The sequence below is a fragment of the Zalophus californianus genome, chromosome 5 (genome assembly GCF_009762305.2).
Source record: "Zalophus californianus isolate mZalCal1 chromosome 5, mZalCal1.pri.v2, whole genome shotgun sequence".
Classification (NCBI taxonomy): domain Eukaryota; kingdom Metazoa; phylum Chordata; class Mammalia; order Carnivora; family Otariidae; genus Zalophus; species Zalophus californianus.
This window is the reverse complement of record NC_045599.1, coordinates 133,390,848-133,535,026: the sequence shown is the minus strand read 5'-3', so window position 1 is coordinate 133,535,026 and position 144,179 is coordinate 133,390,848. Positions and strand designations below refer to the sequence as shown.

At 35.1% G+C, this 144,179-nt stretch overlaps 1 long non-coding RNA gene and 1 pseudogene across 1 annotated transcript; both read left to right on the top strand.

The window, feature by feature from the left end:
• The first annotated feature begins 2,277 nt into the window (after nucleotides 1–2,277).
• LOC113929975 lies at nucleotides 2,278–2,396 on the top strand (annotated as a pseudogene).
• Nucleotides 2,397–25,286: 22,890 nt separating this feature from the next.
• On the top strand, nucleotides 25,287–141,921 carry LOC113929641. The gene is made up of 5 exons (XR_003522271.2): nucleotides 25,287–25,411; nucleotides 66,700–66,844; nucleotides 90,997–91,252; nucleotides 140,277–140,397; nucleotides 141,749–141,921. It is a non-coding gene; the product is annotated as an uncharacterized LOC113929641 (long non-coding RNA).
• The last annotated feature ends 2,258 nt before the right edge of the window (nucleotides 141,922–144,179 follow it).

The window sequence follows — 144,179 nt, the reverse complement described above, 5'->3', positions numbered from 1 at the left end:
TGTCTGAACCTATATATGTTATTTAATAATATTTCTATAAAGTATATTTTTAAACACATTTTGAGGCTAAATTTTGATTAAGTTTATTCACCTCTATCAAGTTAATTATCCCATTCCAACTTCTCACACCCGCACTCATATACATACACATACATGTGTTATGCAAACACAATTTCAGAGGATAGTTTGATGGATATTAGAGTTTATCAGTTAATGCCCCAAACCATGTCCTATGTGAAATAAGATGTATTTATGTATGTGAATTTGTGTTTATGTATGTCTGAATTTGTTATTGGTGTAGAAAATAAATAAGAATTTGAAAGAAAACAAGGGCAATGCTAATTTGGTTAGCTTTTACAAACTAAAGTAACAATTTTGGATTGTATAAAAACTCTGAGATTGATTGGATCAATCTGTTTATTGTACTATCCACATAAATATTTTTGAATAAACAAAATTGGATACATCCATATTATAATCAATTATATTTTAAACTCTTTGTGCGTTTTATGATATCCAAGTGAATATGCATGTTAAATTAATCCTACAAAAAAGAAAACATTGGCCCTGCTTTTATGAAAATATAATAGAATAAAGTGAACTAGGTAACTGAGATATTGCAAAATGCCCAAGCCTGTTTTATATATTTTGGAACTAAACTTAGGCTAATTACCAGATATAGAAAAAATAGAAGACAAATAGGAAAAGTTGGGTGCCTGGGTGGCTCAGTTGGTTAAGCAACTGCCTTCGGCTCAGGTCATGATCCTGGAGTCCCGGGATCGAGTCCTGCATCGGGCTCCCTGCTCAGCAGGGAGTCTGCTTCTCCCCCTGACCCTCGCCCCTCTCATGCTCTCTCTATCTCATTCTCTCCTCTCGAATAAATAAATAAAATCTTTAAAAAAAAGTCATTAATGGTTTATATTTATATATTTTGCCTTTGACTCTTATTATTGTATTGTTTAAATAATTTCATATGAAATTGACATTATTAATACTGGTTTTTACCAGAAATAAAGCAGTAGATAAAATTTAAAAATGTGTTTCAATATTTTCACACTTGGCCTTTCTTATTCATTTAAATTAACATATGGATATTCTTTAAAATTAAATGAAAATAGTTTTAGCTAATGGCTCAAAATTCCCTGTTGGATGGTATAACCTAGACTTTAAATGACACATAAATATAACCTTAATCAATAATGAATTAACAGATATATTTTATAATATAGCTGAAAACATTTTTCCACAGCTTCATTAATGGTAAAGATAAGACCAGTTGCATCCTTGATTAAGCTAAAATTATGTCAATGCTATCACACTTTATTCATCATTTACTTAGAGCCTATTGATAGTTCACAACTAAAAAATCATGCACAAAGATAGTAACATCATGATTCAGTGCTAATTAACTGCTTTTCCTGGAAGTCTTCCTGTTAATATTATCATGTCATGCTTGAATATTTTGAATTATATTTTGTAAGGTATGTTTTATATAGTTTCAATTAATCCATCATTTTTTACTTATTATTGGTACTAGATGAACAAAGATGAGCCTTTGCATCTTACAATTCAAGTTTGTCTTTAAGTACAGCATAAAATTAATATCAATCGAAACATATATATGAAATTATTTGGATTAATCAATATTACTTAAAATTAACTATATATTTTTATAGAGAGTAAGATTTCCAAATTAGAATCTACCTTGTCTTAGGAACATTATTTCTTTAAAAATGCTTAGTTTATATACCCAGACTTCGAACCGATATAGTAAATACAGTGTTCAAACTCACCTACCTAACCATAATAGTTGATCCGTTTTTCCTTTTTAAATTAAAGGCATTATTTTTTAAAGTTAAGATGTTTTAAACAGTCTGTTTATTGTATTATCCACATAAATATTTTTGAATAAACAAAATTGGATACATCCCTATTATAATCAATTATATTTTAAACTCTTTGTGCGTTTTATGATATCCAAGTGAATATGCATGTTAAACTAATCCTACAAAAAAGAAAACATTGGCCCTGCTTTTATGAAGATATAATAGAATAAAGTGAACTAGGTAACTGAGATATTGCAAAATGTCCAGGACTGTTTTATATATTTTGGAACTAAACTTAGGCTAATTACCAGATATAGAAAAAAAATAGAAGACAAATAGGAAAAGTCATTAATGTCTTATATTTATATATTTTGCTATAAAAAATAGAATACAAATGGGAAAAGTCATTAATGTCTTATATTTATATATTTTGCTTATGACTCTTATTATTGTATTGTTTAATACCACACTGAACGAGCCCAATCTCATCTGATCTTGCAAGCTAAGCAGGGTCGGGCCTGGTTAGTACTTGGATGGGAGACCGCCTGGGAATACCGGGTGTTATAGGCTTTGGGGCACCTGGGTGGCTCAGTTGGGGTTGAGCGTCTGCTTAGGCTGGGGTCATGATCCTGGAGTCCTGGGATCGAGCCCCGTGTGGAGCTCCCTGCTCAGCAGGGAGCCTGCTTCTCCCTCTCCTCCCTGCTCCAGCTCTCTCTCACTATTTCTCTCTCAAATAAATAAATAAAATCTTTAAAAAAATGCTGTAAACAATCTCAAAAATTCTTTGCATAGAATACCAAACAACTGTTACAAATAAGTGTGTTGCCCAGTGTGTCCTCTATGTGTGGTGGATTAGTATTCTGGTATCAACCATTTATACCATCATCCATAGTTCAGTGAAAAGCCCATTGTGTTGAAGAAAAATATGTGTCTTTGCTATTCTTAGCTCATCTCCTATTTTCATTTCGGTGGAGTGTTAATCAGCTTTAGTGTTCTGCTGATAACCTCTTGGTTTCACAGCAGATGCACTGATAACACAATGTTAGAGCTCTCAGTGGCAAATTAGAGTCTTCAGAGTAGAAAACTTCCTCAACTGCGTTAAATGTCATATACTTCTAAGCTACTCATAAACCCTTAAAATTAAGTAAACACAAATCTGTTCCCCCAAATTATTATAGTGTGAAGTATCCCAGCAACCTGAGAAAGCCTTGGAATGTCCTCTGAGTGATAAGAAATATAGAGATTTTTTAAAAAAGATTTTATTTATTTGACAGAGACACAGCGAGAGAGGGAACACAAGCAGGGGGAGTGGAAGAGGGAGAAGAAGGCTCCCCACTGAGCAGGGAGCCGGATGTGGGGCTTGATCCCAGGTCCCTGGGACCATGACCTGAGCCAAAGGCAGACACTTAACGACCGATATACCCAGGCGCCCTATAGCGACAATTTTTGTCATTCCACATTACAAGGAAGACAATCCTTGCTCCACTGTCAGCAATACTTAAGGGCCCCATGCTCTATTATTATTTCCAATATCCCAGAGACACAAAATATTAAGTGGTTAAAATGAGTGAGTTGCTGGGGTGCCTGGGTGGCTCAGTTGATTAAGCAACTGCCTTCGGCTCAGATCATGATCCTCGAGTCCCGGGATCGAGTCTCGCATCAGGCTCCCTGCTCAGCAGGGAGTCTGCTTCTCCCTCTGACCTTCCCCCCTCTCATGTACTCTCTCTCTCTCATTCTCTCTCACAAATAAATAAATAAAATCTTTAAAAAAAATGAGTGAGTTGCTACTTAAACACAGTTTAATTCTGAGCTATTGATGCCAAATTATATTTAGTAAGGGCTATAGCAAAAGACTATAATAAAATCCAGGTCTTTTAAGAATTTAAAAATGCAAAAAAAAAAAAGCATACAAGTAAACATACGCTTACTACATGACCTAGCAATTTAACTCAAACATATTTATCCAAACTAAATGGAAACACATATGCACACAAAGACTCACATCAAAGTTCATAGCAGTATTCTTCACAGTAGCTAAAACTTGGTAATGACTCAAATGCCAATCAATGGGTTAATGGACTAACAAATTATAATAAATCCAATACATTGGAATACTAATCAGCAATAGAAAATAGTGAACTGCCAATAAATTCAAAAGCATTTAAGACCATATTATGTTTGGCAAAACAAGCCAGGCACAAAATGATGTGGTGTTCAAATACATTTATATGACACCGTAGAAGAGGAAATTAATCTACAGCGTCAGAAAGCCTATCCCAGTTTTTACTTGGGACTAGGGAAAAAGAGCATGAGGACACTTCTAGAAGTTATAAAAATGCTTTCTACTATGATTAGGGGGTGAAAACCATGGTATATGCATTTATCAAAACTCATTAAAAAGACACACTTAAAATGGATGTAGGTTTTTTTTACATGTAAATTATACTTCAATAAAATTGACTTAAATTTTCAAAAGTACTAATATTCCTTCATTGCTTACTGTGTAGGTTTCACTATCTCATAACTTTGCATATATTCTTTTACTTTCATTTGGTGATTCAGAACGGTGTTAAAAGTTATTTTAATGTTGTAATTTTTTGGTATCTTATTTTCATCATGAGTTTTAATTATCATAAAATAGGTGACAAAAATCACATAAGTAGGAATAAAAATGTCCAGGTCAATCCCGTATTCCCACTTTTGCAATAATAATAGAGTATTAACTTGAAAACCAGTCTTTTCTTAATAATACAATTGTTGGAGTGAAACCCACTCTTTCTACTGCCACCATGTAGTATAGTCTCTTTGATATGTTTTATAGATTGCTTAATTTGACTGCTATACGTCTTTGATGAAGGTTCCTGCCTATAAAGTGGAATTTCACCAATTCAAAACATTTTTAGAATTATTTCAATTAGAATATTTTTAATATCTGTTTAGCAATTGCATTCTCATGAGAAAGGGTATATTTTATTTTAGTCAGCAAGTCAACAAGTATTTATTGAGCTCTCACAGGATGTCTTATATTGCACTAAGCAAATTTATTACTTCCTTACAAGTACCTAGGAAACATGGAGATGTTTTCCCAGAGTTGCTGTAAAACATATTTCATGGTATTGATTAAATAAGGATGAAAGAAAAGGGAAGAAATTGGCATTTCCATGTAAGATTTTTCCTTTTTATGGCATAGTATATGCTTTCTTAGAAATGTCTCCCATTTGAGCATAGAAGATAAATTGTATTGTGAATATTATCATACATATATCAGAAACTGACACTAATTTTAAATACAAAACTCTTTGAGAAAAGATTTCTGCTGTCTCTGTGTGTATCCCTATGAACAAATAAAGGGGTGGAAAATGAGATATTGAGGCAAATGAAAATCCCTTTGGGTTTATTTATTTCATATAAGCTGCCTAAGTGCAAGTTCCTTTCCAATGCTAAATCCTACATTACAATTTCCAAATTATGAACTGGCAACTTCCCTGAGCCTTGATCCTTTGATTCTTCCCTGTAACAATAGTCAATTCCACATTCATCCATCAATCACCGCCTACATGCCCACGCCAAAATTAATTTCAGACTACCCCAGTGAATATCTTCAGTGTTAGCTACTTTATAATTTAATGTAATGAGACATATAACAAAGTTTTTTGGAAGATCACTTGCTGGTTTGGGAAGCAGAAGTGCAATCATTCAGACATGTGCACACAAAACTCTGAGATTTTACAAGCATTTTTTTCTTAAATCAGAAATCATTGGTTATTTTCTGAAATCCTAAATGCAGTTTTATCCAAATTACAGCTTTTCAGTTTTCTTCCAAGTATCCAGTCAGAAGGTGATATAAATATATACTTGAAAATGCCCCCCAAAAAGTGTGACTAGTATGGTTGTGCTTCTCTAAAGTATTCAATCTTAAACTCTGAAAAATGATATTAGTGAGAAGATACAGTGACTAGCCAGTGGGTATTATTTTAAAACAGACACAAACTTCTCGATTTCTTCTGTGAATGTTGTGGATAAAAAGATTACAAATACCTATTTTGCTGATCCTTATCATACTTAGTCTACCTGTAGTACAAGTACAAAATAACAACAATTAAAATGAAAACAGTATGCCCACTACTTTTTCTTTTACTTTACACTGGTTTAAATGAAATAATATAGCAAAAAAAGAATACTTAAATGAAAACAATACACATGCTATTTATATGCAATGTTCAGCCCCTTTAGCTCAAAAGAAGGAATAGAAGAATGTTATTATTCCTGTTAGAAGGAGGACTCCATTCATTTCTATGAGTGGTTGACTTCAGGGTAAGTTACAATTTAAAATTTCCTACTGGGTTAATAGCAACTACCAAAAGTTCAGAAGAGCATTAGTAATTAGTTCTCCTAAAAGCCAAGATTTACTGGGAATATCATGTAGTTTAGTATTACACATATCCTGTTCTTTTCATTGTGGCTTAAAATACATGCAATTTAATGTTTCTATTCCTAAGACATTCAAAGACTGTGTCATAATCAGAATAACTTGACTATTTCAAGTTATTATATATTTATTTTTTCTTATTATTGTAATTCTTTGTGAAATGCATAAGACAGTTTTAGTATAAAAGATGATGATCAATTCTCAACATCTCTGATCTATGATGTAGCTCATATATGTAACAGATTTCTCTGAATTGAACTAGTCTGGATATAGTAAGGGTAATAGTGTGATTCCAGTACAATCTAGGGCACTAAGATTTTAAGGACCACCAGTAAGTGTTACAAATGTATCTCAACTTCTACTTCTGAATCACTTGTGGATCCAATCCACTGACATGCCAGCAAGTTCTATATTAGCTTTGTTTTTGTTTTTTTTTTTCCTTCTCTGCTCCTCAGAGAATCTACTTGGCTTGCTGCTCAGATCCTTGTCAGTAGCATGGTGGCTTTCTGTTCCACTGTGTCCTTGATGCTTCTCATTGTCCACCACTCTCCTCCTCTAACATCGTCATTCTTCCCCAGTCACTTCACGGAACTAGAACAAACCCTTCTCTTCCTGGCTTTTATTTCACTCTGTTACAGTGACAACAATTCGGAAATTGCTCTAAGCACTCATTATCTCACAGTTATTTTAATGATCTATTTATTTATTTCTTGTTACAGACTTCTCAGGCTTCCTCACAGGACTCGTGGAATGGAGAGTGAAAGAGAAGCCAACACAGAGGATTGCCTGAGCAAATAGCGGCGGTGTCCTAAAAACCAGCCTGTGTTTGACATGAAGCTCGAGGGCCTCTGTTCTCTCTCCCCGAGATGCTAATTCCTCACTTTGAGGTTCCAAGGTTTTCTGTGTGAAGAGAGCTAAGTGCCTTGCTGCTTTTCACACATATTGAGTAAAATGGTCTTAACAGTCCCCTCAGCTTGACTGAATTTTAGACAGATTTCCTCCTGGTTACAGGCCCTTGATCTCCCTTGTCTTAGAGCACTTACTTAAAAATAAAAACCTCTCCATTGTAATTTTTTCCTCTGCCCCTTTGAAATGTAAATCTTCTCCCAGCCTTTTGCCAGTTTTACAACTCAGGATTTTTTTTTTTTTTTTTTTTTACAATTTAGGCACTGTCTCTGTGAAGTGTAATCATCAAGATAGAGGCCTTATCTCCTCCTCCTAGTCTCTGAAAAGGCAGGAGCCTCCTTTAATAAGCACCAGTTAGCAAAAAACAAAGTCAACCAATTCAATAACTGCTGACTACTTTTTTTCAGGGAGGGTTCTTAATTTTGTTTTATACTAGAAATTAAAATTATATTAATTATAATGGTATATATAATTATATATTCTAATAATATATAATGTACTATTATATTAGTATATAATTATTAGTATTATATTAGAATTATATAAGTATAGTATATACTATACTAGATATATATTTTAGGTTTATACTCAAAATTGAGTGTGCTATTCTTTTAACGTGGCAAACCGAGGTGGTATGAGCTAATGGGGAATCCATCTCCACCACTGAAATAATAGATTTGGAAGTTGGACTGGGAAAATAACTTGCTAATATGGACAGTGAGAATTTTGCATAAGAAAATTAAATCCTATATACATATCTGAGCTGCTTCAAGTGTATATCTTCCCCATTTAGAAGACACTTTAAAACATATCTTGGCTCAAAACAACAACAATAACAAAACATGTCTTGGCTCTTAATTCTCTGCAGCATCTTAACTCCCCAACATAAATAACCAAGATGGAGTTTGGACTATATTAATCTGAGTTAAAGTAAGTGGCCACACTAAAAAATCCATTACGTGAGCGGGTTAGTGGCACTATTTATGCATTAATGCACTCTTCCCCAATAAATAGGCATCTGTCTTAAAAGCTTAAAAAATAAAGGTGTTTATTTCAATCAGTTTATGTAAGTTCTTATTTGAGTCTGGGATAAGCCTACATTACAAGACATGAACTCAGAGCAAGTGAGAATATTTTAACTCTTTAGGATTTCAGATGACTTTTGAGAATAATTACTATATTTAGGGAAAAGTTACATTTAGGATGGAGAAGAGAATAAAACTGAGAATTACAGAAACAGTTCTGTTTTTATATTTCCTAAGTGATAAAGATCAAAGAGAAAATGCAATAAAGATAATTTTCGCAGTAAAAGTAGAATGAGACTAAATTATTATTTCCTTTTTGCAGACTACTACTAAGATGAAGGAGGGAAATGGTGACATAGTTAAGAGCAGTATAGGCTAGACCCTGGGTCATACTCTGGTTTTGATTATGGCTTTTCCATGTACTGCCTGTGGGACTTTGATAAGTCACCTTTCTTTCATCTCAATGTAGATATTTGCAAAATGGGATAAAATATTACCTACCTCATCCTATTTGTATAAATTTTAAATCAGTTGAAATTAATAAGGTCCTCAGAAAGAAAACAGCTCTGGCACATAGCAAACATTGTTAAATTGCTTGTTAAAAAACATAAAAATTTTAAAAAATCACAAAACCAGTTCACCATGAATAACAGAAGAAATGGGGCTCATTTCGATGTAATATAATTCAAAGACCGAGAATTAAAAGAAAGAAGATAGCACAAAACAAAACTATGAAACTAAGGATCCTAAAAGTGCCTCATACAGAAGAAGCCATGCCACAAAATCCTAAAAAATAGTCTTGAATGTAGTGAGAAGCATATTGAGTGGTGAAATGTATATTTTTTCTTCCTTTCCTGGAAAGCAAGGAAAAGGTCACTGATGAAACTAAGAGGTGAGCAGGGTGAGTACCTTGGTGGAAACAAGGGTGACCTGGAGAGAGAACATGGAGTGTTAAGGAGCAAAGTGGACAGTCATGGGTTTGAGAGATGGGATCAAATACCCATAAATTCAGATTTCCTCACTCATGCCCTCCCGTGGGGATCCTAAAGAGGGGGAAAAAGTAAAAAGGACCACTTTCCACTTTTGTACACGGGAAAGAGAGTCAGGAGTTTTCTCTCTAAATTTATTGCATCAGTTCTTGATTACAAAATGACCAAAAGCACTCTATCTACTGTAAGTGGAAAAAGAAGTCATTAATGATTATTAGGGAACTTGCAGATTCGTTCGGAGGAACAGAGAAATTGTGATCCTGCTTCCCTTCCAGATGCCTCCTGGGAAGACACAAAAGAACCCCCCTGGGCATAAAATGTCACCTCTGTTTCTAAGGAGCATGAAATAAGTATGTTCATTAGACAGCGGTAGCTACTGTTACCAGACTAATACCATCCTGCAATTTGGTAACCACTAGGAACCTGTACTGCAGCTACATATAAAAGCTAAGACCATCATTGCTCACATCTGCAAAAAATGAAAATCCTGTGCTGAGTTTCTTTATTCATGCTGTTCCCTTCTGGAGAGAAGTCTCACATGGACATAGCTGAGTGACCGAGGACTCTGTTCTAGCTGCAGATGGAATTGGAAATGTAAGTCTTGATTCCTTTGCCAGGATGGTGGGATTCATAACATTTAAAAGATTTTTATTTATTTTTTATTTTTTAAAGATTTTATTTATTTATTCATGAGAGACAGAGAGACAGAGAGAGAGAGAAGCAGAAGGAGAAGCAGGCTCCCCACTGAGCAAGGAGCCCGATGCGGGACTCGATCCCAGGACCCCGGGATCATGACCTGAGCCAAAGGCAGACGCTTAACCATCTGAGCCACCCAGGCGCCCTAAAGATCTCCTTGGGACCCTGCTTCTCCCTCTGCCTCTCTCTCTCTCTCTCTCTCTGTCTCTCATGAATAAATAAATAAAATCTTTAAATAAAAAAAAAGGATATTCAAAAGACATCATTTTCCATCCCTTCTTTTATATTAACCAATAACCCACATAAATCCACAACAAAATGTGTAACAAAACTTCATTCCATACCAAGAAAAAGGCACTTTCATAGCAGGCTGAGTGTCCTGGGCCGGGTTATTTTAATTTTAATTCAGTTTTTGAACTTTCAACTCAAAGATCCTTATTGATAAGGATATATCTACTGGGGAGTTTTGGAGATCAAAAAAAGGATAATATATGTGAAAATACTTCTGGGGATCAGTTGATAAGTACTTTTGTCTTTTAATTCTTTATTTTATCAATCTGCAAGAACAAAATCCTATATTCCTCACCTGTTCTACTTTTTTTATTTTTTCATTCCAATTTTTAAAATAATAAAGATTATTAAAACACACCTGGGTCCACCTGGAACAGATAAATATTGAAAAAAATTTTTAAAAAATTTTAAAAATAAGCACAATTTTTAATTGTGCTTATTTTTTATTGTCAGTTTCCCCTGCTGAAATTTTAGGACTTAAGGAGAAAGATCTTTGTCTATTTTAGTCACATGATGTTTGCCAAGAGCTTATATAAGCATGCAATAAGTGGTAGACCCCTAATAAATATTTATGAATACATTTATTTTCTTTTTCTTTCATTTTCTTTTCTCAATGATTCTATTTTTTTCTTATTCTCATATAAGCATAATAGCAATTTGTAAAGTATCCAGGACACACTGAAAAGTTAATCTAACATATAAATGGGTAAATAAAGAAACAAATTATGCACAGAATTAGTAAATAAAATGACTTTCAGTGTGGCTCTATAAAATAAGCTAAATTTTTTTACTTGAAAACTTTCTTAATTTTGAAATAAAAGATGGAATATAGAAGATATTTGAAACTAGTAACTTCCAGCAGTGGTCTGTAATATTATTTTTATAAATTTGTGGAGATTATATGACTGAATATTTATTCAGAGAGATATGACTCTTAAGTAGAAAATAAATGGGGTGTCCCAAGCACTTTTCAAATATTGTTTTTCACTAATATTATTTGAAGCAGAAAATTGTGTTTCTCTATTGCCAGTTGTACCTGTTCTCAAGGTTTACCCCATTATGAAAAATGGGGTGTAATAGAGCTTAAAACTGAATAAGGCTTTGACAATTTGATAGATCTGATATTTTTCATGTTCCTCATTTCTAGAAAAAAATATACTCCTGGAGTAACATGTATCTTTAGGCGAAGGTAAGATGAACAGTTTACCTTCTCAAATGAAAGATAGAATTCAACTTGAAATATTTGCCATCATTTATGCTCAACTTTCTTAGACTATTTTATTAAATCTCAGCAATTACACACCTTTAAAAGTCAGCCAACCAAGGCTTATTTTTCTTAACTATATATATCATTTTTATTGTGTCTACTCAATATAGTACTAGGCACTGTCTGGTTACAGAAGTAAATGGATCAAACATTTTGGAGTGTGTGTTATATGCCAGACTAATCATTTTATTTTATATTCTCTCTCTCTCTCTCTTTTTAAGATTTATTTGTTTGAGAGAGAGAGAGAGCATGAGTGGGAGGGACAGAGGGAGAGAGAAAGAGAGAGAGTCCAAGCAGACTCCACACTGAGCATGCAACCCAACATGGGGCTTGATCTCATGATCTTGAGATCATGACCTGAACCAAAACCAGGAGTCTGACACTTAACCTATTGCACCACCAGGCACCCCTATTTTATATTATCTCTTTATCTTCACAATTAACTTTGACATTGATGTTACAATTCTTATTTTACAGATGAAAAAGCAGAAACTGATTAAGGGCAGACGCTGATTATTCAAGAGCAAAACATTCCTACTAATTCACCATTCTGAAGAGACCAGCTAGAACTTTTTGACTGAGAATCTAACCTTTCAAGCATACTATTTTTTTAAAAAGTGCTCTGAAATCTATCCATGCCCTTTTCTTTTTATTCAAAAGGACTTAATAAATGTCAGTCCAGGATGTCACTATTACAGGCCCCTTAACCCCCAACAGTAGTTGGCTTGTCAGTTTCCTTCTATCAGAACTTAGAGAACAACAAGCCTTTCTCTCAAAAATCTTTCCTGCATACAGGAAGATGCTTGATTAAATAATATCAATAATGATAAAATAAAATAAACAATATGACAATGCTGTGTAGTTCCTTCTTCTAGCTTCCTAGGTTTTTTCTCCCAAATCTACCTGGACTTCAGTTGAGAAAGTTTCCTCGTAGAATGGTAAGTCGGACTATCATCTTCCATATTGAGAAGTATTCTTTAAGAACACTATATAAATACAAATATATAAATGTGTACTATACAATATCTAGTATGTGTATATAAAACTACAACTATACATGCACAGATACTATGTTCCTATTGCTGCTGTAGCATATTATCAAAACAAAGAAATTTCAAATTATGCAAATATTGTGTCTTATAGTTTGGAGGTCAGAAACAGAAAATGGGTTTTACTGGGCCAAAATCAAGGTGCTGGCAGGGCTATGCTCCCTCTGGAAGCTCTAGGGAGGAATCTGTTTATGCCTGTTCATGTGCACATTCCTTGACTTGTATCTTCCATCTTCAAAGTCAACAACAGTTAGTCCCTTTCTCACATCACATTACTCTGACATTGACTTTTCTTTGGTCTCTCTCTTCCATTTTTAAAAGTTTTGTGATTTCAGACTTCTGGGTGGGTCAATCAGTTAAGTGTCTGCCTTTGGCTCAGGTCATGATCCCAGGGTCCTGGGATAGAGCCCCACAGGAGTGTGGCTCCTGCTCAACTGGGAGTCTGCTTCTCCCTCTACCCCGCTCCCCCCCTGCCCCCGCTCATGAACTCTCTCTCAAATAAATAAATAAAATCTTAAAACAAAACAAACAAACAAGTTTTGTGATTTCATTGAGCCAGCCTGTATAATACAGGATAATGTCCCTACCTCAAAATTCTTACCATAATCACATTTGTAGTGTAAAGTAATATAGTCACAGATTCCAAGTATTAATGATGTGGGAAACAAAGGCAAAATAAAATTTAAATTTCCTTACTACTTGCAACCCATTAACAAGTCCTTAAAACAGGCATAGTGACATTTCTCTAGGGATTGAACTGTCTGATGTTAATACTTTGCTAAAGGTAAAAGGCAATCTTAGCCTGAACCCCCAGGATCCTGTGAGTCTACCTTAACATATAAAAATTCTTTTGAAAACACCCTTTATCTTTACCTCTCCCCCAAGGTATTTGTTAGCAGTCATCCCCTGAGTGTATGACCCACTGATACACATCTGAAGGGTCTCATGACTAAGGTTTTATTGGACAGTAATAAATGACCTTTACCTAACAATAGCTAGCCCCCTCAAGGTCCTGGAAACCTTGTTTTCAAAATTCCTTAGAGACTTACTCTATCCCTAGCTCCCTCCCAACTTGAAGGTATATAATTGCCACCCCTCACAACCCCAACGCAGCTTTTCTTGCCCACAGGTCCCGTCCCTGTGCTTTCATAAAACCACCTCTTTGCACCAAAGATGTCTCAAGAATTCTTTCTTGGCCCTTGGCTTCAAACCCTAACGTCTTTCCTACATCATTAAGATGTGGACATTTTATAAGGGCAGAAGTCTATCTGTGTGCGTTTATCTATAATACATTTTAAAAATACAACTCTGCGAACTGGTGGTATTTAACTGGCTACAGTTGTTGTGTGGAGAATCTAATTCTTGTCTGAAAGTAAAAAAAAAATGGAAGAAATGTGTTTGGTTTTTAAGTCCACAGGGTGCTATTTAATAAATGACTTGCTCCAGTGAACTGGAAGTTCCACCCTTAAATAAGCATTAGTTCTTTCATATTATTAGAATGTTAGAAGAGAAATTATAAGAAAACTGGTGCTCCAGGGTTGGGCATTTGAATAAAATACATGCAAAATATATGGCAGTATAAATACTATACTAACCTTAAAGAAAATGTTATACATAAACAAATATTTCATTCACAAATAAGTATTTCCACTACATTTTAAAATAAGCAGATAATCAGATTATTTTTTCAAATTGTTAAGTAAACAAAGGCATCTCTTGTGTATGTGTGTATATTTCTTTTCTAGGAATATTTCAAAGAGCAGATGTACAGTGTTTGCTTTCTAAAAAATTTTACTTCCATCTGTGTATGGGAACAAATCATACAGTTTTCCCAGTGTCTTTAGTAATTCATAATTTCTTTGACAAAATCATACATGAAAAATCTGTAGTCAAGCCCATTTTCGTTTCATAAAGATTATTAAAACACACCTGGGTCCACCTGGAACAGATAAATATTGAATTAAAAACAGTTTTTAAATCTTTAAGGCAAATATACAGAATTACTTTAGACCATCTTAAGTAGTTAAAAAAAAAAGCAACCTAAAACTCTACAGGCAGAGAAAGTAATTTAGCTAACCTTCGAATTAAACAATAGGAAATTATAGATTGCATGCAAAATTACCCATTTTGCATATGTAATTACATGGTGGGTTTGGGGGGGGTTTGTTTTTGTTTTTTGGGGTTTTTTTTTTTTGCATCATTACACATAACTTTGGAAATTTAACCTTAGGATTTGCCTTTCTTTTGATAAGAAATGTATAAATCTATGGAAGGATTACACTACTACTACCATGCCTCAATTTTCCTTCAAAACATACTGCTTCTGGACTATTATTTCCATTCTAATTAAAAGCAATGGATTCATCTTATTTTCTCTCATTTTTGAAATTTAATTCTGCCTTCTTCCCAAGCAGCCTCTCTTCCTCCATTTGTTAACTATAAAGATCTTTGTGTGTGTTGCTGTTGAAATTGTTACAGGTGGGTAACACTGAATTTGTTATAGTTATAACTGAAGAGGAGCAGCACATACCTCCCCAAAAATGCCTCTTTGGCATATTTTAGGCTGGTTATTTTTAAGAAACAGCAGACAGTGGAGAAGTTCTGAAAACTGAGTAGAAGTTACCCTTTTGTAAAAGACATTTACATTTATAAGGGAAATTTCCATTTGTAAGAGTGTCCCCCTCTAAGTTTCAGGAAGAGGTGGATGACTCTAAATTTCCAGAAACCCAATAGAGAAGACAAATAAATCTGCATAACAACCATACTCTTGTTTACAGCGGTTTCCCTGGTAACCTCCAAAAACTAGCTTCCTCCCATGCCCTGCATCTCCTTTTGTATGTTATCTAAGGTGGTGACTTGGGCCATTTCAGAGAGTTGCTCAGTTTTTCTGGGCATATCCCATGGATATGGGTGGTATATGTGTTATTAAACTTGTATTTGTTTTTCTCCTGTTAATCTTTCTTTTATTAGGTAGGTGTATCAGCCAAGAACCCAGAAAAGTAGAAGGAAAATTATTTTATGTTCCTTTACATAACTAAGAAATGACTAGTGCAATGAAGCAACAATACCAATTTGCTTTGCCTTAAGTCAGTGACTCTCAAATCTGACCACAATTTATAATCATTTGAGAAGTTTTAAATAGATACCAAGGCTTTGGCTCCTCCCACTAGATTCTAATTTGATTAGTCTAGGGAATGGCATGGCTATTTCAACATTTTAAAAGCTCTTCAGGTGCTTCTGGTATGCTGCCCACATATAAAACCACTGAAGGAAGCAGTGACTATCTCAATGCCTAGGAATTTTTTAATTCCTTTCCTTACCAAGTACATTGTCACTTGTTTGAAATAAATTCTCTTCAATTCTCAAAGTGGCTCAATAAGATAGATGTTCCTATCCTCACTTTGCAGATGAAACACAGATATTAAGAAAATTAAAGTAATATGTTTAAAGTCAAACATCTATAATTTTAAAAACCAGGGTAAAAAAAAAAGTTTAAAAAAAACGTGTGTCAGATAACAAAACTCATCCTTTGCAATTTTCTATCCTCTAGAAGCTTGCACAATCTCAGAGATTTAGGAGTCATTAAAATGCAAATTAACTATTTGCCCACTAACCTGTTTGTGCTAGTATTTTTAAGTTTAGGCAATACATACTTATCACTAAAATCTATGCAAAAAGAAAATAGTACTAAAAATTTAGAATAAATTTTAGAGGATATTAGCTGGCTTTCATATATTTAAAGCGTATATATATTTATATTTAAAGAGATTGACAATAAAACATTACTTCAAGAATAAAACCATTATGGAATACATATTTCTACTCTTCAGGTATGCTTTCCTAATGGAAACATAGTCTCCTGGAATCTTTAACACACAATATTCTTTTAAAGAGATATGCCCTCTGCCACTTCTAATTTATTTTATATTTATAATATTCATTATAAAAATCTAACTCCAAAATTGTCTCCAATTTTTATTTGAATACAAAGTTAAATTTTGACTTACTTCACTTAAGAAATATTTGAAATATTATTGAAAAGAAGTATTTTTCTGCAATAATTCCTTGTATTCTCCTCTCTAACTGGTTATGGACTAAAGTCATGGGATGTAAAGCTTGAAAATATTTTTAAGTTAAATTATCATGTTGTATTTATTTCAAGAGAACCTGAGGATTACCTTGCTAAAGAAAAAAAAAAAATTTGCTGTGGTGTATTCCAAAATTAATCACAGCCACTGAGGCACTCTGATGAAGGAGCAAGATTCGTGACCTGCAAACAGCAAATTTTAAAATCTGACACTGACACTGTGTTTATGACATCCATGATGTCTGTTTTCGTCCTTCAAATGTTGCCTTCCTTTTTCTCCAAAGCTTCGGATTCTGCCTTAGTTGTATAGACAGAGATTTCTGTTGTTTTTCTTTGCTAACTAAAATCTTTGGAATCCTTACGGGCAAATTCACTTAAACCTAACTAGAACAAACTTTATTTCAGCGCTGAGTGCTTGTTGCATGTTAGCTCTTTTGTTAAATTTGATACCCCACTGCACATTCTATTTTTTTTCTTGTTTTCAGTCTCCAAACAAGAAGTTGGGTCTGTATTTTAAAGAAGAGTGATTTTTTTTTTCTAATTTGAAAACTAGGAATGGGTATTGATTAAAAAAAGGGGGGCTGAAGTGTTAAAAATAAGTGATTATCAATACTTGTGAGAGGATAACAAAATGAAAAACTTGTCTGATTGTAGGATCAAATTAAAGGTAGTAGCAGTTCAGCTTTTGCTAAGATCTTCTTTTAAAAGAAGACTAAATAGGCATTTTTACTACATGTGGTTTTAATCAGTGTGATACAATTTTCAGTTCCTTTGATTAATGAGTACATTCTCAGCTCTGAGGTGTTACCTATTTGTTCAGAAGCCATAGAAACACTTCAATTTAACTGGCTTAACCACAATTTTTGACTTACTTAATTAGCTTCTCTAGAGTTGCTAATAACCATACAGCCTTGACTGTGAACCATGTAATTATTTTGACATTAATTCTCTCCCTGGGATATCTTATGCTTGATGTCATCATTTCTCCACTTCAATTTCTGGCTAGTAATTTTACAACTGTAATGAAACTACTACTGGAAGATGTACGTGAATATTGTGCCTTAAAATTTTGTGGGATAAATAGGTGTCAATTTTAATCTGACTCTAATAGTAACTATATGCTTTCTTGTACCTCATAACTATATGCTCTATACTACCTGAAAAAACTAGTTATATGCCTTAAAGGAAGCTGAATCAATGTCAATCTTACCAAAACGTTTTTAAAAAGTTCGATTCAATTCTTTATATTAAATTACCAAGAAGTTGACATAGCAAAATTATAGGTTTAGACATTTTATCAACTAAGAAAAGTTCTCTTTTAAGTACATTCTTTGTAAATATATGTGTATGCTTGAGAGAGAGAGAGAGAAGAAAAAAAAGAGCGATGGAGCTGAGAAAAAGAGAGAGAGAGGAGACAGACAGTGGTGAAACAAAAAAATGGTAAAAATTGTTGGGTTAATATGGCAGATTGATCCCGCATCCCAGATTTTGCCTACTCCAAAAATAACGTAATATAGTAATTTTAGATTCAGGAAAAATAAAACTTACTAACACCAACCACACACACAAAGCAATGAAGCTAGCCAAATGCTAATGAATAAAGAAAGACCTAATGGATTCTGAAGTAAAGGGGCTCAGCCGGGGTGGTGCTCACTCTCTCTTGTACCACAATCCTAAGGAACTTTCTCTACCCGTGGAATCTCTAGTTTATTGATAAACCCAACTTTTTCCTCTTCCACAATTCTGTGGGATCATCTTGTCCCTCCTTACCCAGATCAAATTCTTTGGTCAATCATTATAATTATTCTCCCTTGCTTCTTTCATGCCATCCCACTTGCTTGGAAAATCACACCATGTTAAATATCACCTCCACTTTTTCTGAACCTCCATTAGTGCAGCTCTTTGGAATGCTAGAAAATACACTTTAAATTCAAAATCTGGAACCTGAAGTGTGCCTTTATGTTTCTAGGCATCTTGATTATATTTTTTATTCTATTAATTTTCCTATCTTAGACAACTATTCCACTCTTTCTCTCCTCCAATGATCAATACCACCTCCTCTGCCTTTGTCTAAATTGATAAACTTAATTTTATTAAGGAAAGTGAAGCACTTGAAAGAGAATTTCTCCAGATTCCTCTGCATATTAGCATATTTCCCATCTCCCAACTCATGTAATCCATTTTACTGCCTGTTATTATATACGAACCATTCATGATCTTCTTTACAGTTAATGTCCTAACTTGGGTATTAATTTGCTTCTCTTTTTGCCTACTCCAGCCTATAGCTCCAGTAATTTCCTGCATTGCTAATGCAGACTGTTTTTCTTTCTATCAAATCATTTTCACTGCTATAAAATAAAATATTATTCTTCCAAATTAAAAGAGGAGGAGAAGTAGGAGAAAGAAGAGGAAGCGATGAAGGAGGAAGAAAGTGAGGAAGAAGAATTTCCTAACCCCCACCTGTTACATTTTGTTTTCCTCCCTTCAAACAGAACTTCTCAAATCAATGAACTATATACATTGTCTCCAGGTTCTTTTCTATTCTCTCTTTGAACACTTTTTCCTTACCAAGCAATCTAACTTGGTTTTGTCAAGGGTACCAAAATGATATCTATATTGCTATTTCCAAAGACCACTTTTCAATTTTCAGTATGTCTAACCTCACAGCAATAGTTGTCACAGTTAATCACACTCCTTCATAAAATTTAATCATTAGGATAACACATGAGTTTTTGTCCTATTTCACTGGCTGCCTCCTCAAAGTCCGCTTCATTGGTTATCCCTCTTCTTCCAGATACCTTAAGTTTGGAGTTTCCTATGACTTCATGATGTTCTTCTGCTTATTTATCTACACTGAGGCCATATATAAGGTGACTGATGTGCTCTTACACCTGAAACATGTTTTTACGGAACAACTTCCAAATTTATATCTTCAGCACAAATCTCTCTCCCAAGCTCAAAGCGTATACAACTTCTTACCCGAATTCCCCTCTTACGTTATCAAATAATTGCTTTTCTAATTTAACATGTCCAAGACAGGGCACCTGAGTCGTTCAGTTCAGTTGAGCATCCAACTCTTGATTTTGGTCCGGGTCATGATCTTGGGGTCCTAGGATGGAGCTCTGTGTTGGGCTCTGCGCTCAGCGTGGAGCCTGATTGAAATTCTCTCTCTCCCTCTGCCCCTACCCACCCCAACCACTCGCATGTACTCTGTCTCTCAGATACATAAATAAATCTTAAAAAAAAAATAACATGTCCAACAGAGACCTCTGATTTTCTGCTCCAAATCTTTTCCACTCATAGACTTTCCTATTCCATTTGATGGCAACTCTATTTTTCCAGTTAGAATTCTCCTTGAATCCTTTTTTTTTACATATTAAATTCATTTCTTAAAACCCAGAATTTAGCCATTTCCTCCTATGTTCCCTGCTACCTTGCCAGTGTTTGTCACCATAATCTCTCAGATATACAATTACCGTTGTCTTCTACCTGGTCTTTCTGCTTTCATCTTTGCCCAACTCCCAAATTCTATTCTTAACACAGTATTGAGAGTGGTCCTTTTAAAAATCTAAGTCTGATGACATTCACGCCTGTATTTAGAATACTCCTCAAAATCCTCATTTCATTCAGAGTAAAATCACAAATATTTATAGTCACCTAAAAAGGCTTTCATGATCTTAAAACATGATCCTGTTCTAGTCTTATCTACTATCATTTTCCCCGCTTATACTTGTTCCAAACATACTGGCCTGTTGTTCTTCCGCCATGCTTGGTAAACTCCTAGAGTGAGCCTTTACACCACCTGTTCCTTCTGCTTCAGATAATCTTCGCAGAGGCATCTGCACAGATATCTTCCTTGTTTCCTTCATGATTTTTTTTTCAATGTCACTTACTGAAAACAGATTGCCCTAACTTCCACCTTGCCCCTAACCCTTACAATCTTATCTATTTTATCCAGTCCATAGTCCAGGATCAGTTTCCATAGTATAATGTATTTATTATCTCCATAGACTGTACTCTTTCTCCTTCCCCTAGATTAAAAGATTGACAGAGAGCAGCCATCTCTGTTCAGATCATTTATATGTCCCACACATTTAGAATGATGCCTGGCATTGTAAGAGTCAACATTTGCTAGCAACAAACAAAACTGATTCTCATTTATTGTATGTAGTGCACTCTTTCTCTCATAAATCTTAGGGTTTTCTGTTTATCCTTAAGATATTGAAGTTTCATTACAATGCCTAAATGTTAGTTGTTGCTAGAATTTGTTTGCATGGATTCTTGTATTGGTGTTGTAGCTGTTGTTTGAAGTAGTACATAATTCTGAAGATTCATCATATTTATTATGTAAAACTTGAGACCTTTATTTCTTTACGGGTTGCCTCCTTTCCATACTCAGTACTTTTTCTTTTAAAATTCTAATTAAAGGTATTTTGAAGCTTTTGGGTTGACACTATTGCTGTAAACTGTTTTCATATTCTCTATCCTTGTTTCTTTTGGACTATACCAGGATACAGTTTAACAGGATTTTTGTCTACTGTGTCATCTCTGCACTTCCTCTTAATGATTTGTTGCTGCTTTGGTCAGTTTAATATTTAGTATTTAATTTCCCAGATTTCTGACTTTTTCTGTTTTATAACGAACTTTCATTTTACATATCTCATATCCTTTTATATGACTTAGTTCCATTTTGAATTTCTCTAAGAATTTTAAAGATGTATTTATTGATTTGAGAGAAAGGGAAAGAGGGCACATGCTCTCTTCAAGCAGACTCCCTGCCGAGTGTGGACCCCGATGCAGGCTGTATCTCACGACCCATCAGATCACAACCTGAGCCAAAACCAAGAGTCAGTCACTTTACCGAGTGAGCCACCCAGGCACCCCTCTCTAAGAATTTTAAATACATGAATTTTTACAATTTTCTTTGTGAATGTTGTTTATCTCATTTTGCAGGTATTACATTTTCTATTTGTTTATATGTAGAAGTAGAACTTCCTTGGATGAATGTTAATGTTAATTATTCATTGATTTTATATATATATTTTGTGGGTGGGAAGAATTTCTCCTGCATCAGTTCTGGATTGTATGTCCTTCCTTCCAAGGATTCAAATAGACCTAAACCAAATTCTATGATGAACATTTGTTATATTCGGTGTTACGTTAAGGAACAGAGTTTTAGTTTCTTTATCTTTATAACAGAAATATGTACCTATCAACTTGTGAAAATGGATTTAAATGATTTAAATAAGATAACATATGAACTTTCATATATAGTAAGTGTTGATATGTGATTAATAAGTATTATTAGTAGCCTGAAATTCTTGAGAACATATTCTGAATCCTGTTTCTTTTTATTCTCGGTAAGTACTATAGTAACTGTCATGCCATAGGTGGAGTTCCTATTTTGGAGTTAGAATAAATGTTGGAAAGGAGGGAAAGTTTTGTGTTGTTTTGTTTTTTACATTTATTTAGGAGTGTTAGTCTTTTTAACTTCTTTGATTATGACATTCTTTTTTCTGCTGTATTTTAAAGGATACTTAAATATCATAGTTGAGAGTATTGGTAGGTCATTGGTTGTCAACTCCATGTATTAGAATCATGAGAAAAGACAGAAAAACTATGAAATCCCGGTCCTCAACTACAGAGTTTTTGATGTAGTTGTTTTCAGGTATGTCTAGTTCATGACATGTAATTCTAGTGGGCAAAATTTTTTAAGACAACAATAAAAAATAGAATTAAAAATTAAAACAAGAAAAATACAAAAAGTCTACATATGATCTTTAATACACATGACCAATATTTATCTGATTATTTCACAGGTACATTAGCATAATTTGAACAATACTTAATAGGCAAGAGAACTTAAATTAATTAGATTTTATTTACAATAATAGTACAGCAAATATACAGAAAAAAGTTATTAGAGAAGATGATGAAATAAGCAATAGTGCTATGTTAATTATATTGTAGATTTTAGTTGGGAAAAATTGCTCTAAGGATAATGGTTAAACTGGCATACAATTTATTCTGAAAAATTATATATACCTGCATTTAAAACTTTTGATGATCATTTGATTTAATTTATTATTTATAATTATTTGTAATTATTCAATTTTCTTGAAACTTTTTTGTTGTTATTGTTGGACAACTGATGTACTACAGGCACTGTATTATGTACTGGGGGTACATACTTAATTGAGACTGACACTTCTCTCATACACTTACATACTAAAAGTAATGATAAATATTCCACACAATTGTAATCAGTGTTACTAATTTTAGGGTTTATGTTTCAGTAACATTTTATCAGAGGTCAATTCTGATAATTATTTGAAAGATACCATAATAAAAGATATAATTACTTGAAAGAACAGAGAAATGATGACAAGTTAATTTTCGCTTAATAATAGAAACATCTTATTCAGCATATGAAATGAAGAGAATAAAGTGGGTTCATTGTTTATGTCCAACACAGTATAAATTATATATTGTTTTTTATGATAGAATAAATTTTGTACAACTCAGAAAAAGAGAGCTCTGTGAGACTAATCTTACAGTTTCCAATGACATATTTGGATCTCCAAAAACCAACTAATTTGAATATCTTGATAGCATTCTCAAAACATAAGAGAAAGTGATATTTGGAGCCAAGGAAACCTGAGAAATCAGGGGTAATTCTATTTTAATCTAGTTGTATATCCAATTTAATAGATTTTTCTATTATGATTCTTCTGTTATGAATATATATGCCTATGTATTCAAACAGACATTAGGATCACTGTGGATATGGTCCCACATTATTACATAGTATTTAAGAGATGTTCTCTGATAGGGGCTCCTGGGTGGCTCAGTCGGTTAAGCGTCTGCCTTCAGCTCAGGTCATGATCTCGGGGTCCTGGGATGGAGACCTGCATTGGGCTCCCTGCTCAGCAAGGAGCCTGCCTCTCCCTCTGCCACTCCCCTGCTTGTGCTCTCTCTCATGCTCTCTCCCTTAAATAAATAAAATCTTAAAAAAAGAAAAGAAAAGAAAAGAAATGCTCTCTGATATCATAGACTTGGGTGCTGGGATAGGCAGAATTCTAAAAATAACCCCCAATGGCCCTTCCCTTGTAAAATCGCCCCATTACTTGTGGGCAGAATTTACAAATAGGACTAGATATTACTCCATGATTATGTTACATTACATGACAAAAGTGTGCAGCTGTAATAAACATTGTAAGTTAACCTTAAAATAGTGAGATTAGTTGGGTTGGCCTTAATCAAATCACAAAGCCCTTTAAAAACAGAGTTTTCTCTGGCTGGTGGCAGAGTGAAAATTAGAAAGATTATAGGTATGAGAAGAATGGTCCATTGCTGCCTTTGAAGGTGAAAAGGGCCATGTGAGAAGGAATACAGGCAGCCTCTGGGGGTGGAGAATGGCTCTGCTGACAGCTGGCCAAAAAATGGATACGGCAGATTTAAAGCCACAAGCAACTATATTCTGTTCACAATCTAAATAAATGTGGAAGCAGATTCTTCTCCAGAGCTTCTAAGCAAGTGCCTGGCACTGCCAATACATTGATTTTAGCCTGACTGTAAGAGAACTCAGTGCATCTGATTCAATTCTGACCTCACTGTGACACAATAAATGGGTATTGCTTTACTCCTTTAAGTTTGTGATATAGACCAAGAGAAAACTGATAAGGTATGAATCCAGCTTCTGCCCCTTCTTCAATGTACAAATAGGGTAGCTAAAGGAGAACTGATGATGTCTATCTAGCTAATATATTATGGGGGATGCAGAGAGGGGACAATATGGTTGAAATGCATAGCATATCTGGAACCAACAATAAATAAAAGGAGCTAAGAAGGAAAACATGGACCTTTACTTTTGATGAATCATTTATTATACATAAGAAAATCTTTAATGAATCTTCACCCTTTTTTTAATGCTAAACATTTCCTTTTTTAACAGTATTTTTATTATTTATATTTTGATAGCGCGGCAGGGGGCGCACAGAGAGAGCAAGAGGGAAAGAATCTTAAGCAGGCTCTGCTCAGCAGGTAGCCCCACACGGGGCTTCATCTCAGGGTCCTGAGATCAGGAACTGAGCCAAAATCAAGAGCAAGAGGCTTAACCAACTGAGCCACGCAGGCGCCCAACATTTCCTTTTTTTTTTTTTTAATGCTAAACATTTCCTACTCTTTTCCAAACTAAGATAACATTTATCAAATTACTTTTATTTAACCTATAGTTTATAGTGGTAATCCCGACTGCTTCTAAATCCCAGAAGAGCCGCTTATTTGGATAGTGTACACAATAATAATAGAAACAATAATACCAACATAAAGCAACAAAAAGAAACAAAAACAACGCATATGCCAGCGCAAGAGAACTTCCTATGCGTTAATTCATTCAATTCTTGCCGTTCACTCATTTGCGCTTTTTGTATATTAACCCCTCACAGCTTTATGTAGTGTTAAAAGGTAAACTGGGGCACAGTAAACATTTAAAGACTTATGTTGCACCTTCATCCATTTGAATCGCCTAGCCCGACAAACCTCCAGCGGCTGAACTCAACAACCCGCTGGAGCTGGGAGAAGACTATTACAGAGAAAAGGCACAAGCGAAGCAAGGACATCATTGATTGGCTATAGCTGCTTAAAGACTAGATAGTGGTTTGTGATTGGTTGCCTTTAGGTTTCGGGTTCGTAACTCCGAGGCGTTTGTGGTTTAGATTTGGCACGTGTACGTCAGCCGCAGTCTTGGAGTCGCCTCAATTTAATGGTCTTGTTTAATTAGCTTAAAAAAAATGGAGAAACTGAGGAGCAGAGAGATTTAATAAGTGGCACAAGACTGCACGGAGGTGAGTTTTGAACTCATGTCCCTGCTGGTTAACCTTTCTTAGTCTTCATCTCATCTTAAATTGGGTCTTGGAACGTTTTCCCAGGGATAAGAGGTAACAATTGTATTGGAATTGAGTTAAATTGTTATAGGACAACCAGCTGGTGTTGCAGAATTGCTTGGTTTAAGGAAAAATCACACATTTGGTGGCCAGAGCCTGGAAACGTTGAGGGTGGTAGTGGAGGAGAAACCCAGAAAGGTATTTTTCCTCTATGATATGTGTAATATTTACCATTGTGCTTAGCAAAATATTGGTGCATTATAAGTTCCTATATGTCACTGAGTAAATTTTAAGATATGAAGTACATGCTGTAATAATTATTATAAAGCAAATGCTAATACATTGGTGGACACTTGAAAAACATTTCAAATAAATAAATATATATATATATATAAACATACACATTCTGTGTCAAACCTGACATGGCTTATCCATTAAAATTTATATTTAAATACAGGAACACATAAAAACAACAATAATAAAATGGTTACATATTTATCTTAGAGACCCAGTTTGGTTCTATTTTCACAACTCCAGAAGAAAAAAATATTGCGTGAAAGCCACTTTTTCGGTATTAATTTTAAGGTGTAATGCAGGGGGGAATACTAATAAGAAAGACATTTTCAAGGTGAAAATATATTTTTAGCTAACACAGACATTAAAGGTTTGTAACTGCAGTGCCTATTCTAACTTGGGAAAGAACACCCTGAAATGTTCGGGTGACCACGTCATGTATATTTGCAGATTTGGCACTACACAGCAGCTCAACTTGAATGTCTGATCCTACCTACAATCTCAGGTTGTATTATATTATTTGATAGTAATAGATTTTGTAATTAACCTAATTTTTATTACATCTCAAAATAAAACACTTATTTTAGTAGTTTTGCTATATTTTGTCATAAATGCTATTTATTAATACAGAAAAATGTTTTAGAGAAATTTTCTAATAAGCTACTTATTTGATATTTTTTCTCTTATAAAGCATTATGCTTTCCAGATTTGTGATTATGTACTCAGCATGTTTCATAAATGAATTTTGGTGTACCCTTATGCCAAGTACCGAAGTGCTTCCAAAGCACTTTTTTGTCTACATACAGTTTGGAAATCTCTTCATTATTGTTTTCAGTTGCTAAGCAACACCCCCTCTTTGCTCGTTGCCATGGTTCCTCATGAATCAGGGATGACACAAAGCCATCTGTTTAAACCAGCATCCCTCCTTTCTCTAAAGTATGACCTGCTCTATTCATCCAGAGGCAAGATGGAGTAAGTTAAATATGACTTAGGGTCCAGCTAACTGTAGGGGTAAAACTCCTATAACGTAATTTTTTTTTTTTGAAAAGTACTCACTTCTTAATAGAACATAAAATCACTATGCTGCCAAAATGCTATATTCACAATAGATTGAAAGTACACTCTGAAATAATAAAGAAGAAACAAACAGTAAAACAAAACCAAACAAAATAGCTTCAGGTATTTTAAAATATTGGTTTTATTTCCTTTAATTTACTGTGCTGTTTACTGTCTGTAAATGTACTTCCTAAAATAACATTTAAAAGAGTGTTTGAATATATAACTAGGATGGCCAACTTGTTTAATCCCATGGAATCTTTGAAATAGAAATGAACAAATTGTCACTAGGATTATCCTGGATAAAAATTGGAATGTCTTTGTTTTTATTTTCCCAAAGCAAAACTAATATTTCTTGGAATCCTAACAAGGTGGTTTCAGAAGGTGCCTGGGGATATGGCTTCATTGAGTTTGAAAGTTTTACCAAGTACCCTTTATGGATACATAGACATTTATAAAGAGAGTGCTATTCTCAATAATTTGTTGAGTCTGTTAAACTGAATAGTGAATGTAAACTTTCACTTATCTGGGATGTTAATAGTTTTGGAGTTTACCAGAGTATTTTTTAGCACAGTAAATGTGAAGAATGCCCTTCATTCATAATATTCTATTACATATTGCTGTAATTCTAATACCTTTGTTTTTCAGCTTGTCCTGTTGCCTATCATTTTAAAATCATTTCAAAAACTCATTTTTAAAAACCAAACTATTAAATAAGTGAGTTCTGGTGATTAACTTTTGCGTACCTCTCTTCTGACCACTTGGCAAAATGTGTCAGAAACTCTACTGACTTGCTTTTTGGGGCTACACCTGAAAATGCCTTCCTTCCCTCTAAAAATAATGTAATGTTCAGAACTAATACCCAATTTGATTATATGTGCATGTTTAGGTATTTGCAAGAGTAATAACATTTGCTTTTACTTGAGCATCAGGTAGAATATGTGTCAGTTACTATGGTGCCTTATTAATCCTGAAATAAAAAGATAAGGTCGTAGTATTATAATGTTTTAGTTTTATGATGCACAGATATCTTTAACTCAGTATGTTTATCAAGGAAAAAGAAAGGCATATATTTCAAGTGAAATTAGATAACAACTAAATCTGTAGCATTATCCTCTTAACACCTTCTGACTTTCCTCAGATTTTCTGTAATGCTTTTATGTACCAGTTCCCATAATTAAATTTCCTTAAGCACTTGCAACTAAGATAAAATAAAACACAATCTACTGTAAGATCATTTTGATTACACATAATGCTTTAATTAGATCTGTTTTCAATGTTTTAGTGAATATTTTGGATTAATGCACTGGACTTTTGAATTATATATCATATAATTCTTTTTTTTTAAGATTTTATTTATTTATTTGAGAGAGAGAGAATGAGAGAGAGCGCGAGAGGGAAGAGGGTCTGAGGGAGAAGCAGACTCCCTGCTGAGCAGGGAGCCCGATGCGGGACTCGATCCTGAGACTCCAGGATCATGACCTGAGCCGAAGGCAGTCGCTTAACCAACTGAGCCACCCAGGCGCCCCTATCATATAATTCTTTATAGAACACAAAATTCCCAATATCTTAAAAACTAATTTTTCTCTGAACCTGAAAGGTATTCCATTTTTTTTTTTAATTTTTTATTTATAGAGACAGAGAGCTTGTGGGATCATGACCAGGCAGGGGTTGGGGGGGAGGGGCAGTGGCAGAGGGGGAAGCCGACTTACGTCTGAGCAGGAAGCCCAATTTGGGGCTGGATTCCAGAACCTGGAGATCATGACCTGAGCTGAAGGCAGATGCTTAACTGACAGAGCCACCCAGGTACCCCAAAATACTCCATTTTAATGTGGACTCTTCTTTATAAAGGACAATGCACAATATGTACCTTTTCACATTTAGAGATTTTGTTTCGCTTGGTGTTCTGTCACTGTTTTGCAGTGAGTTTATTGTGTGTTTTGTTAACTCTTTACGAATGCTTAAATGTTTAATTTAAGCCTTTGCATCTTCAATATAGATTTTTTTGAAAACTCATGAGTTTTGGTATTTTATATCTAAAAGGAATTTGTAACTAAAGGTCATTACCTTTATCCCTCATATGAAAGTTGTGTCTTATTGAAGAATATAACACATAGTATTTCTTCAAAAATTGATATGAAATGTTTTGACATATGTAACACCTATGAAACCATAACCAAAATCAAAATTATAAACATTCATTAGCTCCCCTAAGTTTCCTCAAACCCCTTTGTACTCCCTTTCTTTCACTTCTCCCTGCCCCAAACTTCTCTCCCTAGCTAGCCACTGTTTTCTGTCATTATACATTAGTTTGCATTTCCTATAATTTTATATCAGTGGAGTTACAGAGAACATCCTCTTTCTGTTTGGCCTCCTTAACTCAGCATAATTATTTTGACATTCCCCCATGTTTCCTTGCACATATTTCATTCATTTATATTACGGAGTAGGATTCTACTATATATATATATATATATACCACAGTTTTATTCATTGGCCTGTGGGGGAACATTTGGGTTATTTCCAGTTGTGTGGTGTTACAAGTAAAATGACCATGAAATTGTTGTAAGTGCTTGGAAAAATGGCTAACCAAAACATATGGGGAAATCATCATATAGAGATTTTAAAAAATTTTATCATTTTTTTTTATTTTTATGTATTTATTTTTTCTATCATGGTAAGTGTACTCTTTAATCCCCATCCCCTATTTCCATCATCTCCCCACCCACCTCGCCTCTGGGAGCTATCAGTTTGTTTTCTATAGTTAAGAGTCTGTTTCTTGGTTTGTCTCTTTTTTTTTCCCCTTGCTTGTTTGTTTTGTTTCTTAAATTCCATATACGAGTGAAATCATACAGTATTTGTCTTTCTCGGACTTCTTTTGCTCAGCATTATACTCTCTAGCTCTTCCATGTCATTGTAAGTGGCAAGATTTCATTCTTTTTTAATGGCTGGTATATATATATATATATGGTGTATATATACATATATATGGTATGTGTATATTTAATGGTATATTTAATGGTATATATATATGTGTGTATATATATATACACATCACATCTTTATTCATTTATTGATGGACACTTGGGCTGCTTCCATAATTTGGCTATTATAAATGATGCTGCTATAAACATAAGTGTATATATGTATCCCTTTGAATTAATGTCTTTCTATTCTTTGGGTAAAAAAATAGTGTGATTCCTAGATCATAGATAGTATGTTTTTAACTTTGTGAGGAATCTCCATACTGTTTTCCACAGTGGTTGCCCCAGTTTGCATTCCTACCACCTGTTATTGATGTTTAATGTAATTCCATTGGGATCAGAAAACATAGTTTATCTGCCTTAAATTATTTTAAATTTATCAGGATCTATTTTATGGGTCACAATATGGTCTGTCTTGGTAAATGCTCCGTGTGAATTTGAAAGGGTATAAATTCTATACTCCTTTGGGGGGGTGTATTTACAAATGTCTATTAGATTAACTTGGCTGATAGATTTGTTTAAATCTTCTATTTCTTTACTGATATCCTGACAATGATTTGAGAATTTTATTTTGAATATAAGTATTTATAAGTATTTAGACAATGATTTTAGAACTTTATTTTGAATATAAGTATTTGAATATAAGACACCGCAAGTGCTGTTTTAATGGCATCCCACACATTTTGGTAGGTTGTGCTTTTATTTTAATTTCAAAAAGCATCCTTCTCTTTTGATTGGTTTTTCACCCATTGATTGGTTAAAAGTGTATATTTACTATCCACATGTTAGGGCATTTTGAGATATGTTTATGTTACTGATTTCTAAGTTAATTCCATTAGTCTCAAGGATCATATCTTATATTACATGAAATCTGTTAAATTCATTGAGACATGCTTTGTAGCTCAGAACATGGTCAGTCTTGATTAATATTCAGTGAGCCCTTTGAAAGAATATGTATTCTGTTGTGGAGTGTTTTATAAATGCCTGTTGGGTTATGTTGGTTGATGGTGCTGTTCACGTCTACTGTAACCTTGCTCATTTAATGCAATATCTGTTGTTCTGTAAAGTACTGAGAAGGATGTTGAAATCCCTGAGTATGATTGTTGATTTGTCTTTTTTTTTTTTTCCAGTTTGTGCAGTTTTTGCTTCTCTGGTTCATTTTGAAATTCTGTCATTAAATACATACATATTTTGGGTATGTTAGATGGGACGTAAGGTTAAGCACTGAGTCAGGCTATTCCTTAATACTGGGGCAAGACCACTATGAATACTCAGTATAATACGAATTTTGAGGTTTGCCAGTAAGGTTGAGGGGGATAGGTACTATCCTTAGCCCCATTCCAATCCTCCTGTATAGTTCCAATCCTTTCAGATAAGTTATTTACCCAGCCTTAAGTCATTTCCACATGTGCTGATCAGAACTCTGCTGCACACCCTGCACACATCTTTAGGGTTTTCTTTGTGCACCTTTGTTTCTCTTATTTTTGAGACTAGCCTCCTTGGTGTTCCAAGACTCTCTCTCTCTCTCTCTCTCTCTCTCTCTCTCTCTCTCTCTTTTTTTTTATTCTGTAAATTGGCAAAGTTTCTCTTTGTTCCACCTTTATTGAGGTATTATTGATAATACAGAAAATTGCACATATATAGTGTATATGTTTTGATGAGATGGATATATGTATACAGCTGTCATTCTTAGGTGAGGTATATCAAATAGTCAAACTTACAGAGGCAGATAACATAATGGTGGTTGCTGGGGGATGGAGGAAGGGGAATGCAGTACAGAATGAATAAGTTATAGAGATCTGCTGTGCAACACAGTGCCATTCTTAATTTCATCTCTTCAGTTGTGGGAGTCTGCTGTTGTCTGTGTCTGTTGCCCTCTGTACTGCATCCTAGAAGCCCTCAAGGCATGAGGCTGGACCACTTGTAGGGCTTATCTCATGCCTCGCTCATCTCTCAGGAATGTCCTTTGCCTGTTGTCCAATGCTTTGAAAAACATGTTTGTATATATTTCTTCTGCTTTTGTTTGTTTGTTTCAAGTAGGAGGGAATATCCAGTCAATATTATCTACTTGCTGGGAGCTTCTTTATTTATTTTGAATTTTTAATTTTCTTCTTTTCCTCTTCTTATTTCTCTTATTTGCTAGGCTTATTTGCTCTTGTGTTACTTTTAGTTCGTCTAAAAGTAGCTCATGATTTTCTTTTGTATCTACTTCTCGTCATCTAATTCTGAGTTTATCTAATTCTGATTTATGTTGTACTTTAATGTTTTTTGCTGTTTTCTTGTTTTAACTCATTTTGAGAGAATATGTTAATCTTTTAAATCATTTTTGTGTGAACATATTTCTGGCATACTTTTATTGTTTGTAGGGAGGTAATTCTTTTACTCTCTTTCTCCTAGTACTTTTCTTTCAGATTTTCCATTGAGGGCGCCTGGGTGGCTCAGTCGTTAAGCGTCAGCCTGCGGCTCAGGTCATGGTCCCAGGGTCCTGGGATCGAGTCCCACACCAGGCTCCCTGCTCGGCGGGAAGCCTGCTTCTCCCTCTCCCACTCCCCCTGCTTGTGTTCCTGCTCTCGCTATCTCTCTCTCTGTCAAATAAATAAATAAATAAATAAAATCGTTAAAAAAAAGATTTTCCATTGATACTATTATGTTCCTCATTTACATTTGAAATTAGGTTTTCCAACTTTTAGAATGTAGCAAGGTTCAGGACATTTTTCTGATGTCACAGCTTTCCCCCTTATATTTTCTGTAGTTTCCAAAAATATTTTTGCTTTCTGTCCTCGGATTTTTCTGGGGCTACTTAACCCCGTTTTGATTTGGATGTCCTCTTTCCTTCTGTATAGAAAGGAGCTTAGTGGGGTCAGTTTTAAGACTGCTAAGGCACCACATGTCTCTAGCTGCCTCGGTTCTTATTGGTCCTTTTGCATTCACCTGCCGGTGGAGAAGGTATACACCCCTCATTTTAACCTGCTTTTTAGTGACTACCTATTGACTATCGTACTATTTTCTTTTTCTCAAGCGCACCAGATTCTGTCTGTATGTTTTCTTCTTCAGTCCACAGATGTTGATACCATGCACAGCTTGTATGTGTTGACAGTTTATCAACATCTGCTCATATTTTGGGGGTGTTGGAATAAATTTTCACTTAGTTTGTTGTAAATGGTGTACAGGAGTTTTGGATTTTGCTCTTTTTGTTATGTAAAAATTCACTGTTTGAAAAAAAACATGCTGTGTCTGCTGTCCATGTCATCTTTCCCAAATTCCCCTCTAGCAACTCTTAGTTTCTGCCTTTACATTTATCTTAGACTTTCCTCCTCCAAAGTTTTCCATCTGGAAACAAGTAAGGAAACTCGTTCTGCTGACTTCCATGTCCTTTTAGATAATTTCTGTCATAATCATGGATATCATCTGGCTTAAAACACAAAATTTATTGTCTTTTATTTCTTTGTAGTGATCACCTACTTGCAAATCAGATTGAGGTGTACTTCCTCACAGTGTCATTAACGAAAATCAATAAGCAGAGTGGAGTGTTGTGATAGAGAAAGTCCATCCATTGTTAGATTTCATATCATCTCACATCATTAAAGAACTGTATTTGCTTTAGTGTTTTCCTGGTTGCCTGCCAAATTGCTCTCAGATTTTTGTGTTTTCTTGTTACCCACATTCAATAGAGCCTCCAGTCGCATGCTTTCATAGATGTCTGGAGGGCATTCTAACTCTGTAAACCTTTTTATAACTCTCATCTTCTTTTGTCATTTTGCATATAAAGCCTGATTTCAGTTATTATAACAATGAAAGTATTAGGTTTTAAGATAAGTGAAGTGAAAGTCCTTTTTTTTTTTTAAGATTTTATTTATTTATTTGACAGAGAGAGACGCAGCGAGGGGGGGGGAACACAAGCAGGGGGAGTGGGAGAGGGAGAAGCAGGCTCCCCGCAGAGCAGAGATCCCAATGCAGGGCTCGATCCCAGGACCCTGGGATCATGACCTGAGCTGAAGGCAGATGCTTAACGACTGAGCCACCCAAGCGCCCATGAAAGTCCTTTCTTATTCTCAAGTAGAGCACGCTCTACAAGGAAAGGAGTCAGGACAGGAACTTAATAGAATGAAGTGGAGAATTTTAATGAGAGGTTGAAGCACAGAGTACTGTGGGAACAGAGGAATCTTACACAAAACTCCCAATTCCACATAATGCGAAGTTCTAGGGAGATGGCTTTATCAAAGAACAGGATGGAGAATTCACTTTATATATTTTATGTATACTCTATGTTGATACACAGAGAAGCTGTTGCTAAGATCTATCTAAGCTACTTTGTAGGAAATACATATAAAGATCAATTAATAAATCTGAAAACAAGATTTTATTAGTATTTCAGAAGTTTATAACAAGGTAATATACTATTTACATACTATATTTTCGTTTTTTTAAAGATTTTATTTATTTATTTGACAGAGACAGCGAGAGAGGGAACACAAGCAGGGGGAGTGGGAGAGGGAGAAGCAGGCTTCCTGCTGAGTAAGGGAGCCCAATGCGGGATCATGACCTGAGCTGAAGGCAGATGCTTAAAGACTGAGCCACCCAGGCACCCCTTATATTTTCATTTCTTTTGGATAAATCTTCTCTAGTCTTAAGTGGAATTAATGAATTGAAAATTAATTTCCTGTAGCATACTGGAAAATTTGGTAACTTTTAAAAAAAATGTGATACTGAAATAAAAATGATCTTATTCCCCCAATTTACTGATAAAGTTAATTAAACCAACATTATTTTACTTAAATTATATTAATAATAATTATTTAATTTTGCCCTAAGTTTCCACACAAGTAGAATGTTAAAATGTGAGATTATAGAACACCCAAACCCTTTTTTTTTTCAGTCACTTTCAGGGGGAAGGTAGCCAGAAGGATAGCTTTGATAAGTCATTTTATCCAAAGTTCTTTGAGTGTGTTAATGCATTGAAAGTAATGTTGAAATAGAAAACCAGACCATACCTAATGATGAAGCAAACAAACGCATGAGGTAAAATCATGTGGTCTCATTTAGGATTCAATCATTTGTTCATTTCATTTTACAAATATTTATTATGCTTTTACTATGTGAGAACAAGTGCATATAATAAGTACATTCCTTGCAGTGATTAACCTTAATACCTGAACTTGTAAATAAGGGATTACCTAAGTAACCATACAAGACTGAGGAAAAATTGAAAATGCTATGAGAAGTTTTGAGTGGATCCTAATTTTGATGGGAGAATAATGTTGACTTTTCTGAGGAAAACACATTTCAGCAAAGCAGTTAGGTGAAGAAAGGGGAAGGCATAAGGGGAACTACATAAACAAAAGCCTTAGACAGAGAGACAAAAGGAGATTACAAGATGATAGAAGGCCAGCATAAATGAATCATGTTGAGAAATTCAGGGGGGAAAGCAGAAGCCTCTGCTGTAGTAGAATTATTAAGAATCAGGCAAATCTAATACTTGGAGCTTTAGTCTAAGAACGATGTGTCTTTTACGAATGATCACATTTACATCTTCAGAAGAGATCTGTGGAACTTCTACTCCCAGTGAGGGCTGCGTAAGGTCTTACCAGACAGACCTTGCAGATAACAACTATAAATTCCAAACATAGCATAAAAAGCAAGCTCCCTCAAGGCACTGGATAGTGAATAAACACAGATTCTAGTGGGGAGTGCATGCTGTGAGGAGATGAGCTGTATTTGGTGATTTGTTGTTTTTCCGGATTTTACTCCAAATAGCTACCCATAAGATAGTATGACTAACATAGATAAAATTATCTGGCATGGATATTCTTTTTTTTTGGCATGGATATTCTTATAGCTATTAAGATTATTAAGATAGAGTTTCTTAATCCAAGCCAATTTTGTTTTATAAGGGTTCAATCTTCAAGGCACCTCTATACATTCACCCCTGATTATTAATTTTTGTAATCATTTATAACATCATAAATTCTATTATGATATTTCATATGCAATACTGCTAGTCTTCCCAGTACCTCCAAAATGTATTCCTTTTTTAAATCTAGTTTAGAGTTAAAATCCTAAGTCTCAGAAGGGTAAGTTGTTAAGTGTAATTTAGTGACAGACGTGTAGCAAAGCCATGGTTTAAACACACATTTCCATGATCCCAGGTGCATGCCCTTTCAGTGGGGACTTGTTGAAAAGAAATATTTAAAAGTTTCTGAATACATTCCATTATGACAGAGATCTGCTCATATGATCAGTGTGCAGTTCAGCATACTCAATTCAGTATATATTTTTTAAAAATGACTTTTATACTGATGAAAAATACATGAGGGTGAATTATACAAACAGTTTTCCAGAAAACTAAAACCATCACATGGGTAAGATTACTGGAGATAAGTTGGGTCAACAGCCTCAAATATAAAAGTATAAGTGAGAACATGGGGCACTCCTTCTTCAGAAATTAGCTTCAGCTATTTCTGGGACACAGGTGTCCTTGATTCACAGTTCAATTTTTATTCTTTAACTTTAGCTACCTCAGGATTGGCCTAATTTCCACGCTGTTGCTCCTTTCTGAAACACACCTTAATTGATTAACTGGTATTTCAGTGTGATTTATATTTGAGCAAATGTGAAATTTAGGATGTGTACTTATGTTTGATGGTATCAAAGACCGCTAACTTTCTGCTAAAACCATATTCATTCATACATTTTAATGGATAACATTCTGTCTTTGTTCTGCGCTAGGCATGGATGACTTTTATTATTATTAGGAAGAGAACACTTTACATGAGATATACTCTCTTGACAAATTTTTAACTGTACAATACGGTATTGTTAACTATAAACACAGTGTTGTACAGAAGATACCTAGAACTTACTCGTCTTCAGTAAACTGTATCTAGATACCCATTGAACAGCAACTGCCCATTTCCTCCTTCCCCACCCCTCGTAAACCGTTATTCTCTGTTTTTGTGACTTTGAATATTTTAGATTACTTATATAAGAGCAGTTCTTCAGCATTTGTCCTGTGACTGGCTTATTTCACTTGGCATAATAGTTTCCAGATTCATTCATGTTATCACATATGGCAGGATTTCGTTCTTTTTTAAAGTTTGAGTTATAGTCCATGTTATGTATGTACCACAGTTACTTTATCCATTCATCTGCTGATGGACATTTAGTATTTCAGTATTTTGGCTACTGTGAATAATACTGCAATGATGTGGGAATGTAGATAACTGTTAGAGATTCTGATTGCAATTCTTTTGAATATATACCCAGAAATGGGATTGCTAGGGAATATGATAGTTCTATTTTTAATTTTTGAGGAACCTCCATAGTAATTTTCACAGTAGCTGTACCATTTTTCGTTCCCACCAACAGTGTAAAAAGTTCCCATTTTCTTCACATCCTCACCAATGCTTGCTTGCTTCTCTTTCTTTCTTCTTTCTCTTGCCATTTTAACAGATGAGAAGTGGTATTTATTTCACTGTTTTGATTTGCATTTCCCTGATGACTAGTCACATTTAGTATCTTTTACACACTATGGTCATTTTTATGTATTCTTTGGTTAAATGTCTCTTCATGTCCTTAGCACATTTTTAAAATAGGGATATTTGTTTTTTATGATATTAAATTGTAGAAGTTACTTATATATTTTGGAGATTCTCTAGTCAGATATCTAGTTCGCTAATATTTTCTCCCATTTTGTAGGTTTTTTTTTTTCCTCTTGATTGTTTTTTATGCTTTGCAGAAGCTATTTAGTTTGATGTACTTTCAGTTGTATATTTTTGCTTTTGGTCTTGTGCTTTTGATGTTGTATCCAAGAAATCATTGCCAGGACCCATGTCATGAAGTTTTCCTCTTTGTTTTCTTATAGGAATTTTATAGTTTCAGGTCTTAACCTTTAATCCATTTTCAGTTGATTTCTGTGTATGGTGAAAGATAAGGACCCAATTTCATTCTTTTGCATGTGGATATGCAGTTTTCCCAACACCATTGTAGAAGACACTCCTTTTCCGCATTGTGTATTCTTGGTACTCTTGTCAACAGTTAGTAGGCCACATATTCATGAGTTCATTTCTGTATTCTGTTCTGTTCCTTTAGTTTATATGTCTGTTTTTATTCCAGTGCCATACTGTTTTAATTACTGTAGCTTTGTAATATATTTTGAAATCAGAAAATGTGATGCCTCCAGCTTTGCTCTTTTTTACTCAAGATTGCTTTGACTTTGGTATCTTTTGTGGTTCCAAATTAGCAAATCAAATTCACCAGCACATTAAAGGATCATCACACATCATGACAAAGTGGGATTTATCCCTGGGATGCAAGGATGGTTCAACATAGGCAAATCAAATAATGCAATATACCACATCAATAGAATGTAGGATAAAAGTGACACAGTCATCTCAATAGATGTAGAAAAAGCATTTGACAAAATTTAGCACCTGTTTGTGAGAAAAACTGTCAACATAACCATATGTGAAAAGTCCATACCTGACATCATACTCAATTGCTGGAAAACTGAAAGCTTGTTCTCTAAGATCAAGAACAAGGCAGGAATGCCCACTCTCACCACTTGTATTCAGTGGAGTCCTGGAAGTCTTGGCCAGAGCAACTAGATAAGAAAAAGAAATAAAAAGCATCCATATTAGGAAGGAAGAAGTAAAATTACATGTTTGCAGATAACATTACATGTAGAAAACCCTAAAGATTCCACAAAAATAGCTTGAACTAATAAATTCAGGAAAGTTGCAAGATGCAAAAATCAACATATAGAAATCAGTTGCATTTCCATACACTATGAACTAACCTAAAAATCATTAAGTAAATAATCCCATTACAATAGCATCCAAAAAAATAAAATACTCAGGAATAAACTTAGTCAAGGAACTGAAAGACTTGTACACTGAAAACTGCAAAATTTTGATGAAAGAAATTGAAGAGGACACAAATAAATAGGATATCCATGTTCATAGATTGGAGGCCTTAATATTGTTAAAACATCCATACTACCAAAAATTATCTACAGATTCAGTGCTATCCCTATCAAAAACCCAAAGGTATTTTTGACAGAAACAGAAAAAAAAAATCCTAGGCAGGGATGATAATGAACACAATAAATATCCTTAAAACAATGAAATAAAAACTGAAATTGTAAACAAATACAGACTTAACACATAAAATAATTCACTTTTAATATGTTGATGTACCTCAGACAAGATTTCAAACTATAACTCTTTCTCTTGCAAATATATACAGTTGTGAATAATGTTAGATGATTATTTACTGAATAATTATTCAGAGTATATTACTATTTAAAGATTAATTATGCCATCATTTCCTTGCAAAAATAGATGCATGCATGTTCAAAGCCCAGGAACTGAGAGCAAAAGATGAACATTAGGGAGGACTATCAGTCTAGAAAAACTTATTTCTCACATACTGGCAAGTGAGGGATATATGAGAGAAAATAGAGGAAATAACTAAATGTAACATCTGTCTGATCGACATCTTCAAAGTAATGAATCATCTCTCATGGAAAATTTATAGAACCTATCTTTATGTGCATTTGGCATTACACTAACTCATTGGTTTCTAGACTCCAATTTGACTCTTGGTATATTTATTTAGAGCACATACTGTATACTAAAGTGAAAGGATTTAACTAGTTATTTATAAGATTCTGTAACCATTGAGGAATTTGACATGACGAGTTTGTTAAATCTCTAAATAATTAGCACCTTATCTAGCTAAAAGGTAGACACTGTTATTAAGTTACAGACTTCAGTAGTTTGGTTTCAGAATTAGCATGAGTTATCTTGTCCGAAGTGATGTCTCTTAATTACTTGAATTGGACTTTAAACCTAGTTATACTTTTCATGTTGACAGAGATTACCAAAAATAGTTATCATTTAAAAGAAAACAGAGAAGCCATTATTCGTACTTACTATCTTGACAAGAAGATTTAGCTAAATAGGTGACCACAATATTCAAAGGAATACATGAGTTAATGTATTAGGTAGGGTCACATATACTATAGGAGTAAAGGAATGCCTTAAAAATAAGTATGTGTTTTGAAGTAGGTACTTTAAAAAAGTAAGTTTTTTTTTCTTTTGCAGAATAGTTAGCAATAATTTTCATTTCTGTGAAGATTAAACAAAATGATAATGTGAAAAGAAGGTTGAAAGCTGTAAGGTAAGAATGATATGACCTTTGGATTGTCTGCCTGGAAGTATCTCCCCTATTGCTTAGCTACAGTGCATGTTAGTGGGGGAGTGAGAAGTGGAACCCAAGAGGTTTATTAAAGGTTTATTTATGTAACTTTGGAGGAAATTAAATAATGTATGGTAGGCTGGGAATGCCATAGACAGGAATGGAGATTAGCTCTTGAGGAAAGAGGAATAATTAACTGAATATTTTAATCATGCTAACTAAAATAGATGGATAGTTAGTTGTTCAACCAATATTTGTTTAGTATAAGGAAATAAGCTAGCTTCTACTAAATATCTGAGTTTTTTACAAGCTAGGGAGGGCAATATGACATAATCATCTAAAATTAATTAATAGTGAAAGGTATGAATATAAATGTGAGGGTAATCTGGAGGCCTCATAGAAATAGCAGTTAATGGTATGGCTTCTTTGGCGGTGAAGAACTAGAAAACAGTATGGACTCCAAATGAAAGCTTAGCTACCATATATTTAGTGCTGGCATATTTTCAGGCAGGATCAGTACTGCAGACTCTCATTGTGAATTTAATTTGGTTTTCCTGATTATTAATAAAGTTAAATGTCCTCTTGTATGTTAAATAATCATGTAAAATGATGTTTACTCTTTAATAGCAAATAAGCAAAACTATTTCGTTGTGGACTCTTGGTCTTCTCACTCTTGGAAATAAGAAAAAATGCTGTAACAACTTTTGTGTAACCAGATTTTATACTACCATAAGATGTTAAATATTCTTGTCGATTTTATTTTGAAATACTTCTAGTATAAATAAGGCTAATAAATTATAAATCATTCCAATCTGATCAAATGCAGTACTTGATTTTTCATATACATAGGGACACAAGAAAATTCTTTGAGGAATTGCAGTATACAAACAGATGGTTTTACCATAATATTCTTTTCCTTTTTAAATTACTATGCATGCTAAAGCTCGTAAGTTGATTCTCAATTACATGAAAAATAGGAAAGGAATTGAGAAGAAGTTGAATATGCAATACAACAAAGGAAAATGAAAAGAAAAACATTTTATACAAAGACCTAGTACTAGTCACACTCAGAGGAAGTTAGTAAAATGAAGAATACAATAAAGAATAAGAGGTTATGTAAGACAGTAATAAGGATAGTGTGGAATAGGGATGGGAAAAAAGGTAAGGATGATATTGTTCTGTTGTTCATTGTCTTATATTATCTCTTTCCATCCATCATTATTCTTTATCTTCTACATCACTGCATTATAACTACATACCTTATAAAATGAAGACTTTTCACATAGCTTAGAAGTTAGGGTATGCTTCAATTACATTGCAGCTTTACATTATATACTTTATATTTATTGTTCCTTCTCTCTACTCTCCATTCATCTTTGGTGGCTTGATCACCTCAAATATGAAAGAATCAAAACTGGCTGTCTATTTTTATAGATGATGAAACTAGGATTCATTGGTGTAAAAGCCATGCTCAAAGACCTACAGTTAGTTACTATGCTGAAATTCAGATTCAAGGCAGTGTTAATCCAAAGGTAGCAATATAGAATTTAGGGATAAAAGGGTGCAATGACTTGTCTAGACCAATGTGATTGAGGCAGAATATTCTGTCATTCAACAAATAATTACCAAATGCCTATCTGCCAAAGGTGCTTTACACAGATAATGTAAGAATTAGTATCATTCATTTTTCATACCATCTCAGTTTAGTGACATAAATAGGCAAAAAAATAAGGAATGTATATAGCATTTTATCACTGTTCTGGTATCAGTATGGAGAGGGTGTTATAGCTGTACATAAGAGAGACATTTAAGAAAAATTTATGAATGCAAATTGGGGAGGAGTGTGTAGTCAAAAAAGGTCAGTTAAAGATCAGCTAGAGAACATAAGACCCATAGTTTACAAGAAGGAAGAGTAGAAGTTAGCCCATTAAAGCGCTAGTCAAGAAACAGACAAAATATGTATTGTAGGTAAAATCAATGATTAGAAAGATGAGCTAATTTCAGCATAGGTGGGATTCATACTAGTGAAAAGGGACAGGTGGTAAGTGAGGGTCTCTGTGGGATACAGTGTCAGGGAGCTAAGTAGTATGGTGTTCTTAACTTGTTTTATGGAAAGCATATATTTATAACAGTAATCTGATAATATTGAATAATATTGTAGTCAGGGGCCACTTGGTTACAGGAAAATTTTAAAAAATTGAATAAAGTAGTATCTTTTGTTAGGGTGATGATCTCTGGTGACTAAGCTTTACTCACTTTTAATGAAGATGTATTTAATTTCACGAAGTCCAGTATCCCTGTGTTCCCCTCTTCCATCCTACATGTCTCTATGTCTCATCACTGTAACTCTCTAACATTCTCTTGTGACTAATTAGTTACATTTAAATGTTTGCATCTGAAAAGAGGCAGGTTGCCAAAAAAAACAATATTTTAAGAGGAAAATGTAGCTCTTAAGCCTTGGAGTTTATGGCATGAGCCTGGCTGGTTAGGTAGCACATTGTGAGACATAAATCAGATCTGGCTACAAGATAACATAATCATAATAGAGTGGATATCCAAATGCCCCAAAGTCAAAAAGCTATTCAGTTATATCCCATCACTGGCTATAGCAATACTGGTATACAGCAGCAGGGAAACATCACTGTAAGATAAACTGGGAGCATCTTGCATATCCTGTATCGTATAACTGGACAGTTGGCTCATCTGTGAAGTGGAATTCTGGCATTTCACCAAAAAAATGAAGGAAACAGCTTAGTCAGACTCAGTGACAGATTGGAACCTGAAACTGTAAAGCAACCAGAAACTAAAGAACCAGTTACGATTTTTCACCTGCTTTGCAAAATTGTCATTCTTCCTTCTCTCTTAGTGGTTACTACATTCTTTTCACTGAGGATTGGGTGTTGACACAAGATTAAAAAGGGAGAGACTGTTTTGACGGTACTACTGTATTAATACCATTTAATATGGTGTTTGGCACATATTGGCTGCTCAGTAAATATAGTTTAATGGTCCAGTGTTTCTCTACACAAAAAAATGGAAAGTGCTTACTCCAGGTTTCTATATGTCTTCTGAGGTTGAATATTCATGAGACAGACTCGGATTGCTGTGACCAAATTACTAATCACTGGTAGAGAAACACTAGCCCTGTAGGAATCCCTTTGTTCAGTGTTCACTCAATAACATAAGTCTGAGTAGGTTTTTGAGAAGCAGATTTGGCTGAAAGGATTATGGAGGCATAGGTAATACAAAGGCTGTATCTTTTATATGCGACTCTGTTTTGCACTGAGTTGGTGAGGAGAGTAGGATTTTTTTCTTTAACATAGTATAAAAAGCCCACTAAATGTTTCTGAGAGGTGAAATAATTCAATACAATCATTAAGTCCTTAGAAATGATCACTGGAGACAACAGAATTGGTTGAAGTTAGGGAAGATGGGATCCTGAGAAATCAGCAAGAGGGAGTTAGCATAAGGTAAAACGTAAACTACATGGTTCCATTGGACATGGAAGGGAAATAAGAGGTAAGTGATACAGTTTATAGCAATTAGGGTGAGATATGTCATGTAATCTAAACATATGTCAGTAAATTAATGGACTAGGATTATGGTACAATAAAAGGTTTGATTTAGAAACAGGAAAAAAATCAATACTTAATAGGAATGATTTAAGGATCAGAGCTGCATTGTCTATGTGTTCTTCCATATCACCATGAGTAACTATGAATATGAATGAGAACACTTAAATTCACATATCTGAAAAATGTTGACCCTTATGTTGGTTTATTCATTCATTTCAGCAATGGGTTATATAGTTAAATCCTTTGGGGTTGTGTAGATGTCAGACAGCTTATGGAATCTTGCTTTTAATAAAAGAGCTTCAGAAGGTTGTAATAATAATGTCTTGTTTAAACTACATTTCTTTTTTCTGATGATGATTTAAATTTTCTAACCGAATAGTTTGGCTTTATCTTTCATAATCTAGGTAAGCTATGTACCACATTACAACTACAAGTTTACACAAAATAGTTATTATTCTTTGGTAACTTTAGGCAACATTATAAAATCTATTCAGTATTTCATTTCTTCCTAGTTAGTTTTGTGTATTTCTTTTAATTTTGGTGAACAGTAGTCAAATCTTGGCACATAGGAATGCCTCATTTCCCAAAGCCCTTATAGGAATTATACCTATCCCTTGAAAGATATTGGGGGAATCGAAATAGTGAGAGAATTTTTTTTTGCTAAATGGAAGAGCCTTTTTCATATGGAATTATATGTACTATTAGGGTGTTCAAAATATATTTTGATTCAAACCAGAGTTAACTGTGGGCTAAATTGGGATCAAAATAGAGCATACTTTATTAATAAGATATATCTCTGTCATAATCCATAGTGAGATAACAGTGATATCAAAATATCTAATTAGAGCAGTAGAGTCATAAATCAATCTTAATTAAGCTACAATTACACAATAATGGATGCATGCCATCTGAAAGTAGACTCTGGCATAACAACAGGAAGTTAAAACCAGGAGGTCAGGTTGCATCCATTGGCATGGGTTTAGGTCTTTTTTTTTTTTTTTTAATTTAATTTAATTTTATTATGTTATGTTAGTCACCATATAATACGTCATTAGTTTTTGATGTAGTGATCCATGATTCATTGTTTGCATATAACACCCAGTGCTCCATGTAGCAAGTGCCCTCCTTGATACCCATCACCGGGCTGACCCATCCCCCCACCCCCCTCCCCTCTAAATCCCTGTTTGTTTCTCAGAGTCCATAGTCTCTCATGGTTCATCTCTCCCTCCGATTCCCCCCCTTCATTTTTTTCCCTTCCTTCTCCTAATGTCCTCCGTGCTATTCCTTATGTTCCACAAATAAGTGAAACCATATGATAATTGACTCTCTGTGCTTGTCTTATTTCCCTTAGCATAATCCCCTCCAGCCCCATCCATGTTGATGTAAAAGTTGGGTATTCATCCTTCCTGATGGCTGAGTAATACTCCATTGTATATATGGACCACATCTTCTTTATCCATTTGTCTGTTGAAGGGCATCTCAGCTCTTTCCACAGTTTGGCTATTGCGGACATTGCTGCTATGAACATCGGGGTGCATATAGCGCTTCTTGTCACTACATCTGTGTCTTTGGGGTAAATACCTAGTAGTGCAATTGCTGGGTCATAGTGTAGCTCTATTTTTAATTTTTTGAGGCACCTCCACACTGTTTTCCAAAGTGGTTGTACCAACTTGCATTCCCACCAACAGTGTAAGAGGGTTCCCCTTTCTCTTAAAATATATATGGATTACAGAGGTTACATATTACCATTTATGTTAAAGGAAATTTAAACAACTGGAGGATAAACTATACAGATTATTTAGAAGTAAAAATAGCACCTTTTCAAATCTTCATTTTTTGCTACTCCTATTTTGATGCACTTGATCATTTGCCATTCAATCCTCAATTCTTTTCAATTTTAAATACCAAGAATCTGTAAAGTGGAATTATATTGTTGACTCAAACAACTAAAATCTGATAATTTATTTTGATTAAAAGTATAAACAACATTTAGAATGCTACACCAAACCTCTACAGTATAACTATCATGTAAAGTGATCTGTTAATAAATTCAATAATAATATTTAATAATGTTTACATATTATGTTTAAATATTATTAGACTTTGTTATGCTTCTCTACCTTTATGTACTAAATTCTGTGATCTGGACAAATAGAATCAATCATTGTCTGCCCTCCTCCCAATTGATTTGTGTCAAACAATATGAAAGGAAATCTAGAGAACACATTCATCAGACACATATTTATTTGTTAACTTCTTACTAAATAGAACAAATCTTACGTAATTAACTCCCATAAGAAAGATTCTGATGGCTTTGTTTCCTTCATAACTGAAGAACTAAAGATTAAGTGCTAAGAAAAAAACACACATAACACAAAATCCCAGATGGTAGAATATCTGTTCCTTATAAAGTTTCTTGTGAGTTTTTCTAGAGGTCCAAAAACAACTCCAAAGTCAAAGGCTGATGAATATATATGCACAAAATGAAACAGAAAAAAAAAAAAAAAAAGAAAATTAGGAAGGGAAGGAAGTTTCTCTTAACCTGGGGTTAATATCTGTTTTAGGTTTGTTTCAGTATTTGTTGGTCAATGGACAAATAAAAAATATACTCTGCTTAGCACTTTCAGAATCCAGTCATTTTGCTTTACTGCAGTGGTCTCTTTTAAGTTTCTATTACCTGTGTGACAGTAATGCTTTCCGGGCAAAAACAAAATAAACTTGATTAAGGGTTGGAAATGGAGCTGGTAAATTCCCAAATGTCTTTATGATAATTTGAGCATAATTGTATGATATAAAGGCATCTAACTCTCTGTGGCATATTATATTTCCCAAAGATGCCAAAACAATATCCCCAAATCCTTTAGCTCTTCTAGAACTTCCACATTCTTCTGTCATGAAAATCACCTTGATTTCACCCTCCCACGAGCCAGGTGGGTCTGTTTTGATCAATAGAATATGGCAAAAGTGATGTTTTTGAATTCTGAGACTATATTTTAAAAATGTCATGAAATTTTCACCTTTCTTTCTTAGGATGCGTATTCTTTGAACCTAGATGCAGTTGTGTGAGAAAACTTAAACTATCCTGTGCACAGAGCTCACGTGGAATAGCTAGGTGGTTCTTAGGGTTGACAGCTTAATTTAGGTTGCAGATTCCAACACATAGACGATTTCAGACATTTGATTAAAGGCAATTTCAGATGATTCTAGTGCCATGGTGATAAATCATAGTGTAGAAACACATTACTCTAAATTCCTGGCCATAGAATTCATGAATAATCAAATGTCAGTTTATGATGCTAAGTTTGGGGTGGTTTGTTACATGTACCAGTAACTGGAGTGCTTTCCTAACAGAACGTTGTATTTTAGATATGTCACCATTAACAGTGATGTTACTTGATTTCAGAAAGCAGGTTCTCCAAAAGTAGCTCTGTGCGCTTGCTCTGGGTTGTCTGGCCAATATTAGTTGAAGGGAACTTGCATTTCACTTCTCGCAGTCAAAGAGCATGGCTGTAACCTCTGTTTCCCCTGTGTCATGTGCCTTCCACATTCTGGTAGGGGTGCTACAATATCCAATGGCCCCCAAGACTTCCAGGATGTGGGCAACAGCTGATGCCAGATAACTCTTGTGAATTGCTGGTACCTGAATCTAGAAGAAGCTGGTACTAGGTCATCTAGGAGAACCTTTCATGGATAAAGTCACTTTTATGCTTGTGCTAGTAGAATATACAATTGTAGCAATGTGGAAGACAGTTCATTTACTAAATCATGTGTATACGCTTACTATATAACAAATTACCTCAACCGTGACTTATCTTTATGCAAACAATGGGAAAGTTGGGAATCTGCGTCTTTTACTTTCTGAACTGGCTCTGTGATTTTTCTCCTTCCCTAAGTGAACCAGTTTCTTAACATATGATATGCGACAATGTGGAATTTACCAATAGTGCAACCGCATATAAGTAGTGACGTAGAATGGACTTATCTTGCATGACGGTTAGGAAGTCAATTATCAATTGTAATTCAAGATACTTAAATTCAATATCACATTTTAAAATTTCTTAAATTACATGACTGCAAGGAAAAAAAGAATTCAAGAGTTCAGAAACTTTCAGGGCTCCTGGGTGGCTCAGTCAGTTAAGTGTCCAACTCTATTTCAGCTCAGGTCATGATCTTAGGGTTGTGAGATAGAGCCCCATGTGGGGCACTGTGCTGGGCATGGAGCCTGCTTGGGATTCTCTCTCCTCCCACCTCTCTAAAACAAGAAAGAGTTGAGAAAGTTTAAAGTTTAATTTATTGATGCCATATCAATAAATTGATTAATTAGGGGTGCCTGCGTGGCTCAGTCAGTTAAGCGTCTACCTTCAGCTCAGGTCATGATCCCTGGGTCCTGGGATGGAGCCCCATGTTGGGCTCCCTGCTGAACAGGGAACCTGCTTCTCCTTCTCCCTCTGCCCCTCCCCCTGCTCGTGATTTCTCTCTCTCTTTCTCAAATATATAAATAAAAATCTTAAAAAAATAAATTAATTAAGGTTTGATTAATCAGTTACTTAGGAATTAATAAATTCTTATATATTGAATAATTAGGAATATGCAGTACTCATGTATCAAGCTAACCTTAACCTAATTACAATTTGATTTTCCAGATACTGCTCAATTTTCAGAATAGTTTGTTAGTGGTGATAGAGTTTATAGTTCTTATTTGGCAGTTTTTACTCCAATATTTCTTATCTTTATGTGACCATTTCCCAATGAAAATTTTACTTTTAAGCCAAAAAAGAAAAATCTCATGACTCAGCTGTGTTACTTTCACTGAATTATGCATGTTTTGTGCATTTAACACTGCCTAAATTTTTAAAATCCAGAAGTGTTCCAAAACCAATTTTTAAAAAGCAGTTGATAATATAAAACACATCAAATCAACTCATTTTACACCTTAAACTTACATTATATCTCAATAAACCTGAAAAAATGTAAAAGCCCGATAGTGTGCCTTTTCATAAGAGCTTACAATTCTCGGTTAAATGTTTCTGGTAGTTAGCTCAAGAATGTTTGAGTTTCCAGTTTTATGGAAGGAAGAAATTCTTGAAGAATGTGTCCGTGGATAAAAACTGTGAGTGTCCAAAGTAGTAAGCCAGATATCTGTACAGTGATTAAACTGCAAGCAGTAAGATGTATTTTCAAACATACTAGTACTTATTGGGATATGTTAAGAGTTCTGGAATATAGTTCTACCAAGAGTTTTTCATGATGCTATCTCCATTATCCAGTCAAACTGGTCTAGGCATATATCAAGCAGCTAGAAGCAAGTCCTTGATTAATACATAGAGTGTTTTTATATATACACTTAGCAAAAATAGGGCTATACTTCTTTCATTCCTCTCAGCATATATGCCTATGTCATTGAGATGTCCTTTATGGAGTCCAAACTTCATTTACTTAAGACATGGCTTGTGCAGGCCTGTTCTGGTTAAGTATATATTTATCTATAAATTATATCATTATATATTTTTTCTATATGTATTCCATATACCCTTGACAGTTCTTAACATGTCTTTCTTGCCAATCAAGAAGATACTTCCTACAGGTTTATAATAATTTTTAGTTAAATGATTCACATTTATTTCACTGTAATTTGCATTTATTTCAACACTGAGTTACAAAAAGGCTATGTTAGGGGTTGCTTAGATTAACTAGTTTTCTTTTGACTCAGCCTGTTTTCAGAGAGAGAGACATACTGGAAAGCAGAAGCAGACTGAACAAATGAGTGTCAGACAAGAATAGGAGGAAAAAATAGCTAGATGGGAAAATACACTATTTAATACCTACTACATACATGGTATTCTAATTGAATGTTACCATTTTATGTCAATCTAATAAACCCATTTTTTTTTCTTAAAAATATTAATCTCAGTGGTTGTTTTGCTTTTACCAACCAAAGTAGAGAGGACTTGTCCATGGAATATCACAAGGAATGAATCCCTGTTTGTCTGCAACTCTTAATGGGAGGGATCATCACTGCTCAGATATGTAAAGAATTGAAGGAAATATAATGACCAGAAATCCCAGGAAGCACTATCTTGAGTAAAACAATAAAAGGGAAAATAATTTCTAATACAAATCATAAAAATTGTGTCTGTCTTGTTGATGTCTGAATCTTTGAATCATAAAATGAATCATTGAATATAGTGCCTGGCATGGAGAAAGAACTCTCTTCTGCTGTTTAGCCAAGAATTTTATAAAAATTCTAGCATGGTCAGCCTGATAAGATTGTGAGTAAATTCAGCACTCTAATAGGTTATTACGTAAAAATGTGAGGCTTCCTTTTTGAGAACATAATTATTTTATTGAAACATGGTGGGCAAAACATTTGGTCATTCTTCCCATTCCCATTTTCCCTTGTTACACTTGCTGACCTATATGTAATTTTGAAATATGCTGTGGTTTATTATGGCACACTGAAATTTGAAGAAAAAAGAAATTTTGCGTTCCAAATAGGATGAGCCAAGAGTTTCCATTAAAATAAATAAGATAAAATTCTGTCTCCATCCAGGAGACAACCATTGTATCAGGTAATAAAATCTGATACTTGTCAAGTTGAAAATAGTCTATCGTTCTTAACTTAAATTGTATAAAAATAATACTAACCCTAAGGAAGGCAATGGCTCAAATTCATCATAGTGAAATGGACATGCTGCCAACAGTTGATTGTTGGCTACCATTCTTAAAGTTGTTTTAAATCAGTAACTACCTTACTTGTTTTTCTCTTTCCAAGTTTTTATTTAAATTCCGGTTCATTAACATACAGTGTAATATTAGTTTCAGGTGTAGAATTTAGTGATTCATCACTTACATATAATACCCAGTGCTTATCACAGCAAGTGCTCTCCTTAATACCCATCACCCATTTAATCGATCCCCCTGCCTACTTCCCCTCTGGTAACCATCAGTTTGTTCTCTATAGTTAAGAGTCTGTTTCTTGGTTTGCCTCTCTCTCACTTTTTTTTTTTTTTAACCCCCATGTTCATTTGTTTTGTTTCTTAAATTCTACCTATGAGTGAAATCATATGGTATTTATCCTTCACTGACTGACTTATTTCATTTAGCATAATACTCCCTAGCTCTATCCATGTCATTGCAAATAGTAAGATTTCATTCTTTTTTTATGGCCAAGTACTATTCCATCGTGTATACATACATATGTACCACTTCTTTATCCATTCATCAGTCGGTGGACATTTGGGTTCTTTCCATAATTTGGCTATTGTTGATAATGCTGCTATAAATATTGGCGTACACGTGTGCCTTTAAATCAATATTTTTGTATTCTTTGGGTAAGTACCTAGAAGTGCAACTGCTGGGTTATAGGGTAGCTCTACTTTTAACTTTCTGAGAAACCTCTATACGATTTTCCACAGTGGCTGCACCAGTTTGCATTCCCACCTACAATGCACGAGGGTTTCCCTTTCTCCACATCCTCACCAACACCTGTTTCCTGTGTTAATTTCAGCCATTCTGACAGGTGTGAGGTCATACCTCATTGTAGTTTTGATTTGTATTTCCCTGATGATGACTAATGTTGAGTACCTTACCTTTTGTTGTAGAAAAAACTTCTATATAATTTTCAGGGAAGGATTGATTATTAAATGTTAAACATTTTAAAAAGAAATGTCATATCTTCAAAAAGATGAACTTCTACAATAATAACTCAAGGGTATTTTATATGTTATATATAAATAAGTTAATATTTATATGTATAAATTTATAATAGTTTTTATATTTAATACATATATTTGCAGAAAAATATAGAGTTCAAAATCCGATATGAAGAGATCATCGATTTTCAGTACAAGAAGCCAGATAAAATTACCAGATAAGATAGAGAAGGGAAGGCTACAATTTTCCAATCTGAAGTTCCTCCTTTCCTCTTCTCTGGACATCTGCTGTAAAGAAGAATGATTTGCAGCCCCTCTGGAAATAATCTCAGGCTGTTCCTCTAATTACCAAAAACCTAATTAAAAGACAAATTACTGGAAAAGCTTCAATTGTAACTCACCTGTAAGACCATGATCTATCTGTAACATACAGACAAAATTCTGGAGAATTTATAGAATCATAGCCATTAAGATTGTGGGATAAACGTGAAGAACAAAGCCAGGTTAGATAGATTTGAAGGTAATAAAAGACTTCAGTGAAGAGCAGTCACCATTTGTCATTCCAAACAGGAACTGCTGGGTCCCTCCCACTAAAATTAAATATTAGAACTTATTAGAGGAAATTCACAGCTCTTATACTAAACTTAGGAAATGGAGATGTCCATTTCCTTTAATATCACTACCTCTTTCTCTTCTGCTATTTACCTTTTAACTAACACAATTATTTCTTGATTTTTTCTTTTATTATATACATTATATGTTGAATCTCTCCAATAGTCAATTTGAATTTTACTCTCTTCTACATGTTTCAATAAAAACAAAAACATTTTACTTTCTCCTATCTTCACAATATAATTTAGTAACAGCTTTTGGTTGTTTATTATTTATTTTAAGTATTTATTATTTATTTTAAGTTTAAACATTATTTACTGCCAACTGAAGTAATACCACATTCATTTTCTTGTACAATGATTTGGATGAATCATTCCCCTATGTCATCATATACATATATTTTTCCACTAATTTATCTCTAGTTCTTTGACAGAATTTTGAAACATCTATGAAATAGTCTATATCAAATATTCAATTTTTTGGTTTCTACTAGATTTCTGTGTCTATCTGCATGGGTTGATCTCTATGTATTTCTCCCAGATACTCTTAACATTTTTCTAAGCTATTTCCCTCATTTCTTTTCCAGATTGTATTTCCTTTTTATTGGATATCATATCTTTATCTCTCTCCCCCTGCCCCACTTTTGTATAGCACATAAATATGTGGAAAGGAAAGATTTTGAGAACATTCAGATCTAAAGGCAAAGGGTTGCAAATGAGTGAGCATAAAATGAAGTAAAATTTTTCACATTGTGGAATCTCTGTAACCAATTCTGATTGACAGTATTTTAATTGGAGGAACATTGCAAAGTGTTCTAAATGATTTTACCTACATCATCAGCTTCTCCCTCTCTTTAATGAGAAATAAGTCGTCCTCTGTTTATAGTTTAAACTTAGTTAAAATTTTCCTAGAGGCTTTAAAACAGATGGTAGCATCTGCTTACAGCTGATATGGTTATTAAAGTAGAGAAGTACTTAACCACTGAAGTTTTAATTCAGTTGATATCAATCCTTCATATATATAGAAAAAAATGCTTGAAAGTTATTTGTATGCTTTGAAAATGTAAATAACATAAAAGTATGAAAAGGAAGATAGATAGAAGCTGATAATGCATACTTTCTCTAACAAGACCAAAAGTTTTTGACTTAATTTGATTCGCTAATATAGGTATATTTCCTCCCATACTTTGAAATTCTTTCCAGTAATTTATTTTTCCCCTTTTTCTTTAGCTTTACAACAGAAATGCTTGCCATTGGTGTCTTGTGTTGTTCTCTGACTTATTTTTAGCATATACAACTGAAGGCACTCTCAACACTAGCTGGTTCACCTGTAGGTTTGTGTATATCCCTTAAGCTCTGCAAACTAAAGGTCCAGAGAAGAAAATCAGTTATTCATTAGTCCACCTTACTTTATTATTAGGTATATGTGACAGTTAATTTTATGTGTCAGCTTGATTGGGTCATGGCATTCCAGACATTTGGTCAGATACAGTCTGGATGTTTCTGTGAAGGTATTTTTTACATGAGATTAGTGTTTAAATCAGCCAACTTTGAGTAAAGCAGATTACCCTCTGTAATGTGAGTGGGCCTCATCCAATCAGTTGAAAGCCTTAACAGAAAACAGATTGAGATTCCCCAAAGAAGAGAGACTTCTGCTTCCAGACTGCCCTTGTAATCAAACTACAGCATCAACTTTTCCCTGCATCGCTAACCTGCCAGCCCACCTGGCAGATTTTGGACTTGTTAGCCTTTACAGTCATGTTAGCCAATTCCTTAAAATACATTTTTCTCTCTGTATGTATACATATCCTGTTGGTTCTGTTTCTCTGGAGAACTCTGAATAATACAGTACAGCAGAGTCCTACTGCCAGTTTAAAGACAAAATTTAGAGATGTAGGAAATTTTTCTAAAAAAAGTAAGTGTTAGTGTCACAGTTTAAACTTAGGTCTCTTTTCAACATTGTCTCTGGAGGATTGTTTGAAGAGGATTTAGTTCTTTTCCTCCTGGCTTCTAAGGTAGCTTTATTTTATGGTTTCTATAGTTAAGTTGAGTGAATTGCAATGCCCTATCAAAAGCACTGCCTTATACAGTACTAGAAATAGCTAGAGTAAATATCCCTTCACTTATTTAAATGGTTCCACATGAAAGAACGTAGAGTCATGCGTTTCCATGCTGTTTTTCCATTCACTGCCTGAAATAAAGTGGAAAGTTGGAGGCCCTGTGAACAATCAGGCCTCAGAACTAAGTTGGTAATACGTAAGTGCATTCAATTATACTCTAAGTTTAGTATCCAAAAAGTATACACTCTCCCTTATTTTAAATGTACCTTCCTAGTGTCTATAATCCTTTACTGAATTATCAAATGATTGTAGATATTTAATACAATTTAGAGGGAACTCAAACTCTATAAAAAGTTTTAAGTTTAAAAAATAACTAAAATTTTGATTTATTCTAATTTTTAAAATACACATTTGTTTATATACAATAATGATAAATCAAATTCACATACTACTGTGGAATGTTTTGAAGAAAAATATGATTGCTGCATCCTTTTCTTTGCCTGATAACAAAATCTTCCAATTCCTCACAATTCCTACCTAGACTCAACATCCTATGGCACCAAAATTAAATTTGCTTTTCCTGGGTACTTCTAAGAACTCCCTAAACATGCCATTCCCAAGCTTAGACTGTTTGATGTGTTTACCCCAAACAAGTATCTCTCACAACCTGACTACCGTCTCTCAAGCATGTTTATAAAGTGAAAGAGCCACAAAGAGATGGTTCTCTGCTGGACTCTAGAACCATAGTACACACACTTGTGAAGTCAAAGCATATTTCTTCACAGGATGTTGAGAATGGTGTCCATGTACCTGCTAACTCTTCTGCTGCTGAGTAACAGCCTAATTCTTTCATGAGATACTTGATGGTATTCATAGGAAACACTCAGTGGCTGCTCATATGAAGTAGGTTTCTATGCCATTGTATGATTGAAGGAATTGAATCGGCTCCCATGATGATGAAATATTTGTTCAGAAAAGCCAGTAATGAAATGGGTACTTTGTCAGTGGGGGATTAATGTTTTTGAGAGGGTACATTAGTGAGAGCTAACAGTTCTTGTGGTTGGGTGGCTGGATTATATACAGACTACAGGTTGCCTTGAGCAGATATGGAGGTCATAGATCCAAGGACCATAAAGGCCAAAGTTAGACCCATCATTTTTCAACCAGGTGACTGTGGAGTTCACTGGAGCCTGAAAATCTGTGGTTTGAGTAAGAACTGGATAGGAACAGAATGAGGATTGAAAACGATTGGTCTAATTAATCAAATGAGAGGTTGAAGGGAGGAGACAAACCACCATTTGCTATTTTTCTTTATTCGTATTTTAGCCATTCCAGTGGGTGTGAAGTGGCATCTCATTGTGGTTTTGATTTGCATTTTCTTTTTGACCAGTGACGTTGAACATCTTTTCATGTACTTGTTGGTCTTTTGTATATCTTCTTCAAGAAATGTCTATTCAGGTCTTTTGCACCTTTTCAATTTGGGTTGTCTTTTTGTTAATTTATAATACTTTATATCTTTATGTTAAACTTTTATGAGATATATAATTTATAAGTATTTTCCCATTCCCTATGTTATCTTTTCTGTTCCTTGATAATACTCTTTGATGCACAAAAATTGGAAATTTTTATGCCATCCAACTTATCTATTTTTTTTTTTTTGTAATTTGGTGTCAAATATAAGAATCCATTGCCAAATCAGAGGTCATGAAGATTTACCCCTATGTATTCTTCTAAGAGTTTTATAGTTTTACAACTTATATTTAGGCTGTTAATCAGTTTTGAGTTAATCTTTGTATATGCATTTAGGTAGGAATCTAATTTCATTATTTTGCATGTAGTTACCAAGTTTTGGCACTATTTATTTAAGAGACTATTCTTTCCCATTGAATAACTTGGTCCCCTTTGAAAAATTCAGTTGACTATACTTGTTTATCTTATCTTTACATTCTGGAATTGTGACTCAAGACTGCAGTATCAACTTCTACCTGAATTTCCAGCCTGCCAGCATGCCCTGCATATGTGCCAGCACCCCCCACCCCCATCTTGCAAAAAAATGTCCAGAAGGTCTCAATATATATAGAGAGATAGATACCATATATCTATATCCATATCTATATCATCTCCTGTATCCCAATTTTTTTTTTTTTTATTTCTGGATAAACTTGACTAAAATATCCTGTGTTTATTGAATCACTTCTCTCTTGCTACTTTCAAGACACACTCTTTGGCTTTGATGGTCAACAGAGAGTTTCAAATGTCTTGCCCCTCTCCCCCGCCTTCTTCTGAAATTCACATAATGTGTATGTTGGTACCTTTGATGGTGTCCCATGGGTCCCAGCTCTGGTCATTTTTCTTCATTCTTTTTTTCTTTTGCATTTCTTTGTGTGCTTTGTAATTTTTTATTTTTGTTGATAACTGAACATACTGAAAATTATATTTGGTAATGTTAGAAATCAGATTTTCTCTGTCCCTAGTGTTTGCTGTTGTTTTTTTTTTGAGAGTTACAGTCATCCAGCTCATCTTAGTTTAGCGACCTTTCCAAACTATTTTTTTGCAATGACTGTATTCCTTGTTCTGTGTGGTCACTCACATCTCTGTTTCATTAACTTGGTGGTCATTCAGTGACCTCAGAGAGATCTCCTTAAATGTCTGGATTCAATAAGAAAAGCTAAATAAAAAAGTGTTCTTCCTTTTTAAGTTATTTTGACAGATGCCTTCCAAGAAGTCATTTCAGCCCAGTGTGGTTGAAACAATGTCCAGCCTTTGTACCTGTGAACCTTCAGACTGGCCAAAACGCACAACCCAAATTTTTGGAGGACAAGGTCTTTATATTCACTGTGGCACCAGCATACCACATGAAGAATGCAAACTACCCTCCCCAGTACGGTGTGCCATAGGCTAGGAATTAGGGCATGGTAGGTGCTATGTGAAACACCAAAATTCAAAATATACCAGTTTCTTTTTTCAATAAGCACTCCCCTAGACACTGCAAGTGTCTGACAAGACAACAAATTTCTGAAATAGTTTATACTGACAGCTCTTGCTAGCTCAATAGTTATTTCAGTGGAGGAACTGATTCTTAGAGCTTCCTACTCCACCAAATTGTTTATAATTTATATCTGTTATAGAATATGACAGATAATAATCATATATACCATATTTATATATAATATGTAATATAAATCATTAATATCTATAACCATCATAAAGCCGTTTCATAGTATAATTTTTGTGGGTTTTAATTTGTATCCGTCTTTTACTGTTTTTGTTTTTGCCCAGATTTCCACATACATACTTCCTCACTGCATGATCTCCCTGTTTCTGGTTTTTTATTTTACATCTCTTAACAGTTCTTCTTCATATATAATCTGTTAGAATTGTGTGTTTTCTTGCTTTATAGGATATATTAGCTTTATTTTCTGTTTTTCCTTCATTCCTTTATTCACAGTGTATTTTAGCCTGGGGGAGTGGGCAAAAACATCACTTCTTTTCTGTCTTCATTGAAATCCCAAATCACAGTCTTCAGTACTGGATTTTTAAAAAAATTTTACCCTTGGCAAGATTTAATAAAACAGAAACATTATTTTTAGGTGCTAAAAAATGCAATAAATTTAAATTTAACATGATATTTTTGTGCTTGAAAATATATAGAAATCATCACCTATTCATAGTAATGGTAATTTATCCAGTAGATAATACTTTTCCTACATGCATATCATAACACAGATAAGCATACACAAGTTATGGTAATTTACTTCAGTTATGGACTTTAGAGAAGAAATTGCATTTTTAAGTATTTTATTATGATGATATAGCTGTACAAATTATCTTGTAATATGTTCATTACTCATATATAATTTATTTTATTTTTTCTAAATAAGACAAGGACCCACTGAAATCCTCAGACTTGATGGAAACACAACTTTATAATAGATACCACAAGGCTTTTCTGTGGGCACTCCTAATTTAACTGCTAAAATTTATGTTAATATTAATTCATGTGTCTTTGAAGGTCAGAGAAAATACCTTCTTCAATTTTATTTTCTACTCAACCAGTCCAAAACGGATATTGAACAAATTTGTTATAGAATTATTATCTTGAGATTAGCATTTCTTCAATTTATATGCTACCATAAATAGATTTTTTTAAAGACTTAAATTAGTAATGTCACAATTCTGTATCTTAACCTTTCTACCTTTCCAGTTCTAAATCATCATCGTGGCTTATATAAGTATCTGGTTCTTAAGACAGTAACAACATAGTTTGAAACAAATTTATAATGTTTTGGGTAGATCTATATAGTTAGAGGATTTTGTAAAAATAAAAAGAAACATTACTTGCTTTAGGAATTCAGACAAAATCTGTAAAATTGAATATAATATAATGTTAAAATGTTTTGATTCCTTGGGGAGATTTATAAGTTCCTGCTACCTTTGTTACCATAATTCCTTGATTTTAGATAAAGCAATGGTAAATTATAATGTGCTCTTCTCAGCATCTTTGGAAAAATAAATTTGAGACTATAACCCAATTTTTAAAATATCTTTAACTGTTTTAAAGAAAGACAGTATATTTTAAGAATAGATTATAAAAGTATAAGATAAGGTCTTCATGAATTTACAGAAAAATATAATTTCATCACATAATCAAATGCAGTTTCTAAAGAGGAGTGTTGCCAAAGGTCTTTCTGAAATAAATCTGCAATAGTGAAATCCCCTTTTGGTAACAGTAAATGGTGTTCCTTACCTCCTAAAAACAGACAATTGAGGTCAATGCCTCCCTCAATTCAGAAGATTTAGATTATCAGTAGAATTATTAATGGCAGTTTTTCATTCATTCAGCAAATACATACCTATGTGAAAAAGAGGTGGGTATCTCTTATGGGAATTAAAAGAGATACCATTTTTTAAAATTTTTTATTAAAGATTTTTATTTATTTATTTGACAGAGAGAGACACAGCGAGAGAGGGAACACAAGCAGGGGGAGTAGGAGAGGGAGAAGCAGGCTTCCCGCTGAAAAGGGAGCCCTATGCGGGGCTTGATCCCAGGACTCGGGGACCATGACCTGAGCTGAAGGCAGACAGTTAATGACTGAGCCATCCAGGCGCCCCTAGAGATACCATTTTTTTGATAATATATTGCTTATTGTCCATTGTTCATAGGTATAAAATTAGTTTGCCACATCATAATCCAAAAAAAGCAGCAATTTTCTAATTCACACAAGAAATATTATCATCAGCTATAAGCCATACATGTATTTGTCCCAATTTCTATTATCTGAGTTTTCTTTTATCTAGTTTTTTTACCATGTAAAATTTTAGAAAACAAACTCAATAAACCCATGTATATATGGTCAACTAATATTTGAAAAGGGAGCCTAAAATATTCATTGAAAAAAAGCCAGTCTCTTCAATAAATGGTGCTGGGGAAAGTGTATATTTACATGTAAAGAATGAAACCAGACCCCTATCTTACATCACTCATAAAAATTCACTCCAAATCGATTAAAGGCATAAATGTAAGGCCTTACACTGTGAAACTCAGAGAAAAAAACATAGGGAAAAAGCCTCATGACAAGGGTCTTGGCAATGATTTTTTAGAAATAACACCTAAGACACAGCAACAAAATCTGAAGTCAAGGATTAAAACAAACTAAAAAGTTCCTGTACAGCAAAAGAAATAATCAGCAAGGTGAAAAGACATCTATAGAATGGGAGAAAATATTTGTAGATCCTATATATCTGATAAAGGGTTAATATCCAAAATATATAAAGAACCCATAAAAGTCAATTGCAAAAAAACCTCAATAAAGCAATTTAAAAAATGGGCAAAGGACCTGAATAGTCATTTTTCTAAAGAAGATATTTAAATGGCCAAAAAGTATAGGAAAAGGTGCTCAACGTCACTAATAATTAGGAGAATGCAGATCAAAACCACCATGAGGTAGCACCTCACACCTGTTAGAGTGGCTACCATCAAAAAGACAAGAGATAACACATGCTGGTGAGGATGGTTTTTGCACTGTTGGTGGGAATGTAAATTGATGCAGCCACTATGGAAAACAATATGGAGATTCCTCAAAAAATTGAAAGAGAAATACCATATGATCCAGCAATTTCACTTTTTGGAATTTATCCAAAGGGAATGAAATCACTATATTGAAGAGGTATCTGCACCCCGATGTTCCTTGCAGCATTATTTGTAATAGCCAGGACATGGAAACAACCTAAGTGTGAATCAACAGATGAGTGGATGAAGACAATGTACTATTCGTCTGTCTGTCTGTCTACCTATCTACCTGTCTATCTATCACATATATAGCAATGTATAGGAATACCATTAAGCCATAAAAAAGAAAGAAATCTTGCCGTTTGGGAAAACACGGGTGGATCTTGAGGGCATTATGCTAAGTGAAGTAAGTGAGACAAATATTGTATGATTTCAGTTATTTGTGGAATCTAAAATGAAACCAAACTTATGGAAAAAGGTATCAGATTTGTTGTTGCCAGATGTTGGAGATGGGAGAATTAGGTAAAAGTGGTCAAAGAGTACAAACTTCCAGTTATAAGATATAATGGGACGTAATGTACAACATGATGATTATAGCTAACAGTGCCGTATGGTATATTTGAAAGTTGGTAAAAGAGTAGATCCTCAGGTGCCTGGGTGGCTCAGTCTTTAAGTGTCTGCCTTCGGCTCAGGTCATGATCCCAGGGTCCTGGGATCAAGCCCCGCATCGGGTTCCCTGCTGGGCGGGGAGCCTGCTTTTCCCTCTCCCATCCCCCTTGCTTGTGTTCCCTCTCTTGCTGTGTCTCTCTCTGTCAAATAAATAAAATCTTTAAGAAAAGAAAGGTAGATCCTAAAAGTTTTCATCACAAAGAAAAAAAAAACTGCAACTCTATGAGGTGATGGATGGTAACTAAACTTCCTGTAATTATTTTGCAGTATATATGCACGTCAAGTCATTTCATGCTGTACACATTAAACTTATACAGTGTTATATATCAGTTATATCTTAATAAGCTGGTAAAAAAGAAACTCAAGGAAGGAAGAATTACCTTTCTTTAAAGACAATTTAGGTATAACAGCATGGTATAACAATGGCAAACTTAGGGTAAATATAGCTTCACTTTTGTATTTATGTATTATATCACTGGTTAGTTTTTAAAATTACCATGGAATGTTGATCAACTAAAATTAATATATTCTTTAATTTTATCAATGTTAGTCAAGTAATTTGTCAGTCAAAAATATTCATCTCCACTGCCACTGCTCTATTTAAAATCAATCACCAGCAATGAAGTACAATCTAAGCTAATTAATTTGACATAAAACCTTCCGCAACTGACTCTTGTCTCCTTTTTCAGTTTCATCTCCTACTCATTACTCATCCCCCAACCACTGAAGAACTAAATACTACTTGTTTTTAAGAGTAAGATGGTTAATTACTTCATTTCCGCAGACTTTCCTAACTTTTGCTGATACCAGGACAGAGAGGGAATACAACTACTCCTGTATATTACCATGACATTTCTCAGGCTATACTGCACATCAGTCTTTTCTTTCTTTGTTTTAAGTTGTGTAGTAATAATTTCATTGAATAGAAAGGTAATATGTGATCTTATTTCATTATTATCATCATTGCTATTATTGTAAGGCATCACCTGCATCCTCTCAAACAGGCCCTGAAAAATAAATAAATCATTAAATATTAAGATAGGGTCAGTGAATACATGCAGTTATTTTTAAACAGCATTAGCATCAACAAAAACAAAAATATAAGTAAGTTGTAAAAGTCTGTGTTAGTGAACATACACATTTTTGTTCTACTTTCTCCTTCATGTATGAATATATATTCAACAAATGCTTTTAAAAATATCAGGAAATATGTTTAATAAAAGAAAAACAAACATAATTAATAACAGATGGTTCCTGTTATTAAAGTGGGTATCTAGGCAAGGAGGAGAGACCTATGTTCTGACTAGTTCCACAGCCTGTGCTTTCACTGGTTCATACACATTTATACAACTTTCCTGTCATTATTGGATGTTTGCCGAGAGCTCATGGTGGGGAAGAAAATTCATTGTGATAAAGTACAAGGGTCAAGTAGCTACCAAAGCCTTAAAGGAAATAAGTAGGTAGAAAAATCAACTAAAATTTAATTGAGGGGGAAAAATGAATGAACACCTACAACTTCATTTTGATACCCAAACCAATGTCGTTCATTTTAATTCATTAGCCATAACTGTGCTTGGGTGTGTACACGCACATATACATATAATTCCACTTACTGTTTTCACAACCCAGCCTATTGACTCTTATTTCTGATTTTTTTTTGTTTTGTTTTGCCAATTACAAAAATACACTGTGGGATCAATCAGAATGTAACCATGCAGAAACCTTCATAGAGACATGATAAAATTCATACTTTAAAATGATGTTCAGATAATGTCATTAGCAAAGTCATGTGAAAAAAATCAAATAGTTGTATTCAAAGTTACCTCTTGGGTTATTAAAATAGTGTATGAACATAGCTAATCATTGCTTGATGTTTTTCTACTTGATATTAATGTTTGGGAGACACAGAATTACTTTTGTAATTTGTTAGAACTTTTCTCTATTTTAGCAGTGTTTGATAATTAATCTAAACATGTGTACTAGGAAATGATAAGTGTCTCCAATATATTAATATAAAGTTAAGCATCTTTTCTTTTATCACTATACAGAAATAGATGGCATATTTGTCATTAAATTATTTTGAAAAACATAAATTTTGTTTCTAGATATATTCTTTTTCTATTTTGAAACCGAGCTTTACAATGAAAAAGTTTTGTAATATTTTATTTTTTCTAGTGTCTGATGTAAAACACATACCATATAATGATAAGGTACATTTCAAATAATATCTCCTACATGGTATAAATTATATATCTTGTGAATTTATTTGGTCAAGATAGTGTTGACTTTTCTGTAAGTACTAAAAAAAATCCTATATTTAACTACTTCAAAATTAGTAGAGCTAGAATTATTTTGAATGGTAATTGTTGGACTTGGCCAACTCTGTGTGGCCGGATTCAAAGTTTTGAAGTAATATATTAATATTTGGAAAAGAATTTGCCACCAAGATATTATTTAATTTTATTATCTTTTGTATCTTAGCTGGTAAAAAGAGTGTCCTTCTGTGCACAGTGACAAAGCTGTGTTTCTCAAAATTGGTGTCATTTAAGTCATAATAATCATCTTGTACTACTTGGGGATTAATTTCCCTTGCAAAACACAAAATGCAGTTTAATACAGGCCTGTGTATTTCGGAAAATAACACTTTCCCTGTATAGCAATAAAAATAGTAATTGGAGGCTGAGCACCTTGTGGAGGTTCATAAAAATGTATTAAAAATGAGTGTGTGTCACTTAAGAACTTTTGCATTTCTTAATATAGAAACAGAAGTTATACTAAGCCATGAGAGAGGATAGGTTTTTGTTTTTTGTTTTTTCTTCCAGAAAAAACTATCACATCTTTAAAATCTCTTTCATTTCCATTTTAAAAGATATTAAACTTAATCATTTCAACCAGATTGAAACAATCATTTCATAACATTTCTGGTAGAAAAAGTTTATGTATTGCTGTGCTCTTTTTACAGATCTCTTTATTGCTATCTTTCTTCCACATATATGTATGTTGAAAGTGCAACATTGTTCCACTTAGATTTCCATAGCTCTATCGGTTTTTATAATTTTATTTTTTAATAATTTTATAATTTTATTAAAATAATTTTCCATTTACTAAGAATCATCAACTTTATCGACTGTAAATTGTTTAAGTAGTCTCTTATTAAATGCATGAGGAAGTTTCCTTTTTAATTGCTCTTACTGGTACCTTATATTTTTTATTTAAAAAAAAATTTTTTTAAAGATTTTATTTATTTGATAGAGACACAGCGAGAGAGGGAACACAAGCAGGGGGGTGGGAGAGGGAGAAGCAGGCTTCCCGCCGAGCAGGGACCCCGATGCGGGGCTTGATCCCAGGACCCTGGGATCGTGACCTGAGCCAAAGACAGATACTTGACTGACTGAACCACCCAGGTGTCCCTGTTTTATATTGTTTATAAGTATTTTTACACATTTCCAAAAAAGAAAGTTTTCTAGGATATGTGCATTACCTTGTCAGAATCAGATGTCTTGAGTCAATATTTTTTTAAAATATTTTATTTATTTATTTGACAGAGAAAGATAGCGAGAGCAGGATCACAAGCAGGGGGAGTGGGAGAGGGAGAAGCAGGCTCCCTACTGAGCAGGGAGCCTGATGTGGGGCTGGATCCCAGGACCCTGGGATCATGCCCTGAACCGAAGGCAGATGCTTAATGACTGAGCCACCCAGGCATCCCTGTATTTTATATTTTTTAAATTAATTCATCATTTTTATGGAAGAATTACCAAAATTAATAATATTTTCAAAGAACTATTATCTTTGTTTCAGTTTTACTATATTATGCGGTTTGTTCTTATTAAGTTATGTTCTTTTTTATTTCCTCCATTCTCAATTTTTACATTTTGTTATTTTTTTCTGGCATCTTGAGATGGTATATTTAGTCAATGAATTTCTACTGTGTTTTGATATAAATGTATGCACTAAAGGCTATGAAGTATCCTCTGAGCTAAGTATAACTGCATCTTACAAGTTTCATATGTTGTTTCTTCATTATCCTTCATTTAATTTTGTTTTACTACTTCTTATAAATCATAGGTTACATAGAAGTGTTCTGTTCCAAGTGGGTGGAATTTTCTATTGATTGATTTTTATTTGTACTCTACCACAGATGTCTCAGAAGAAGAAATTTAAGTCAAATCTTGGGGAAAAATGTAATATATCAGAATTCCTGATAAAACAGTCTAATGGTTTTTACTAGTGGAATGTTAATGGAGGGTCTTGATTTATGAAAAGCTTTTAGCAGTATATACATGGTCTGTCAAGGTAGCCTATTATAAATAAATTTATTTTTTATGGGTTTATAGTGTGCCAGATTATCCAAAAAAATGTGGAGTAGTCAAAAAGCCAGCTAATCAATTCCATAATCAATGGCTATAAAGTGAATATTTCTAAAATCAAAAGAACTCTTGTTTTGTAGCAGTGTCTGTACTTACAATGCTCAGAACAAGTATTTTCTGTTAAATCTTAAACCAAAAATGGTCCCAAATATAGGAGGAAAAAAGGCATTTTGATGGAGTTTTCATGGGCTGCAACAAAATCATTAAATAAGGTTCATGTTTTCCATAATCATAAGCCAACCTAGGGTTAATTGCATCCAAAGCTTCCTACTGCAGCTCGTGGCTTACTCAACATCCTCACTACTAATAACCTAATCCCAACCAGCACTTGACTGGCATTTTTTTTTTTTTTTTTTTTTTTTAAAGATTTTATTTATTTATTTGACAGAGAGAGTGACACAGCGAGAGAGGGAACACAAGCAGGGGGAGTGGAAGAGGGAGAAGCAGGCTTCCCGCCGAGCAGGGAGCCCGATGCGGGGCTCGATCCCAGGACCCCGGGATCATGATCTGAGCCGAAGGCAGACGCTTAACGACTGAGCCACCCAGGCGCCCCCCTTGACTGGCATTTCTGACTCTACCTGAGACTGACTATAGTCTCTCCTCTACAGAGCGTTACAAGTCAGTTTTCACCAAAGCATAATTATCTCAAAAATATATGGTTTTTAAATGAGCAGTTGAACAAACTTCACAGTTTGTGGACCTCTATTATCATATTGCAAGTCAAGAAATAGACTGTTACCCATATTGCAGAAGCTATTCTTGTTTTTCAATGAACTATATATTCCCTACCAATGATAGCTACCATCTTGCCTTCTAACACTACAGTACTTCTGTCTGGTTTTAAATTAGTATAAAATGAATTATAAAATATGTATACTTTGTGTGGCTTTTTTCTCCAATATTAACTCATAAGAGTCATCCTTGCTGAGTATATTTCTTTTATTTTCTATCATTACACTTTGGTAAACATTCGGTCTGTTTCCAGCTATCTGTCTTTATAAATCATGCTGCCCTGAATGTCCTTGTGATTTCTCAGTATCCATGAACACTCACGTATACCTTTGAGTAGAATGATCAGTTGTGAGTGAGTTCATGTATTCATAAATTTACTAGGAAGTGTCAGATGGTTTTTCAAAGTTGCCCTACTGATCTATAGTACCACAAGCAACATAGGAGAGTTTAAGTTGCTTCACATCCAACATCTGTTGTTTTGGGGCCTTTATATTTTGTTACTATTGGGTGTGTAATGGTATCTTGTGTTTCTTTTAATTTTCATTCATGAATCATGAATTTCCATGAATTTGTTTTTAATTTATATAAGTGCAATTGATAATAAAATGAGGCATCTTTTAAAATGTTTATTGGTCGTTCGGATATAGTGTTTAATGAAGTGTCTGAAAATTTCTTACATATTTTTCTATTTTAATGTCTTTTCTGTTGATTTATGGAAGTTCTTCATGTTTCCTGGAAAACAAGATCCCTTTAAATTTTACTCTCTTAAAGATGATTTTTGATAACGAAAGTTGTTAATTTTAATGTAGCTCAGTTACTAATATTTTTCATGTTAGTGTTGATTTCTGTTTAAAAAGAGTTTTTCCCCCAAATTCATAGGTTAGCTATTCTGAAAGTAGTGCTCCATATGAAAGCATCCCAGTATTTAATGGCCTCAAACGACAAAGTTTTTCCTAACAAGTATGCAGGAGGGTTAGTGTTGGTAGGGTGACTCTCTTTCTCACCAAACATACGCGGTACAGCTGTGTTGCCTCTGCTTCAGGCTTCAGCTCAGATGGAATGGCCCTCCAAGTGCCTCTCATCTTCCTCCCAGGACCAGAGGGCTTGCTGGTGCACCTTCTTCTCTAGGCAAGAGCAAAGTGGAAGAGGAAACACTCAAAGCCTCCTGAGTCCAGAGCTTGCAAACGGTACCGTTATTTCGAGTTTATTTTATGTTTTAAAATTTTATTTATTTATTTGAGAGAGACAGTGAGCAAGAGGGGGTGCGTAGACAGAGAGACAGAGGGAATGAACCAGGGGAGGGGCAGAGAAGCAGACTCCCCGCTGAGCAGGGAGCCTGACACAGGACTGGATCCAGGACTCTGGGATCATGACCCCAGCTGAAGGCAGACACTCAACTGACTGAGCCACCTCTAGGCACTTCTCTAGTTTATTTTAATTAACAAAACAAGTCAAATTATCAAATCCAAAGTTAAGAGGGGACAGGAGGTCAATCTACTTCATGTCTTTAGGGGAGAAATGCAAAATCATATGCCAAAAGATTGGGTTAATAATAAAGTATACTTCATCAAATTAGTGAAAACATTCTCATATATCATCTGATGTTATCTTCATTTTTTTAACATTCTCTTTTACATATAAATTTTCCCTATATCTGATTACTGTGAACAGTTAAGGTATGCATCAAGTGTTTTATTTATATTTTTATATGGGTGTTCCAATTTAATAATTACCATTTATTAAAAAGACTGGCTTTCTTATTCTGCTCTGAAATGACATTTTTATAAATATTGGTGTCCTTTTGGTCTCTTTATGTGTTGGGCTATAAGTATATCCTTATGACAAACCCACATTATTTCATTGTTATAGCGTTTATAAAATCTTGCAGAGTAAATTCCCAGTTTTTTTTTCATTTTCAAGAATATTTTGGCTTTTCTGGGAGGAATGTAGTCCGTATAAATTTTAGAACCAGATGTTCAAAATCTACCAAGTATTTTTGATGAGGTTATGTTTGGGATGCAGTTGAATCAATAGACGGATTTGAGAAAAACTTACATCTTTACAATGATAAGACTTATAATACTTTTAGCAACCATCCACTGATTTAGGTTTTCATTAATGTCTTGCAATAATGTCCTATAATTTTCTGCACAGAGTCTGCCATATCTGCTTTTAGAATTTTTACCCAGACATTTGATATTTTTCATTCATATGCATTATATCATTTCTAAAAATGTTTTGTATCATTGAAATATTGAAATGCATTGATTATAGTCAGTGGCCTTGCAAACAGGAAAGTTTTTGGATTCATTTAAATTGAATGACACTTCAGGACTTTTTTTTTTTTATTACAGAGAATAGAACATACTATCTTCGGGTAATAATTCCTTTTAAAATTTCTTATACCATCTTTTTTTTCTTATTTACCTATTGTACTGGCTAAAGCCAATGGTGCAGTGGTGAATAATGCCAATCTTAGAGAAAAATCTTCCTGGATGTTTTGTAAAGTATAAATGAATTCAACTTACTTTTCTGTTTCAAACACCCTAAAGTTTTCCCATAAAAGTTAAAGTAAAATTTGAATAGTCATGGAATGTTGGCTATCTCTAATCTCTTTTCCCCATTTTCTGTGCAAGAATAAGAACAGAATGTTTTGGGTCAGTAAGCTCATTAGGATAGAGTATGGTGCTAATAATTCATAGGGTTTTTTTCTTTTTAGCCACTTAAGTTCATTGAGATTCTCTGATGTAGGTAAGCAAAAACTACATCCAGGACTATGCATAAGCATTTTTACTTTAAATAATATATAGCCTCAGTAATTGAAACATACCCAAAACATGCATGTGCACACTGCATACCTCCCCTCCCCGCCACTATACAATGGGGAACGGCTGTCTAAGACAGTGAATATACAAACTTCTCTCTCTGATTATTTAAGTAATGCTTTCTCTTGAATAATTTACAAATATTTTTGGACTTTCACTTTAATCTTTTGTAAGTACCTTAAGGTCTGCAGATTGAAATAATTGTATATTTTAAGTATTACTTTAATAGTCAAATGTAATTTTTATAAAAATTCTTCAATATAGAAGACATCTGTCCCTTTACTACATTTGAGAATATAAATTTGAGATTAATTTACCTAAGATTATTCCTCTAGGCAACTTTTTAACTCCAGTTCATTAACTTATTAATTTACAGTTTTATTTATTCACTCAATAAGCATTTATTGAGCAGTTTTTAAGGCAAAAAGTTATGCTTTTTGTATAGAGTTAAAAACAGAACAGACAGTTCCTAAAAACTTTTATGTGTACACATACACACACAATGCAGAACCATCAAAAGCAAGAGAACAATGTTGAAATAATATAAACATGAAAACTGATATGCCCTTTGAATTTATCAGTGTGAAAGTCAGTGACTTTGGGGGTGAAATTTAGGTTCAGTGATGTATTATGATAGGTTGTTAAGTGTTATGAAAGAGAAATTGTGAATATAGAACTTTAGAGGAAAGAAATGGACTAGGAGCAGAATAGAGAAGTATGTGGCAAAAGAGATACTTTGTTATTGCTCTGTGTGTGTGTGTTTTGTTTTGTTTATTTAATGGGAAGGACTAGCATCCACTTCAGTATGTGGATGTAGTTGAACTGTGAAAGCAAGATGTTGAAAAGACATTTCAGAGAGATAATAGGTATGGCTGACTCTATAACATATGCTCATTCTATGGAGAGTTACAGTCTCATTTAATCAGTTCACTGAGAAAAACTGTACAAAATTATTACTTTTTTCTGCACAGAAGTTGGTTCTTCCATTCTTGATTCTGCTTTCATACAGTTGATACCATAGTAGAATTTTCTCAGAGTAGGAAATGCTAGATTATTGTAAGCAGAAATAATCACTTTAAACTTCATATTTTGAAAAACAAATAAACCTCATATTTTATAATGAATTATAGCCCTCCTTTTTTGTATATGAAATGCAGTGTGATGAAAATAGTTCATTAATGTTGAGTTCATTGTTGATGATTGACAACCATGTTTATTACAATCTAAATGTTGGGAACTCTAAAGAAGAATTAAAAAGTCCTAAAGAAGAAATGTTAGGTGTAGAGTGGTAAAGGCATTGAAGGAAAATGGAATATAAGGTTGTAAAGTGAAGGAACATTATTCCTGGAAACCAGCAAACTAAGATATGTAATGAAGGTAAATAGCTAAATATCAGATCGTAGAAGTAAAACAAGGATATAACTTTTAAAACCTGGTTTTTGTCTTATATTATTTAATGGAACTAAATCTTTAATTGATTATACTGTTTCAGCACCTACTCTCAATGATGAAGCTCTTTAGCTCTCCCTCAACCTAAATGTGCTTTACTACTTTATTTGACAAATTTGCTAAGAGTCTAACATGTCAAGAACTCTGAAAAGTACTGTAGATAAAAAGCCCATTTTATGTGGAGATCCAATAGCGAGGAGGAAACATGCATGTAAACTGCTAAGCTGCAATAAAATTTGTTAAATGTAATTGAAGAGGTTACAAAATGTGCAGTGGGAACAGAGACCGAATAGAGGCTGAATGAACCGAGCAAGGAGCAGCAAGGGCAGAATTATCATTTAATATGCAATTTTAAAATTCTCATCAGAGAAATCGGCATGCTACATAATGAACTGTAACATGTAAAATATGAAACATATGCTCAGAGAGCCTATATATCTGTGTTCTGAGGTAGAGTACATCTTCCTAATTCCTATCTTCTTTTGGTGGGTATCTTCCATTAGGTATCAATGTTATCATTAGTGCATCCTTCTGAGGATACCTTACCAAAATGTTATAACTGGTCTAATAAAGAGACCATAAAGTCTCCATATAGCTTTCATTCTCATGAGTCTTACTGGTTAAGAGAAATGTATAAATTGAGCCCAAACAATGAATCTAGACTGTGTTCCTATTTGAAATGGATATGGATAGCTCTATAATGCCATTAATTATATTCCTTTTTAAAAAATTACTCCTTAAACACACACACATACATATGTTTAATTTTAATTCCAGTACACTTAACACACAGTAGTATATTAGTTTCAGGTGTACAGTATGGTGATTCAATAATTCTATACATTACTCAGTGTTCAGTACATAATTTTTAGAAGTATACTATCTCCCAGTGCTTTATGCTGAGTCAGTGGATGAAGAAATTAACAAAACCAACTTAGTTTTATCTTACAGGATTTATATTTGGGAGCTGGTAGGGAGGCGTGCGTTAAATTAACCTTGAAAAATTATTCAGTTAAAATTGTGTTGAGTACTACAAGGGGATGTATATTTTGTTTTAGGAAAACGTAAGTGAAGCTAAGCTTTCTAAATAGGGAATATTTCGCAGAGAAAGGTAAAATAAAGACTGATGTAGCCATAAGAGAATATGGTTCCTCCTGTAGCTGCTATTATTAATATCTAGTTCAAACTAATTATCAGAGCATTTTATCTTCCATATGCCTGATCACTATTCAGTTTGGTTGCGTTTAGTCATCAATTTTAACACCTTAGAAGGTAATTGTGGTCATGGTTCCAGATTCACTACCACTCCCTCCTCTTGCCTGACATCTAGTGGAAGAGATAATCAGTGGGAGAATCACCTGGGGGAAAATAAGGCCAAATCACTAAAGGGAAATAGCAGAGAAGCTGCTTTTCTGGATCACTCTATTTTATAGAGTGAGTAAGACTGTACACACTTCATTATTATAATATGCTTATCTTTGCTTTCACTGTATATTCTGTAGGGATTTTAATATATTTCCCTAGTAATTAGCTGACAGTATTCATCACTGATGTTGCATCATTGGCTGAGAAGTGCCTTTCTTTTCTTGATAATCCTGAAATACAACATGCATTTATAATTTAACATGACCTCACATTAGCTTAGTCAGGCTTTTCCTAGAATATGAGGACAGTATTTAATGGTGTTTAATTTTTCTGTCAAATATAATTTTTAGACTCATATAAATGGGGATAAATCAGCGTATGGATTTCAAGGTAAAGAAATGGACTCAAATATCATGCAATATATGTGCCTTTTATATAAGAATTTAACCAATGTATTGCTGTAGATTAAGTATAGAAGTAAATGTGAATAGCCTTAAGTAATATGTTGAAGATACTCAATTGAGGTAAAATTTAATTCTAGGAGAGTAGAAGTAGGTGTTGACATTCTTAGTTTCATTACCAGTAGCTCTTCCCTGAGAATAAGAGAAAAATATTTACGATTTGCTCTATTATTTTTAGGTCCATCATTGTGTGTGTGTATTTGTGTGTACAGTTTCTTTTTGTAAATAACTAATTCTGTAGAGTTTTTTATAATTGCCTACAAATAATAAGATAAAAACTAAACTTTCAAATAACTTCAGCTCTGAATACATTAGTCTCTTCCATAGGCAGGCACACACTGATTAGTAAGATAGCAAGTATGAATATTTTGATATTTCCCTTTGGGGAGTTTAAAAGTACCTTTTCATCATCTTTAATCTCCATATATTCATTTTTTTATATTCTGTTTTCTCTGACTTTGCTTTTAAACTCCAGTGTCTTTATTTCACTTTGCTGTATGTTTGAAGTTATTGCCTTATGCTTGTCATTGCTCTTTTGTTGTTTTTTGAAGAAGGAACTCAAAAAATGTTCTCTATGGCAGTGTGTAATGATCACAAGAAGATTATAGTCAAAAACATATAAAAGGATAATTGGTCAAGTGGGTTATACTGGGTTAAGAGATTCTCTAAAATTGGCAATTTTCTTTAACTTATAAAGAAAGTGTTTTCAAAAATTGATGAGGCATTTGCAAGGAAAAACATATAGCTAATAAAACAGGTACAATGAAAAAAGAAATGAAAAAAACTTGATAGACAGGTGAAGGTTATCAGAAACAAATTTAGCTGAATGCCAATCACAAGAGTAGATTATATCTTTAGGCTATAAATAAGCAAATCTATTATGAAACTAATATAAAAACCCACATAATTTTAAAATTGTAGATAGCTAACATACTCGCCAAAATTTAATTACCACAATAGGGAATAATAAGGACTAATCAACACAGAAGAAACTAGCAAATTATGTAAAAATGCCTGTGAATCCATGTAGTATTGGGGGGATTAAGAAAATGGCTGAGTCTCTAGAAAATAAATATACTTTAAAAAATACCCTCTAACTTGAAAAACTTAGAGGTTAAAAAAAATGAACTGAAAACAGAAATACATGAGTTCTTTTGAAACCTAAAGTCATATGGTAATTTTCTAAAAATAATTTTAGTCATATGATACTTAAGAAAAATAATCCCCCAATTGAATACAAAAACTACTTTGAGGACCTTGATCCTTTCTATTTGTCCTGAGAGCGTAGACTAGCATATTAGAAGTTGAGAAAGCTTTTGAACATGTAATGTAACTTTTACAGCATGCACTAAATTGATACAAATTCATGAAAAGATAATATATTAATACAACACATTTATTGTATACTTGTCATGTAAAGCCATGCCTACATATGTATAATATGATCCATACCCTGTGTGAAGCCCTGCAAAAGTCCTTTGGAATGTTGTGTCATTGTAAAAAGAACTGAGTTCTCTCCTGAAATGAGAAAACATGTGTGACCTGACTTCCACTGGTCTGACATTTAGCAAGGAAACCACAAACCATACCATACTTGAGTGGACTTGAGCTTCTTAGACATTATTAGTGGAGTCTAAGCAGGAACACACTCAAGTGAAGATGATAGGAATGCTTGAAAGTTCTTGAAGATATAGACTGGTGTAGCTTTGTTGCTATACTACCCCCAAGCTGTTTTCTCAGACATCTTTGCCGGTGAGCCTCGGGATCAGGCTTGATACACGTGAAGTGACAGGGTGTGGAGTTTCACAGGAATTACTCTGGTCAATACATTTCATGTTCTTATCTAAGCTGCTCAAATATGATTGCATGCTCTTATTATTTGTAATAACTCTAAGATATATCCAGACATGGAAAATCACTAAAAATCTTCAACTTTTAAATACAGCATGTCTGTTACTTTCGCAGTTTGTTGGTTTGTTCATTCGTTATCCATTGCTAATTCTCTGCCATACCTGAGAATATTTTTATTTAGCATTTATTCTCTGAAAACAAACAACACTTTGTCTTACATATTATCGGTGTTTCTTACTTGTTTGAGAGAATAATGTCTAATTTCCAGAACTTGTTAATAAATTACAATTGGAACTGCATGGATGATAATATCATCATTGATTATCCCATTTTAGGTAACACCCACGCTTAAAAAAATGGAACCTTTAGAAACTATGTTAGTTCAAATATTAAAAATAGGGCACTAGAAGAATTTTTTTTTTAGGAAATACAGCTCATGAACGTATATTTGATGTTCGACTAAATACGAGCTAAATAATCATAATATTTTCAAAAGAATAAGAATAAAGGTGAAAAACTGTTTCAGATTGATTTTACAGATCAACTTAATTACTCATCTTCAGGACAAATTAATAGAATGTAATGGACTCTATTAGTTATAATTCTCACTGTAAATAAAGAATAATCTTTGGTTTAGGAGAGTTCTACCCTATTAGTGTATCAAATGTTTCTAGAACCATCTGTGATTTTTCATTAATTTTAGCATTATTTTTCTTAAAACGGTAAAGACTTTACTGAGAGAAGCCAAGAGTTCTTAGGGCATAAGACTTATATGTATTCAAAAACAGATATTTCGATAGTTCATGTGAAACTGACCTCTCTTCTTCCGCCTTTTAAGCAATAGGCTGTTAACAAGGGGGATCAGAACGGATAAGTGAATTGATCCTGTGTTCATTTTCTGTCATCTAACTCCATCTCATGATATCATCTCAGCATATCCTAACACAACCAGTGTCAAATTCAGCCTTTAATATGAAAACATTGTGGGTTAATTAACATTTACACACATGTATGAGAATGAGAGGGAGCTTGGGTGCACAAAGGCTGAAGCAAGTTAAGTTTCTGAGAAGCAAACAGTAAAAAATGTTGGAGATAGATTATGGTGTGTGTGTGCTTGTGAAGCTCTGTGTGTGGGGAGGAAAAAGTTGCAGAACACTCTCAGCCTAACAGTCAGTACAAGAGAAGAAAGTTAATTCCAGACAATGTGAAATCCTCATGATAAATATAAAAGGTAATTCGGGGCGCCTGGGTGGCTCAGTTGGTTAAGCGACTGCCTTCGGCTCAGGTCATGATCCCAGGGTCCTGGGATCGAGCCCTGCATCGGGCTCCCTGCTCAGCGGGAAGCCTGCTTCTCCCTTTCCCACTCCCCCTGCTTGTGTTCCCTCTCACTGTGTCTCTCTCTGTCAAATAAATAAATAAAATCTTTAAAAATAAAAAAATAAAAGGTAATTCAAAAGTTTTTTTGAGAGGCACTTCCTAGTTTATTTCACTTCTGTAAAAATGTAAGAACTGTTTATGATTGATTAATTCAAAATTAGGTCTCCTAATAATGGGTCAGATAATGTATGTGGTCTTGGTATAATTAATCCTTCTATTCCCATCAAAAACTTTCAGTCAAGGTGCTTATCTTTCACCCTTCCATTGGTACCACCAGGCCAACATTTAACAATTAAATTACACTATCCACTTTGTCTGGCTCTCCTGCCAGGCTGCTTTCCATTTTCCTGCAGTGGTTAGCAAAATATGATTGGTCTTAAGGCATGTTTATTGTTTATAGATAAGCTTTTCTTGTCTACAGTCTTTTCTTAATGTTCCCCATAGGTGTCAGTTCTAAATGTGTTCTTTCTGTATGTCAGTAGAAGAAACTTTACTTACCTTACTGAGAATTTTTAGGTTATTTGAGGATCTTCCCTCAGCTCTTGTCTCTCCACTGCAAAATACCTGTATTTTTTGCCTATATTAAGTCCTCTTATTTCACTCACTTTCTTTTCTAGCCTTCATAAGTATCTTATTTGACCAATTAGTCATTGATATCTTGTTCTTGACCCATCAAATTTTAATTTGCAGTGAATCAGACTCTTCCTGACTTGAATGTAAACAGGCTTTTATATATGATTATTTGCTAATTAACATTCCTCCTTCTTGCTAATGAGTTATAGTTATGAAACAGGTAGTATTGATTCAAGTCAACCACTTACACAAACTATTCAGAATGTCTTATTGCATATCACTATATTAAAGTAATTCTAAATGTTATTATTATTATATAGACGAAAGGCACCAGAATGGCACCATTATTCTTTCATGCATTCAGTAAATATTTGTTGATTGTTCTGACCTTAGAAAATTTACATTCAAATAAGCTGGGTAGAACTTCAACAAATAGAAAGAAACTATCTTTCAGCTGATAATAAGCCCTATAGATAAATAAAACCTGGCCAGTGAGTAGAAGAATGGATGGTGCTCTTGGAAGTAGATCAGGAAGGCCCTTCTCTTGTGGCAACTTTTCAGCCAAAATCTGTGGGAAAGGAGAAAGTTCTACCAAAGGAAGTTGGAGACGATGTGTCTAAGGCACAAGCAAGCTTGGTCTGTTCAAGGACTTTTCAGAGAATTAAAGTGTTAAGAGGAGAGTGTTAGGGGATGAAGCCAGATTACTTGGACTCAAGGGAAGAAGAGAACAAAGGAAGAATTTTTGATTCTATTTTGAGTGAGATAAGTCATTTGTAGGTTAAACACAATAGACCTCTAATCTGACATAAATTATGAAAGGAACCCTCTCGGTCTTGTGTGTAAAATAAGTTAGTGAGGAGAAGAGGCAAAACTCTCTGTCATATGGAAAACTCTTACACAAGATGGCCTTGGAAAATTTGCCATGGCTTCTAGTGTGCTGTAATGTACTGGTTCTCCTCTGCCTCCCTATGTCTTGACTTACTTGATTACTCTCCTTTCTGTTGCCTAAGTATAAATGCCAGAGTTTTCTCTTCATTGGCTAATTGCAGCATTTTCATCTTTTTCTGGTAGTTTCCCTGATGATACTTCAAACTTTTGTAGTGCATACCTCATTTACATACAAGGACACTTCTCTTATAAGATGCATCGTTCATTGTAAGCCAAAGAGAAACAATGACATTTTTATTGGTTAACAGGTAGGGAGTTTCTCTCTCTCATATTCATACACACACAACCACATATACACACGGGTATATTTGCATATCTATACACACACACACACACACACACACACACACGCATATTTGGTTGGATTGTGTGTAAGTTGGAGAAATGAATGGACATCTCCCTTGTAAGCATTCAGTAAGAAAAACTTACTCTCAGTGAGCTCTGCAATGTTGCTTCAAAGTATGAAAGTAAGTGCAAGGGTTTGAAAGGAATATTGGAAAAAGAAATATTTGAAGACTTAGAGGCTTTAGTGGATCAGAGTTGAACCCCATCCCAGGACAAGAAGAAAAGTTGTCAGGAGTAATAAAATAAGTTGTCAGGAAATATTTTTATCAGTGCCTTGTTCAGTATAATTAAAAGATTATATGCAATAGATGCTTTGTCTGACAAAGGTAGACCCTGTACAACTATTAAAACCTGTGTGAGGAGACTGGATAGAGTATATAAAAGATGGATTATTCTTTCTGAAAACCTTATAATTAATATTAACTCAGTATAAACAAGAGGGGGTAGGGAAACAGTTACTAGATAAACATTGCTTAGAGTAGAAAAACAAACCAAAAACACCAAACAAGAGGGACTAAAGATATTTTATAGAAGTGTTAGTATAAACATAGCAGGAAAATATACAAAGCTTCCCTAAAAACAAAATATACTAAAAAAACCCAAAAAACAAAAAAAAACCCGCATCGGGGCACCTGGGTGGTGCAGTTGGTTGAGCGTCTGACTCTTGGTTTCAGCTCAGGTCGTGATCTCAGGGTTGGGAGATTGAGCCCTGTGGTCTGGCTCTGCACTTGGCATGGAGTCTGCTTATGATTCTCTCCCTCTCCCTTTGCCCCTCCCCCAAAATAAATAAATAAATCTTTCAAAAAAAATTAAAAAGATAGCACAAACAAGAACATAGTACTTATTGATCCAAAAAAAAAAAGATTTCACATTGACTGTCAAAGAATTCTAAAACCGTTCTGTACAGAAGTAACACATGTAGAGATGTTTAAAAGCTGAAAACTAAACTAAGTCAAAGGTATACCAGGAAAATGCAAAAAATAGCGATTATACTCTTCATATTTGACACAACAGAGTTAAAGTATCATTACATGAGATAAGAGAGGACTTTTTTTATAGTATAAGCTACACACAGTGAAGTTTATACAGAGAATATTAATAATTATTCATCTAAAAACCAGTACATTCCCAGTTGTCATAAATCTGAAACTATAGGAGATGCAAGGGAAAAAAAATTACACAGTAACAATAGACAACTTCCGTTACACCTCTCCCAATCTGAATATGAAAAGTAAGGGAAAAACTGTATGGGTCTAGTAGACCTGCACCACAAAATCGTAATTGTTAAGGGAGATCTTACGTATAACTATGGCACACGGACTCTGTGATGGTTAGTTAATTTTACATGTCAACCTGGTTGGACCATGGTACCCAAATAGTTGGTCAAACATTATTTCAGGTGTTTTTGTGAGGGTATTTATGAATGAGATTAACATTTAAATTGGTGGATTTTGAGTAACACAGATTGTTCTCCGAATGTCAGTAGGTTTCATCCAATCACTTGAAGGCCTAAGAGAATAAAATGATTGACCCTCCCCTGATTAAGAGAGGGTTCTTTAGCAGACAACCTTTATGTTTGGATTGGAACATCAGCCATTCTGGGTCACCAGTTTGCTGGACCACACAGCAGATTTTGTATAGGCCAGCTTCTGTAACTGTTAGTCAATTCCTTATAATAAGTAGATTTCTGTATTTATACACATCCTCTTCTGTTTCTCTGAAGAACTCTGACTGATGCTGACCTCCAGTAAAGGAGAATACTCCTTCTTTCTAAGGATCTGCAGAATGCTCACAAACGACAAAGAGAAACTGGTTATGCTTTAGTCCACAAATTTAATAGGCCATACATATAAAGTGATATTGAGAAAATGGGGGAATTCAAAGGTTTCTCTCATTACAACGTTTACACGAAGAATAGGAAGGAGCCATCTTTGTAAAAGTTGTTGGAAAAACACTCTAGAGAAGAAGTAGAATTAAAACTTCTTTTGAGAGAAAGAAAATCTCAACTTTTTCCAGTAACAAAGAAAGATTGTGTGGCTTGAAAAGTATGAAAAAAGAGACAATGATATAGAATGATAATGTAGGAGGATTCAGCAAGGGCCATACTATAAAGATAATATTGGAAAATAAATTATTCCAAGATTAATTATTGGGAATTTTTTTAATGATCTGATAGCAAGATTCCCTTGATATTTAAAAAAAATCGTAGGGACGCCTGGGGGCTCAGTCAGTTAAGTGTCTGCCTTCGGCTCAGGTCATGATCCCAGGGTCCTGGGATTGAGCCCCGCATCAGGCTCCCTGCTCAGCGGGGAGCCTGCTCCTCCCTCTGCCTGCCACTCCTGCTGCTTGTGTGGGCGCTCTCTCTCTCTCTCTCTCTCTCTCTCGATAGATAGATAGATAGATAGATAAATAAAATAAAGTTTTTAAAAAAATTGTAGATAATATTTGTAGAATTAAAGTAAGAAATGGAGTAGAGAGACAAGTAATTAAATAATATCATGTGGTGACTTGGTTAAGTTAGAAGCAGTGGATATGTGGAAAAGTGAAAACGTTGAAATTGTTTGCAGTTAAGATCAAGCAAGTTTACTAACTGAATAGCTATAGGGTTAAAAGATAAATCAAGAATGATAGAGACAAGGGCTTAGGACCTTGCTTTGCAGTATAATAAGTGATGAGGTAATTATAGTGTGCTATGTGAGCATTTGGAAAGGACAGATAACCAGGAATTGAGAGACCAATTAATACATCCTGAAGGAAGGGGCATCTGAGCTACACCAAAAAGGCTAACAATAGTGGGCATCAGTTATTTCAGCCAACAAATAGTATATATAAACACCTGGTGGCTAACAGAGAAAATACTGATTATACTGCATTAAAATGAATCCGTTATAAGGCTGGTGAAGTTATCAGGCACCAGTATGAGGCATATTAAGGAATCTAGACTATTCAGAAAGTAATAGCTCTTAAAAATTATTAAACTTGGGAGTGACATGATCTGATTTGCTTTTCAAAAGACCACAGCAGGTGCCCTTTAAGTAGGAGATTACAGAAAAACATTGCTAGAGAAAAAAAAAATTAGCTAGACATCTGTTCAAGGAAACTGGTAGAATAATGGTGGTCCAAACTTGGTGAAAAATAGAAGTCAGAGAGAACACTGTGGGAGAAATTACATGATTTAGCCATTGGTACATGATAAATTCCTTATCAGGTAGATAACTCATACTGAGGCATTTATATGAAAAAAAAAAGTCATGGGCTTGCTTTAAAATATGCCCGCACAATTGCAAACCACAGAAAGTAGAACAAACAAGATGGTCAAAATGTTGATAATTCTTGATTGAATGGCAAGCATATAGATGGTCAGTAAACTATCTCTCCATTTTTCTCTGTGCTTTTAAATTTCTATTTAAAACATTAAAAACAGTGGGGAAAACACCCCCAAAACTATAAATGTATAGAAAAAAAGTGAGGGTATTTATGTCATGTCTTGGTAGTAATAGCAGCAATATGTAGAAAGAATGATTTTTCTGCCATGTAATGACAGCACAATTACTCGGGTTTCTCTGCACACTTCGTAACTGAGTATGCCAGCTTTCAAAGGGAACATGGCCTGCAGTGGGCCTGAAGGCAGGAAGGGAAGTTGCTGAGGTGACTCTGCTGCCTATAGTGGGGGCGGGGGGGGGGGGGTTGCTCCTCAGAGGAAGAAAGCTAGGAGGAATTGAGAGTGAGCGGATTTTCCAACCACAGTTACAGCAACTTTCAGTTTGTAAGATTCAGACTTGTAAAACTTTCAGATAATTGTCTTTCCCTGATTACATAAATAATGTTTCAAGGAATCAAGGACCCAGGAGAATGTGTGCTTATTAATCAAACGGTTGCTATATATCTCAGTAATATCCTATAATTAAGTAAATAAAAACATCTTGAATTAACTAAGTTATTGGTTTCTGGCACTATTGAAAATTATTATTTTAGAGCTTGCTTACTTATATTACTGGATATAATAAAGGAAAGCATTTCTGCGCAGTCTTAATTTCTAAAGAGCTAACTTTCATAGTTTCTTTTCACCATAACAAAGTACAGGAGGGAAGAAGTTAGGTGGAATATATGGCCTGTCAGAAATAAAGTGACTTGGAAATCTTTCTTTAAAAAAATATGCACACAACTCTATTGCATTTTAAAGAGTAAATGGGAAGATTAGAAGACATTTATGAAAAAATATGTAGATTTTTCTTATACATGTGGATTAATATTACATACTTCTTCCTTTATATTTTACAAAGATAGATAGTCATATTCATAAAATGTAACTGATGGGTATGAATACAAATACAGTTCATAGTTATTTAAAATAAGACCTTGTGGGGCGCCTGGGTGGCTCAGTCGGTTAAGCAGCTGCCTTCGGCTCAGGTCATGATCCCAGGGTCCTGGGATCGAGCCCCATGTCCGCTCCCTGCTCAGCAGAGAACGTGCTTCTCCCTCTCCCTCTGCCTGCCACTCTGCCTACTTGTGCTCTCTATCTCTCTGTCAAATAAATAAATAAAATCTTTAAAAAAATAAATAAATAAAATAAAATAAGACCTTGAAATTAAAATATGCAATATTTTAATAAAGATAGCAAAATATAGCCATTTTTATTCTTTTTCTGTATTTTTCTGAAAACACAGAATTACAAAATTGGAAAAATCTTCCATATTAAGTTAAATTATAAGTGATAACAACTGTAAAGAACAAAACTTAATGATAGCTATCAAATAACTAAAATTTGGATAGAATTAGAATAAATCCCAGGGCAATGGTCCTGAAAAGAGAAAAAAAAGAAAATGACAGTGATGCTCTCTAGGTTCAAAGATGTGGTTGGGACATGGAAAACAGGAGAAACTCTTCCAGTTTGACCCATTACCACATCATGGACAAGAGTAACCAAGAAAAATAGCCTGGAGATGAGATCATGGGAGAAAAGAGATCAGTTTCAGTGGCCTCTTTATTTACTTCCTCAAGTCAGTTGAAGAGTAATGAATGCACTCTACATCACCGAAGAGAGCACTCTGACTACAGTTTGTCATCATGATGATCTCCCACCTAGAGCATATGTTCATCCCAAAAGGAGTTCTTAAAGTGCAGAGACATCATATGGCTCCAATGAAGGAAGAGCTGAATGATGAGAGATAATCTATTCTAAAAAATGTGCAAAAATTAAACCTGCCAGCTACCTTCTCTCCTACCTCCCAGGTACTGCCTCAAATACAAATATTTTCATTGAGTAAGTAGAGATGTAGACAAATCTGTACCCGTACTAATATTACTATTAAGCAAAAAGTACATCCATACATAGATGTTACAAAGAAAATGGAATAAACTACAAAATTTTATAAAAAATGCTAGATGAAGAATATATAACAAAAGAAAATTTTCATAATTCTGAACAAAATTTCAAGCACATAACAACTCATTATAAAGAAAATGGAATAATTTTAGAAGTATCTAAATAAAATATATAAGGAGGAATAATTAATTAATAAAGAAAAGTTAAAAAATGCGCTGAAAGGATTCATAAAAGGAATGGAAGTTTAACAAAATTAAAGCCACATGTTATAGAAAGAAAGAGAACAGACTTGGCTAGAAAAAAATTCATGGACAGAAAGAATATGTTCCACAACTTGACATAAAATGAAAAAGGAACAAAATGATGAAAATTATTAGAAAATAATTGAATTCAGACAAATGGGCATTCCACATAAGCATAATTGGTATTCCTAAAAAAATAGAATAACGTTACATAATATATAAAAGTAGTTTAAGATGTAATTTTTAAAAGCTTTTTTTTTTTTTAAAGATTTTATTTATTTGTTTGACAGCAGAGAGAGAGAGGGAGAGAGCACAAGCAGAGGGAGCAGCAGAGGGAGAGGGAAGGGCAGGCTTCTGGCTGAGCAGGGAGCCCGATGTGTGGCTTAATCCCAGGACCCTAGGATCATGACCTGAGCCAAAGGCAGATGCTTGACCTACTGAGCCACCCAGGCGCCCCAGGCCACCTTCTTAAAACAGGAACATCTGAAAAAGGTTTTCTATGGCTTCTTGAAATGATCAAAAATTTCAGGATTTGAGAATAGCTGAGGAAAAATACATGACAACACAGATTTGGAACCACAGATATTATGGATAAATATTACAAAGTAAGGAGTGGTATCTTATTCTTATCATCGTGTTTTGTTTTACATTAGAATTCTCTTAACCAAAACCCAGTTATCTGTCTTGCCAGGCTAACTGATGCTTTCCATTTTCTCCTTGATATTCAGACAGATGGAATCAGTTATATTTATAATCAATTATACTATATTATCATATATGTGCTCCTAAAGGTTATCCCACTATGCACAATTGTGCATAGGGGAAAATAGGGTTAGGGGCAAAACCATCAGAAACATTTTCAGTGATACAAAATTGAGAGTAACCTAATAAAAATGATAGCGCAGATTTATACATGTTAGTTAATTGCATAAATATGATAGATATGGCACTTCACCTTGAAAAGGCCCTTGAAATTTATAAGGATCAGAAGAGTTGCAACTTGTTAGTTGTTCTGAAGAGGTGATGGAAGGGTTATCTGAAATCAGAAGAAAGTTGTAGCACCCAGTGCCCATGGGTAGGGCTTATAAGCGTTATGTGCTTATACATTGTATGTAATGAACTGTGGTAACTAGTAGATGTTTGTGTATGTGCGCTTGTTTGTGTGTATGCTTTTATATTCCTAGAAGGCTCGATTCTTCTGGGTGGAATTTTATCTGATCACCTAGTGATTCTTGCAGATAAAATCACACATAAGCAAATTTGAAATTAGCCTTGTGCTCAAAATATTGCCTAATACCATCAATCCTGTTGGAGCAAATTCCCGTTTAAGAAAAGCAGTGTAGTAGAAGGAACTGTATATAGAAAGTTGTTCATTTTTAAACATTAGGTAATCTAATGAAATGTGTGTGAAAAGATTTATTTATGGAAAGTCTCTTTGAAAACAAGATGCTAAAAAAATGGTACCTGTTTAGGTTAGAGTGAGACAATATAAAAATAAAAGAAAACAGTTCATATAAACCTGCCTATGTACTCAAACCATTCCTTTTTATCTTTGATTTCTTGTTTCACTTTAAAGATGTCAAATTTTAAGTGTCAGTTTTATACTGTCAAGGTAATCTATGCAAGAAAAAAAGGAATTCTAACTAAAATGCCCATTTTTTAAGAAAAGAAGCTGGGCCTATATCTTCCAATAAATAGATACATTTATTTATGTTTTAGTTAATGTAAAATAATTCAATTTTTAAATGTTTTTTCTCTTTAAACATTTTTGGTGGATACTGATAAATACTTGTGTCCATCGGGGCACCTGGTATCTGACTTTGGCTCAGGTCCTGACGTCAGGGTCCTGGAATCCAGCTCATGGGCACTGCACTCAGCAGGAAGTCTGCTTCTCTCTCTCCATCTGACCTTCCCCCTGCTCATGCTTTCTCTGTCTCTCTCTCAAATAAATAAAATCTTAAAAACAAAAACTTGTGTCCATCATATTAAGTTAGATGTCTTGGTATTGCGTAGCATAATTAACAGTAGCTCTTTGTAGCATATACCCCTCAGCCTCGGTAATATATCTCAGAAAAATTTATTTCTGCTTCACATCCCTTTCCAGGGCAAGTTGAACCACTATCCTTGGTGGCACTCCTCCAGTTAGTGTATTTAACTTCTCCAAAATTATTTAGATAATTATGGACTCTTCTATCTTATGGTAGGTACACAGCCACTATAGTCATTGAAGAATGGGGAAAGAGAGTGTGGTGGTGGTATAATGGTTTAAGATGGTATCATGGTTTCATGGCCTGAAGAGTTCTATACATCTCTTCTACTCTTATCTCTATTAGCTAGAATTCAGTCAAAGGATCCTAATCTAACCAAAATGGAGTTGAGGAATATCATTTTTTCTGCTACCTTGCCACTGCCTTATCACAAGCCCCTAGAGAATTTTATTACATTTTATTTTGTGTGTTTCAAGCTTTTTTTTTTTTGATACAAAGAGCTGGATCTTTCTAAAGAGAAGAATAGTAATTGTTTTTGACAGCAATACCAATAATAGTAATACCAATTTATTAATCCTTAAAATGGAGTAATTTTTGTAGCATATAGATGTTCTTCCTGTACTGAACTGTAGGATGTGGGAATAAAATTTTCATTTTCTTTCAAAATAATAACTAATAATTAAGACCAGGGAGTAAGATAATTTTTGCCATTGTTCATTTATAAAAATTAATATATACATGTAATACCAATAATTTCATTCACAATGGATAGGAATGGTAGTAGACTATAATATTTCTCAATCATATGGTATAGTATCAAATGCTAATTTAACATATTATCAAATAATAGTTCAAAAAGTAGTGTTGTTGAACACGAGTGGGAGAAAGATCCTTGGGTGGTCACTAGCCAAAGAAGTCATGAGGAGTAGGAATGGCGATGGGGGAGGATAGGTCTAAATATAAGCAAGTGATTTACTGATTTACTGGCATATGAAGTGAACTACTTTGGAGTGTTTCTGATCTCTTTCACCAATAATTTTGTTGGCTTCTATGCCATTAAAATCATTGTTTAATCATACTAATACATTTTAAGTCCAGGGCCTACATGACACAAGTTTTAAATTTTTATTTACTCAGCAGCCTGTACTTACTATGTGCCAAGCACTGTTCTGAGACTTTTGCAATTCATTTACCCAACTAATTTTCATAAGATCCCATTTTATGTCATCACCACCACCACCACTGTCATCATCATCATATGATTATCATCATCTCTATTTTGTAGATAAGGGAAATAGTGCCAGGTTATATTTTCAGAATTTAAACCCAGAATGTTGATTCCAGAATTTGTCATCCTAACCATTCTACTATGGTGCTGATTTTCAGAAGTCTCTAGGCTATCTATCCTCAAATCATTTCTATCCCTTTGGCATTCTAAATTATTTAATCCAATTAGAGGCTTCCAATTCATGAATAATAAATTTTGTGCAATTAAGTATTCCCATTCCATTTTTTAGGAATTAAAAAAAAATTTGACTTTGTATTGAGCTATCTTTGTATAGTTGGACTGGAATCTACTTAGAGAGTTGTGTTTATTTTTTCATACAGTGTATAATTATATTTTAATTATGTTAAAATACAGTACATTATTGTATATTATAATGCATTTAATTTACAAATATTTTATTTAATTTTTGCATAAATGCTCATTAAAAAAAGAAAAATGTTTCCCTCTTGACACTAACCACAGTAGATTTTAAGAAAAATTCTTTTCTGGTCTCATAAAGATAAAAAATAATGCAGATTTGAATCATTTTCTGGATTTACAAGGTCATAAATAAGAACAAATAAGTAAATAGAAATAAAATATTATTGGAAAATATAATATAGTCCATATATACTGTCAGTGGTTTCTATGTTCAAAATATAGTAGCTATTTGGTGTTAATAAATGTAATAATAATAATAGCATATGTGTATATGCCACTTAAAATATGCTAATCTGTTTTAAGAAGTTCCATATACTAGCTCATTTAATTATTACAAAAATCCTATGAAGTTAATGCCATAATAATCATTATTTTTTTTAAAGATTTATTTATTTATTTGTTCATGAGAGACAGAGAGAGAGGCAGAGGCAGAGGGAGAAGCAGGCTCCCCGCCGAGCAGGGAGCCCGATGCGGGACTTGATCCCAGGACTCTGGGATCGTGACCTGAGCTGAAGGCAGACGCTTAACAGACTGAGCCACCCAGGTGTCCTCATTATTTTTCAAATAAAAAACAGGGAGGATTGGATGGGAGAAATAACTAACCTGACTTTATAAAACTTGAAACTGTTTCTTTAAGAAAAATTATAATCTTGGGTTTTTATTTATCAATATTTCTATTTTGGTCAAAATTTACCATTGCTTCCAGGATTTCTGATTTTTCCATAGAGTTGCTTGAATTATTATCTTAGAATTCTTTTTTGTTTCCAATATCTGTGTGTTTTTTTTCTCTTTTCTCATATATTTCATTTAATCAGACTTCCAAAATTTTACCAAAAAAAAAAAAAAAGATTTTATCAATTTTACTGGTGCCTATGACAAAGAAAAATTATGGCTCATGGATACAATTTACAAAAACACTTTGAAATTTAGAGATATCTATGCACCAAATATCATTAACATTTTGAATATAATGACATCAATAGGATATATAAGAAAATATGACCTAGTATATGCTAATTTTTAAAACGTTTTCTAAATTCAAGGGAAATGAAGTGATGAAAAATGGGCAATCTAAACAGTGAGGTAAAAGAAATAGATCTGAAAAATACATGTATTAAAACTTGTAATCCTCATTAAATAATAAACATTTTTGGCAAGTAGCAGTGGAAAATCATGGGGATTTTCCATATATTAAAAAGGAAAAAAAGAGCGATTTACTAAGCTTATTAAATTAGAAAAAAAATATGAACAGCATTCTATGACTACCTTGGGTTAAGAACAGAACACACACACACACACGCACACACAGGACGAAACCAAACAGAAACCCTGTCAAATAAACCTTGGGTAAAAACAAATTATATAATTTTTCTTAAATAATAATATTGAAGTATGTGTGACAGAGATAACTCAGTACCCAAGAATATATTTAAAGCCTTAAACGCTTAATATAAATATAATATGTATTATATATGGTTTATGTACATTAACTTATATTTATATATTATATTTATATTACATATATGAAAAAAGTTAAGAATAACAAAGTAAGCAGAATAAAAAGAGAAAAAAAGATAATACATTTTAAAGCAGATATCAATGAATTAGAACACAGTAAAGAGAGATTTCATAGGAATAAAACAGTATTTTAAAACAATTTAGATAAAACTGTGAACTCATCTAATCATGAAAAAGGAAAGAAATCCCACATATTCAAAATAAGATAAAAACAGGGAGAAAAGAACCACTAAAAGAGGGGCAATTAATAATAAGTTATGCAGTTTCCAGAGTGGCTGCACCAGCTTGCATTCCCAACAACAGTGTAGGAGGGTTCCCCTTTCTCCACATCCTCACCAACATCTGTTGTTTCCTGACTTGTTAATTTTACCCATTCTGACCAGTGTGAGGTGGTATCTCATTGTGGTTTTGATTTGTATTTCCCTGATGCCCAGTGATGTGGAACATTTTTTCATGTGTCTGTTGTCCATTTGGATGTCTTCTTTGGAGAAATGTCTGTTTGTATCTTCTGTCCATTTCTTGATTGGATTATTTGTTTTTTGGGTGTTGAGTTTGATAAGTTCTTTATAGATCTTGGATACTAGCCCTTTATATGATATGTCGTTTGCAGATATCTTCTCCCATACTGTAGGTTGCCTTTTAGTTTGGTGGACTGTTTCCTTTGCTGTGCAAAAGCTTTTTATCTTGATAAAGTCCCAGTAGTTCATCTTTGCCTTTGTTTCCCTTGCCTTTGGAGAAGTGTCCAGCAAGAAGTTGCTGCGGCCAAGGTCAAAGAGGTTGTTGCCTTTGTTCTCCTCTGGGATTTGGATGGATTCCTGTCTCACATTTAGGTCTTTCAATCATTTTGAGTCTGTCTTTGTGTGTGGTGTGAGGAAATGGTCCACTTTCATTCTTCTGCATATGGCTGTCCAATTTTCCCAACACCATTTGTTGAAGAAACTGTCCTTTGTCCATTGGTTATTCTTTCTTGCTTTGTCAAAGATAAGTTGACCGTATAGTTGTGGGTCCATTTCTGGGTTCTCTGTTCTGTTCCACTGATCTATGTGTCTGTTTTTGTGCCAGTACCATACTGTCTTGATGATTACAGCTATGTAATATAACTTGAAGTCCAGAATTATGATGCCACCAGCTTTGGTTTCCTTTTACAACATTCCCCTGGCTAGTCAGGGTCTTTTCTGGTTCCATACAAATTTTAGGATTATTTGTTTCAGCTTTGTGAAAAATGTCGATGGTCTTTTGATAGGGATTGCATTGAGTGTGTAGATTGCTCTGGGTAGCATAGACATTTAACAATATTTGTTCTTCTAATCCATGAGCATGGAATGTTTTTCCATTTCTTTGTGACTTCCTCAGTTTCTTTCATAAGTGTGCTCTGTAGTTTTTAGAGTACAGATCCTTTACCTCTTTTGTTAGGTTTATTTCTGGGTATCCTATGGTTTTTGGTACAATTGTAAATGGGACTGATTCCTTAATTTCTCTTTCTTCAGTCTCATTGTTAGGTTATAGAAATGCAGCTGATTTCTGTGCATTGAGATTATATCCTGCCACGTTGTTGAATTCCTATGTGAGTTCTAGGAATTTTGGGGTGGTCTTTTGGGTTTTCCATATTAAGTATTACACTGGTGAAGAGTGAGAGTTTGACTTCTTCTTTGCCAGTTTGAATGCCTTTTATTTCTTTTTGTTGTCTGATTGCTGGGTTAGTACTATGTTGAACAATAGTGGTGAGAGTGGGCATTCTCAAGAAATTAAAAATAGAGCTACCCTATGACCCAGCAATTTCACTACTAGGTATTTACCCCAAATATATAAATGCAGTGATCTGAAGGGGCACGTGCACCCCAACGTGTATAGCAGCAATGTCCACAATAGCTGAACTGTGGAAAGAGTCCGGATGTCTGTTGACAGATGAATTGATAAAGAAGATGTCACACACACACACACACACACACACACACACACACACACACACACACACACACTGGAATATTACTCAGCAATGAAAAAGGATGAAATCTTACCGTTTACAAGATGGTTGGAACTGGAGGGTATTATGCTGAATGAAATAAGTCAATCAGAAAAAGACAATTATATGGTTTCACACATATGTGGAATATAAGAAACCATGCAGAGGATCATAGGGGAAGGGAGGGAAAACAGAATGGGAAGAAAGAGAGGGAGACAAACCATGAGAGACTCTTAACTGTAGGAAACAAACTGAGGGTTACTGGAAGGGAGGTGGGTAGGGGATGGGGTAACTGGGTGATGGCATCGAGGAGGGCATGTGATGTAATGAGCACTGGGTGTTATATGCAACTGATGATTAACTGACTCTACATCTGGAACTAATGATGTGTACTATATGTTAATTGAAATTAAATTAAAAAATAAGTAATGTGATTAATTTGGTACCACCACATTTTGAAATAAATTTGGATTTCTAAAAATAGTGTAATTTTTTGGAAAATGTTTCATTAAAATTCACAGTAGTGGCAGTACAAAGTCTAATCATTCTGTTACCAAAAGAAAACCAGAAAATTTTCAAAAAATAACTCTTCAGAATAATCAGACTGGAATGTTTTAGATCATTCTTCTCAGTTTGTTAATGGCAAATAATCTCACAACATTTACACTGTTTGGAGAGCAGTTAAGGAAGGAAACCATGTAAATCATATTTATTTAAGAGTTCAGTGTCAATTGGGATTAAAACAGCAACCAGTTTTATGTATTAATGTGGATATAAAATGCCCAAATTACTCTCAAACAGAATAAACTGCATTTAAAAATTATCTACATAATCAAGAAATATATATTCTGTGATTTCAAAGATTAGTAATTATTAGAAAATCTATTAATATAAATATTCAAATGAATTAATAAAGGAATAAAAATTGCATAATCTACTCCAAAGATGTGGAAATGGTAATTTAATCTGTGCCTCATAACAAAGCCAGAATTAACCAAAAAATGAAATATTCAAATGTAGAAATTTTAAACCAAAAGTACTAGATGAATGGGCAGATAAAAATTTTTCTAGCTATGATTAGAAAAATTAATGCTATAAGATAAAAGATTAATAAATAAGAAACTTAGAAAACGGTATGTCCAGCTTATATTACAGAGAAAGAGGGAGAGGGAGAGAGAGATATCCTTCTTAATATATAGAAGACTTCTAAGAATTGAGAAGATAAAAACACCCATAACCCACTAGGAAAATGGTAAAAGAGTATTCTGTTATTACATTTAATCATGATTGCTACTGCAGCACATAAACAGTGCTTTAACATGAACAGTGAAAATCTCTCTTCCTCATGCAAGTCTGTTTTGGGTTGTGGGACTCTAAGCCACTTTCATTATGTGATTCAGGGATCCGGTTGCCATCATCCTGATCTGTCGACCTCAAAGTGTTGTCTCAAGAGTTGCCACTAAAGGGGACAAGGAAATGAAGAGTTCACACTGACAGGAAGCTAGCTGAAGCAGGAAGTGACTGTTTAGACTTAGCTTGCTGCCTTGGCATCCATTTTGTTTGGCCAAGTGGCCTGCCAGTGCCTTAAACTGACACCAGCTAGTCTCCTCGTGCAAGCACGTACCCAAAGAACAGCATGAAGAGTCACAAATAAATGTAAGTTTCTGATATGATTCCAACAGACCTTGTGATAAGTAGTCTCCTCCACCTCCCAGCACCTTCCCCTTGTGTACTCCTTAGATAGGAACCCCATAAAACTTACGAAAACCCACTCTTTGTGGTTTGAGTTGACCAATCCACCCTAGCACAGGAACCCCAGAGCACTCCATCCTTGGGCCCTAATTGAGTCCCATGCCCCAGGTTCTGCCTCCCTGCCTGCCCCTTGCCTTAACCTGCTCCTGTGGCCCCTCCAAGTGCGTCATGTACTCTCGCCAAAATCCTGAGTCAAAAGTTCAACATTTCATTTTTCTCTTGTGTTTTTTTTTTTTGTTGAACTGAGGCTCACCATCCTGTGCCCTCTGCTTCACTTACAAATTTTAATTTAACAAAATTATACAGGGACACAGATCACCTACCCTTAGAGTTCATTTGTCAGAAGAATGGCAAATGAGTAAGAAATTACCAAATCATTTTGAAAATCTAATGAAATATTCTTTCAGACAGGTATTATCAGTTAGTATTAAATCCAATAGTTGAATGTTTGATGAGGAATTGAACTATTTTCTCAAAGGAGAAAAAATTGCACCTTTCTAATAACTTTCTTAGAGCACAAATAATGGAACAAAAATATTAGTTCTTCTGTGATGTGTAGCAACATAGACATAATATCGCATAAGATGTATTGTTGTCAAAAATGTTTAACTTGTATTTAAGAAAGCTGGCAGATACAATTTTGTTTAGTGGGTAATAGAGGTGAGAGAATAGTAGCTAAATGACACCATGAATACACAGCTCTGGAACACAGTAAATTCCACCAGATCAAGTGTCTTCAAGAGTTTAATATCATGCAAAGAAATGTACTTTTCTAAATTAAAAGAGACTCAAAAAGCAAAATGACAAGATGCAATGTGGTTCTGAATAAGATCTTTAGATAAATTGATTATAAAGGAAAGTTCTCAGTATATTAGATAAATTATAACAAATATTGATAATATTAAGTAATTATTAATATTTTATTAATTGTGATCATCTTATTTCAACCATGTAAAGAAATGTTTTTATTTTATTAAATTTAAAAAAGATAATAGTACTCTTAGTATAAGTTTTTTTTCTAAGTTTTAAAATGATCAAATCAAATAAAATATGTGCAGTGTTTGTACAGAATGATTATTCACAAAATTTTAGTTAAATTATACATGTAATTTTTAGATATGTACTAATATGCTGCTGAGCCTTTCCTTGCAACACAGGGTTATACATTTTTCACTGTATTTGCCCCTCCCCTTTATACATTCACACATTCTTATTTTCACACATTGAACTTTTTCATTACAAATTATTTTATATCTAAACATAAGAAGTTACTTATCTAAATCCCTCATAAAAATGTTTCCATTATTTTTTGATGCTAATTTTGTATAGTAATCTCATTAACAATGGTAGAAAATATGACAGTAACAAATTACTAAATTCAAATTATATAGTTTGTCAAGATAATTGTCTTTTTCCCTAAGTATATCTTTTTAAAATGTTACAGAGTTTAGGGAATATAATCTCTTCATGTTGCTGACTAAAGAATGAATGATTAAATTAGGAATTCATATTGGTGTTTCATAGAAATTATAGGTCACATAAATATAAAAAACATGTATATGCTCAAGGAAACATTACCGTGCAGGGATATTGAAAATTAATGGATTATTTATTTCATCATTTTTTTAAAGTAGGAACATCTGATAATTACCTAAAAATTATAAAAATTTTCTTTAGTTTGTGCATATCTGTGTTAGCCAAATAATGTAAAGAATAACATTTTAAGTACTGAGACAATCAGGATTACTCTGTTCAGTAGAAAGAATATTCTGTTCATATACAAATAATCTTATCAACAATCCATTTTCTTGTACCTTTGAGAATTTAGATTTCCTTTTTCAGTATTAAATTGGATTGCTTCATGAATATAAAATGACAGAGAACAGTCCTTCTAAAAGGACAAAGGAAACGTGGTGAGTTGTCTCATTCAGATTCAAATTTCAATCTGGGGAATCCTATCTCCGTGAAATTCTATTTAATATTTTTTTTCTCCCCAGTTTTTTTTAAAAAAAGGAGAACCCCTCAGGAATAAATAATATACTAAATATAGTTAAACTTATTTGTTTGATTATATCATATAAATGTTTTTAAATTTTCATAATATTAACATAATCTCCATCTTGTGCAAACATTTTCTTTTTCTTTTTTTTTAAATATATTATTTATTTGACAAAAGAGCGAGAGAGAGAGAAGGCACAAGCAGGCAGAGTGGCAGGCAGAGGGAGAGAGAAGCAGACTCCCTGCGCAGCAAGGAGCCCGATGTGGGGCTCCATCCCAACATCCTGGGATCATGACCTGAGCCAAAGGCAGACACCTAACCAACTGAGCCACTGGACGCCCCATTGTGCAAACATTTCTATCTTCACCATTACTTTACAAGTGTGTTCTTCAGAAATAGTATAGACATTTTACTAAATACAAGCATTGTTGTTACTAATAGTGAGCAATGCAAAATACACTAAGATTTAGGAAAAATGCCTGCTTAACAATTCCTTAATGTCAAACACTACCCAGTTAATTTGCACGTTTTGAATATACCGGGAGAAATAACATGCAGATATTTAGTATAACATTCTGCACTAAATGTTTTAAGTGTAATGCTTAATATCTTAACAGTGTTTTTTTTTTTTTATCCCTTTATCCCTGTTTAGCAAATGATACAAGTTAGGCAAAGAAACTTTCCCAAAGGCATATGTAACAAGTCAGCAAAAGGATTTGAGACTAACCCTGTAATTCCAGGGTGCATGGTAAGGTGCACTGTAGAGGTGTACCAAAAGTTGTGCACTGCTGAAAAAGATATTTTCTTAGATTATTTTATGTGAATAACTCTGACAAGGCAAATACTAAAAGAGAATTAAAAAATATCTACTAGCTTTTATCTGTTGTTAATTTTTGCATAATACTATACAAAGAATATTTATATTTTAGGTATATTCAGTCAAAGGCAACACAGAATTAAAAGACACATTTTGGCACAATAAATATTTTACAGTATTTGTTTCTTCCACCATGTCAATAAGGGGAAAATCAATTAAGAAAAATAATGAAGTAAAGACTCACACAAATGTTTTGATTATTTCATTCTATGGCTGTCCTTTCTCATCATAAAGCTTATCTGTTTAGTTAGAAAGGTTATAATTTCCACTTCAAAAAATCATGTACATAAACAAATTGAAAGTTTTTTTCTTTTTCTTTTTTTCAAAGACCTTTTTTATTTATCTGACAGAGAGAGACACAGCAAGAGAGGGAACATAAGCAGGGGGAGTGGGAGAGGGAGAAGCAGGCCTCCTGCCAAGCAGGGAGCCCGACGCTCAATCCCAGGACCCTGGGATCATGACCTGAGCTGAAGGCAGACACTTAATGACTGAGCCACCCAGGCGCCCCACAAATTAAAATGTTGACAAAGTTAAGCAGCTTTTCAAAGTCAAATAAACACAGAAGATTACACATACTATTTTCTTAGTTTTTACTTCTTATTTGCCATATCAATCCCAAAATGATTTTTCACAAAGGCTTATGATTTCATTAAATTTAATATTTTCCTTTCATGCTAAATACAAGTTTTAGCTTATTTCTAGAAATCATAAACTGTTTAATAAGTTTCACATATAGATTTTATTGAATTATATTTTATAAATCCAAAACCAGTTTTCACAACCCTAATTGAATTTTCTTTATCCTCAAGAACTTCTATGATTATTATACTTCCTGTGAAGTATACCATTCAAAGTCTTCATTTGTGTTGATTTTAAATGTGCTTATTTATGTGTGTGTAAGTATATGTATGTAAACATATACGTAAACATCTGTTTCTTTGCTTCCAGCTGTGTATATGTTAATATGCTCATTTCTTTTTTTCTCCTTGCCTTGGCTTATTCCTACACATTCAGTTCTTTTCCAGAAAGTTACCATTTTAACAATGTGAAAATAATTTCCTAACTTAAATAGATCTTAGAAAATGGAGAAAAATGGAGAAGGTTGGTAAATGTCAGGAGAATTTGGTATTCACAGGTAGCTATGAAGGTAATTCTATATGAAATATTAAATAAAGGATAGATGTTCAATATTATATATTGAAAGAAGATATGTGTAAAGCCTATATGGAAATAAAATACTATCAATATAGTAAAAAAGGAACAAAAGTCTCTAGGAATAAAACAGTTATATATAACAAGAGGTATATAAAGCATTTTCAAGAACTCTCACCTTCAAATAAAAGCAAGTGGAATATACTTTAGTGCCTCTCAAAACTATTTTCTCTAAACCAGTATTTTAAAGTGTAAGCGATGAGAAGTTCTGCCTCTCCTGGAGCAACATTTTTAAACTATAGAAAGAAAATATGTGTGTGTAAGTAAGCTCTACTTTTCTCTGATTTCTTTTTAATATTATGATTCTTAACTTTTTCTGGATGTGGTCCTTTGTACATGTATCTTAATCTGCTTAGAGGAACAAAATAGTCTTTGAAAATTTGTTCAGTATGTAAACATTAACTGTATGTTTCTGTTCATACCTTCTTGGAAGTGTATAAATACCAGTGGTTACTAAATGTAGAAAAATTAGTGAGGAACCAAACATTTTCAAAATTTTCTGAATATATATATTTAGAAGGTAACTTCTGAGTCTCATTTGCTTGAGCACCTTTTATCCTGTTAATATGCTTGATTTTGAAGATCAGCAATAAAGCCAGTTGTATGTTTTGGGATTGAGAAAGGACAATTCAATATCTAATGCTGTTTGAACTCCCCTGAGCATATGATATGGTTGACCATTCTCCCCTTGGAAAACTTTTCTCATCATTTCTCTGTTTTTCTCCTCCTTTTTTAGACTGATTCTCAGTCTTGTATGATAACTGCTGTCTTTTCGTCTATCCCTGAAATCCGGAGGTTTTAGGCAGTGCTGTCCATTAGAACATTTTGTAGTGATGGAAATGTTTTATAATCTGTGCTGTTAATGGCGTAGCCAATAGTCACATGTGGCTGTTGAGCTCTTAAAATGAGACTAGTGCATCTGAGGAAGTGATTTTTAATCTTAATTAAGAAAAAACCACATGTGATTAGTGGCTACTGTAATGGACAGCAAGTTTAGAGGTAATGACGCAATCGTTCCTGTCTTTTCAAATAACAAATACTCCCAGGTCATTTAATTTATTTCCACTGCTTAAATACTAATTTTTCTGTCGATTAATTTCAAAACTATATCTTCAGGTAAGATTTTGCCACAATTTTAGTAAATAATATCTTCATTTACTTAAATGTCCAAGCAAGAATCCAAAGTTATGTTTCTTGACCCAGAAACATCCCCCATATCTTCTCAGTCATAAATTTCTGTCTATTGCATCTCCACAATTTTTTTTAAAGATTTTATTTATTTGAGATAGAGAAAAAGAGAGAGCATGAGCTGGGGAGAGGAGCAGAGGGACTGGCATAGAGTAACTGCTCACCATATACAAACTAGCCCTAACAATAATGAAGATGATAATAGTTTCATTTATTGATGTAACTTTTAACATTGAATTGTAGTGTTCTGTGTATGTGACTTTACCCTTTGAAAATGAGAACAGGACTATTTTGTTCTTTATTCTTTATCAAACACATAGCATATAGTATATTTATTTAACAAATATTTAACAAAAATATTTGTTAAGTAAATGAACAAATGCATGCATAAATAAATGACAGTTTTCAGGGAACTTACAGGTATGACTGATTAAATTGTTTAGTAATTTGCATACTTGGCCCTTTATATTTCTTTTTTTTTAAAGATTTTATTTATTTTTATATGACACAGAGACAGAGATAGTGAGAGAGAGAGCATAAGCAGGGGGAGCGGCAGGCAGGCAGAGGGAGAGGGAGAAGCAGGCTTCCCGCCGAGCAGGGAGCCCGATGTGGGGCTTGATCCCAGGACTCCGGGGTCCTGACCTGAGCCAAAGGCAGACGCTTAACGACTGAGCCACCCAGGTGCCCTGGTCCTTTATATTTCTAATAAAGCATTTAATTTGCCTGTGTGATAGAATAAATTATTAGTCATTTGCTGCATGTTCATCACTACATACCAACACTTACACATCACATCACACACTTACACAAAAACATATATATTGTTTGGAGGTTGAATGGCCATCTTAAATTTGATGATTTACTGGAAGACCACACATGATAATAGTGAGTTATACTCGACCAAGGTTTATTAAAGCAACAGATACGGAACAAAAGCAGCACAAAACAAATGCACATTCAATGGAATCCAGAAAGAAGACACAGGCTTCCAACTTCCTCACTAAGGCTACACGGAATGTACTTTCTTTCTAGAAGCACACTATAGGAATATGTGTGTGGAATGTCTCTGCCTATAGAGATTCACTTAAGTCTAAGAATCTGGGGATTTATGGAGGGCAGGTCCCATAGCCATACTGTATTATACTCCCAGCCATAGCAACAGAAAGTCAGGACCCCCAACAACCAAACACAGTACACATCATCAATCTTGAGGTTTGTGCAAAGCAAGCCTGAGAAACTGGTACAGCATGGTACATTGTTCTAGTTAAATGACAAAATCATCAATCACTAACATTAAGAACCTTCTAAGGGCCACATTCCCAGGAGTTGGCCAAGGCCAATCATGATTCCAGGATCTCTTGGAGATATGCAAGGAGTGAGCAATCATACGTACTATTTTAACTCTTTCCTAACATGAAAAGAAATAATCTTTATTGTAACAGCAAAATGCTTAGTATAGAAAATTTGGAAAAAGATTTTACATTTAAAAATACCCTAATCACAAAACCCACAGAATGGCTGGCATTTTCATAGTTATTTTTACAGATATGTATTGTTATGTACAGTTTAATCATATTGACGAGGGAACAGAAAGCTGGCTGAAGACAAAGCGCAAGCTGACACCCTGCAACCTCCCCCAGCCCCCACCCCGGGTGGGACGTGTGTGACATTCTTCCAGGAATCTCCCAACTATCTTAATGTTAATACCTTGCTAGAGGGGAAAACAACCTTAACTTGACAATGTCAAGGCCTCCATATCTTGTAGGTTGGTCCTCTTTAGCATATGAAAGTTGTTTTGAAACCTCCCTTTTCCTTTTCTTCCCCTAACTCTTGAGTAAATAATCAACACTCTTCAAGACCCCAGTGCCCAGCTCCTTCTGCCCACGGGTCCTGTCCCCTGCTTTATTTAATAAACCACCATTTTGCACCAAACACGTCTCAAGAATTCTTTCCTGGTAGTCAGCTCTGGACCTCACCCCAGCAAATCTCACCTGTATTCCAGAAACACATCATTATCAGTTTTGAAGGCTGTGTTTTATTAATATATGAGTATGTTTTCACACGACTGACAAAAATCCTAATTTTCATTTTAATTGCTTTATTTGTTTTGATTTAATATAAATGTGATGATCGCTTAACTTTTTATGTTCAAATTATTATTTTTAGTTTTACAAAGGCTGTTGTATTTATGAATTTTTTTTACTATTTGTTGTAATTTCTTCAGTATATCTTAAGAGAAGAGAAGGTTGTTAGTAAACGTTCAACAAATCTGGTAAAGTCTAACTTAGACTTTCCTGGTTGGGCATAGAAAGAACTTGGAAGTCTTCACTGTGTCCCAATAATAAGTAAAACTTTGGTCACAAGATCAGCAGCAATACTACTTTTTTTAGAAATGTAAATTCTTGGGTCTCACCCCAGAACACATAGGCAGAAACTCAATCTGTGTTTTAATAAACCATCCTGGTGATACCAATACTGACCAGAGTAAGCAGCTTGGGACAACTGCAGATCCTCAAGTGAACAGCCAGTTCCTAGAAAAGAAATGAATAGGAAAATCTAAAATAAATATGATTTTTGTAATCATGACTTGGGATTTCCAGATGGAATTGAGGAAATGTAGCAAAAGAAGAGAGATGGGCGTTGGTTCATACGAAGTTATGCAAAGGCATTAGGAGCAGTGTTTAGGGCAGTGTTGCTTAAGCACTGATTAGATAGGTAGGTAGGTCGGTAGGTCCATAGATAGGAAGGAAAAGAGAGCAGGACAAGTAGTTTACTAACTCTTTTAAGTAAAACACCAGGAGCTAGCTAGATTCCAGGGTGTAAACTGCTCATCAGGTATCTTTTGTTTTCTCTTTTATGCTTTTCTCTCTTTTGTGTTGGCTTTAATCTCCAGCAAGTTCTTTCTACTGTGTCGGAATGGGTCTCAGCTCCTCTATGCTTTTAAGTCCATAAAATTTATCACATCGACATCAGTGCCCCCCTGCTCATGACAAGTGTTCAGCCCTGTAGTAACCATTGCTCTGGAGGATTGGAATTCAGGAAGACTGTGATGAGTTATATGTCCATTCTTGTATTGGGTGTGGTTGACCATTTCACTGACTGCCTCACCAGAGTGACCTGTTCTGGGAGGTAAGTTAGCCCATGAGGAGATGATGAGCAAAATGTAATGCTACAGATGGTTGCTTTATCAGAATTGAGCAGATATATTTGTCCCTTTGGAAATTTTTGAGGTAAACTAGCATAAAGACTTAGTCCTGGTTCATTCTTGGCACAAAAAGTTGACTGGGTTTAGTCCCAAAAGCTTAAGCAATAATTTGGAAGCAGTCTGACTCAGCAGCTTTTCTAAACTTCCCTAGGTGACAGGAGAGGATTCCGAACTGTTGGAGAGAATTCAAGTAAGATAAAGACTAAATAGCGTCCATTCAAATTAGTGACAAAAAGCCATTGGTGACCTTGGCAACAAAAGCTACAATGGGTTGACAGCAAGGAAGCCAGATGGCAGTGAATTGAGAACTGTGAATGATAAATGAGGGAACAGAGACAGGGGGAAGAAAATGCTTTTAAAAAAAAATGTTACATAGTAAAGCAAAGTTAATGAAAATAGCAGTTTTCTCAACTTAAAGAAAATATGATAACCGTCATTATCACTACGTTGTAGAATTACAAGTAACTATAATTTTGTTCATATTTTTCATACATTCCAAATTAGCTACGTTGAGCATGTATTACTTCATAGTCAGAAAAAAATAAACATACTTTTAAAAATAAGCAGTTAGGCTAAAACCCTGAAATGCTATAAAACAAAAATACATCAAGCTCACAATCCAGTTTCCGGCACACAACCAAATAAGGTGAACATCTGGATCTCCTGAAGCAAGTGGAGAGTTGTGTGCTTGGCCCTGTGGCTGCACAGTAGATCCAGTAAGTTCACAGAAGAGTTTAGGTTTATACCCTGGAGCTCTTATGGCAAACTGTACATCTAATTGACGGCTTTTCTGCTGAAAACATCAATAATCATTCATTGTGGGCTCTAGCTCCTGAGCAAGACTCTAAGGGCTCATTTCAGCAAGTTATAGCTTTGCAGGTCACCTTCGCAGATTTATATAAGGATCTTCCAGTGGAAAGGACAAAGTAGAAGGGTTTTTTGGGACATGTTCTTACTCTCTGAAAGCCTGGGTTAAAGCTCTGCCTTTAAAATAAACACACACACACACAGCTAAAAAACCAAAACTTTCTATCATTTTCTGTTTGTTCTTAGTTACAATTTACTGAGTCAACTGCCTATGGAGCCTTTGGTTGTTTAGTTATCCACTGCATAAAAGTATAACACAATGACAAAATAAAAATGTAGAGAGCAAAGTATTGATATAAAAATATCTTGATGGATCTTTATATTATTTTTGTTGTTGCTCTAGTGAAAATATTTTGAAGTTTTATCTTTATTGCCAGAGGATGGCTCATATTTGAGGAACTTAGTCCCTTTCCTGGGACTGTCTAGACCTGCATAGTTCAGTATGAGAGTCACCATCAGCCTGTGACTATTTAAATTGAAATTAAACTAGATTTAAATAGAGAAAGTTAAGTTATTCAGCCGCTCTAAATACATTCCATGTACTCAGTAGCCAGATGTGGCTGGTGGCTACTGGAGGTTTCCATCATCACAGTCTCCTTGCATATAACTGGCACAGATAGAGACCTTCTTGGAAGTTATCATGTGCTCGTTATTCAGGAGCTGGGTAGGAATGATCACGTTTATATTAAAAGATGGCCGTAGCAGAGACTATACTAGTCTCCTCAGACCATCAGTATTCATTTATTAACTGATTTCCAATAATCAAGACTCCATTTATCATCCTTCCCTGAAATTGAATGTACCAAGTGACTAAATTTCAACAACTGCATGTAAACAGTAATGCTTTTCAGTGGGTTGCAGGAACCTTCTGAAGGAGAAAGCTGACACTTGTTTTATACTGCTTTATTGAGAGAGTGAGCTCCATTTTGGACTACTAAGCTGAAGGTCATAGCTAGGAATGATGAAGTGGAAGTATGATGCCTGAGATCCTTATGGAGCCGTGCTGCCATACCAACCCAGGATAGAGTAACTGAAATATAGCTGTATAGTGTTTAACCACTGTTTTTTAGGTCTTTATAACTCAGACCCAAACCATAAAATAAAGAATTTTGGGTGGTTATACACATGGGTTTTCATGATGGTAATCACCTCTGAATTATTGGAGTATATATTGCTAGGACCTGCGTCTTCCTGGCAGGTAATTGTGAGAGATGGATAGCAGGTAACTGTTCTTTATATTGAGAGGGTTGTACAGATACAGCCAGTTATTAATTCACATTTATTCTTTCGTTAAGTGAATAATGATTTGGTTAATGAGAAAACGAGTACATCTAACTTTATAAATCCAATTTCTTATAGCTTTATCCAGCCATATGTGTACTTCTCACTGATGATTCATTAAAAAAAAATGTACTACCCTTTTTAAAGCATTCAATTTTTCCATATAAAAAGGTACAGAATCAGCTTGTGCATTTTTATCTTTTTTCCCTTCACTCTTTTTCCTGATAGAATTTGAAAATTGTATCCAAAAGTGGAGCAACCCTCTTATAGTTAGGAAAAAAAACTTGTATATTTAGAAGAGCAGAGAAGAAAGCAGTTTTGTTTTTTGAACAGCTTTAGGTCACAAACTATTGAACACTGAGAGAAATCAAGTTTTATTTGGTTAAACCATTATGATAGTATCTCTTTTATGCAAATAAATAAAATGCTAAGTGATACAAAGGCTTTTGTAGGAAAGGTTCTAGGTATGGACAGGGACTCAGGCCTGTATGCAAGGCCATTTCATTCTCCATTTCTAGGATCATATGTGAAGAGGGCAAAGCCTCATGTAGAAGCAGGAGTGGAATACACCAAGCCCATAATCACACATTTCTGGTTTCAGCTTACTCATTAGTAGCTGTAATTCTATTGACAGTTCTTCCATGTAGTTATAGTCAAAGTCTCAGCTAAATATCTTCAATAGGTGATCCATTTCTGTGCTTCAGAGACCTCATTTAATCTCCTTGACCGAATCATGATTTAACATCTTGCTTACTTGTGCATTTGAGCACCCCTGGAAGATTTCACCGGCCATTGAATGAACCAGAATTTCCTTTTTTCAAATAAAATCCCTTTATCCATGAAGCTCTGTAATGGACATATCTGGAACAGGCTTATAATAATTTATTTGTTGGTTGAAGTTTAACTTCTTCTGCTAAAGAGAAATAGAAACTCCCTATGGCATCCTGAAATGACAGAGAGAAGGGGCTGAGAGTATGCAAACATCTGCTGTGTCATTAAGACCAAGGGTGATTATTTTAACATATGAAATAAATACATGGAGTATATTTAAAATTATTTATAAAATTATCCTATAAATTTACTTGACTTTTACAATTTAAAATGTCATATGTTCTACCAGCAGCTCATATATTGCTTACATTTTCCTCTCATTTCCATAGATTCAAACAGTTACTCAATATCATTTAACTATTTTAAGTACCTTTTTGACTTAAGGTCAAAAATATATCCCCCCCAAAAAAATGAACTTCAACCTCACTTTCCATAGGTTACCCAGATATGCAACAGATTTTTCAACAAGGTTTATCAAAAAAGTAATCATTCAATAAATTTGTGAGAATTTAATTTAGGGGAATAATATTTAGTCATAAAAAGCATAGCTCTGACCAAAAATACTTTATTCCAGTTTATTTAATGTACAGACATTCATTGTATATTCAGGACATTGCCATAGCTGTTCTATTTAAAATAGCAGTTCTAGGATCCAGCTACAGACTATGATGAAGTAGCTAATCTTTGAGAGTTGTTATAAAAGTTAAAAAAAAACAAACAAACACACAATTCAGTTGTTTATAGGTATCAGATAACAATTAGCATAACCAGGACAATTCCAGAAGTAAAGAAAAACATAATGATTTGAACCCTGCAAAACAATTGGTCCTTCCAGCGGGTTTCCTGATTCTCATTCTGGGGCATACAGACCAACTAAATTGGGTACTAGAACTTGTGGCAGAGTCCATGGACTAGGTCAACAAAATATAGAATACAGAGATACCAAAAAGCTAGAACAAGAAGGCACAGGTTTCAGAGGAACACAAAGCTGAGAGGGGTAAGACTTTTATCCTGTTTGCAATTTCCCCTTGATAAAATAGTTTACACTAAGCAATACAGCCCTTGGAAAGTTGTGAAAACTAAGGTAATGCGTGCTGCTTAGAGGATAAATTCTAAGCTTCATGTCCCTTGGGAAATAAAAATGTGGGCTCAGGGATTTCTAAGAAGCCTAGAAAACATAATCTAGTCTTTAGATTACTTTTGAGACCCTTTATGTCTTAGGCCCTTAGGATGCAATCCAGTAATTAGGGGCAATTGGGTAATGTGCCACCCTCCACTGGTTTTCATGATCTCCCTATAAACTTGTAGCAAATCATTATGGGGGGAAGATAACACCATCCGGAGGTTCTTTACTTACTCATTCACAATTTGTGTAGTCAAGCAAAAATGATCAAACATGATATGAAAAACTACCAATGAACACAAATCTTAGGAAAAGAAAGCAGATGGCGGAATTCCATATATAGATTATCAAAATACTGATGTTATTAGATCCAGCTTGAAAAGTAAATACAAATTATATTTTCAAGAAAGTAAATAGAAAAATAGATAATTTCACCAGAGGTATGGAATCAATTTTTTAAAAAGCTAATAGAAATAATAATACCAAAAATATTATAATGCAATATAGATTTTAAAATGTGAACTGAAAATAGGACTTAGAAGAAAAGAGAATTAGTAAGTCAGAGAATGTGTAGTAGAAAATATAAAGATGGAAGTAAATAGGGTAGCGGAAAAAAGAGGGAAACCCAATAGAGAATTAAAAGATATGTCAAAACAGTGAAATATTCTTACATGTGCTAAATGGATTCCCAGAAGGAGAGGAGAGAGTAAGGAGCAGAAACTGTCTTAGAAACAGTAAAATAAAGATAAACAAAATGAAAAAAACAACCTTTTGAAATATATCACTCTACATTTTCCTGATTATCTATAAACTCATGGAGCATAAAGAAAACCATTTCTAGAAACATTGTTTTACTAAGAATTTCCACAACAAATTACCACAAACTTCGTGGCCTAAAATAACAGAAATTTTTTATCTCACAGTTCAGGAGGGCAAAAGTCTGAAATCAGTGTGCCAGCCGGGTTGTGTCTTCTCCAGAGGCGGGGGTGGGGGGATGGGAGGTGGGGATCAATTTTTTGCATCTTCTAGCTTTTGGTGGCTGCCAGGCATTTCTTGGCTTTCCTTGGCTTGTGGCCCCATCAGTCCAGTGATGGCCTCCATATTCACATCGTCTTTTCTTTCATGTGTTGTGTCAAAACAACCTCTGTCTCTCTCCTATAAAGATACGTACAGTTGCATTTAAAATCCACCTGGATAATCCAGGGTAAACTCTTTCTCTCAAGATCCTTAATATAATCTCTTCATTTGCCAGAGAAGATATTATTTATATGTTCTGGGGATTAGGAAGTGAATTATATTTTAGGTGGTTGGGGGAGCATTTTTCAACCTACCACACACATAGTAATGCTACTACAGAAAGACTTAGGCAAAGAGAAGATCTTAATTATCAGCCAGAGGAAGCAAGACATGTTACCGTAAAAGTAGCAGTATCCTACTTTTCAACATAAATGATGTAAGTAAGAAGACAATAAAATGAAGTTTTTAGCGTACTTAAAAAACAAATACCAAACCAGAATTTTGTAACAAATGAAAATATCCTTTACAAGTAACAGTAAAGAGAGTTATGACTAGACCATAAGAACTAAGATATTTATCAGGAAAGCAATCCTAAATGAAATATTAAAGAAAGTTCTTTAGGCAAAAGTAAATATTAAAGAAAGTTCTTTAGGCAAAAGTAAAAATATCACATTGCTGACCAACAGGAGGTAGTGAAAAGCATAGGAAAGATAAAATACATAGATGCCTTTAAATACAACTAACTGTTAAATAATAATGCTATGTTGGTGGATTAAAAATATATTGTATTAAAAGGTATGACAATGATAGCATAATTGGTGAGAAGGGAGTAAGTGAGTACAGGGTATTATGGTTCTTGAATTACTTGGCTGGAAGATCCAGCCGTTGTATGAGAGGTGGTAAAAGAACTAATTTAAGATTTAGTACCAAAAGTCAAGGACTCAGGGTGTAATCTCTTCAATAATAGCTAAAAGTAATGTATAATTAACATGTTAATAGAGAAAATGGGACAATAAAAGAAAATTTCTTAATTCACGATGGTCATGAAAGGAAAGAAAAAGAACAAATCTCAGAAAGGATAAAATGGAACAAGTACTTATATGGTAGATTTGAATCCATGAGTGTATTAAGGGGAAATGTACCAACTGCTCCATGGCCTATTTCATTAGTGCTCATTATTATTTACTTTTTCTTGCATCAACCTCTTCCCATGTGTCTTCAGATCAGTCCACTACAGATAGAGTGCATTACCTGCTCCAGTGAGGAGCAGCTTGCTCAGGTGTTGCTTGTTTTTTTAAGCCAATAGAATGGGACAGAATAAAATGTACAAGTTGCAAGATAGATCGTAACAAATAGCATATTTCAGTTATCTGAGAACTTCTGACCTCCGCTATGATAAATATGCCTCATGTCTGCTATTTAAATGAGTCATACATATACCAGACCTAAAGCAAACCTGCATCTGTATGAAGTTCAGCACACATCAGTTGAACCCAGCTAAGTGGCAAATGTGTGAGCGAAAACAAAAGCTTAAGTTCTATGTCAGTGAAATTGTTATTTTTATGTGGCAAAGGGTATCTATAACTCCTTTTATTATAATTTCTGAAGCTATAATGTTTAAGATGTTACCTGGTAGATCTTTTCTTAAATATTTTTAGAAAGCTTAAGGACATGTTCTCAGAAAAGTTTGATAATCATGGATGTGGTTTTGACGTATGAGAAATAAATGAATACAGAGACAAAGACAATGTTCATGAGAGAAAGCTTTAGAGGAAAAAAGTGTCAGTGGTCTTGGTTAAAAGAAAATCAGTCTCTATGAAATGCAAAAAGACATTTAGTCTCCTATCTTTCTGTTAAGCAGCAAGAAATAGATTGAGGAAATTCCCAGATGCCATAGTGTATATATTTCAAAGCTCTCATGAAAAATGACCAAATAGTATAACAATGAAACTGTACCTCGGAAATTGAAAGCATATGTGAAGGGGAAAGATGAACCATGGAGCGAATCCTAAGAAGCAGAACTGATACCTGTTGAAGAAACCTTTCTTACTTCTAGTTTTGCCCAGTGGACAGAAGTGACTGCTTGAGTCACTATACCTGATTATTATGTATCTTACACTCTTTCCCTTTTCAAATGGAGGTGCTGTTTGCAGTTTACCTGTTCCCATTTCACCACTGTTTGTTGGATATGTGGGGACAGAGAAATTATCTTTTTATGTCACAGTTTTCCAAAACAAAAAGAGCCAGAATCAAAACTGATCAAGATACTAAGATTCTTAGTGTTTAGTCAGATTCACAACTGGATTTAAGTGTTGTGGTTTGGGGAAGAGGAGGATATATTTTGAAAGTGGCCGGCAGGGCGTGGGGGGTGTGTGTATATAAATCACTGTGACCAACAGAGTGGACTGCAATAGCTCACTAACACAAATTTCAAATAGGAGATGAGCAGAAAAGATGGGCAGATGGGCAGAAAAATAGGAGGAAAGAATCTCTTTGCATCTTACAAAAAAGGATTTTGTAATGTAAAGATTCAGTGCAAGGTAAAGCATTGAAAAGTATACTGAAAACATTTCAAAATTGGCTTTTGATGATGAGTTTTAAGATGCAACACCAAAAGCACAATCCATGCAAGGGGGAAAAAAAGATAAGTTGGATTCTTTCTTTCTTCTTTTTTTTTTTTTAAGATTTTATTTATTTCACAGAGAGAGAGAGACAGTGAGAGAGGGAACACAAGCAGGGGGAGTGGGAGGGAGAGAAGCAGGCTTCCTGCTGAGCAGGGAGCCCGATGGAGGGCTCTGTCCCAGGACCCTAGGATCAAGATGTGAGCCAAAGGCAGATGCTTAACGACTGAGCCACCCAGGCGCCCCAAGTTGGATTCTTTCTTTCTCTCTTTTTCCCTCCCTCCCTCCCTCTCTTCCCCCTCCCTCCCTCCCTCCCTCCCCCCTTCCTTCCTTCCTTCCTTCCTTCCTTCCTTCCTTCCTTCCTTCCTTCCTTCCTTCGACTAAACACAGAATTAAGGGAATGAAAAGAGGAGTCACAGACTAAGAAAATACATTTACAAAACATGTCTTTTACAGGACTTGTATCCAAAATATGCGTGAAACTCTTAAAATTAAACAACAAGAAAAAGTCTCAATAAAGTAGAAAAAAGATTTGGTCTGACACCTCATCAGGAAGATCATAGATGAAAAATTAATATATGGAAAGATATTCAGTATCATATGCCATTAGGTGATTGCAGATCCTACAGAAGTGAGATATTACAATGGCTAAAATCCAACTAACAAGTGAAATGCTGGTGTTTGTGGAGCAGCAGGAATTCTCATTCATTTCTGATAGAAATTCAAAACAATACACTCACTTCACAAGACAGTTTGGTAGTTCTTGCAAGCTAAGTATAGCCTTACTATACGATCCAACAATCACATCCTAAATGTTTATCTAAATGAGTTGAAAACTAATTTCTACAGAAAAGCTTTCCCATGAATGTTTGTAGCACCTTTATTCATAATTTCAATAAAAATGGAAACAACCAAGATACCCTTCAAGGCATGAGTGGATAAACACACTGTGATATATCTATGCAATGGACTATTATTCAGCCATAGATAGAAATGAGCTATCAAGCCACAAATAACATAGAGGAAACTTGAATGAATACTGCTAGGTGAAAGAAACCAGTTTGAAAAGCTATATATTGTAGTGTTCCAACTATATAACATACTGGAAAGGCAACACTAGAGAGAAAGCAAAAATATCAGTGTCTACCAGGGGTTTGGGAAGAGGGAGAGACAGATGAATACATGGGGCACAGAGAACTTTTAGGCCAGTGAATCTCTTCTGTGTGATACTGTAATGGTGGATACATGACATTTTGCCAAAACCCATGAAACTGTACAACATAAAGAACTTTCATATAAACTATGGACTTTAGTCAGTAAGAACATGTTAATATTGGTTCATCAGTTGCAGCAAATGTACCATACTGATGCAAGGTATTAATAATGGGAAATATGAGGACAAAGCGGGGAGGGAGTATATGGGCAGTCTGTATTATCTACTCAATTTTTATGTTAGCTAACTGGAATTTAAATAAAAACTTAAGAAAATAAAGCTTACTTGTTCTGGAAGAAAAAAATTAAAAAAGGTAATGAAATAGTTTTATATATTCAATGAAAGAATACTACATGGCAAATTAAAACAAATTAGAGTTACATAGAATGAAATATATTTCGTAGAAGCTTGTAAAATGAAATAACCACAGATTACATACTCTTCAATTCAATTAACATGAGTTCAAGGACAAAAATAAATCCATTTTGGGGCACCTGGGTGGCTCAGTCATTAAGCGTCTGCCTTCGGCTCAGGTCATGATCCCAGGGTCCTGGGATGGAGCCCCGCATCGGGCTCCCTGCTCCACGGGGAAGCCTGCTTCTCCCTCTCCCACTCCCGCTGCTTGTGTTCCCTCTCTCGCTGTGTCTCTTTCTGTCAAATAAATACATAAAATCTTTAAAAAAATCCATTTTGAGAGAAACCAGGATATATGTTAACTTGAGGGGAATATTGACTGGGATGGCAAGAGGCAATCATCTGTGATCCTGCAATTATTTTTTTAACCTTCCCCTCCCCCCATTATTGGTCCCATGGATGTATGTAAAATAAAAATTTTAGTGTTAAAATTAGTGCACTTTACTCCTATTACTCCAATAAAAAGAATGAAAATCATTATTAGCTCTACTCACAAAATACAGTGACAGTAGGTCATGGTGTTACTTATTTTGTTTTATCAAATTAATGGTGCATAAACACCATGAGTTGGTTTATTGGGCAACAGTGCAACAGATAGCAGAAAGCAGCAGCATGGAAGAAACCAATAAGCAACAAAAAAAAGGAAATACCTGAGTTCAGACGTATACATAAAAAATAGATCATTTGTTTTACTTCTAAGTGGAATAGCTGTGAAGAATTTAAGGTCATTCTGAGTTTGCATAGACTAGTGGGGAAATAGTGGCCAAATACATTTCTCCTATTATAAATTTCCTCTCTTTCCTCTTCCAAAATGGCTGTCCCTAGTCAAATAATTCTGTTTGGTTATCCCCTAACATCTTCAAAATTCTAAGTTCTTATATGAATCTATGCCAAATTATTTATTAATGGAATTCCATTGTAAAACTAGACTTTTGGAGAACAGTATTAAAGCCAACAAAAGACAAAAAATAGGATAAATGAAAAGGCATTTCAAAATGGAAGGCATCAAATTTATAAGGAAATACCATATTCTCACATCTAGGTGGGGCCTTTTTAACATCATATTCAAGAGAAATTGTTGAGTACTGGAATATCTGATAGGTTTCATGCTTTGAGATATGCCAAAAATTAAATAAAATTTGAAAGATCCTACAAACACGTTAATGGCAAATACAACCATTTAAAATGTTCCTATGTAGAATAATGCTTATGAAGCATGTTTGAAGATGTCTGCTTAGTAATTCTTGTTTCAGGCCTGTATATTTCTCTGGCACTTATCTAATCTGTCACTATGGAACTTTGTGACATTTAGTCTTCTCTCTTGTTACATGGCCTATTTGATCTGGATTCTCAAGTGCCCTGCCCAAATAGAATTTAGATGGTGTTTTTAATCACCAACCAGTACTGACATTTTATTATGCGATTCCAGTGAACTCTCCCTCCTCCTTTTTGAAGAGTGATATAGGAGGTTTTCTTATGGCAGAGAATGAAAGACTCTTTATAAATTTCATCTCCAGTAGAAGACTCCTCTCTTAATACATATTTCATAGGCTGTAGCAGGCAGTGTACCTTTCCTTGGAGCTCTCTGCCACTTTCATGTTTCGAAGTTATGTTGGTGGTCTCCTGTTTCATGATGTCATAATCCAAAAATTAGATATCCATATATGGACTGTCAAACACATCATCTCTTTTCTCAAACTGTGCAGCTTAATTCAATGTATATAGCTTTTTCAGAAAGCTATTAACACCAAGTAAAAATCAGAAAGGAGGAATGACAGAAAGCTGGCATCGTATTAAAAAAAAAAAAAACAACACAAAAAAATCCCTACTACTTTGGAGTCATGATTATTAATGTGGAAAAGTATATCCTTTCCACATTGAATTTATTTAGTATGAAGAATGACTAATTTCTAAGCCACTCATATAATTTGCCTATTATTTATATTAACTTCTATATTCACCAACTGTTTATTTTAAAACTTTTTTCCCAATTCTTTCAGTAAGATATACCTTCTTGGATTAATTTTCTTTTTCCAAAGTGCAAATATAATTTTAGAATTAAGACTTTGTTCACCATCTGTCTTTGAGTTAAATATATAGGTTATTATCTACATTTATATAGTATTAGGTATCCTGAAAAATGCCAAAAAATATTCAAAAGAGATTATGAAAGTTGGGGCACCTGGGTGGCTCAGTTGGTTGGGCAGCTGCCTTTGGCTCAGGTAATGATCCCTGGGTTGTGGGATCCAGCTCAGCAGGGAGTCTGCTTCTCCCTCTTCCTCTGCCCCTCCCCTTGCTTGTGCTCTCTCTTTCTCAAATAAATAAATGAAATCTTAAAAAAAAAGATTATGAAGGTGATCAACTGTTGCCTTAAATTCTAACATAAGTGCAGTTTTCTCTATATAATTACTGAAAATCCAAGTGAAAAGTGAAAAAAAATCAAATATAAATGGGAGTACTTAAAACATTTTAGTATGCGCACAAGTTAGTGTTTCACCTCAAGTCAATAAATATTTCCTGTTTGTTTCCTAAGATTAAGAATTCCTCATATCAGTGAGATCATATGATATATATCTTTCTCTGATTGACTTATTTTGCTCAGCATAATACCCTCTACTTTCATCCACATCGTTGCAAATGGCAAGGTTTCCTTTTGTTTTTGATGGCTGCATAATATTCCATTGTGTATATATATATATATATATATATATATATACATACCACATCTTCTTTATCCATTCATCTGTGATGGACATCTTGGCTCCACCACATCAAGGTGCTCCTTAATTCCCATCACCTGTTTCACCTACCCCCCCACCCACCTGGTAACCCACACTTTGTTCTCTGTAGTTAAGAGTCTGTTTCTTGGTTTCAAGAGGCCTTATAATTTCAACATTAAACATTTTCCCTTTGATTCTCTTAGGTAGTAGCAGTAACAAATTCCCAGTTTTAGTTTCTAATCCTGATTAAATTCCTGGTCTACTGCCTTGCCTATAGTAGGTAGGTGCTCAGTCAATACTTGTTGAATGAATGATGGTCCATATTTTCGATTATGATCCAGAAATAATGGGGCCATTTTTTAGAATTTAAATTCTCTCTCTCTAGCATATGCACTCAGGCACAGCCCATTTTTAAACTGCATTCAACAAGGCTTTAAGCAGATAGAGAATTTATATTAATTTTCTATTGCTGTGTAACAAATCACCACAAACACAGTGACTTAAAGTGGCACACATTTTTCTCACACTTTCTGTGGGTCAGGAGTCCCACAGCTTAGCCGGGTGCTCCATTCGGGGTGCTCACAAGGCCGCATTCAAAGCTGGACAGTGTCAGCCTAGCTGTGCTCTCTTGAGGCTTGGAATCCTCTTCCAAGTTCATTCAGATTATTGGCCGAATCAGTTCCTTTTCATTATAGGATTGAGGCCTTCAGCTCCAAGGCTGCCCCTTTCCACAGGCAGTTCACAACATGGCTGTTTGCTTCTTCACGGCCAGGAGGAGAGTGTCTGTCTAACCTCAGGAAGGACTGGGTGATATATACAAGTGTTGAACCACTCTTTTGTCTCCCTGAAACTAATATTACACTGTATGTTAGCTGGAATTTAAATAAAAACTTAAAAAAAAAATACTTCTCGTGCTCCTATGTGATTTTAAAGCTGCGTGATAAGATCTGAGTATGATAGTGAAAAGCCTATACCAAATACATTAAACCCAGTGCTTGCTCTCCATTTCAGAGACTAAAGGATTTAACCTCAAGGATATTTGTCAAAGAAAGCAAATTTTTTTTAAATTAAAACAAATGATTTTAGGATTTATAATTATCTTTCGTAAAATACTATCCATAATCAAGTCTTTCTGTCATTTTTAATTTGTTTGGTTGTTTGCTTCTTAAGTATTTATGGGAGTTGACTTGCATGTTATGAATAAAAACCTTTTCAGGTGTCTGTATTGCAAATATCTCCTCCTTTGTTGTGACTTGCCTTTACATTCTTCTAATGGTGCATTTTAAGGAACATTCTTAATGTTAACGAAGTTCCGTTTATCAGTATTCTCCTCTAAAGTTTCTCCTTAATGAAATTTTAACTATTCCAAGTTCATGAAGACATTTTAAGTATGTGATCCATTTGGAATTGATTATTACTCTTTTTAGGTAACATGAAAGTCATAATTTCTTTTTTTTTTTGTAATAAAGGTATCCAATTCATCACCATTTATGAAAGGAAAAACTTCCATCGTTTTTCAGAAGAATTCCATCCTAAATTCGGTGACCATATTTGTATTTATTTATGGATTATCTTTTTAGGTCCAATGGTCAATTTCATCTAAGCTACTTATTTATCATATTATTTTAATTACTGACACTTAATTGGCAGTATAAATCCTTAACTTAGTTTTTCTTCAAGACTGTTTTGGCTATGGCCCTAAGTAATTCCATATTTATTTTAAGTCAGTTTATTGTTTTTCATACATCTTGAAAATCATTTTGTTAAATTTTACTAAAAAGCCTGTTGGAATATTTTGGGGGATTTGATTGAATCCCTAGGTTATTTTGTGGGAATAAAATGTGCTCCCACACATTTATAAGCAAACACCATCCCTTCATACCTAATCTTAGGCCTCTATAGAATCAAATTACAGAGAAAACACTGAATGCTGACATATTTGATGGGTTACTTTCTTTGGGACTATGCCAAAAATAAATGAAATTAAATGGGCACAGAAAACGCAATGACAAATAATACCATTAAAAATGTTCCCACTTATTTAGTGGTATATGCTTATGAACCATTGATATTTTTATATTAAAACTTTTAGTCCATGGTCATACTGTATTCTTCCACTAGAAAACAGTTGGTCTTCTTTTTGTGAGGGTTAGCTTCTATTTAGTAAAGTGCATAAAATTAATCTTATGTGTACATTTCAATAATTCTATACCCGGTAACCCTTACTGCCCATATCAAGGCATAGAATATTTCCAGCATCCCTTTATATTTCCTCATATGCCTATGGTCTCCCACTCCTATCTTAGTAAACCACTCTTCTGATTTCTATAAATATTAATTATGCCACTTTGTGAAAATAAACAGAATCATACAGAATATACTATTTTGTGTGTGGCTTCCTACACTTCATACCTTTTTTTGAAAATCATGGTGTTGTGTGAACTAATATACCAATATCAATCAATATATTATACTGTCAACTAATATGCTAATCAACTAATATACTGATATTAATATAATAATATCAATTGCATGGGTATATCAAAATCTACTTATCCATTTGTGTGTTAGTGGGCATTTTGGTTATTTTATGTTTTGAATGTCTGAGTTGAAGTGTGGGTGAAATTACAAGACTGCTTCATTTGATGGATAGATTATTTTAACTTTTTTTTTTTTTTTAACAATTTAATCTCCTACAAGCTCTCTCTTCCTCCTGGTGATGCTAAGGAGTATTTTTCTCAGTTTGTTTCACTTTATGTTAGTGTCTTACTTCCAACTCAGGTACATTTGAGTGAGTATATAATATGATCGATTGTTTCCCCATTCTTTTGGTCTCCCCAGTGCAATAAAGTGTTTTAGTGTGAAGAAGTTATATAACATACGCAAAAACAAAGGGGTAATTGTAATGATTAACAAATGCTTGTCTATGAATTATTACATAGGTCCATCTTCCTATTCTATATTTTACTTCCTGGGCTGGGGAAGGAAGCAATTATGAGAATACTGTACATAAAAAACTTTCAACCACGATGTGTGTTTGTATTCAGTATGATTACATGGTCCTCACCTTTTTGCCTGCAATGATAATATGGATGATTATCACTTCAGAATAGGCCAGCATTTTCTTGACTCTATGCTTTCTTCAAATTAACTGCTTTTTGAGCAATAATAGCCAAACTATGGAAAAAGCCTAGCTATCCATCAACACATGAATGGATAAAGAAGATGTGGTATATATACACAATGGAAGATTATGCAGCCATCAAAAAAAGGAAACCTTGCCATTTGCAATGACGTGGCTAGAACTAGAGGGTATTATGCTAAGCAAAATAAGTCAATCAGAGAAAGATAAGTATCATAATATCTCACTGATATGAGGAATTTGAAAAACAAGACAGAGGATCATAGGGGAAGGGATGGAAAAATGAAATAAGAAGAAACCAGAGGGGCGCCTGGGTGGCTCAGTCGGTTAAGTGGCTGCCTTCGGCTCAGGTCATGATTCCAAGATCCTGGGATCGAGCCCCGCATCGGGCTCCCTGCTCAGCCAGAAGCCTGCTTCTCCCTCTCCCTCTGCCTGCTGCTCTCCCTGCTTGTGCTTTCTCTCTCACTATCTCTCTCTCTGTGTCAAATAAATAAATAAAATCTTTAAAAAAAAAAAAAAGAAGAAGAAGAAACCAGAGAGGGAGACAAACCATAAGAGTCTTAATCTCAGGAAACAAACTGAGTGTTGCTGGAGTGGTGGAAGATGGGAGGGATGGGGTGGCTGGGTGGTAGACAGTGGGGAGGGTATGTGCTAAGGTGAGCACCGTGAATTGTGTAAGGGAATCACAGACCTGTACCCTTGAAACAAATAATACATTATATGTTAATAAAAAAATTAAAAATAAAAATAAAAGAAGTAAAAAAATGATACAGCTGCTAGAAGAAATAAACAAGTCCACAAGATATCAATGTTCCTCTCCCCAGGGACTGATAGAAAAAGTAGACAGAAAAATCAGCTTTTTCCATAGTTTGGCTATCATGGACATTGCTGCTATAAACATCGAGGTGCACATACCCCTTCAGATCACTACATTTGCATCTTTGGGGTAAATACCCAGTAGTGCAATTGCTGGGTCATATGGTAGCTCTATTTTCAACTTTTTGAAGAACCTCCATACTGTTTTCCAGAGTGGCTGCACCAGCTTGCATTCCTACCACCAGTGTAGGAGGGTTCCCCTTCCTCTGCATCCTTGCCAACATCTGTCATTTCCTGACTTGTTAATTTTAGCCGTTCTGACTGGTGTGAGGTGATATCTCATTGAGGTTTGGATTTGGATTTCCCTGATGCCGAGTGATGTTGAGCACTTTTCCATGTGTCTGTTGGCCATTTGGATGTTATAGTTTGAAATTCTATAGTTATGTTCATAATTCTATAATTATGTTCATAAATGCCTAGGATTGTTGAGTTCTCTGGAAAATTTGACCACTCTAACATTGTGAAATTATCTCTTTATCTTTATTATTTCCTTAACTGAAATAGACTATTTATGCTATTAGTATAGTCATTGCAGGTTTGATTTGACTAGTCAACGTGGTCACGTTTTCGCTTTCTTTTATTTTTAATGTGGGGAGTCTTTATATTTAAAATTGGTGTTCTTTAGTCAACATACAGTCTAATCTTGATTTTTTTTAACCAATCAATCTCTGCCTTTAATTGGGTATGTTAAAAATCTTTACATATAAGAGGATTATTGATATCATTTGATTTAAATCTACAGTCTTAATAATTGTTTATTATTTATCTCACCCATTCTTTGTGCCCCCTTTCTCTTCATCTTCTTTCTTTTGGATTGAGTATTTTTTTCTGAGTCCACCTTTTCTGATTTTTTAAGTTTATTAGCAATAAATCTTTATGTTGTTTTGGTTGATTAAAGAATAATCATCCATACAACACACACATTCCTTTTAGACTTCACTGTATTTTGTTTTACTTGACTTGTTATGGGTATATGTGTGTGTGTGTGTGTGTGTGTGTGTGTGTGTGTGTGTGTGTGTGTGTGTGTGTATTTGAGATGATGATGGACGCTCTCCTATACTAAGAAAAAGTATTTGCATTGTAACATGAAGATTTTTTTGCTGTGCATAAAATTTTGAGTTGGCTTTTTTCTTTTAAAAACTTGTTTATTTTCTGAACATATTTTGGACCTATTTATATGCTGTAATCATTATGCTTCACTAAGAACTTGTTTATTCATTTTTTACTGATGTAAAATTTACATTATATTAATAGACCTTAGCATTATTTCTCTTATTGTTGATAGGTTTTACCAAGATTCTCACAATTAGCAAAAAATATTTCTACTGTGTATATTCTAATATTTACTTCCTTGTGAATATGTGGTACACTGTTTCTAGAGTATGTGGCCAGAAGTGAAATTGCTACTCTTTCTGTATTCTAAAATTTGGAAATTTACTAGAAATTTTATTCAATAGTTTACTAAAGTTCCTATTTTTACACATGTCTTGAATAATTAGTGTTGTCAGACTTAGAATGTATCCTCTGGTTAATGTAAAATAGTATCACATAGTGTGTATTAATTTGCAGTTTCTTGATTACTAGTGCATTTAATCATTGATTCTAAATTGATTATTGGAAATTCAGGGTATCTCTACTGTAAATTTTTAAATTTATATTTGATCATAGTTTTCATTTTTTTCACTTTAGCTTTAATTTGTAGTTTTTATACATTAGAAATGCTAATCTGGGGCTCCTGGATGGCTCAGTCGGTTAAAGGGCTGCCTTCGGCTCAGTTCATGATCCTGGAGTCCCAGGATTGAGCCCCGCCTTGGGCTCCCCGTTCAGTGGAGAGTCTGCCTTTCCCTGTGACCCTCCCCCTTCTGTGCTCTCTCTCTCTCTCAAATAAATAAGATAAAATCTTAAAAAAAAGATACTAATATTTTCATAGGTACATGAACCTAAAATATCATCTATTTTATGGGATAGCTGTCTTCGATTTTCTTGACATAGTCCTTTTATTATTTAAATATAGTTAAATATTCTAATCTTTTCAAATGTAGACTGTATATTTTGTGTTCAAATAAGCTACCATAGACTGAGGGTCATCATAATAATCATGTATTTTCTTCTGTACTTTAGAAAATATTTGTTTTTCATATTTAGATCCTTAATCCAATCAGTGTGTGTTAATACAGAACTTTTTAAAGGCATACTTCTGCTAGTAATTCCAGGATTTTGAACAATATGGAATGAGTCTTTACATTAATTCCTCAATTTGGAGGAAAACTTGGGAATTCCTATAAAAGTCATCCAACTTCATCTTTTCATTGGATAGGCTTCCTTCTGAGTCCTAGATATAAATACGTTACTGTGCCACCTTGTTAACACAGTTGTTTTATTTAGTCATTTGGTTAAGGGTCTCTGCTCTACTTCTCCAATCAGAATGATCCTGCATAGATACTCAGTATTTAATTCATAGATATTGGAGGCAATATTTGAAGCAACATACACCTCAGTTTCTGTGACTTTTCATTCCTAAGTTTCTTCACTGACTTTATGGTCATTCTCTAAGTCTGAAGCCCAGGAATGCTAGATTCATTTATTTTGAGCTCAGCAGACTGTTTAACATTATTAGTGCTATTTATTTGATTGTTGTTGTGAACATTTTCTCTCATCAGAGATATTGATGGATATAATGTTTCCTTAAACTCAGAATAAAGGAGGATACATGAAACATTGCTTTGTGTATTTCAGAGACCTAGTTTGCAATATTTATACAATGATATAATTGATTGCTATAATTTCTTAGTGGATTGTTTCTTTTAATTCATTAACTTCATATTAATACCATTAATAATTAATTGACAATTATTTTGTTATTAAACTCCAGTTAATTAAAAAGTAATTGCTTATTTAATCATTAAAATAATTATGAAATCCATCTTATTAATTAATTACTAAATTCCCTTAATCTCTAGTAATGGACTTCATATTAAAACATGATGATCTAATATTTAGTGCCTCTATGCGGGATCTGTATTTTACATGGTATCATTTTTCATTGCCCTATGTTCAGCCTTTCTGTGGCATCCTGTTTTAGATGTGCATTCCAGCTATTGCTACTCTTAAAAAAAACAGGCAGTTGAATCTGAAGCTGGGTGTCAATTAGTGAATCGGTTTACCCTATTTACATTGATACAAATTATTGATATATTTAGATTTATGCTTACTATCCAATGACAGTTACTATTGACCAACTAAACCAGAACCCATACCTAACACTCTTTTTCCCTTTAGAGCAACCAAATACTGTCATTTATTGCTTTTTTAAACTAGTGGATGCACATAGATAGGCCCAGGCATCTGAGAAGGGGAAATAAATGTAGCCCAAGTGCCACCTTTCCCCTTTGCTCCTAATTCTGTCAAAGGCAAAGAGCAGGAAGCTGTGCTCACCCTCACACAGCAGTAAACAGCATGTGCTGATACACAGCTGTATCAGCTGGGGGGTGGGGGTGGGAGTGGGAGATGGATACATATGCACAGAACAGCCCAACCAGCGCCAGCACCTTCTGTCCCTCAACCTGCATTTCATTTCCTTTCAACATCTTTTTTAAATGACTCTACACTATTTAAGCCTAATACATTTAAGCTTAATTAAAACTTGAATTATACTTTTAAATTTAAGCCTAATGAAACTCAAATTACACTTTTCTCAGGAGTCTGTTCCTTCACAGTGTTTCCTATCCTACTGACTAGTACTAGCATCAACTCATCCCACAAGCCAGAAACCAGAGATCATTCGTTGTTACCGACTCTCATTATCTCCCCATACATATCTGCTACTGAGTGTAGTCACTATATATTCTACTCTTGGATTCATCTCTGCATTCTGCCCTTTATTAGTATAAAAGTTTTCTAGTGTACCCTACACTTTCCAGCCCCGTCATATATATCTGCTCTTGCTATGAGGAAATTGGCTAAATTCTACACTATTATGCCAGTCCTGTTATTAAAATTATTACACGGACCCCAGTATTTCAGTATGATTTTCACACTCTTTGTCTTAAATACACAATTCCTCAACAAGCCTATCTCTGTTTAACTCTCCCCTTTTAAGCCCACCTTTACTCCACATGCTGACCCCTCTCTAGTCATAACTGGAGAATTATCTTCTCTGAATGTTGGACAATTTAATACTTCTGCATCTAAATATAGAGTATTATTTCAAAAATACACTATCTTCTCTTGTACTCTGAACAAAAAGGAAGCTAATTCAAACTTTTTCCAAAACTCAGCATCATTGTGAATTTCTGCAAGCCTTCCTAGAAACTCTCTTCATAGTTCTTTAGAAGCTCCTGCGCATACCTTAAGCTGATTTTTATACTGTTAACATGCTTGATATTTCTGTCACTTGTTCTGACAGAGATCAACATCATAGTGCATCTTAAAATATTCTTTTTAAATTATCTCTTACCTGCATATTAGAAGAAACTACAAACTACTCTGAATCTTCTGATCACCTGTCCAAATTTTCTCGTCACTTTTGAGCATCTTGTTGAAATGTTTTCATACTTCTGAAATAAATCACCTCAAACCAGATTTTTTAACAGTACAAGTTGTTCTTTTTCTCAATATAATTTACAGCAAGCAAAGAAAATACCCATATGGTAAATATTCGATGATTTCGTGAAACATAAGCTGTTAGTCCACATATGGGGTACTTTTTTGTTCTTAGCAAGTTTCTAGGGTACCAACATTGGAACATTCACTATGAGTGAATCTCTGGGCTTTCTAATATCTGAAAGTTAAAGTGACATTTTGAAAAAAAATAAATGTATATTTAAAAAGGACACAAATTGGGAACTATTTGAACTATTTTTTTTTCTCTCTGAAGATGGTACTAAACATGTATTTCTGATGTATTTGCGTTATTTCTGGTGTATTTGCGTTTTAACCCATTCATAGCTGCTAGGCTTGTCTAAGAACAAGTTGATGTTTCCTCTATTCATGTGTAACAAGATAATGGTTTGACTGAGCTTCCTTCAAGTTTGTGTGCTTTTGTTGCCTTTCCACCTTGCAGAGAAAAAAATGCTAGCACCTTTGAAATGCAGACATTTTTATCAGTTGAAAAGTAGATCATAATTTTAAAATTATTCCCCTGTTATATCCAGATATCTGCATTAATACGTGTATAGTGCCTGGCATGTTGTAGAGAAATTTATCAGTCAGCATTCTGGAAGAAAAGGGAGCTAACTCAAACTAGCAGATTTTGAGAAGAGTTTAGTAAAGGGACTATGGCATAGCAATAGTATAGGGAAACCAAAAGGGAAAGTGTAGGACCTTGGGGTGCTGTAATTACCCAGGGCCCTTAAAGTGCTACAAGACAGCAAGGTTACTGGAAACCAGGGCAAGTAGCTTTAGGAGAGAACTGCCTTTTGAGAAGTTGAGGTTTCTCGTAGGGTCACAGCACGCCTACAGCATCTACTAAAGCTGTGAGCCAAGACGATGAATACCACAGACTTACTTTTTAATGTCTGCTAGATGTCCTAGCAGGATTCCCAGTGTTCTAGCCATCAGATGCTAGCTAACAGGGGATCCCGTGTGGTCCATATAGGGTAGCTTCCCAGAAAATGGAGAATGAATTGAGTCACAAAGGGAAGATCTCTAGAACATTCAACTCTGTTACCCCCTCAGCATTCATCCTTACATTTTATTTTGGTTAAAATGTAATTTTCACAACACAGGAGAAGTTGAAGTCCCAGAAGCTACCACATCAGCATTTGCCAATGTCCACTCAGTTCAACTTCCACCTGAAACTGAATATATTAGACATCATTAGCGTTCTCCATATAAGGCAGGGGGTTAAGGTGGTGTACTCGTTTGTATAGTACAGTCTTTACTTCAGCTGGTGAGAAGAACTGAAATTGTAATCATGCCTTTATATTAGTAGTACTTCCTACTATTTCTCTTTCCCTCAAGTAGCCACTCAGTTGAATGGATATTTTAACCAATGGGGTGAACTTAACCTTTATCTTTTGGAATTACTTTTTATTTGAGTTTACCTCGTTTTCCTATTAACCAGGATTTTAAAGTGAGAAAGTAGTAATAGGGATCCCGAATAAATAACTAGGTTTCCAGGTACTGTCCTGCTGTCTTCCATAGTTCAGCAGAACCCAGTTTTCTTCAGATGATCGACATCAATCTCCCTGGCTAGCATATATTCCCCTTTACTTCATGTTCATTCGAACAACATGAGACTCTCAATCTGGACAGATATATATATATATATATGACAGTTGTATATAATTTAATAGAATTCTAATTATATTCCTCAGAGAAAACATTCCTTTGTTGGGCTCAAAGATATCCAAGCTAACCAAGCCAAAAATTGTGAGGTTGAAAAAAATTCTACAAATAATTTTTAGGAATAATCCTATAATTTGTACCCTTATACCTTCGTTCCCAGTACTATGCATTTTGATTATGGAAGAGATGACATCAGTTGCTGGTTTATGGCAATTGCCATATCCTAAAGAATGACATCTCAGTTTTGGAAATACTCAAACTTGAGGTTTTACCAACCCCCCAGTAGCTAGTTTTTTTCTAGGTGATGGAACATACAATACCAGTTAATTCTCTGAGTGTAAATCCATTGCCACATTCATTTCTTTTAGAACGTGTCCAGTGGCCAGAGGAAATGTGTGTGTAATCTACAGAAACAGATAGGCAATTGCTGTGGAATCAAGTTCCCTCCCCATGCTCCTTCAAAGATGATTTGTGCAATCAAATTTCCAGCAAGTGGCTAGCTATTCTTTCCAGGTAAATGGGAATGCCTTGTGGATTCAGCAATACATCCTGCTAAAGCATGTTGCACACTCAATAGTGATACTGTCTGTATTGGTGTTGATAAGAAGTTCATGTTGTTGAGCTCCTGCCTGTCCCCCTCTCCTTGCTTCCATTAGAGGTTTATATATGAGGCCATTGAGTAAACTAGAGAACCTGGGAAAAGAAGCTATTTATATTATTGGTCAGATGTATAATACATCTCATAACTGCATGCTTTCTTTGCATTAAATGCTTTGGTAAGCATTTATATGCAACGTAAATATCTTCACACTCCATGTTGATGCATCCATACATCATCGTTCCCCTGGACTTTTTGTACCATGTTCCAATATTTAGGGTTTTATTTGTTTGTTTGTTTGCCACTGGTCACCTACGCAAAGTGCTAAATACTGTTTATGAATTTCAAAGATCTATCCATAAAGAATAATTTCCTTTCTCCACTGTCTTTTAGAGCTCCTTTTGAGTGGGGCCATAGGGAAGAAGTCCTTCACTTTTGACCGATAGCAGATATATTCACAAATCAGGTTCTTGCTGTTTTCTGTTCCATTAATTCTGAGCAGAAGCCACAGGTGTGAAGTTAGAGGAAAGAAGAAAAGCAAAAGCAAAGCAAAAAAAGCAAAAGCAAAAAGAGATTTAGTGCAGGAATCTATGACATCTGCACATGTAGTTTTTTTTTTTAAGATTTATTTATTTATTTTAGAGAGAGAGTGTGCATGCCCTCAAGTCAGGAGAGGGGCAGAGGGAGAGAAAGAGAATATCAAGCAGAGTCCATGCTGAGTGCAGAGCCCAAGTTGGGGCTTGATCTCACAACCCTCGGATTACGACCTGAGCTGAAATCAAGAGTTGATGTTTAACCGACTGAGCCACCCAGGTGCCCCCTCCCCCGCTTTTTTTCCTAAGCTTTTAGGAACTACTCAAGCCCATGATTTTGTCTCATTGTATTAGTTTCCTATTAGTGGCTTAAATAATACAAATTAATCTTACAGTTTTAGATATCAGGATTCCAAAAATCTAGGTATTGACAGGACTGCATTTTTTTGTTTTTGAAGGCTTTAGGGAATAGTCTGTTTTCTTACCTTTTGCAGCTTTTAGAGGGTACCTGCGTTCCTTGGTTCATGGAACCATTCTTCATCTTCAAAATCAGCAGTGACCTCTAATTCTGTCAGCTCATTTTTCTGACTTTGAAACTATTGCTTTTGTCTTATTATGACCCTTGTTGACATTGGGCCCACCTGGATAATTCAGGATAATTTTTCAATCCCAAGATCCTTAATGTAATCACATATACAAAGTCCTTTTCCCATATAAGGTAGCATTCACAAGCAAACTTCGGTATGACCATACAACATTTCAAATGGAGAATAATTTGTCAGTAGAAAAAGTCATGGCCTTATTCCCAAATCCTATGATTTAGGATTCCTGATCACTCACTGGGCTTTATCAGAGCTCCATGAAAATTATCTCTCTAGCACAGGCACTTTCAATAACAATAGGTTTCTGTGTCATAATGCCCATGTGGCTAGGCAGTTTGCACAGCAACTGGGATTTAGTACAGAGCCCATCTTCCTCTGGGCCAGCTCAAAATTAGCAGCCTTTCAAATTACCCAAGAAGTAGATTGGAACAGGATGGCCAAATGTGATCTATATTGCCTTCAGAATCTATAAACAAGATTCTGTTGTGCTTATTTGTTGTGTGTATTGTCCCTGTTTATTGATGGTGGTTGTTGAGAGGTGCCACAGTTTTTCTTTCTTTCTTTCTGCAGCATTGGAAAACATGCCCTAGACCACTTGACTCTAAGAAAATTCATCAATTTTACAGATCCCTGAATATTGAGGGGTTTATTTGTTACCCTTTCGCATCCTCTGTTTTTACCAAGGATGTAGGACGCTGCCTACTTCCTGTGTATCTGTTTTGAAATGATCATACAACCAGAAATATAATGGACCAGGATTGTACTCTGTATAGTATCAAGACAACACATGTCCCTAATCTGGAATATTTTATGGCAGGGAGCTGGGGAGTTGACATAGCCCTGAAAAAGACAGGAAGGGTATACTCTTGTATTTGTCATGTGACAGCAGACAAATGCTTATGTTTTCCTTTGCTGGCAGAGATAGGGGGAAAATGCATTTCTATTTCAATAGCTGTATACCAGGTGTCAGGGTCTGTGTTAATTTTCTCCAGGGGAGATACTGTATCTGGAAATGCAGCTGTGCTTGGCATCACTACCTAATTATGTGGGTGATAATCGACTGTCATTCTCCTTGACACATCTGGCTTTACACTTTCCAAATAGGCATATTGAATGGGGATGTGGTAAGAATTAGCACTCTTGCATATTTCAAGTTATTGATGGTGGCACTAATCTTAATAATTCCTCTAGGGGTGTGATATTTTTGTTTTGTTTTGTTTTCTAGTAAGTCAGGGTTGGGCAGGTGCAATTCCAGTGGCTTCTACTTGGCTCTTTCTACCATAACGGTCCTCCCTCCATGGACTGAAGAACCAGTGTGGGGATTTTGACAATTATCTTATGTTTGTACCCTCTGTATATTTCGGGTTGAGAAGACCAAGTATAGAATGAGTTGAAGATTGTACTGGAGGTGACTTGGGTTCAGACTCCATTTATCACCTGACCTCCATAAGTCCCCCATGTCATTAGTTTCCAGAAATAGTTCAAAGCCAGGAGATAATAATCCCTGCAAGATTTATTACTTGTTTTCCTTTTGGGAGAGTTTGAAGGAAGATTCAAGTATCTTAATGGGTTAAGAGCATGAATCTGTACTATATAATTCAGGTAAGGTTTCTCCTTCCCAGTTATAAAACTTTTTCTTATTATATATGTCAATGTTTACCATATTAGTTTGGTAATCTTTTTTTTTAAAGATTTTATTTATTTGAGAGAGAGAATGAGATAGAGAGAGAGCATGAGAGGGGAGAGGGTCAGAGGGAGAAGCAGACTCCCTGCTGAGCAGGGAGCCCGATGCGGGACTCAATCCCAGGACTCCAGGATCATGACCTGAGCATCTTACTCATTTCTAAAACCCCAGCCAATAAATTCCCCAGCACCCTACATCCTTGAAGACCAAGTAAGTAAGTAAGTAAATAACCCGTACTATGTGGCCTATGGCTGTAGTTATTTTCATCATGTGTCTAAGAGTTAAAAGCTACCACTGAGCCTCTACTTATAAACAATTCCATCATTCCCACTGAGGTCAAGTAACCCAATACCATTTTACAATCTCCTACCATCATCTCCATCTTACAGAATTTGGTAACCTTAGAGACTTTCAAGAATTCTAATAGCCCCTCATCAAAGCATTTCTCCTTGTAAAGAGTGGATTTTTTTCAGGCTATCTGAAGGGTAGTTGAGTAGATTGCATATAATAGACTCATTCCAACATTCTTTTTTCCCTAAAACTTTGGACAATTTGCATTAGAGTATGAAGTGATACTTTGGAGTTTCATCATTAACTATAGGCCACTATTGAAACCAGGATTTATTTAGTAGATTCTTAAAGTTTAACTTTCAGGCACTTGAGCCATTGAGTTATACCATGAATTCCACAATAAAAATCCTATAATTTTCCCAATCAGTTCTCCTTTATCTAAACCCCTTATGATTTTCTTCCAAATACCCCATCCCCCAGTGAAGCAATACAATTTGTTGAAGTCTTGTAATTTTTTTTTAAAGATTTTATTTATTTGAGAGAGAGAATGAGAGAGAGAGAGAGCACAAGAGGGAAGAGGGTCAGAGGGAGACGCAGACCCCCCGCCGAGCAGGGACCCCGACGCGGGACTCGATCCAGGGGCTCCAGGACCATGACCTGAGCCGAAGGCAGTCGCTTAACCCGCTGAGCCACCCAGGCGCCCGAAGTCTTGTAATTCTTTATGTGTGTAGGCTATATCCTACATTCTACTGGAGTAGGCTTTCTACATATTTTCCTTTTCCTTTCACGACATTTTTGTGTCTGTAATACAGACTTTTGTTTGTTTTGCTTTCTTTGTTTTAATGCTATCTTGACCTAGTTTTGATGCCCTGCCAGAGGCTTGTTAGTTCCACTTTTTGAGTGGCTAATATTTACTCAACACGCCACTTCCCTTACCTGATTCTCAGGCTGCAGGCTCCTATGCACGCATGTGAGTTATCCCCGGACCAGGTACTAGATAACTTATGTTAGGCTTTCTGCCCAGGAGTCCACAAAATTATTTTAATTAGCCAATCCATAGGTACCCAGGGCCAAACCTAGCCAAGCCCACCTCAGTGATCCTACATAAACTGACCCCCAGCTCCGGATTGCTGTTACCCTGTCACAGGTGCAGCTGCCTATGTGTCCCTGCCTAGCTGTCTTCTCTGCTTGGACCTAAATAACAGTGTGGCTCCTCATGTACTTTCGAGTGTTTGGATGTTGTGTTACACATTAAAAGAATCTTTAAAGCTTATAAATCATTGGCACTGTGAGCAGAATGGTGTGGCCATGACCACTGACTCATCCATAGGCTCTTGAAGGTTAGCTTTTGGATTACTAATTGTCTATAAACCTCCACAAAAGTGGTTTGGGAGGGAAATACTCTCTTTTTTTTTTTAATTTTATTATGTTAATCACCATACATTACATCATTAGTTTTTGATGGAGTGTTCCATGATTCATTGTTTGTGTAGAACACCCAGTGCTCCATTCAATACGTGCCCTCTTTAATATCCATCACCAGGCTAACCCGTCCCCCCACACCCTCCTCTCTAGAACCCTCAGTTTGTTTCTCAGACTCCATAGTCTCTCATGGTTTGTCTCCCCCTCCAATTTGCACCCCTTCATTTTTCTCTTCCTACTATCTTCTTTTTTCTTTTTGTTTAACATATAATGTATTATTTGTTTCAGAGGTACAGGTCTGTGATTCATCAGTCTTACACGATTCACAGCACTCACCATAGCACATACCCTCCCCAATGTCTATCACCCAGCCACCCCGTCCCTCCCAATCCCACCACTCCAGCAACCCTCAGTTTGTTTCCTGAGATTAAGATTCCTCATATCAATGAGACGATATGATACATGTCTTTCTCTGATTGACTTATTTCACTTAGCATAATACCCTCTAGTTCCATCCATGTCGTTGCAAATGGCAAGATTTCGGGGTTTTTTTTGATGGCTGCATAATATTCCATTGTGTGTGTGTGGGGGGGTGTGTGTGTGGGTGTGGGTGTGTGTATACCACATCTTCTTTATCCATTCATCTGTTGCACATCTTGGCTCTTTCCATAGTTTGGCTATTGTGGACATTGCTGCTGTAAACATTGGGGTGCACGTACCCCTTCGGATCTCTACATTTGTATCTTTGGGGTAAATACCCAGTAGTGCAATGGGTCATAGGGTAGCTCTGTTTTCAACTTTTTGAGGAACCTCTATACTGTTTCCAGATTGGCTGCACCAGCTTGCATTCCCAGCAACAGTGTAGGAGGGTTCCCCTTTCTCCGCATCCTCGCCAACATCTGTTGTTTCCTAACTTATTAATTTTAACCATTCTGACTGGTGTGAGGTGGTATCTCATTGAGGGTTTGATTTGGATTTCCCTGATGCTGAGCGATGTTGAGCACTATTCCATGTGTCTGTTGGCCATTTGGATGTCTTTGCAGAAATGTCTGTTCATGTCTTCTGCCCATTTCTTGATTGGATTATTTGTTCTTTGAGTGTTGAGTTTGATAAGTTCTTTATAGATTTTGCATACTAGCCCTTTATCTGATATGTCATTTGCAAATATCTTCTCCCATTCTGTCAGTTGTCTTTTGGTTTTGTTGACTGTTTCTTTTGCTGTGCAAAAGCTTTTTTTGCTTTTGAACAGAACAGACTCTCTGTTCTGTTCCATTGATCTGTGTTTGTTTTTGTGCAAGTACCATACTGTCTTGATGATGACAGCTTTGTAATAGAGCTTGAAGTCTGGAATTGTGATGCCACCAGCTTCGCTTTTCTTTTTCAACATTCCTCTGGCTATTTGGGGTCTTTTCTGGTTCCAAACAAATTTTAGGATTATTTGTTCCATTTCTTTGAAAAAAAAAAGTTGATGGTATTTTGATAGGGATTGCATTAAATGTGTAGATTGCTCTAGGTAGCATAGACATCTTCCAATCCATGAGCATGGAACATTTTTCCATTTCTTTGTTTCTTCCTCATTTCTTTCATGAGTATTTTATAGTTTTCTGAGTACAAATCCTTTGCCTCTTTGGTTAGATTTATTCCTAGGTATCTTATGGTTTTGGGTGCAATTGTAAATGGGATCGACTCCTTAATTTCTCTCTCTTCTGTCTTGTTGTTGGTGTATAGGAATGCCACTGATTTCTGTTTATTGATTTTATATCCTGCCACTTTACTGAATTCCTGTCTGAGTTCCAGCAGTTTTGGGGTGGAGTCTTTTGGGTTTTCCACATCAAGTATCATATCATCTGCAAAGAGTGAGAGTTTGACTTCCTCTTTGCTGATTCTGATGCCTTTTATTTCTTTTTGTTGTCTTATTGCTGTGGCTAGGACTTGTAGTACTATGTTAAATAGCAGTGGTGATAGTGGACTACCCTGCCGTGTTCCTGACCTTAGGGGGAAAGGTCTCAGTTTTTCCCCATTGAGAAAGATATTTGCTGTGGGTTTTTCATGGATGGCTTTTATAATATTGAGGTATGTACCCTCTATCCCTACACTCTGAAGAGTTTTAATCAAGAAAGGATACTTTACTTTGTCAAATGCTTCTTCTGCATCTATTGAGAAGATTATGGTTCTTGATCTTTCTTTTATCAACGTATTGTATCACATTGATTGATTTGTGGATTTTGAACCTTGCAGTCCAGGAATAAATCCCACTTGGTCGTGGTGAATAATCCTTTTAATGTACTGTTGGATCCTATTGGCTAATATTTTGGTGAGAATTTTTGCATCCATATTCATCAGGAATATTCGTCTGTAATTCTCCTTTTTGATGGGCTCTTTGTCTGATTAGGGGATCAAGGTAATGCTGGCCTCATAAAAGGAGTTTGGAAGTTTCCCTTCCATTTCTAATTTTTTGGAACAGTTTCAGAAGAATAGGTGTTAATTCTTCTTTAAATGTTTGGTAGAATTCCCCTGGAAAGCCGTCTTGCCCTGGGCTCTTGTTTGTTGGGAGATTTTTGATGACTGCTTCAATTTCCTTGGTGCTTATAGGTCTGTTCAAGTTTCTATTTCTTCCTGGTTGAGTTTTGGTACTTCATACATCTCTAGGAATGCATCCATTTCTTCCAGATTATCTAATTTGCTGGCATATAGTTGCTCATAATATGTTCTTATAATTGTTAGTATTTCTTCGGTGTTGGTTGTGATCTTTCTTCTTTCATTCATAATTTTATTTATTTGGGTCATTTCTCCTTTTTTTGATAAGTCTGGCCAGGGGTTTATCAATCTTATTAACTCTTTCAAAGAACCAGCTCCTAGTTTCGTTGATCTGTTCTACTGTTCTTTTGGTTTCTATTTCATTGATTTCTGCTCTGATCTTTATTATTTCTCTTCTCCTGCTGGGTTTAAGCTTTATTTGCTGTTCTTTCTCCAGCTCCTTTAGGTGTAGGATTAGGTTGTGTATTTGAGACCTTTCTTGTTTCTTGAGAAAGGCTTGTATTGCTATATACTTTCCTCTTAGGACCGCCTTTGCTGCATCCCAAAGATTTTGAACAGTTGTGTTTTCATTTTCCTTTGTTTTCATGAATTTTTAAAATTCTTCTTTATTTTCCTGGTTGACCCATTCATTCTTCAGTAGGATGCTCTTTAGCCTCCATGTATTTGAGTTCTTTCTGTCTTTCCTCTTGTGACTGAGTTCCAGTATCAAAGCATTATGGTGAAAACATGCAGGGAATGATCCCGATCTTCTGGTACTGGTTGAGACCTGATTTGTGACCTAGGATGTGATCTATTCTGGAGAATGTTCCATGGGCACTAGAGAAGAATGTGTACTCTGTTGCTTTGGGATGGAATGTTCTGAATATATCTGTGAAGTCCATTAGGTCCAGTGTGTCATTTGAAGTCTTTATTTCCTTGTTGATCTTTTGCTTAGATGATTTGTCCATTTCAGTGAGGATGTGTTAAAGTCCCCTACTATTATTGTATTGTTGTCGATGTGTTTCTTTGATTTCGTTGTTGATTGGCTTATATAATTGGCTGCTCCCCTGTTAAGGGCATAGATATTTACAATTGTTAGTCTTTTTGTTGGATAGACCCTTTAACTATGATATAGTGTCCTTCTTCATCTCTTATTAAAGTCTTGGGTTTAAAATCTAATTTGTCTGATATAAGGATTGCCACCCCAGCTTTCTTTTGATGTCCATTAGCATGGTAAATGGTTTTCCATCCCCTCACTTTCAATCTGGAGGTGTCTTTGGGTCTAAAATGAGTCTCTGGCAGACAGGTTATGGATGGGTCTTGGTTATTTACCCAGTCTGATACCCTTTGTCTTTTGATTGGGCCATTTAACCCATTGACATTCAGGCTAACTATTGAAAGATATGAATTTAGTGCCATTGTATTGCCTGTAAGGTGACTGTTACTGTATATTGTCTGTGTTCCTTTCTGGTCTATGTTACTTTCAGGCTCTCTCTTTGCTTAGAGCGGCCCTTTCAATATTTCTTGTAGAGGACCCTGGCTGGTTTCATGTTTGCAAATTATTTTAGTTTTTGTTTGTCCTGGAAGCTTTTTATCTCTCCTATTTTCAATGACAGCCTGGCTGGATATAGTATTCTTGGCTGCATATTCTTCCATTTAGTGCTCTGAATATATCATGCCAGTCCTTTCTGGCCTGCCAGGTCTCTGTGGTTAGGTCTGTTGCCAATCTAATGTTTCTTCCATTGTATGTTACAGACCTCTTGTCCCAAGCTTCTTTCAGGACTTTTTATTTGTCTCTGAGACTTGTAAGTTTTACTATTTGATGTCTGGGTGTTTACCTATTTTTATTGATTTTGAGGGGGGTTCTCTGTGCCTCCTGGATTTTGATGCCTGTTTCCTTCCCCAAATTAGGGAAGTTCTCTACTATAATTTACTCCAATATACCTTCTGCCCCTCTGTCTCTTTCTTCTTCTTCTGGGATCCCAATTATTCTAATATTGTGTCGTCTTATGGTATCACTTATCTCTCAAATTCTGCCCTCGTGATCCAGTAGTTGTTTATCTCTCTTTCTCTGCTTCTCTATTCTCCATCATTTGGTCTTCTCTATCACTAATTCTCTCTTCTTCCTCGTTTATCCTAGCAGTTAGAGCCTCCATTTTTGATTGCACTTCATTAATAGCCTTTTTGATTTTGACTTCGTTAGATTTTAGTTCTTTTATTTCTCCAGAAAGGGTTTCTCTAGTATCTTACATGCTTTTTTCAAGCCCAGCTAGTATCTTTATAATCGTCATTCTGAACTCCAGTTCCAACATCTTACTAATGTCCATATTGATTAGGTCCCTGGCAGTCTGTACTGCTTCTTGTTCTTTTTATTGAGGTCAGTTTTTCTGTCTTGTCATTTTGTCCAGAGGAGAATAGATGAATGAGAGAACAAAATGCTAACAGGGTAACAACAACCCCAGAAAAAAATACACTAAACAAATCAAAAGAGACCTGTAACCAGGGGAAAAAAAAGGGAAGGAAAGACAAAAGAAAAAGAAAAAAAAGAATATGATCAAATATGACCAGTCTGGTGCATAGATCAGTGTCACACACTAGATTTTGGGTGTATTTTGGTCTGTTAGAAGAAAATTCCTCTCAAAATTTTAAAGAAAGAAAAACTTATATATGTACAAAAATAAGGGTAAATTCAATGAAGGGATGGAATATGACTGTAAAGATGAAAATTATAAAAGATTTTATAAAAGGAATTGATAAGTTGGTTCAAAAAAGAAAGATGAGTAATTAAAAAAAAAGGGACAGAGTGTGATCAGGCGGGAGACTAGAACAAAGCTATACACTAGAGATTTAGGGTGTATTTTGGTCTGTCAGAAGAAACTGTATCCCAAAATTTTAAAGATAGAACAACTTACATATATACCAAAAATAAGGTTAACTACAATGAAGGGTTAGAATGTGACTCTAAAAATGAAAAACAAAAAAGATTTTTGAAAAAGGGATTAATAAGATGTTTGTTGAAAAAAGGAAAAAGAAGAATTAAAGAAAAAGAAAAAAAAGAAAATAAAAATTAACTTTGAAAGACTAAGGAATCGGGGAAAAAAACCATAAATTCTATGTGCTGTATTCCCCTAGCGCTGGAGTTCTGCCGTTGTCATTGATCGGTAAACTTGGTCTTGGCTGGCTGTTCTTGCTGATCTTCTGGGGGAGGGGCCTGTTGCCGTGGTTTCCAAATGTCTTTGCCGGAGGCGGAATTGCTCCGCCCTTGCCAGGGGCCCGGCTAAGTCAAATGCTCGGGTTTGCTCTCAGTAGCTTTTGTTCCCTGAAGGCTTTCCCTACAGCTTTGGAGGATGAGAGTGAAAATGGCGGCCTCCCAATCTCCTGACTGGAGGAGCTAAGAACTCGGGGCCCCACTCCTCAGTGAACCCTCAGAGAAAAGCAATCACTCCAGTCTCCCTGGTCTTCAGTCACACTCCGTGCTCACCCGGCCTGTGAACGAGTGTTTCTGTCTCTGGCACCCGACCCCGTGTGGAGTCTCCAAACCCAGCAGATCCCTGCAGTGTCCTCCCACGCCACTCCTCCCGGGGGAGGAAGGGGAGTCTCCCCGGCTCTGCTGCTTGTTGGGTCCCTGCTGGAAGAGCAGTGGCCTAACTGTGCAGCAGATCACAGTTTATGGCAACCCTGAGCTGAAAGCCCCCTCCTTGGCTCCGTCTCTGCAGCTGGCTTCCCTCTGTGATACCTGGGAGCTCTGCCGCACTCAGGCACACCCGGTCTTTCTGTGACCCTGAGGGTCCTGAGACCACACTGTCCCAGCGAGGGTTCCACCCCCCGCTTAGCCACTGGAGCGACGTCCGTCAGCAGAGCCGACTTCTCAAAGTTCCGATTTTGTGCTCCGTGGCTCTATCACTTGCCGGTAGCCGGTTGACGGAGGCTCCCTTCCTCTGTGGTCTATCTTCCCGTATATCGCCTCAGATTCACTTCTCCGCATGTCCTATCTTTCAGAAAGTGGCCACTTTTCTGTTCAGAGAGTTGCTGCTATTCTTTTCTTTGATCTTCTGTTGAGTTTGTAGGTGTTCAGAATGGTTTGATAGCTCTCTAGCTGAATGCCTGGGACTAGATGAAATTTAGGTCTTCTACTCCTCTTGCTCCTCCAGGAGGGAAATACTCTTGAGGGCAAGCTCTCACCTGTGACTTGTTGCTCGCTGTTTTGTCTACTGGTGGTGGCCATGTGTTCCTTACACAAAATTCCTCAGCATGGAAATATTCAAAACAAAGAGTGCTAAGTCCTGAACTCCAGCAGCTAGACACTTACCCAGATGGGTCCACCCTAGTCCTGGAGGAATGATGAGCCACTTGAACCACTCTTTCCAGACTTAGCATTCCAGTGGGTTTTAGTCACAGTCTGTATTTCATAGAGTCCTATTCCAAGGCCCCTCATGTCTTTGCCTTTGATATTTTTTTTTATTATTATTTGAGACAGAACCTAGTTTGTCCATTTGTTTTTTAGCAGCCCCTATTGAAGAGGTGTTGGTTGGGCTATCCCACGCCAGAGAAATGGTACCCTGGTCTCACTGGTGGTGGTACTCAGGTGAGGGTAGCAGTTACCTGTCTTCTTTGCTGCCACATACCTTGTTGCTCTCACCAGCAAAATACAGGATCTCTAGACCCTCAGGAGTACTGTGGGTTACACCCTAACAAACCAGTAGTCCAATGTTTAATCCAAAGGGAGCCCCTGGGGCAAGGGAATCACCTCCCATTCCAGCCACAACACCTGCCAAAGTTACCAGTTGCTTGACAATGCAAGGCCCGTAGCAGAGTGCTTGAACCTTAGTGAGTGCCTCCCCATGTTAGCATGTATATTAACATGCCAAGGGACTGAGGAATTCAGACAAGAGGGCTACCTGCATTATCCCAAGGAGAGCATGCTTTAGTTCGCCAAGTGCAAATTTTATTTTTTATTTTATTTTACTTTTTTTAAAGATTTTATTTATTTATTTGACAGAGAGAGACAGCGAGAGAGGGAACACAAACAGGGGGAGTGGGAGAGGGAGAAGTAGGCTTCTCGCTGAGCAAGGAGCCCGATGTGGAACTCGATCCCATGACTCTGGGATCATGACCTGAGCCAAAGGCAGACGTTTAATGACTGAGCCACTCAGGCGCCTTGCTAAGTGCAAATTTTAATGGAAGATGGATTGGAAAGCTTCAGAATAAGAGAAACACCTGGACTCCTCTCCCGCACCCTTTCCTGTAACCACCTAGAATTTCTGCGTAAGAAATTATTAGAAAAAAAGCCAATAAACAAAAAGCACACACAAAACCCTAGATGTGGGTGGAGGATACTTTATAAATTAAAAATAAATTATAATTTGGCCCAATCAGAAATCCAAAAACTAAAATAATTTATATAACATAAAGATAAAAAGGGCACTGATTGGGGGTTGCCTGGGTGGCTCAGTTGGTTAAGCGTCTGACTCTTGATTTTGGCTCAGGTCATGATCTTGGGGCCATAGGATCAAGCCGCATGTGGGGCCCTGTGCTGGGCATGAAACCTGCTTGGGATTATCTCTCTTCCTCTCACTCTGTCCCTTCCTCCCCTGCCCCCTACCCCCACTCGCTTTCACACGTGTGCCCTCTCTCTCTCTCAAAAACAATGAAAGAGCACTGATTGGCTTTTGGGCCCCTACAGCAGAGGTTTTGCATTACATTTAGCATATACTAAAATGGACCAATTGATAAACCTTTATGGATTAATCAATACTGGGGTTCAAATTCCTGTTATACCTGGGGATTCCACTGAACTTAAACATGATACCTCCTAATTTGAGGAGAGTAATTAAATATGATAGAGAAAACTCAGTATGCCTCACTTTATAGCTTCGCCTAAATTTTCCATCGTCATAATACCCATTGCCCTATAATATTCCATCCTGGTATAAGGTTTGGCACAGTGAATACTAAATTAAAATTAAATTAAGCCTTTGACAATTATAAATTGGCTTACCCAAATAAGACTATGTGGACACCCCCATTTAAATTGGTTAAGATGGCTCAGTGTAAGTTAATACAGGACCTCCAAGTATTAAAACGTATTATTACACAGGATTTAATTAATGAATAGCTGATTGTCCTCACTGCTTCTCCATCTGAGAGTCCAATTTTGCCTGTTCTTAAGCCAGAAGACTGACTGGTGTCTCATGGTCAATTACTGCAAGTTTAAGGCTATGTGGTCCCATTCATTAAGGTCTCCAGACCCAATATCCAATATTACTGAAGTTACTAACTCCAACTGTAAATATTTTGCTCCTGTAGATTTAGCTAATACATCCCGGTTAGTGCCTATTTTGACAGCCTCTCACCTGCAGTTCGCCTTCACCTCTACAGGGATATAACATACCTTTCACAGGCATGGGTTACCTTAGCAGCCTTGCCATTGCACACAGTTTTTGCAGGCAACATTTTAACTGCCTCCACCTTTCTCCAGGAGGACAGAAGGGACATTGCATTGATGACATGCTCCTCCAAAAAGTTTCATTTGCCACTCAGTAAGGATTCACATGTCAATATCCTTTAGTCCTTTTTCAGTTCTGGAGGCAACCTATTCCTCATTTACAAATTTTACTTAATCTCATTGATCTTGCTACTTATAAACCCACTGTAAACGGAATTCTCTCCAACGAAGGCTGTACAATCTGTGCAAATTAAAATCAACAGGCATTCCCATTAGTTCCCCCAGAAGCTCCTTCACTGTAGAGACTTTAACAACCTCTTGTCACACTCCCTGAAATCTCTGGACCACCTGTGATGACCATAAATTGCTGATGGGCTTCTGACTCAAGAGACGATCTTTCTCGACCCAGTGCTATACACCATTAAAGTGAAAATTGCTGGCCATGTACTGAGGTCTTTTGAGATAAGAGACTCAGAGATTCTGAGCCTGTGACCTAGTGTATCCAGCTGCCCATTATGTTTTGGTCCATGGAATTAGAACCACATAACCTCAGCAAGACTGCAAAGGCCTCCTTGATTCAGGATGGAGCTAAACTTGAGCCCTTTGGCATTTTCCACCTGCAGGAGGGGGTGAGTTCCCCTTTCTCAGTCTTTGGCAAGACACCATGTGCTGGAGGGGGTCATCCCTCCTCAAGACGCCTTGGCTACCTGGATTAACTGAGTCAATAGCATGGGAATCCATAGAATGTATGAATGACATTGCCACCATCATAAAATTGATGGAGCTAAGTGAAATGTAGCTACCCCTTATTAAGGATTCCCTGAATAAAAATGGGACCCAAGGTGAGCACAATTGGCCAAACTTCAGAGTGCATTTTAGCACTGTATGTTAGCAAGTGGCTCCATTTGCATATTTTTTACAAAGTTTTGGGCCAGCGCCTAAAAATTGTGCCATTTAGGATTAAAAAACAAAACAAAACAACAACAACAAAAAACCTCTCAACAACTCTGGGAATCTCTTGCCCCACAGATTTATGGAAACATAAATCAAGACCACACATCTCTACTTATTGTAGGGCCACAATATAAGATCTCATAGGACACTCCTTACCCCCTTGGAGTTTCAGACATTGCTAATAGTAACCAACGCACACATGACACTTCTCTGAATATATAATGCTGTGCTTTTTAAAAGGCATCTGATGGAATGTTCATCTCCCTAGTAGGTCCCAGGCATCCCGTTAAATTGGGACAAGTAAAGATTTCCTCAAACAATTCCTATTTAAACTGCAGTCTGACAAAGGGATTCCTAAATGGCTCTCTTTCTTGCCCAAGGCCTTAATTTCTATTAATTCAAGACCCTTTGGCTGATTTACACCTCACACCAACTATAAAAATACATTCTCTTAGCCTTTTCCTCTATTTAAAAGGGGGATATGTCTCACTGCCATGTATATAGAGACTAATTATATATGAGGTTCTTTAATAACATCTGTCAGTGTATTTATTGATTTTTCTTCCTGCTTCTATTCCGCATGGGGCTGGAGGTTAAATCAAAGGTGCATTCGCTCCTGGGACCTGTTACCCATTAGACTGTCCATCTAGTATGAAACCCATGTGAACCTAAGCTTCAACCACCTAAAAAACCTCCTTAGTACTCAGATTATAAGGAGTGGCTAATTAATCCATACCCTCCCTCAAATCCCCTATAGGAAATTAAATTGAGTTCTCTAGACCCATTCCCACAGACAGTGTAATCTATCAAAAGGGAAGATTAAAAAACCCTGGTTCATAAATAAAAATCACATTCAAAAATAATAATAAAGTCAGTGCCACATATCCCATAATTATAAAACCAGACAACCCTTCCCTGGTAATAATATGTGCTAGAGATCAACATCAGACAACAAAAGCCTATCAAGTGCATACACACCAACATGTTTAGTGTTGGTCTTGTTACTTCTGGTCTGGGTGCTTTCGTTGGTTTGGGATCCAGAGGTCCAAACCCTTCAAGTAAGCCATTATTTCAACCAAATATGGCAAATGCTAAGGCCCACATGCCATCAAGTTTTGTTAATACAAGTGCTGTGGATCCAAGACTTTGCTAACTTGCCTGTCAGTCACCAAACTGACAAATGAGGCTTAGAGACCACAGTAATTGGTTCAGGTGGAGGGTCTACCTACAGAAAGGATCAGAGATCTACTAATGCTTTGAATGTAGCCTTGTGGGACCGTAAGCAGGGTACCTAGATGAACCATTTCCTACTTACAGCTATAAACTGTAAGATAATACATTTGTGATGTTTTTGGATGCCAGGTTCAGGGTGAGTTGTTATGAGAGCAATAGGTAATTGAAATTATACATATAAATATGTATAGGCACACACACATATATGTGTGTATATATGTGTATATGTATATGTACACACAGTTTATATATATTGAAGAGATGAACACACACAGTTTATATATATTGAAGAGATGAAATGGAGATAGAATAATGATATTCAGAGATGAATACCATATTTTAAAAATATTTATAGACACATATTTTATTTAATAAACATTCCCATTAGTTAAGGTTCTCAGTTACCTACAACAGGATTCACTCTGGCTAGATAAAGCAGGATAGAAACTTTTTATTTTTTATTTTATTTTTTTTTTAAAGATTTTATTTATTTGACAGAGAGAGTGAGAGAGTACAAGCAGGGGTAACAGTAGAGGGAGAGGGAGAAGCATGCTCCCCGCCAAGCAGTGAGCCCGATGTGGGGCTCAATCCCAGGACCCTGAGATCATGACCTGAGCCAAAGGCAGACGCTTAACCATCTGAGCCACCCAGGCGCCCCAGGATAGAAACTTTTTAAACACTTAAAAATAATGAAAAAGATATTGGGAATTTCAGAGTCTCCAAGAAGTCTAGATAGAAAGCAATAGTCATTATATGGGAAATAGTCCAAATACACATAGGACTTTGTAACAAAAACAATAATTAAACAAACCAACAAACAAAAGGATACTCAAACTAATACTTCCTATATTCTTAGACCCAGGAGTTACTGTTAAACGTCACAAATACATTTTTGGTGAAATGCTTTTTATAAAATTAAGCTTAATTACATTAAATAAGTCTGTTTTCCCTTATTTCCAGCCTCAAAGAACTCCACCATCTTTATAATAAGACATTTCAGAATATTCTAACCTAAATAGAATTAGTGGAAATATACAAGATAACATTTGTGTAAAAATACTTTCTCACCAGTAAAATCTAGATGATACATATTATGGGATTTTCAGAATGGTCCTAAATTACAGATGCAGAAATTAGCTTTATATACATTATATTAACTAATAATTACAATATTAAACAACACTATAAATTTATGGAATTCAGACTCTCAGTTTACATGTTTGAAGAGCTAAATACAACTAGCTATATGTTTTGGATCTCAGTACAGGAAAAAAAAATCAATTCCAAACCTGTAAGACATTAGTTTGAAATGATTTTTCTTTCTTTATTTTAAGATTCTTAGCACATCTCCTTTTTGTAACAAGAATTGAGTTATGATCTTTTCACATTTTGCATCATAGCATAATTCAGTGCATGGTTTTCAGAACCATAATTCCTAAGCATGTACTTTGCCTACAGATTCACTTGAGAAATCCCATTCTTTTCACATACCCCGCATTAAAACAGGCAGTTTGCTCATACGTACAAATAATGTATTAATAATAATAATGAAAACATCTAAAAAGGAAAGCATTCCAAAGTAGTATTTCTTGGGAAATGAATTAAGTTATCAGAAGGTTGTTAATAAGGACTAAAGTTCTTCATCCTTTACCCTTTCTGGGGAATAAGGCAGTGATAACATGTCTTCTGTGGTTTAAGGATAAAGCTGTATTTTTTTTTTTTTTTTTAAAGAATGTCAAATGAGTCTTACTCTGAGTGATTCTTTGAACTTACAGGATGGTGGTTTGACTTGTAAAGAGATAAAGTCTGTAAAAATAAAGCAGAGAAGACCTTCTTCAGGTATCTCAAGGAAAAATTTGAGTTGTCTGGATAAACTGGTAACTATCTTTGCACCTGGTGAGTAGCAAAAACAAATTTACACTGCAAATGAAATAAGGCAGCAGGGTGTGTGTGTAAACTTTTGTAGTACATAACTTCATGAAAATAACAAGAGTAAGAAATGTAGTGGTATCACAAATAACCAAATTGTCTCCATTGAGGTACTTGATAAGTGCAAAATCACCAATCTGTGTATAGTTATACCGTACAACACTCAAATGTAACATACCAAACTTCCCTTGGGCATAACCATCCTATGCTAAATATGGGCCCATGTGCAGTACAATAATGTAGCTCATGATCTTACTTAGGTTTGGCAAAGCAGAGGCAGTGGCTATTATAGTTTCAAATGATTACCCTGTGAAAAAAATTTTTTAAAGATTTATTTATTTATTTGAGAGAGAGAGTGAAAGAGTGCAAGCAGGGGGAAGGGCAAAGGGAGAGGGAGAGAATCTTCAAACAGGCTCCCCTCTGAGCACAGAGCCCAACACAAGTTTTGATTCCAGGACCCAGAGATCATGACCTGAGCCAAAATCAAGAGTCGTGTGCTTAACCGACTGAGCTGCCTAGGTACCCTCCCCCCTTTTTTTTAAGTAGGCTCCATTCCCAGCATGGAGCCCAGTGCAGGGCTTGAACTTAGCTCCGTGAGATCAAGACCTGAGCGGAGGGGTACCTGGGTGGCTCAGTCGGTTAAGCACCCAACTCTTGGTTTTGGCTCAGGTCATGATCTCATGGGTCCTGGGATGGAGCCCAGAGTCAAACTCTGTGCTCAGCCTGGAGTCTACTTGAAGATTCTTTCCCTCTACCCCTCCCCCACTCTCTCTCTCTCTCTCTCTCTCTCTCTCCCCCCCGTCTCTCTAATAAATAAATAAATCTTAAAAAAAAAAGTCCTGAGCCAAGATCAAGAGTTGGACACTTAACTGACTGAGCCACCCAGATACCCCAAAAATATTTTTATTTAAAAAGTTTATTCAAAGAAACAGCTTAAACAACTTTCCTTTATAAGATTCAAGTTTATAAGTTTTATAGCTCTAGGAGCTTGTTGATAACATCCAGTCCCAGGACTTACCTTATAGTTTGAGTTAAATGTTGAGATAGACAAAATTCTAAGATAGTTTCCTATGACCCACACTTATATAATCCCTTCCCCATGAGGGGTGGGCAGAACTGTGAATATTATGGAGTATCACTTCTATGATTAGGTTAGTAATCAGCTAACATTTTGTTAGTCAAGTAGAAGATTAATCATGCGACATCTTAAACTAAGGTGAAGTGTCAAGAGAGTCTCCTGTTAAACTTGAGGTAGGAAACAAATGACCAGGTTATGAACTGCACACAGAACTTCACACAGAGGGCCTTTGTTCCACAGCCACAGAGAAATGATTTCTGCCAACACACTGGAAGAGCTTGGAAGAGTACTGAGCCTCAGATGAGACAGCAGCCCCAATTGGTGCCTTAATTTTCACCTGGTGGGAACCTGAACCGAGGAGCCTGCTAACTCATGCCTGGACTCCTGATCCATGGAAACTATGAGATCATATAATTTTCTCAGCTACTAAATGTGTGGTAATTTGTCATATAGTAGTAGAAAAATAACACAGTAGTGTCTTACAAAACAGTAACTGGTGTTCTAAAAATAATTGGTGATAGCAAGAACTAAATTTCTCTCGTAGAATATGGATGAAAAATTTGAATATTTGTAGTTCTTAGATAAGTAACATAACTGAGTAAAGAGAGCAGACTATAGAAGATAGTAGGGAATTGTAGAATGTGTGCTGAATTGAAGGATCAACTCCACTTCAGCAAGTGGCCGTGATGTTAAATGTGACCAAATATTACATTTTTTAAAACAAACCAAAGAAATCTAGGTTTTTGTTTTTTTTCTTTGTTTATGATATGAAATCAGTTTGCAACATGCCCCACTCCCAGGGGGATAAATCTGTGTGGACCAAACAGAAGTCAACAGGATAGCATTTTGTAAACTGTGGTATAAAGTTTAAGAGTAAATATATTGGCTTAAGTTCTCCTTTTTAAAATCATCTTTGTGAATGTTTGTCCATATGTAAACGCTTCTACTTTCTGTCTCATTCAGTTATTTTTTCCCTCTACATTCATTCATTGAAATAATCATTGAGTGTCCGCTATGCCACAGAGGCTATTTAATACATAATGTACAAAGAATAAAAAAAAAAAATCCCAACCTATATGAGGTTTATTTCTAGCAACATTATACATGGAAAAAATAATTAAAATGTATACAATGTAAATGTTAATAAGACCTATAAGGGGAAAAAAACAGTGAAGAAATTATGGAGAGATGGGTGGTGGGGTGGAGGAAGACTGTTTCATGTGCTTGTACTTTATTCCAGGCAGTTTCCTATGTGCTAGACCAACAGCATACAGTATAGGGTATTAAGGAAACATGCAGGAATGCCAGAAGGAGACTTTGAAAGTTCCTAAAATGTGTACAAGCTTTCAAATATTTGCTAGGCATTTTAATTAAATAACCTGTAAGTGTCCTTTTACCCTTCTGAGCTCCGGTGATTTAAATTGAAGATCCCCTGTGGTCTCAAAAGGAAAATCTTTTCAAATTCTGTATGAGAATTCAACCTATAAAACTTGGGATCTCCACAACATTCCATGAATCCTTTGGGAAGTAATTGTCCCCATGAACTTTCATTTGAAGTCATGTCTAGAAAGACTTTTGATATGTGTAAAACACGGAGACTGTTTGGTTCTGAGTTTTGCAACTTTTCTAGAAGTACAAGAGTTCTAAAAATCTCCATTTTCAGCATCACTAGCAAAGGTGACCTTAGATGCTTCAAATATGTTCTCCTGAAGTTGGAGCCACACATAAAGTTAGCAGCCTTTAAGCTGTGGTAGGGAATGAGGGGATAGAAAGGCTCTAGTCGTGGTGGAGTAAACAGTCACTCCAGTAAGGAAAGGATCACACCCAGAAAGGAACCTGCTGTATCTAGGATGACGATGGAACAGGGTTTAAGTACTAGTAAAATTCAATAAAGAAGGCACAGAGTTTGCCAGAGTGACCTAAACATGTCAGTTTTCAGAAAGCTCTACTAAAAGTTGACAAAAATAAATTCAGTGCTTCTCTCCTTAGAAATCAAAGGCTGTGTCTCTTGGTGGTGATGGTGCCCATGAAGTAGTCTGAGAAGGAAGAAAGGAAGCTCAGGAGCTGCCCCAGCTCCTCTGCTCCAGGTTGGCTTCTTCGTGTCAGAGTTGCTACACAAATTTTGGAGGTATAAAGAAACATTCTCTACTGTAGCAATAAAAGAGGAAGCCATAGAGTGGCAAAACTTGAAAGCTTTCTTTCCTACTCCATTCCTTCCTGAGGAACCTCTTGAATTAGTTCAAGCAAATTCAATTAATTAAAATTTGAGTAACAAAAAATGGGGTGTACTTTCAATAAAGATAGAGTTATATGGACAAAAATTTGATGAGGAAAAAATACAAAGTGAATTTGTTTTTGTCCCCTATACACTGCTTTCAAAGTGCTTAGCAGTAAATGAATTGCAAGTTAAGTGACTGCTAATCATAAAATTCTTTTTTTAGAGATATTTTATAGTATTGTAACCATGTTAGAAGTTATCATGTGTTTGTCTCTCAATTTAACAGTTGTTTATGCTTTCTAAAACACTTTCTGTATCTTCTATAAATATCTGATGTTTTCTGACCCCAGAAGCAAAGAGGAAATTATTGGTCTGTTGAAAGAAAAAAACAGAAGGCTGAGTTAAATTGCTTTTCTAAAGGACAACACAAAGTAATTACATAGTAAGGGGTTA